Source organism: Dysidea avara, chromosome 1, assembly GCF_963678975.1.
Source record: "Dysidea avara chromosome 1, odDysAvar1.4, whole genome shotgun sequence".
Taxonomy (NCBI): Eukaryota; Metazoa; Porifera; class Demospongiae; order Dictyoceratida; family Dysideidae; genus Dysidea; species Dysidea avara.
In genome coordinates, this window is record NC_089272.1 from 50,231,065 (window position 1) to 50,366,213 (window position 135,149).

Below are 135,149 nucleotides of genomic sequence, written 5' to 3' on the forward strand. Positions count from 1 at the left end.
TCAGCACATAGGAAATTTTTTTAATGATTTCCTTTAGAATTTCCTATTTGAGTTATCATGCAGGAAATGTTTTCTGTACAATTTCCTGTTAGTGTCACATTGCAGTAAATTGTTTTAACATTTACAAGAAATGTAGATAAAATCAGTATTAAGATTTTCACCACATTCATGACTAGTGAAAATGCAGCTGTAAACTGATCAAATGGATACTGCAGGTTTCTTGTGTTTAGCTCAGTGTAATACTGAGCCAAAACTTGGTTCTCAACACAACATAGGCTTTCAACATCATATAATAGAGTGTCTCTACAACAATGTGTAACACTGTAACCCATATTATGCTGCTGCAATAACTTTTTAGTGGTATATGAATTGTTATACTAAGGAAGCTCTATTTTACTTTTAAAATTAACTTTACGTGATGCCAGAATTGTATCTAAATCAACTACACCATATTTCTCAGTGACTTACTGTGCTACAGAAAAAAGAAGCTATGGCATACAGTGATGATACTCAACCCTTTAGGGCTTTCAACATGACAATGTAAACAGTCAACACACGGAGCTGGATAGTTATGTACTGTATGCCAAGGTAAATATTACATGAATTTATGGCCTTAATCGTGTATTACACTTTGTGTCTTTGTACAATATGGATGTTAGAATTTGTCATGAATAGTGACAGACAGCTGGGGAGTATGGCGTTGTGACAAAGTGTTTATTTTAGTAAATATCTAGCGATGGCTTTACTTACTGTTTCAGCGGTTCACCATCTTCATGCTATGTACTTTAATGTATACTACAATGATATACCTGGATTTGTGGAAAGGTACTGATTACTAAGATGAAATAACCTGCACTTGGTTGCCAGGAGATAAAAAAGAAATAGTGCATTTCATGAATATAATAATAAAGGAAATGTAAGTGGCTATGAATATTATACATGTACACCATAAAAATTTCCCCTAGTGTATATATAAGGAATGGGAATATATGCCTTTACAGTTATGTGGGTGATTATGTGTAACATAGCTACAGTGCAGTGACTAAGTTGATGCCATCCTAGCATTTCCGGTTATCGCTCCGGTGACATATTATTGTAATGTTACTTTGCATTACTTTTATAACTGAAGCAAGCTATCAACTTAGCTATGATGATATCACATCATTTTACATATAGCTAGTTTCTGTGTGCATTAGCTGCATCGTACTGTCTACATTACCTGATACATGATGCACGCAAGTCTACATTGACAATATACAATATGGCTAATCTCAACTGACTCTTTGGTCAGTCATGGATGACGTCAACACAGTATACTGTAATGTTGTGACCTCCCCTAGTCTCTGTTGAGGCACCACAGCCAACTGTGGTATAGTCTTTCCTGCAATCCTGTAGTGGATGATTGTCAAACCAACAGGTGTTAGTCTTTGTGTCACTGCCACTGGGCACTTTCTGACAAGTGTATGTAATGTATAACAGTAAATTACTGATTTTTGATTGTATATGTGTACTATCAATAGTTCATAATAAAGAGGTCTTATAGTATGGACTCTTGGTACAAGAGGTTATTGGTAGAACTTTATTGCAGGAAAAAAACACTAATGACACTTAGATGGTTTATTAATTGCAATGTTGGTTTACAGTTAAATGACTTCTATCCATGCAAGAATTATGATGTTGTAAGAAAACAAAATGTTTACAGCACTCTTGTATGGTGGTCTATAGCTAGTATCACATTAATTTTTTTTAGTTCACAGATTTACTATACATATTTGGAGACCTGTATGCCTTAATAACTTTATGAGACCAACTAGATGTGATCATCATTCACATGTAACTAGTAGCTAGTAATGTGCAAGGACTTGCATGAGGAATAAAGTTCTCCTAAAATTAGCTATTTGCTAAGAAACTGCATGTCTTGATTGAGTGAGAAGGGTGGTGGCAGCTAATTGGTCATATTCATAGAGTTGAAGAATTACACATAACTATATTCAAATGTTTTGGTAGATCTTTTGGTTAAATACATAAACTATAGCTACCTGCCCATTTCTTTGTTCTGTTGTAAATGAGTTTCTGGTCACCTCTTAGCAGCAACATGTGAACAAAATTCTATCATGTCAGCAAGGTAAGAGTTTAATCTCAGAGGCTCGTAAGATGGAATGCAATCCATCTATGTAGATGTGTCCTGCTTAACTATGTTACCTGATCCTGCATGGTGGTAGCTGCAGCTTTATGTGTTTAAAGTGTCAAGTGTTCACAATTTTTTCACAGCAATATGTGAAACACATTGGTCTTCAAAGCAGGCAGTGAAGTGTAGCTTAGTAATCTACTCTATGAATTTCCATACTGGGCATCCACCACAGCTGTTAACGTTATTTCATTAGTGGTTATATCCATTTAGTGGCTTGAAGTAACAGCTGTTAGTGTGTTTGTGTCGCCAATGCTTGGAAGGGACTTATATACTTTGCTATTCATTCATTTAAGCATGGTCTATAGACATTTTGAATAACAAAAAAACTTCTATAGCTGCTAACGGTCTGTCAGACTGTCACTATCAAATGCATGAATTTTAGTAGGCACAATCAAAGTATTGTGTGCACTATAATACATATCTACATGTCAGGAATATGCATTAAGCATGTAGCAAAGTAAGTTTCAATCACAGAGGCTCTTAAGATGGAATGCAATTCATCTATGCACATGTGTCCTGCTAATGGTGGTAGCTAGCTTTTTCTATATTAAAACTAACTTAAAAGTGCCAAGTGTTCACAATAATCTCCACAGTGATGTGTGAAGCAGATTGAGCTAGTGCAAAAAATTCTATGAATTTGCATACTGGGAATCCACCACAGCACATTATTTCATTAGTGTTAATGGTTATATTCATTTTAATGGCTTGAAGGAACAGCTGTTAGTCTGTGTGCCAATAGTTTGAAAGGACTTATACTTTGCTTTTGACTCATGCATGCATGCAAGCACGGACATTATAAATCACAAAAAAATTCTGTAGCTGCTAACAGTCTGTCACTATCAAATCCATTACCTTTGGTAGGCGCAATCAGTGCTTTGATACATGGAAAAATTTAATGTTGTGTAGTAGCTAGTGTGTGTGTGTGTGTTAGAGAGAGAGAGAGAGAGAGAGAGAGAGAGAGAGAGAGAGAGAGAGAGAGAGAGAGAGAGAGTTAAGATAAGTGGTCTGAGTTTGGTAATTGAAAGGTTTCAGCCAGGTTTGATGCCCAGTACAGTTATCCAGGTGTTAAGTGGCAACCTAGTGACAACTGGGGAGACAGACCATCCATGGCTCTGATATAACATATGTAATGGGTGAAGGTACAGGTGATACTTAATTGGGCTGCCATGCCCATACATTCACATGAGATACTGTATGGTACACCTTTCTGTGAGTTACGTATAATACTAGTCCTGCCCTCATTATGCTTATGATGACTCTTAGCACCAGCCTACATGAGTAGCTAGCACACAGATGCAGTCAGGTAGGCAAGTGGTAGCTGATGGTATTGTCTTTTGTGTGTGTGTGTTTGTATGTGTGTGTGTGTGTGTGTGTGTGTGTGTGCGTGTGTGTGTGTGTGTGTGTGTGTGTGTTGGGCTTTGCTCTGTTAGTGTAGGCTAAGGCTGACTACGAAGTTGACAGGAATGCATTCAAGTACATGAATATTTTTACTAATCAGTGTGGACAATCTAATTAGCCACAGTGCATCCACCGCACTAGCTATATGGCTGCGCATGGATGAGGTCACTGCTCTATCATGCTCGTATCAAGACACACGGTAGTGTGTCGTGCGGCCCAAGAAGCCGGCGCGTAACACCCGTGAGTATATTGACAGGAAGAAAGAAAACGCAATTTTCGCACCTCCGTAGCTCTGTGCTTCCTTGATGAAACAAGACGATTTCTGCTGTGGACATTCCCTCCAACTGCAGCACTCCACATTCCAAATTTGAGCGAAATCGCTTCGCGCGTTCCCGAGATATGCGACTTCAAAAATTGGCTCAGTTTCTTCGTTTTTTTTTTTTCTTCTTATTTTTCTTTTTCTTGTCGCACACTTACAAAAACTGCTATAAAACGCGAACGCGTTATCCGATTGCCTTGAAATTTGGCACACAGAAGAGGGATATAAAGGCGCATCTCGGTACCAACTTTGGCTGGAATACGATAAACAGGCAAAGAGTTATGAGCGATTATTAATGAAAAATAATACCAATATGTTGTCACGCCTACAGGGTAAACCGCGTATGGGAAGAAGCTGAAAATCGGTGGGTGAATAGGTTAACTATTGAACCTCAAACCTTTTGTGGTTTGAAAGAAATCGAGCTAAAAACCAAGAAGATACAACGAAAAAACCAACAGTCTGTAACAATTACGCAATCGAGATCAGCTAATAAAAAAACGACTGCTTGCCACGCCTACCAGATAAACCGCTTAGGGTAATGCTTTGAAAATCGTTGTACAGATGGAGTAGTCATCTTAGAAAGGATCATCAATGGTGTAGAAGAATCAGACTTAAAGCCACGGAGTTATAACACGAAATCCAACTTGGTGCAGCAAGTGCGAGATCGAGATACTCTAATAGAGCAGTCATCCTAATAGAGCAGTCACCCTGAAGAGAATTCAAGAGATCAGCTAGGAATAAGAAACCTGTATAGAGATCAGCTACACACAAGTCACCCTGTAGAGAGATCAGCTAGAAGAAGTTACCTTGTAGGGAGTTCATGCAACTATGGAAAGAGATAGTTCAGCTAGAAAAAATCACCTTGTAGAGTTCAGCTACAAAGAAACCACCATGTAGAGAGTTCAGCTACTAACAAATCGCCCTGTGGAGAGATCAATAGAAGAAGTTACCTTGCAAAGAGTTCAGCTACAAAGAAACCATCATGTAGAGAGTTCAGCTACAAACAAATCTCCCTGTAGAGAGATCAGCTAGAAGAAGTTACCTTGTAGAGAGTTCGGTTTCAAACAAATCACACTGTAGAAAGATCAGCTAGAAGAGGTCACCTTGTAGAGAGTTCAGTTACAAAAAAACCACCATGTAGAGAGCTCAGCTACAAACTAGTGACCTTGTAGAGACATCAGCTAGAAGAAGGTACCTTGTAGAGAGTTCAGCTATAAAGAAACCATTCTTTAAAGAGCTCAGCTACAAACAAATCACCTGTAAAGAATTCAGCTACAAATAAATCACCCTGTAGAAAGATGAGCTAGAAAAAGTTACCTTGTAGAGAGTTCAGTTACAAAGAAACCACCATGTAGAGAATTCAGCTACAAACTAGTGACCCTGTAAAGACATCAGCTAGAAGAAATTACCTTGAGAGAGTTCAGCTACAAAGAAACCATTATTTAAAGAGCTCAGCTGTAAACAAATCACCAATACAGAATTCAGCTACAAACAAATCACCATGTAGAGAGATCAGCTAGAAGAAGTTAACTTGTAGAGAGTTCAGCTACAAAGAAACCATCATTTAGAGAGTTCAGCTTCAAACAAATCACCTGTAGAGAGTTCAGCTATACAAACAAATCTCCCTGTAGAGAGATCAGCTAGAAGAAGTTACCTTGTAGATCGTTCAGCTACAAACAAATCACCCTGTAGAGAGATCAGCTAGAAGAAGTTACCTTGTAGAGAGTTCAGCTACAAAGAAACCACCATGTAGAGAGTTCAGCTGCAAAGAAATCACCCTGTATAAAATTCTGCCACGAACAAATTGCCCTGTAGAAAGATCAGTTAGAAGAAGTTACCTTGTAGAGAGTTCAGCTACAACGAAACCATTCTGTAAAGAGCTCAGCTGCAAACAAATCACCTGTACAGAATTCAGCTACAAACAAATCACCCTGTAGAGAGATCAGCTAGAAGAAATTACTTTGTAGAGAGTTCAGCTACAAAGAAACCACCATGTAGAGAGTTCAGCTGCAAACAAATCACCCTGTAGAAAATACAGCCACAAACAAATTGCCCTGTAGAAAGATCAGTTAGAAGAAGTTACCTTTTAGAGAGTTCAGCTACAAAGAAACTGCCCTGTAGAGAGATCAGCTAGAAGAAGTTACCTTGTAGATCGTTCAGCTACAAACAAATCACCCTGTAGAGAGATCAGCTAGAAGAAGTTACCTTGTAGAGAGTTCAGCTACAAAGAAACCACCATGTAGAGAGTTCAGCTGCAAAGAAATCACCCTGTAGAAAATTCTGCCAAAAACAAATTGCCCTGTAGAAAGATCAGTTAGAAGAAGTTACCTTTTAGAGAGTTCAGCTACAAAGAAACCATTCTGTAAAGAGCTCAGCTGCAAACAAATCACCTGTACAGAATTCATCTACAAACAAATCACCCTGTAGAGAGATTAGCTAGAAGAAGTTAACTTGTAGAGAGTTCAGCTACAAAGAAACCATCATTTAGAAAGTTCAGCTTCAAACAAATCACCTGTAGAGAGTTCAGTTACAAACAAATCTCCCTGTAGAGAGATCAGCTAGAAGAAGTTACCTTGTAGAGAGTGAAGCTACAAACAAATCACCCTATTGAAAGATCAGCTAGAAGAAGTCAACTTGTAGAAAGTTCAGTTACAAAGAAACCACCATGTAGAGAGTAGGCACCGGCCGATTATGCCAGCATAATTTAAAGCATAATAGGTGACCAAAAGCATCAAGCATAATGCCAGCATAATAGGGACGATGTTTGAAAAATTAATTAAATGCGCAATACGCTCGCCTGAAAGAAAGCAAATATTCACTGCCAATAGTATTATTAGTGCATTTTATAATTAAAAACTCGTAATATAACTTATTAAACCGTTTCTTTGTTAGTTATTCACACTTTGCAGAAATAAGATCAAGATACTCTAATAGAGCAGTCACTTACTCTAATAGAGCAGTCAGGAAAAGCTGATATACTCTAATAAAACAGTCAGTTCTAGAGCATAATCTTGATTTTGAAAGCATAATTTTGAGCATAATAGGCTTAATTTTTGAGCACTGCTCAAAAGCACAATAGGTAAAATTTTGGGCATAATAGGCCGGTGCCTAGTAGAGAGTTCAGCTACAAACTAGCCACCTTGTAGAGACATCAGCTAGAAAAGTTACCTTGTAGAGAGTTCAGCTACAAAGAAACCATTCTGTAAAGAGCTCAGCTGCAAACAAATCACCTGTACAGAATTCAGCTACAAACAAATCACCCTGTAGAGAGATCAGCTAGAAGAAATTACCTTGTAGATAGTTCAGCTACAAACAAATCTCCCTGTAGAGAGATCAGCTAGAAGAAATTACCTTGTAGAGAGTGAAGCTACAAAGAAACCATTTTGTAAAGAGCTCAGCTGCAAACAAATCACCTGTACAGAATTCAGCTACAAACAAATCACCCTGTAGAGAGATCAGCTAGAAGAAATTACCTTGTAGATAGTTCAGCTACAAACAAATCACGCTGTAGAAAGATCTGTCTGTTATTCAGTTAGAAGAAGTTACTTTGTAGAGAGTTCAGCTACAAAGAAACCATTTTGTAAAGAGCTCAGCTGCAAACACATCGCCTGTACAGAATTCAGCTACGAACAAATCACCCTGTAGAGAGATCAGCTAGAAGAAGTTACCTTGTAGATAGTTCAGCTACAAACAAATCTCCCTGTAGAGAGATCAGCTAGAAGAAATTGCCTTGTAGAGAGTTCAGCTACAAAGAAACCATCATGTGGAGAGTTCAGCTGCAAAGAAATCACCACTGCCCAAATTTCAAGGCAATAGCTCTTTCCAATCTGAAGTTATCAATTGTCAAAGTTGGCAAATTGGATGTGTGTGGAAGGCCCCTTTTTGCAAATCCGGTCACATATGTATTATATATATAATTTGTACATTTACTGATAAAATATTTAAAGTATATCTACTTCATCTTTACTTCTTCCTGTAGTAAAGAAAAAAAACATAGGTTAAAAAAGTCCCAAAGCTGGCCATAGGCCGGCTTTGGGGTATACAAATACAAAAAGAAATGAAATCTAATCCAAAACAGCCAAGCTGTAAAAAAAGTGTGCGGCCCTCAGAAAGGCTATGGTGAAAAAAGATGTGAAATCCAAGGTGGCGGCCAAGAAATGGCTGTGATGGTAGGTTAATGGTAAAAATTTTAATAACGACAATTCAGGTGAATTTTTGTGCCGCTTCACAAAATTTACCTGAATTGTCATTATTAAAATTTTTACCATTAACCTACCATCACAGCCATTTCTTGGCCGCCACCTTGGATTTCACATCTTTTTTCACCATAGCCTTTCTGAGGGCCGCACACTTTTTTTACAGCTTGGCTGTTTTGGATTAGATATACTTTACATTAACAAAGCAATGGGAAATTGGGAATCATCAACTACTGTAAATCTCAATTTCCTTGATCTGAAATTTGTCAGACCAATATGAAAACGGGCAGCAATCTTTCCAATTTGATTAACAAATGGCTGATGGCTTCAGATATTTTCATCTCTGGCATTGAAATTTTCACATTTGAGAAAAATTTTGGCATTGTGAGGCCTGAAAACTATAATAATATTATAGAGTAAAGTTTAAATTCTTCAGATACAACACAAAATTATCCTTGATGCAGAGGCTGTACGGTAGCTAAAACAGAACACAGACTTAATACAGAAATTTAAGTAAACTGTTTTAATTACAAGTGATAACTACAACATTTGCAATTTACTGCCAAAAATTCATCTTTACTACCTAAATGTAAGCTTTAGTTAAATATGCTCAAAACTTTGTCCAAAATGCTTTCAGGAATTTCAATCTATTATGCTCTTCAGTGTTCCCATTATGCTTGCATTATGCTCCTAGATTCACAACATTTCTTACAATAATCTGGAATATTTTAATCAGTGATTGCTCTATTAAAGCATTTTACTACAAAGTGACTGTTCTACATGCCCAGCCAGCCATAGGGCTCTTGACCTTGCTCTGATAGAAGGTCAGGTGCCTTTCCCTTAATCCAATAAATTTTTTAGTCTTTCTTTTGGCTAGCACTTCAACATCTAGTGCTAGGGGTGGTGGCAATGGGTGCTGGATACCCCGGGGAAATAAAAAAATAATAATAATAAATTAGAGAGTACTGATCTAAGGAGCTATGTGCCACGCAATACATTTGAGTGTTCTATTGCAGTTTGCATTTTCCGCTGACTGCTCTATTAGGGCGTTTCAATCTAGTTTCAAAAAACTAAGCTCCTGACTGCTCTATTAGGGCGTATCAATCTAGTTTCAAAAAACTAAGCTCCATAGTTTGAAATATCCACCTAATATGCTAGCACTATGCTGGCATGGCATTTTAGTCTATTATGCTTTTGTTATGTTGGCATATTTCATGCAGGCCTACCTAAACAAGTAGAAGAAAAATTAGGAATTTTAAGTTGCATTAGCTATAGGGATCAAAAAGTAGAGAAACAAGGGAATAGCTAAAATGTAGTGAAGAAGATATACAGATAGTGGAGCAGATATACTAGTGGACATTTAATCTCTATACTGAATTAGTTCAAACTTAATAAAGGAGGTACCCAGAGGTTTCCACTGCAAAAATGGTTACTTTTCATTCTGGTATCATCTCTTAAGTTATGGATGCTTAAAAATGAAATTTCCTAGCTAAAACAGACATTTGTATGCCAAATATTGGCACCACTTTTTCACACCTCACATAACATACTGTACTATTGTGTGTCTTGATTATGAAGTACCATCAGGGGAGGCTATGTGGGCTAGAGCCCCCACTCCTAATTTAGAGGGGCTTAGCCAGACCAGTATCAAAAGTTGTACTGTATAGGTTTTAACTTACCAATTTGATTCCTCAGTTCAGTGTCATCCAGTGTGGTAGTTTCAAGTATCATCACATTACACTCATATATACCCTCATCTCCCTCCATCAGGTACATAAACTGGAGACTACTAGTGTAATTGTTACCACTAACACTGGTTGGGTTGATGGTCACTCTACTATCATTTGTAATTGTGTCTCCTCCAGGTCCCATCCAAATTATCATTACTGAACTGAACTCCACTCCACTAACTGTACTCACTGTACACTGGATATCTTGAGGACTACCTACCATGGCTCCTTGTATAGGACCAGATGGTGTTATACTGACTGTAGGAGTAGGAACTGTAACATCCAGTGTGACATTACCAGTAACCATAACTGGTGGACTAGTATTGATCACTACCTCACACTGGTACACTCTATCGTCATCAGTTGTGCTCAGTAATGGGATTGTGTAAGATGTCAAATATTTTACTGAGTTCTCACTTGATAGGCTTTCATTTGCTCCTTTCAGCATAAGACTTTGCATGCTATTTCTGCTCCACACAATATCCACTCTACTGGTGATACCTCTCACAGTAGTCACACTACATTCCAGTGTTAGTGACTGACCAACTATCTGAGTGTTGGGAGCAGTGACTTTAATATTACTTGGAGAGGGCACTATATGACATAAGAAAGAACTCACATTTGAAATTGTAAGACCTAATTATACCAAAATAATCATTTTACACATATTTTTTGTTTAACCAATGTTTGAATGTGCCTTATGATTATTTGCAGGAACAATTCAACTCTTACATGATTATTTTGTTTCAGTGGAAGTAATAATGTACATACCTCTTTTTGGGACCATACTGTAACTATGTAGATGCACTCTAAATTGTGAGGCATCACCTTTGTTCACTGTATTTTCTATACAATTCCTAAAACCTGACCTTTTCAAAACACAACTATAATAATTATTATTGATATCCAGGCTCTTGAAACTTTGCAGGAAAGTATGTTATAGTTGTATCACAGCAGGAATAGTTGTTGACATGAGTCTGAGGTATAAAGCATTAATAACTAGATATTCTACAACTGCTTTGATACAACTGGTTTATATTCAAGTATAATACTGTGGGTATTTGGATGTATATGGATTCAGGTACAGACATGTTATACTGATTTTATTGCCAACTAGGTCCCAGAGCATAATTTAAAGCATACTAGGTGACTAAAAAGCATCAAGCACTATGTCAGCATAATAGTGCCAATATTTGAAAATTTAATTAAAATGGGTAATGTGCGATAATTTAACACCTTACTGGACTGTATGTTAGTTATTCATACAGTTCCAGTAAAGTCTTTGAAGCATGGCTCCATTTGTATAGAAGTAACAAATAAGGCATTTGTATAACAAACAAATTTTAATTTTCTTGAAGAGAATAAAATTAATGCTCAGACTATCCCAATGTCTAATATATTAAAGACTATTTTTAGAGGTAAGTTACATGTTTTATATTTGCAACACACCAGCTAACTGAAGACTTACTCACCACTGAGTGTGTATATTATGACAAAATCCGTTGTATTTGTTTCCAGTATCATCACATTACACCTGTATATGCCCTCATCTCCCTCCATCAGGTACATAAACTGGAGACTACTAGTGTAATTGTTACCACTACCACTGGTTGGACTGATGGTCACTCTACTATCATTAGTAATAGTGTCTCCTCCAAGTCCCACCCAACTTATCATTACTGAACTGAACTCCACTCCACTAACTGTACTCACTGTACACTGGATATCTTGAGGACTACCTACCATAGCTCCTTGTATAGGACCAGATGGTGTTATACTGACTGTAGGAGTAGGAACTGTAACATCGAGTGTGACACTATCAGTCATCATATCTGGTGGACTAGTGTTGATCACTACCTCGCACTGATACACTCTACCATCATCAGTTGTGCTAAGTACTGAAATGGTAAATGTGGATGTGTACATTGTGGAATGGTCAGAAAAATTAGCATTTAATTTAGTTCCATTTATTCTTTGTAATTCTTCTCCATCATTACTCCAGACAATATCCACTCTACTGGTGATACCTCTCACAGTAGTCACACTACACTCCAGTGTTAGTGACTGACCAACTATCTGAGTGTTGGGAGCAGTTACACTTACATTACCCAGAGGAGGAACTACAGAATAATAAATTATGAATCATTTATATTACTAACATGCCAGACATACATGATTATTACTACACAGTGCATATACCGTATATTGGAATGATTCACAAAAAAAGATATTTGTGAATGGTCCATCACTTCCCAATTCGTGAGAAAAATTTGCGATTTAGTGCGTGAAGCAATTTCTGGGGTTGGGTGCATGCCTATTGTATCATTCTAACATCTTCCCTTCGTGTGCTTATTCTTCAAAGACACTAGCTTTCTGTGTCTTATATAGTGTTATTAAACAGTCACAAAACAGTCTTGAGAAAGGAATAATTAGCTGGATTAATCCAATAATGTTACATGTAAAGTCATAATTAGGAAAAATTTGTTTTCTAAGTCCTCACAAGTAGGATAATTGCCCTGATCTCAGTTTTTAAAATGAAATCATTTTGTGAAATTGACAATATCTACAATGATGAAATATGATGTCATAATAGACAAAAAGGCCAAATAATGTAGGCTATAGAGACTTTCACACACAGTAATGGAAATAAATGTTGTCTATAGTTGTTTACATGTGGAAAAAAGAGATAATAATGGTAAAAGTAGTAAACATTTTGTAACCATGTAAAATGGTCTTCAGCAAGAAAAATACATTGAAATTTTTTTAGATTTACCAACAAATAAGCACATTTGTATTGGATTATATTCCATATTCCTTACTTTCACCATTTTTTCAAATTTATAAATGCTATCATAGGAAAATGCTATATACCTCATCTAATACCTCCCTGTACATAGTCCCCACACTAACAGAGCCATTTTGTTTGTGATGTCAACAATTTGACAAAAAAGTCATTGCAGATATCACTCATAGTAAATTTCACTACATTCACTACAAAACAAGCTACTATATTTTACTTACCAGTCAAATTGCTTATTATAACAGTATTCGATGCACTTGTTTCCAGTATCACCACATTACACTCATATGTACCCTCATCTCCCTCCATCAGGTACATAAAGTGGAAACTACTAGTGTAATTGTTACCACTAACACTGGTTGGGCTGATGGCTACTCTACTATCATTTGTAATAGTGTCTCCTCCAGGTCCCATCCAGCTTATCATTACTGAACTCAACTCCACTCCACTAACTGTACTCACTGTACACTGGATATCTTGAGGACTACCTACCATAGCTCCTTGTATAGGACCAGATGGTGTTATACTGACTGTAGGAGTAGGAACTATAACATCCAGTGTGACACTACCAGTAGCCATAACTAGCGGATTAGTGTTGATCACTACCTCACACTGGTACACTCTACCATCATCAGTTATGTTCAGATGAGAAATTGTGTTGATAGATGTGAAGCCCATGGAAGTTTCAGTTGTAAAGCTGGCATTAATTCCTTGAACTACCTCTGCTAGCAAATTATCACTACTAGTCCACACAATATCCGCTCTACTGGTGATACCTCTCACAGTAGTCACGCTACACTCCAGTGTTAGTGACTGACCAACTATCTGAGTGGTGAGGGTGGTGACATTGACAGTTGGTGTTGGTACTAAATACATGTAGTGGAAAGACAATGAGGAAGAATATCATTTCAGTGCATAGCATAATACTTGACAATGTATATCATAGTACAGTGGAACCTCAGCTATTTGAACCCCTTGGAACCAATGGTAGTCTGTAAGTCTAAAAAGTCTGTATTTCTGAAACTGTGCATATATAACTTAAAGTAGAAAAAGTCTGTATTTCTGAAACTGTGCATATATAACTTAAAGTAGCATAAAGCATTTTTTTTAAATTATCAGTATTTTCAACTACCCTAATAGAACAGTCACTGCTCTAATAATTAATTATAGCAGTCACTTCCATAGTTCAGTTAACCAAGCAAGTGGGTTCTGGATATAACTGAGGTTCTACTGTATAATGCATAGATACCTCAACTCTCACACACTATGTATGAGAAACTCTCATTGGATTGCATGGTTTTCCATCTCATACATTAGAAAATTCATCTCTTACATGTAAGATCTGTCAGGAAGGCACTCTAAGCTAAAATTGGAGAGGAATAATCAACAAAATTTGCAATTTCTACATAAAAACTTTTAAAATCATCACTAAGATCTCATTCATAAGTATATAACTCTCACTCATTTTAGCCTCAGGCATCACTTCAAGTGCACTTTACAGGTATGCAAGCTAATTGCATAGAAACTCATTTAAAGTACGGTATTTTGTATCACTCTGAATGCAAATTTGGGATGGACAGTGAATAACCAATGCTGAAAGTAATAAAGTGAAGTTGATTTTGATTTAAGTACTGTACATGTAAATAAGGCTGGAAGCTGAAATATCCCGTGATGTTTATTATTCAGTACAAAGCACATGGTATGATAAAAGAAATGATTGATTACAGGTACTGTATTTAAAGCATTTGCAGATGCATGTACTGGCAACCCATAACTTGATGCGTTAATTAGGTACCAGAGTGCAATTAGGTTTCCTAACATACCACTTTTACTTTGTGTAACCTTGAAAAGATTTAAAACATGAGCAGTACAATTAATCAAACTTGGAACAGCTATAATTAATTAATTAATTTATGTTTTATTTATTAAGGTTTTACAGCACAAGTGCTGAAGGTCTGTAGGACACCTGGTCCTATAGCTCATCTAAAGATGATAAATTAATTTCATTAAGTATGTTGTAAAAAGTTGAAGAAAGAAGAAATAATCCATGACTGGACCTGGGCAGGCTTGATCCTGCAGCCACTCGATATAAACCCCTTTTGCAGATCTTGTCAAAATTAACTTAGCATTTATAAGGCATGTTTCACTACAAGGTTGCTTATGTTTACTTTCATTTAACTAATAAGTATTTATCTACACTCTTATGCAAAATAATTCAGTTATTATCAATTCAGCTTTACTGTTATGTGATAACTTTTACTGATTACCATAAGCCATACGGATTTGATTTTATGGTTAAAGCATATGGTAAGTCAGTAACTTACCTATAATATTTGTCATCTCTGTTGTACTCCTTCTGCTTGTTTCCAATATCATTACACCACACTCATATATACCCTCATCTCCTTCCATCAGGTACATAAACTGGAGAATACTAGTGTAATTGTTACCACTACCACTGGTTGGGCTGATGGTCACTCTACTATCATTTCTAATAGTGTCTCCTCCAGGTCCCATCCAACTTATCATTACTGAACTCAACTCCACTCCACTAACTGTACTCACCGTACACTGGATATCTTGAGGACTACCTACCATAGCTCCTTGTATAGGACCAGATGGTGTTATACTGACTGTAGGAGTAGGAACTGTAACATCCAGTGTGACACTACCGGTAGCTATAACTGGTGAACTAGTGTTGATCTCAACCTCACACTGGTACACTCTACCATCATCAGTTGTGCTCAGTTGTGGGATGGTGTAATAAACTGAGTATACCATTGCTACACGTTGTGCTAAACTTGCATTTACTCCCTCAGTTCTATTAATCTCTAAACCATCACTACTCCACACAACATCCACTCTACTGGTGATACCTCTCACAGTAGTCACACTACACTCCAGTGATAGTGACTGACCAACTATCTGAGTGTCAAAACTTGTTACAGTGGCATTGTCAAGGATCACAACTATAAAAACAACAACCTTCAGATATATGCTGAATACTAACATGTACTTCAATTAATAAATAGAAATAGCGTTGGGGATAATGTATTACAGTATATTGTCATGTAATGCATTATTTTCTTGGGTAAGTAATAATACAAAACACTATTACATAATTATTAAAGTAATGCTTTGCTTCAGTGATGTGCTAGTTACAAAACCATGCAAATCAAATTTGATGTAATTAACATGCCTTGGTGTGGGTATAGGAGAAATACAGTGTGAACCTACGTACCACACCATGGTAAATGAGGCTAACATGGTTAACATATCCTATCCTGCCTGTTGTGTTTTGTCATAGCACCATGAATTGAAATCAATATGCTTGCTTGAGTCAGGTTTGAATTTTGGACCAATCTTGTACAATAGGACGATGTCATAATGAATCACTACTAGTTTGGGAGATTAAGATCAAGAGATCCCTAAATAAACATATGCTGTGTTCACATGCGCAATAGTTGCACATGTGATATTTGTATGCGTGTCATTTGCATGCATGATAGCTAGTTGGATGTGTGATATTTGCTTGTGTGATATTTGCATGTGTGTTAGCTAGTTGCATGCGTGATAGTTACATGTGTGATAGCTAGTTGCATGCGTGATATTTGCATCCTGCCAGGCAATGTAGTCTCATGGTATTTTGTCAATTGCTTCACAAATGACACATTCACTGCAGTTTGTGCTCCCGTGTCTAGGTTAATCCTTTTCACTCTTTGTACTTTCCACTCTTTGTGTTGCTGCTTACCCACTGCAATTTGTGGTCTTTGCAATACATTTTCTTGCCACGACGTGTATGAACCATTAAATTATTTTTCTTGATTCATGCAAATCACTTGCTGCTGCAACAAGCACCAATTATGACTGTGATGTGTTCCTAAGGTACATAATTTCACTATGTATTGATTGTCAAAGCTTAAACTACAGGTATATTCCCATTAAATATATGTGTTCTTCCCATTACACGTGTGTGTGTGTGTGTGTGTGTGTGTGTGTGTGTGTGTGTGTGTGTGTGTGTGTGTGTGTGTGTGTGTGTGTGTGTGTGTGTGTGTGTGTGTGTGTGTGTGTGTGTGTGTGTGTGTGTGTGTGTGTGTGTGTGTGTGTGTGTGTGTGTGTGTGTGTGTGTGTGTGTGTGTGTGTGTGTATGTGATACTACAATACAGTATTATTATTGTAATGGGGTGATAGGGAACTGAGAAAATTTGGGGAAAATTTGGGCGGATTAAGTGCTAATTATTTGTGCATGGCAAAAACCAAATCAATTATACTAGATCTAGCTCACATGACATTCAGTGGTTGCAGATATCATGTTGTGTTGCTATACATATATTGTGCATTGCTGCAATCTAGTATATACTTATTGGAAGGCATTTGTTTCATGGTCAACTTTTAAACCAGTTATGTACTGTATTGTGCCATATTCACAATGTTATCTGCCTGTCTTGTGCAAAAGTTATTACACCCTAGCCCAATAATTTCCTCAGTCGCTTTTTCCCCAAAATATTTGTGTGTAGATCTTTGCATAAGTGTTTACCTGTTTTGTGTTGTTATGTATACTTTATTGCACTTGGTCAACATTATGTGGTAGGTATTTGCATGTGTGTTCATTTGTTAAGTGTTACTCCATATTCACTTAATGGCTTTGTAGAAAATGTTATTGTGATTAGAATTATTGCAAAAGTAGGAAATAGAGCCTGGTGCGATGGAAGGGTAGTGTATATAGCTAGGAAAATATTACATAGTCATGTTTATTTTGTACATGTGGACATATATAAAATCCATGGTAAGTGGTGATTGCACCCCGGGGTGTGCACTGCTAGAATCCACTAAGTGCACACTGCCCGAGGTGTTGCAAAACCAATCAGCATATTAATTGTTAATTGTTGGTGCTAGTTGTGAAATCAAAGTAAAAATGGCAGCCAAATATGGCAATAAAGACTCATAATGGCCATTGTTGTTTGATATTTAGTCACCTAAATGGTGCTCCTACATGAGTTTAGTTTGTTCAATTGATGAGTTAAAGGTTGTGCTTTGTTAACCTTAATTTAAGTAAAGCAGCATAATAAGTTAGGGGCTTGTCCAGAAGCTAATCAAACACTATCACACTGTGCTTGCCAGTTTTTGTTAAAATTGAGAAGGGCTGCAGTGGACATCGATCACAAATGATCAAGCCAGGTCAACTACTGCCCCTAAAATAGACTGGTAGGGCAATGTACTGCTGCTGCTTCTTATCCTCTTTGTATTCTTCTTATTCTACTATCACTGCTGCTGCTGCTGCTGCTGCTGCTGCTGCTGCTGCTGCTGCTGCTGCTGCTGCTGCTGCTGCTGCTGCTGCTGCTGCTGCTGCTGCTGCTGCTGCTGCTGCTGCTGCTGCTGCTGCTGCTGCTGCTGCTGCTGCTGCTGCTGCTGCTGCTGCTGCTGCTGCTGCTGCTGCTGCTGCTGCTGCTGCTGCTGCTGCTGCTGCTGCTGCTGCTGCTGCTGCTGCTGCTGCTGCTGCTGCTGCTGCTGCTGCTGCTGCTGCTGCTGCTGCTGCTGCTGCTGCTGCTGCTGCTGCTGCTGCTGCTGAGGTTATTCCACCCTGCTATAGCTGGTTTAACCTTGACAATTACTTTCTTTCTATTTTGGATATAGAGCTACCACCAAAATGACAATAACCTTGGTATAATCAGTGCACATGCATCAAAAGGTGTAGGATTTGGTACCACTGACATAGTTTTGAACATAAATGCTATGCTAGTTGAGCTTGGAGCATAACAACAGACTTCAGATTGCATTGAGCATTAGTTTAGCATAAAGGAAGCAGGTTTGCTTTGTCAAGTGTTGAGTAACTAAAATGTATAACATTTGCATGAAAAATTGATATACTCTAATAGAACACCCACTGCAAAATAAAAATCCCTAATACTGCAGTCATGTATAGCTAACTTGGAAGGCATTTACTCTGTTATAAAACACCAGTGCAAATAAATACAAGCAGTACAATACAATATAGCCATGAACAGGCAACCATAAAAATATAGCAATAATTGGTATCAGCATCTGTATCTGTGAAAACACTGCTGGGTATCAATATCAAATATACATATATCAGTATTTTCTGCATTGGTGGAACACCATATTTAATATTGCGTCTCCAAACATTGTATGTCATGCATTAACACAGTTAGTGATATACACAATAGGAAGCTGGAAATCTGCATATACGCAAACTTTTATTTGCCTACACAAGTTTATTAGCCACTGTGACTTAAACTATCAATAACAGATTACCATTAGAACAGAATGACACATAAGATTGGCATTATACATGATACTTTGTTATAGCGATACTTAACTACAGGTAGCTACATGTACTTCCTAGGCAAGAATTTATGTATATGTAATTTAATTGAAACATAGCAGACACAAATCTGTACTAATATATACACATACCATTGAGGTTTCTGAGCTCTACAGAATTATTCACAAAGGTTTCCAGTATCATCACATTACACTCATATGTACCCTCATCTCCCTCCATCAGGTACATAAACTGGAGACTACTAGTGTAATTGTTACCACTACCACTGGTTGGGCTGATGGTCACTCTACTATCATTTCTAATAGTATCTCCTCCAGGTCTCATCCAACTTATCATTACTGAACTCAGCTCTACTCCACTAACTGTACTCACTGTACACTGGATATCTTGAGGACTACCTACCATAGCTCCTTGTATAGAACCAGATGGTGTTATACTGACTGTAGGAGTAGGCACTGCAAAATAAAAATTTATAATATTATTATTTGATAGTACTGTGTAGTAGGGATCATGAAGGTTTGAGCTTTTCTATCCAAATATCTATCAGAAACCGACCTCACAATGCTTCACAATACCTTTACAATCCTGTTATAAACAAACCCAAAGTATACCTTTACAGTAACTAAAATGCTTCCAATATAATGCTATGGAATTCTAAATAGTTAATCTATTGCAATTTCTACAGACAAGGATAACTTAGGATTATTTATCATTCAACTTTTGGCATTCTGCAGTATGTACAATGCATGCATCATGGTTTGCTATTTGTGTTTCCTTCTCACAGTTCAACACATAAATTTGCAAAAAACACGACAATGGCATTGTACATTACCTATGGACACTTCCCTTAATTTTTATACCCTCCATCTGCAAGTTTATTTAATATTATGTAGCTTCATGCATTGTCCTCCATGTATAGGGCTATGTAACAGCCAGAAAATTATCAAGAAATAACTATTTCCATAATAATATTATAGAACCAGATGTATTCAGTTTATTGTGTAACTATGCTCTGATACGTCTGGCACCTGTCATCATTATTTTTCTTTTGACATTGTGCTTTAGAGTTTCACTAATAATGAATTATGCTACAAAAGTGTATAGATTAATCATACAATAATATTTTGATAGCACTGTATATTAGGGATCACAAAGAACTGGACTATTCTAGCCAAAAATGCCACCCTAAAACCAGCCTAAATTTCCCTTCATGACAGCTTGGCAGCACTGGTTAGGCACAGCCGAACCCTAAAATGTCTTCAGACCAACACTAAATCCTTCCAAAAAGTTTCTGCAGAATTTTTTAAAAATTATATTCAACAGAATTTTATGCTGATTAACTGCCTAACTGACTGCCCGATGCCTCCAGCAAAGCATAATATTCAACAATGGATAAGGTTAGGGCTTGATTTCTACACTGTTCGATGTCGTGTCATCCTGAGATGTGCCTTTTTGCCAACCACAGTGCATACAATACATGAATCATGGACTTACCTTTACTGTATATCCCATCACTTTTCTCTGACAGTGCCAGGTGTCAATTCAATGAAGCACATAAGGTTTCTTCTCTGCTGACTACCACGTTATTATGAAAACTGTCTGCAGTAACTGGAATGGTATTTCTCGTATTATACTCCATCTGTGGAGCTATGTAATGGGCTGAACAAAGCTTAAAATGAAGCATTATGGTACTTCACTTATTGTAATAATTCAGATTCCTTTCTTTCTTTTGATGCATTATGCACATGTTCATTATCCATAATAATGAAAAAAGTAAACAAACAAACAAGTACAAGGAAAAAATATAGGAATTATAAAGTTAGATAAGGGATCAAAAAGTAGTGAAATAAGGGAATGGCTAAAAAGTAGTAAAACAATAGAGGTTGCCAATACCTGCAGATATACTTGTCGACATTTAATTCCTATACTTCAGTCTATAACCATGGTCCACTAGTACATCTTGCAGGATAGGCAACCTCTCTTGTTCACTACTTTTAGCCATTCCCTTGTTTCACTACTTTTTAATCACTAATTCAACTTTAAAATTGCTAATTTTTCCTTCTACCTATTGAAATTATATGGCAAAATACATGAATTAAAATTTCAGAGACTGCGTATGTAGTCGGTAACATTACAATAAAACAAGAGTCATTATTATTGCTTAAAGTGCAATTTACTACTTTATTAGCCATGTAGTTCAATAAACCACAATAATCAAAGTAGGAAGTAATTTTGCACTGCAGATAATGATGAAAATCCTTCCTTGTTTATTAGGTACTTTTATTGTAATGATTTTCATCAGTTCGCAAAATCCTTATGCTTGTACTTTACTGACCACACTTACCAGTAACATTAAATATAATACTATCTGTAGCTATTATTGGTGGACTAGTATTGATCACTACCTCACACTGGTACTCTGTGCCATCATCAGATGTGTTCAGTTGTGGGATGTGATAAGTGTCCATGTAAAATGCACCGTTATTACCAAAGAAACTTGCATTGAGTCCTTGAACAGTTGTGAGGTAAACATTGTCTTTTTTCCAAATAATATCCACTCTACTGGTGATGCCCCTCACAGCACTTACATTGCACCCCAGTGTTACTGGCTGACCTAGTTCTTGAGGGTTAAGCATGGCAACAGCCACAGTTGGATCTGGAACTAAATAAAAAGTAAATTTAAAAATGTATCTTATTATCCTTGGTATACAGGAGCTTTGTAATTACAGTCAAAAATATATATCAGCCAAAAAATTGGGTAAGATGGAAATCCTGCTTAATAGTTTGTTCTACATAATATTAGTTGTGGAAACATTGAACATAGTACAATTATGTAGTTACAGCTTGTGACAATTGAATGAATCATATTTAATGTTTTATATGATTGTATTTTAGAAAGCCACAAAGAATTGAGGCACATCAACTTACTATTGAGGCTGCTAATTTCCAACAAACCATATGCAACTGTTCCCAGTATCACAACATCACAAATATACTTATCTTCATCTCCCTCCATCAGGTACATAAACTGTAGACTACTAGTGTAATTGTTACCACTACCACTGGTTGGGCTGATGGTCACTCTACTATCATTTGTAATAGTATCTCCTCCAGGTCCTATCCAACTTATCATTACTGAACTCAAATCAGCTCTACTACCTGTACTCACTGTACATCGAATATCTTGAGGACTACCTACCATAGCTCCTTGTATAGGACCAGATGGTGTTATACTGACTTCTGGAGCAGGAAATGTAATGTGCAGTGTTAGATTACTGGCAGCTACAACTGGTGGATTAGCATCAATTATCACCTCACACCGATATGTTCTACCATCATCATTTACACTCAATGATGAAATGGTGTAAGTGTTACTGTACACATCTAAGTCTTGTATTGCAAAATCCTGCCACTTTTTCCTTCGGTTTGTAAGGTGGCACCATTACTACTCCAAGTAAAATCCACTCTACTGGTGATACCTCTAACAGTAGTCACACTACACTCCAGTGTTAGTGGCTGACCAACTATCTGAGTGTGATGTGCAATGATGCTTAAACCATAAGTCGTGGGAACTACACACAAAAGAAAAAGTCACATAATATTATCTTCAGGATGCATTACCATAGATACATTACAATAGATGATAAGACGATGAACTAACCTGTGAGGTTTCTTATTTCAATGTAGTCTGATGCCTCAGCCGAAAATATCATCACATCACAACTATATATACCCTCATCTCCCTCCATCAGGTAGGTAAATTCAAGAGTGCTGACGTAATAACTATTTATTGAAGAAATTGGGCTAATGGTCATTCTACTATTATTTCTAATAATATCTCCTCCAGGTCCCATCCAACTTATCATTACTGAACTCAACTCCACTCCACTAACTGTACTCACTGTACAGTGTATTTCTTGAGGACTTCCTACCACACCATCTATTATTGGACCAAATGGTACTATTGATACATCAGGTGTAGGAACTACAAAGACAACTGTAAATACTTAAGACAAATAAAATATTAAAATACCGGTGACATCCAGTGTGATGCTGTCTGTAGATGATATTGGTGGACTAGTGTTGATCACTACTTCACACTGGTACACTCCACCATCATCGGTGATGCTTAATTGTGGGATAGTATAGGTGAAAGTGTATATAGCTAAATTATCATGGGAGTAGCTAACAGTAACTCTCTTGGCAGTTACTATACGTAAGCCATCCCTTCTCCACACAATATCCACTCTACTGGTGACACCTCTCACAGTAGTCATATTACACTCCAGTGTTAGTGGCTGACCCAGTGCTTGGATGGTAGAAGTATTCAGAGCTATCCCTAATAATTGAACTAAAAAACAAATTGTGTAATTATTGTACCGTGTAGAAAAGGTACGCATGTGCAATTAATTTTTCCTATCCTACACAGTGTAGTGCTGTATAGTAGAGATATCACTAGTAGGGATCCAAGCACTAATAGGTAGTAAAAGATTGAAATTACTACGCATCTATGTGGAAATTTAAGTTAAACTCCACATAGCAATGTTGCTATACCACCATGTTTCTTGTTTCACTGCATTTTAGTATATGGGTCCATGTTTCATCTAATAATTTGTTCAAATTCTCTAGTTTTCACATTTACAAAAGTTAACATCTTTGTCTAGTATGGCGTAATACTTGAAGCAGTGTACTGCACCATGCACGATATTTAGTTAAGTGGAGTGGCCTTTTCATGCCTTGTTTTCCATTGTGCTTCTAATAAGGGGCATGTATATTGCTATGAGTACAGCTAGATCATTAAGGAGAGCATCTCTCAATTGTTATTTGTCCAGCTAGATCATCTGATAGGAGTGTGTCTGTCGATTGTTATTGGTTCATTATAATGAGTTCATAAAAAGTCCTACCTTGTAAATAGAGTTCTCTAACAGTAATACCTCTTAAACTAGTGGCATAACTGCTTCAAATAAATTTGTGGCATCTAAATAAGAAAAGTATTGATATGGAAAATTAACACCTTGACTTTATTTCATGAAGAGGAAGACAACCAGCATAAATGACGATAAAAGGAAAGGCAAAGTACAGAGGACAGACACTCATGGGAACCCCAAAAAATGGTGGTTGTATATATGATGCGTTGTTTGAAGCTTTTAGCCATCTGACTGCAGTAAAGCTGGGAGGAAGAAGGCAGGCAGACTAAAAATAGGAGTTTTAGCAAGTTTTAAATCTTCAGAATGGGGTTTTACTTAGATTAAGTGCTATATTCGACGTTTAATATGTTAAGATTATTAGAGTACTTTTTGCCACTTAGTATATTTCTAGGGTGAGTGGTATTTTAGCAGGCACTGTTCACTACTTGGGCAATCCCTACTTAATCAGTACTACTGTACTGTTTGATAGACAAGCTTTCTATGCTGTCAGCTTAGAATATCCTTCATTAAAACTCAGTAGTTTAATATTTTTAAACTAGGTGCGTGTCCACAGCCAGCCTTCAACCGGCTGTGGGCATGCGGGTTTACTGAAATTGTTTTTGTAAATGTGTGTGTGTGTGTGTGTGTGTGTGTGTGTGTGTGTGTGTGTGTGTGTGTGTGTGTGTGTGTGTGTGTGTGTGTGTGTGTGTGTGTGTGTGTGTGTGTGTGTGTGTGTGTGTGTGTGTGTACCTATCTATTTATCTACCTATGTTTGTTCATACACACCCACGTGAGCAAAATTGTTAAATAACGGTAATAGCAGCTTTTATGTAAAAAGTAAAAGTAAAATGAAGTGTGTATTAACTTCTGCACAGATAAACTTTGCTCTGAGGGGGTTTCTTTTTGGCAGACTGAAATAGGGATGTGGTAACTTCCCTCAGACTTTGTGAATTACCTTCCCTTTAGGGTTTTACAGGTGTTTAACAACTAAAAAACAACTGTGCAGGCCTCGTAGACTACTAGGAATAGCCTATCCCTTTGAGTTGAAAGAGGGCATATCCCTTACATACACAAATGAAATGAAGAACAGTTTTGAGGCTTTGTTGAGGGAATTTGTGGGAAAAAAACACAATAGCCCAACTATAAAATGGTTTAGAAGATACTTCTGTGTGTAACATGTTAGTAAAAGTTGTTTGTTTGTCAAGCACTTCCTTAGCAGTGCATAGCAACATAATTGAAAAATTACAAAAATTTTATGAATTACAAAATACGAGAATTACACACACTAATAATAATGTATTATTGCAAAACCAAACACCCTTTTGGTTAATACACTAATACCTATTGTTGGTTAATTCCAGATGAGTTAGCTAGCTGTATGGCACCTAGTTTTTAGAAGTAGCACAACATCAACTCATTTATCATAAAATGTTGATAATCACAGTATGCGGGTTTAAGGATTAATTAAGATATATATCAAGACACACGGTAGTGTGTCGTGCGGCCCAAGAAGCCGGCGCGCAACCCCGTGAGTATATTGACAGGAAGAAAGAAAACGCAATTTTCGCACCTCCGTAGCTCTGTGCTGCCTTGATGAAACAAGACAAATTTTGCTGTGTAGATTCCCTCCACCATCAGCACTCCACATTCCAAATTTGAGCGAAATCGCTTCAGGCATTCCTGAGATATGCGACTTCAAAAATTGGCTTAGTTTCTTCGTTTTTTTTTTTTCTTCTTATTTTTCTTCCTCTTTTCGCACACTTACAAAAACTGCTATAAAACGCGAACGCGTTATCCGATTGCCTTGAAATTTGGCACACAGAAGGGGGGTATAAAGGCGCATCTCGGTACCAACTTTGGCTGGAATACCATAAACAGGCAAAGAGTTATGAGCGATTATGCACGAAAAATAACACCAATATATTGTCACGCCTACAGGGTAAACCGCGTATGGGAAGAAGCTGAAAATCGGTGGGTGAATAGGTTAACTATTGAACCTCAAACCTTTTGTGGTTTGAAAGTAATCGAGCTAAAAACCAGGAAGATACAGCGAAAAAATCATCAGTGTGTAACAATTACGCAATCGAGATTAGCTAATTTTTAATTTTTATTATTATTATTATTATTATGCTTGCCAAGCCTACCAGATAAACCACTTGGGGTAATGCTTTGAAAATCGCTGTACAGATGGAGTTATCATCTTAGAAAGGCTCTTCAATGGTGTAGAAAAATCAGACTTAAAGCCACGGAGTTATAACACGAAATCCAACTTGGTGTAGCAAGTGCGAGATCGAGATACTCTAATAGAGCAGTCACCCTGAACAGAATTCAAGAAATCAGTTAGAACATTATCAATTTCCAACATGCATGTTAGGAGCTGCACTGCATGGTAATATTAGTCTGCATGGCACTGCATGGTTTTAATATTATCAATTTCCAAAGAAAGGGTACATGCACAAAAGGCTTATAGACTGTACAAGATGGTCTGGCCCCAAAAACATACAATACAAAAAGCAACACAGAAACATTGACTAGCTACAAAGTAAAACAAACAAGCAAATAAAAACAACTATACCAAGCAATGGCGGATCCAGGATGGGGCATTTGGGGCAAATGCCCCCCCCCCCCCCCTTCACTTTGTTGAGGAGCCAGCCATACTTCTAGCTACTTAGCTAGCTTTATGTCAGACCAAGAAACTCATGACAATATGCAGCATTTATTACAAATTCACCTGAAATAAAAGCGAATCAAAGTGAAACTAACTGTGAACATATGCTGTGAAATTGCCACCCGCACCTCCGTACTAAGCGCCTCTAAAAATAATTATCATGTTGCTGTTATTCAGAGCTTTTAAAACAGCTTTTAAGACTCTGAAAAGGCCAAAATAGCTAATAGCAACAGTGAGATACTACTGAGGCGATTATTTGCCGATTCAAAAGTGCAGCACTGAGCAGGGGTTCTGGCTCTCCCCAACCATTTACTGTTTGTGCCCCTCCCCTTGCCAGCCCCTGGATCCGCCCCTGCCAAGAGTAACAATGAGTAGATAAGGGGCATCAGTTGACAAATAACAGCGGAGCCGTGATCTAAATGAGTATGAACTAGTTTATTAGCTAATCACTCCCTACCATCCAGACATTGGGATATATAATTAATTTCCAGACTCCATCCATCACTTCACTGTTAAAATGGGTTCTTCCATGAACTCCTCTCAGGGTGTTATAAGTGCTGTTACAATCAAGACCCTCAGTGGGTGTTTCACTTCCACCCTTTAATGGTGTGAATAAAACACCCATGTGTGTTTCATGATTTTTAAAAGAAATGAATTACAACAGTTTCACCTATGGTGCAATGGCCTATGCACCTATGGTGCAATGGGACCTGCCTGTATCAAGCATGAACATGTATGTTTGTATATGGCATTATAACTCTACAGTAATAACATTGTAACAGATACATAACACACTTACACTGTGAAAAAGGTGGGATATAAGATGGTATTTCCAGTGGCTTATTGAATACAAATAAGCTTTAATATAAATCCTGTATTATACTAATGTTATACTTTAGTATATCATGTTATACTTTAGTATAATGCATACTATACTATTACATATATGGTTTCAATTTAATTACCACAATACTTGAAATAGCTTATATCTAATATAATGCCCACACTTAACCATCACATATATGGTTTCAGTATGTTTAACACATTAACTAAAGCCTTATGTGGGATTGTTAGTATCTAATCCAAAACAGCAAAGCTGTAAAAAAAGTGTGCGGCCCTCAAACAGGCTATGGTGAAAAAAGATATGAAATCCAAGGTGGCAGCCAAGAAATGGCTGTGATGGTAGGTTAATGGTAAAAATTTTAATAACAACAATTCAGGTGATTTTTGTGCCAAGACCAAGCGGCACCAAATTCACCTGAATTGTTGTTATTAAAATTTTTACCATTAACCTACCATCACAGCCATTTCTTGGCCGCCACCTTGGATTTCATATCTGTTTTCACCATAGCCTTTTTGAGGGCCGCACACTTTTTTCACAGCTTGGCTGTTTTGGATTAGATTTGACTTCTTTTTGTATTTGTATACCCCAAAGCCGGCCTATGGCTGGCTTTGGGACTTTTTAAACCTATCATTTTTTCTTTACCACAGGAAGAAGAAAAGATGAAGCAGATGTACTTTAAATATTTCTGATTGTATCAGTAAATGTACAAATTATATACATAATACATGTATTTATTACAAAAATCTCCATGGTAGTTTCTTTGTAACTGAACACTCTACAAGGTGACATCTTCTAGCTGTTCTCTCTACAGGGTGAATTGTTCGTAGCTGAACGATCTACAAGGTAACTTCTTCTAGCTGATCTCTCTACAGGGTGATTTGTTCGTAGCTGAACTATCTACAAGGTAACATCTTCTAGCTGCTCTCTCTACAGGGTGAATTGTTTGTAGCTGAACTCTCTATAGGGTTATCTGTTTGCAATTGAACTCTCTACAGGATGGCTTCTTTGTAGCTGCTCTCTCTATGGGGTGGCTTGTTTCTAGCTGATCTCTCTACAGGGTGAACTTGTTTCTGGCTGAACTATCTACATATGATTTGTTTGCAGCTGAACTATCTACAAGATAACTTCTTCTAGTTGATCTCTCTACAGGGTGATTTGTTTGTAGCTGAATTTTTTACCAGTGATTTGTTTGCAGCTGAGCTCTTTACAGAATGCTTTCTTTGTAGCTGAACTCTCTACAAGGTGACTTCTTCTAGCTGAACTCTCTACATGGTGGTTTGTTTGTAGCTGAACTCTCTACAAGATGACTTCTTCTAGCTGATCTTTCTACAGGGTGATTTGTTTGTAGCTGAACTCTCTACAAGGAAACTTCTCAAGCTGATCTCTCTACAGGGAGATTTGATTGTAGCTGAACTCTCTACAGGTGATTTGTTTGCAGCTGAACTCTCTACATGATGATTTCTTTGTAGCTGAACTCTCTACAAGGTAACATCGTCTAGCTGACCTCTCTACAGGGTGATTTGTTTGTAGCTAAACTATCTACAAGATAACTTCTTCTAGCTGATCTCTTTACAGGGTGATTTGTTTGTAGCCGAATTCTGTATATAGGTAATTTGTTTGCAGCTGAGCTCTTTACAGAATGGTTTCTTGGTAGCTGAACTCTCTACAAGGTAACTTCTTCTAGCTGAACTCTCTACATGGTGGTTTGTTTGTAGCTGAATTCTCTACATGGTGGTTTCTTTGTAGCTGAATTCTGTACTGGTGATTTGTTTGCAGCTGAGCTCTTTACAGAATGGTTTCTTTGTAGCTAAACTCTCTACAAAGTAACTTCTTCTAGCTGAACTCTCTACATGGTGATTTGTTTGTAGCTGAACTCTCTACAAGGTGACTTCTTCTAGCTGATCTTTCTACAGGGTGATTTGTTTGTAGCTGAACTCTCTACAAGGAAACTTCTTCTAGCTGATCTCTCTACAGGGAGATTTGGTTGTAGCTGAACTCTCTACAGGTGATTTGTTTGCAGCTGAACTCTCTACATGATGATTTCTTTGTAGCTGAACTCTCTACAAGGTAACATCTTCTAGCTGATCTCTCTACAGGGTGATTTGTTTGTAGCTGAACTATCTACAAGATAACTTCTTCTAGCTGATCTCTTTACAGGGTGATTTGTTTGTAGCTGAATTCTGTATATAGGTGATTTGTTTGCAGCTGAGCTCTTTACAGAATGGTTTCTTGGTAGCTGAACGTTCTACAAGGTAACTTCTTCTAGCTGAACTCTATACATGGTGGTTTGTTTGTAGCTGAATTCTCTAAATAGTGGTTTCTTTGTAACTGAACTCTCTACAAGGTGACTCCGTCTAGCTTATCTTTCTACAGGACAATTTGTTTGCAGTTGAATTCTGTACAGGTGATTTGTTTGCAGCTGAGCTCTTTACAGAATGGTTTCTTTGTAGCTGAACTCTCTACAAGGTAACTTCTTCTAGCTGAACTCTCTACATGGTGGTATGTTTGTAGCTGAACTCTCTACAAGGTGACTTCTTCTAGCTGATCTTTCTACAGGATGATTTGTTTGTAGCTGAACTCTCTATAGGGTTATCTGTTTGTAATTGAACTCTCTACAGGATGGTTTCTTTGTAGCTGCTCTCTCAATGGGGTGACTTGTTTCTAGCTATCTCTCTACAGTGTGAACTTGTTTCTGGCTGAACTATCTACAGATGATTTGTTTGCAGCTGAACTCTCTACAAGGTGATTTCTATTAGCTGATCTCTCTACAGGGTGATCTGTTCGTAGCTGAACTTTCTACAGGGTGATTTGTTTGCAGCTGAACTCTTTATATGATGGTTTCTTTGTAGCTGAGCTCTGTACAAGGTAACTTCTTCTAGCTGATCTCTCTATAGGGTGACTTGTTTGTAGCTGAAATATCTGCAGGGTGATTTGTTTGTAGTTGAACTCTCTACAAGGTGATCCTTCTAGCTGATCTCTCTACAGGATGACTTTTTCTAGCTGAACTCTCTACAGGGTGATCTGTTCATAGCTGCACTCTCTACAGGGTGATATGTTTGCAGCTGAACTGTCTACATGGTGGTTCCTTTGTAACTAAACTCTATATAAGGTGATGTCTTGTAGCTGATCTCTCTACTGGATGACTAATTGTTTCTAGCTGATCTCTCTATAGAGTTATAACTTTCTCTATAGAGTTATAACATGTTTGTATAGCTGAACTCTTTACAGAGTGGTTTTTTTGATTGGTTGCTGAACTCTCCAGCTACACGGTGACTTGTTTGTACTACAGAGTGACTTGAATGTTTGTAGCTGAAGTCTCTACAGAGTGACTTACTTGTAGCTGAACATTGCATAAAGTAACTTGTTTGTAGCTGGTCTAGATGAACTCTCTATTGGGTAGCTATTTTGTAGCTGAACCCTTTATGCAGTGACTTGTTTGTAGCTGAATTCTCTACAGAGTGACTTGTTGTCTCTACAAGGTGACTTGTTTATAGCTGAATTCTCTTCGGTGTGACTTATAATGTTCTGAATCTCTACAGCAACATATTTGTAGCTGAACTCTCTACAGAGTGACTTGCTTGTAGCTGAATTGTCTATAAGATTAACGGTTTGTAGCTGAACTCCCTACAGAATAACTTGCAATGTCATATAATTCTGTAATGGAGTAAGTTAGATACGTAGCTGAATGCTCTATTAGGGTGACTGTTCTATTAGAGTATCTCGATCTCGCATATGCTACACGTAGTTGGCTTTGGAATCATAACACAGTGGTTTGTACTCCGATTCTTCTGTACTACTGCAAGAAATTTCTATGATAATTATTCCAGCTACACATCAATTTTCAGCTCACTGCTCTAAGCGGTTTGCCTGGTAGGCGTGAAAACTAATAATTTTTATTCATAAAAATCGATCGCGTAATTGTGACACAGGTTGGGTTTAGTGTCATATCTCGATGGCCTTTAACTGGGTTCCTTTCAAACCATAAAAAGGCACTCCTACGATAGTTACTCCATCTACATAGCAATTTGTAGCTCATTCCTTCAAGCGGTTTACCCTGTGGGCATGACAGACCTTCGACCTTATTTTACGCAAATAATCGGTCATAACTCCGTGAATGTTCATCGGATTCCTACCAAACTTGGTACTGAGATTCGCCTTAATGAGCCCTTTAAGTGTACCAAATATCAGCCCGATTGGAGTGCGCATTCGCGTTTTATGGCGGATTTTGCAAAGTGTGCGAAAAGAAGAAGCAGAAGAAGAAGTACATGTACGTAGAAGAAGAAAAAAACGAAGAAAAAAAACCCTAACTTTGGCCGCTCGTATCTCGGCAATGGCTGGAGCGATTTTCTTTATATTTGGAATGTGGACTCCCCTACCTAGCCGGCACGTCTGTAGCAACTTTGGTTTCAATCGGATAAGGAAGCACGGAGCTATAAAGGTGTGAAAATCGCGTTTACTTTCTTCCTGTAAATATACTCACTGTGTGGCGCGCCGGCTTCTTGGGCCGCACGGCACATTACCGTGTGTCTTGATAATACAGGTTATACCAAGCTTTTTTGTATTCAATAAGCCACTGGAAATACCATCTTATATCCCTCTTTTTTCACTGTGTTACTTGAAATGTTTTCTTACTCTATGTATGGTTTTCAATTTGTATTTTTTATTATTTTTTTTAAAAATGATATTTAATCAGGGAAAATAGTGTCAGCCAAAGAAGGCTGTTTTTCAGCTATGCCCTGAGAGCACAACAAAAAAATACAATACAATATAAGTACATACATACACAACAAAACAGAATTACATTGTACAAAATAATGTTTTAAAACCATTCACAGTTTTAGCACTGTATAGTGCTTTAGGTAATCTGTTCCATATGGCCGTACCCCTGTACGCCAAAGACTGTTTTCCATAATTAGTTCTAACACTTGGAACAAATAATCGGTGTAAATTTCTACCAGAGCGACCAGTAACATCCACAGCATATGAAAAAATCCCACGTAAATAAGGAGGGGAAATCTTGTTGAGAATTTTAAAAACCTGTACAGCTGTGTGAAAAGTACGCCTTTCAGTTAAAGATGATCGGAAGTTAAAGTTATCAGAGGAATGGAAAGATGATGTAAACTTAGAATGGAGTCTTTCCAAATGACGAGTACTACTAGAATTTGATGGTAACCACACAGTATCACAATAATCCAACACCGGTAAAATATAAGCTTGATATAGCAACTGCAGAACTCTAGAGGAAGCCGGCCTAACCCGATTCATAGCAAAAAGTTTCCTTCTAACTCTACCAAGAACATAATCCACATGAACCTGCCAAGTGAGATGCCGATCAAAATATACACCCAAATACTTAGTAGAACAAACTTGCTTCAAGATAGCACCATCCAACATTATTGTGAGATTCAGCCCTCCAGTTCTCTGGCGGGAACCAATGAGCATACATAATGATTTAATCATGTTCAATTTGAGTCTATTAACAACCAGCCAAGTGGAAACATTCTCTACATCTGCTTGAAGGGTTTTTTCCACAACAGAAAGGTCACCATGGCTAAAGTGAAGCTCCGTATCATCTGCATACATATTAATGTCAGACAAAGAAATAACACTTGGCAAGTCATTGACATAAATAGAAAAAAGTAAGGGCCCTAGGATTGAACCCTGGGGAACTAACCACCAAGCATCACTTCGATTGTGGGTTTTAGATACTTATTTACAACTTTTGTCACATAAAACTGCAATAAGTGCCATAAGGTAAGTATACTTTACTTTTACTTAGTAATTTGTTGGAATTAATTAGCTCTCTGGACTCCACTCAATCTTCCCAAACAAGGAAACACCAAGAACAAAATTGAATATCTACAGCTGTTGGCTGAATCTGACTGCCTTAACATTGCCAATTACGATACAATTGAAATAACAATGTTAGGTCACTTTCAAGTTTCTGCTATCAAGAATTTGTTGAATTTGTTAAGCTTTGTTCATCCCGACTTGAAGAAACCAAAGTCTGTTATTAAGGAATGGTTAGATGCCACTGCCTCTGCCAGTATTTCTGCCGCTCACAGAATATTTCTAACAAGAAACCGTAAAGAGTGGTGCACCAACTAAATTTGTAATAGTATTTCATTGTCTGTAATACAGTAGTTAGTTAGTTAGTTGTTTCATTTTGTAATTTTTACCTTGCCGTGACCACAGTGTGGTTCTCTACAAGGGTCACTTTGTGGTCGCATGCTCCCCGAGGACTAATATGCTTTTTGTTTTGTTTTGTGCATCTTTTCATCACAAATGATGGCTCTCTCTCATAGTTTTTTTCTCCTTTTCATCACATAGTAATTATGTCACGGATCTACAACAGCAATGCACTTATCTATAAAGAGTTTACTGTATATTACGCTCATTTGTACAGAAGTATTGTGCAGGCTTTTTATAGTCTGAGCATGAGCGGCAAGACAATTAAGTTGTTGTTGCATGCTATAGGTGTTAGCTACCATGCAGTGCAGCTCCTAACATGCATGTTGAAATCTCCCCAGAAGTAAGTTGTGTGTGCAGACTATAGCCATGCACAGGTAGCAGTTCAACCACACAAACAAACAGGAGGCAAACCATGTGACCATTAATATTTTGGATGGGATTGTATAATTCTAGTACTTAATGGTGGTGACGAACATGCTGCTGAACATGACCTTGACAATGGCTAATGCTTAAAAATCCATAATGTGCTATTGCATTTAATGTAGAGCCATTTACAGGCCTTATGTCTTTTGCATATATAGCTACACATACTGGGATCGTGTACATAATATTACTCTTCCAGGTGTTTGTAGCCAGTTTGTGTCTACCAGATTTACCTTGCTGTTATACTGCTGAATATTTTGCAATAGTCATTCACACTGACTTGATAGTTATTAGCACATTGGAGAGGGAAATGAAGGTAATTACATTGAGCGTTTACACTTTAGTAAAGATGTTCTTTTGCAACTGCAACTACGACAAGTGTTCACAATTATTAAATTTTGATAAGATTTTGAGATTTTGTAAACATTCATCACTGAACATCACCAATTAAATTCTACACCAAATTTTTGGTTGTGGGTATTTGTTATAAAGATGTTTTACAGTGTATAAATGCGCATTCCACATTCACTTTACCAACTCATTGTTATAACCTAAAGTATATAGCTAAAGCCAAATGAGTAAAAATAACTAGTGACTTGAACCACAAAACTGCTTCACTTTTTTACAATAAAATATACTAAGCATTTTTTAAACTTTCTGTAATACTTTACATGATTAAATAGTATATATACCATACTATTTCATGCAATGCAAGAAATAATTCACTATGTACTACTATTTTAGTGCTATAATATGAAAACAATACCAAAGCCTGTTAAGAATCATGTACCACTCAAATTCATACAATGAATTCTAAAAAGCTTCAACAGTAAAGTTTTAAGTTCACAGCATTACAACTTCAGTTTTTCATCTTGAATACAATAAGATAATTGGGGTATGCTTGTTCATCTTTTGCAGCAACAAAAATTTCAGGATTACTCATGTTGTCTACCAAGGAATCAAACAAAATGTGAGGGTTTTTTGTAGGATTTTTTGGTGGCGGTACTGTCATTGAATCGTCTCCTTTTGTGTACTCACCCGTTAGTACAAGACAACTGTAAATATATTTGTAGCCATTTTCATCTTCTGGGGAATACGTCTTTTTTGAAGAATACTGAGCCTTAACTGCGAAGTACACTCCTTTCCCAAAGCGGGTAGCTAGATAAAAGGTGACATACATACCAGTGACAAACAGTACAGTGGATCTTAACACAAATCAAGGAAGTTGTTTTTAACTATATTCAAAATTTAACATTATTATGCATCTCAATTAGTGCTGTGAGCAGTAGTATCAATAGTTCAATACTTGTGATCTTTTATCAACTAATCTTAGTACCAAAATAACTACCTTTGTACATACAGTAGGTATAGCAACAGTAGGAGTAGGTGGACTAGAAACCCTCCACTTTTATTTGGCCTCTCCATTTCATAAGATTGAGATACTCTAATAGAGCAGTCATGTACTCTCGCAGATAAATTAATAAAGCTGGTTACTAAAAAATTTCAAAAGGCTACAGCAATTTCCTGTAGGGGGCATGCCCACATACCCCTCAATACAGCATGCTTTGCAGTATGACTGTATTAATAGCAGAATTTTTTCACCCTCTTTGACCCATCACTTAAAAATTTGCTGCTACACCCTTGCCTTTATGTTTTGATGCTCTGGTTTTCACTGGCAATGCAAAATAAATTATCATACATATGTACTATGGCATACAGTAGGTTACTTTAAAATAAAACAAAAAGATGTTAGGCCATGCAAAGTTAATTATATGTTTCTGGTACTACCAATTCCCGAAGGTGACCAGGCTTCTTTTCTTTTTTTTTGCTGCAACTTTTGGATGTGGTACACTACATTAATTTGTCATAGCAGTACATGAAATTATTGGGAAAAACAAAGTTATTGTATAAAGTTAGTGCACTTTATAAGGAAAGAGTGTTTACAAGACATGAAAACCTTTTAATGGAGATAAAATATTACAAATTATTGTATGGTGATTGCACAATTCATTCAGGAAAAAAAATTCCAGGAAGGGAACCAGAAACATATAATTAACTTTTCATGGCCTTACATGTTTTATTGTATTTATTATACTGTATAGGACTCTATACAGAGTATGATACACATATATACAGCAAACACTTAGTCTAGTGTAGATTGGATTTGTAATGTACAGTAAGTAATTATACAATAGATCTTTAAAATCATTCAAGGATGGCTGGTTGACAATGTTCTCAGTACAATTTTCTATGATCTAATTGTTGAAAGCAGGAAGGAGTATTGGTAAGCATAAAGTTTAGCATGTAGTGTTCCAAAATGTTGCGAGTGGCTCCTGATGTACATTAACCTTGGAGTTAATGATACGGATGGTACAACAATGAGATTATTAATCATCTTGTAAAACATAACTAGTTTAGAGTAGGTATGGCATGATTCAAGAGAAGGCCGATTAAGTCAATTGAACATACTACACAGTTAGAAATGGATGCAACCAACTGGATGGCTGTTATGTATAGGGCTGATCTAAGGAAATTTAACTACAGGGAGAAATTGCATGTTGAGTAAATCTGCATTAAAGCAACTATTGTTTAAGAAGATAATGATAAGCATTTTGGGTTGTACCAGATAATTATAAGCATTTTGGATTGGACCTGATTCTAACGTGATGAAAGGAAAAGCTTACAGTTTTGTCTGTCATAAAATTTCTTTCTATTCACTTTGATACTGTATACAGAATGCGCACACCCACACACTTTGGGAATTCATTGAATATACTTATTAAGTGATACCTACAACAGTTTAAGCCTTGTAAAATATATCATATAGCTGCATTAGTTGCCTTGTCAACTGGCACAATCAATAGATCATGTGATGATAATGATTATTGAGCTGATTTTTATTAGGATGCCAACTAGTCTAGTAGAGTTCTAAAAACCTTAGAAAACTAACAGTTCTTATAATAAAAAAGATTAATTTGTATTTAACTCACCATTTTTCCCAGCAAATATTTTGTTGAATCCTTGGTGGTTGATATCATTGCATGCATTTTTTGTGGTGCCATGAAACAGCTCCCTCTCTAGTTGACAATCTTCAGGACAATTTTCTTTCATATCAGCCTTCATTGTAAGGTACTTCCGATACAACTGTGGGTTTTGGATGCGCTTGACTGCAATGATTTCACACAGTGATGGTGGAAGAGTGATGTGAAATGTCTTCAAAGCATTATTGTATTCCTCCGAATTGCTAGCAAGTGTAACCACATGACAAATGTTTGGTCTGCCATTTGTTCCAACTGGCTGTGGATCCCAATGAGGTGGCCTCAATGCTATACAATACAATTGTTAATTTTATATCTGCATGCTCACTAACCTGGTGGTATTCTAGTATTTTCCAGACAAATGCAGTCTCTGCATGGTAAAAAAAATTATGTTAGTTACTGTTACCAGCTAGCTAGCTACAGTAGTTAGTCAATTAGTTAGCTAGATAGCCACGCAGCTGTAGGCTAATACATTAGTTGTTATAATTAGTTATTGTAGCTACCTAGTTAGATAGTTAGGAAAGCTATATATATATCTAGCTAGTTATATACCAATAGCAGAATGCATTTGTGGTACGGTGTAGACAAAATGAACTGACAGTGAATTACTCAGAAACGTATTGTTCTTCATTAAATCATACATTTCCTGATAGGAGACTTCTTATTCATATAAAACATTCTAACAAACAGTATACAGAGAATGATTTCTCAGCCATGCCACTGGCTAAATATTATCCTAAATTTCTGACAGGAATGTGGTTGCATTGTACATATATTGCAACGATTTTGTATTCCATGTAGCTTTGCTACTTGTTGAGAATTCCATGGTAGCACTATATACAGATGAAAGGCTTAAATTAATCACCAACAAATGAAAAATACCCTAATATTGTTTTTTAGAGACTTAATAATACAATTATGTTTATTACGCTAGATAATCCAAAGGCTGCATACATGTTGCATTCAAACCTTCAAGGCTGGTCATTGTAAAGCTTTATTAATAATATACTTAGGCTTAAAGGAAGAAAATCCATCTCTCATAGAGAAGACTGACTATGTTGCTTCACTAGACATTGGATGGCCTGCAGTTCGATTCCTAAAGATTTTTTCCTTTCTTTGGCCCATTTTCTGTTCCATCTTACTAGTAGTCTTAGAGTCTCCAATTCTATTTATTAGGTTAGGTAATCCAAAGGCTGCAGCACATGTTGCTTTCAGACCTTTGGTAATGGTCACTGTAAAGCCATAATAACAATAATAATTAATCTGCTAAAAATTTAAAGTGTGGTGGTAGATGCAAAAGTGAAACTTCCTATACACAAAATGGTCACCAAAATCTGGAGAGAAAAAAAATGTACATCTCTTTAATACATATTCAGTAGGAACTTGACTTAAAGTGTGTAGTGGTGTTAATTTCTTGCTTTAAAAGTAAACAAGGGATTTTCCATTATGCATAATTTTTCTTACTCAAAGACTGCATCTGGTTTCTCAGCACTTCTAAAGTAGCATGACAGACAGGCAGTGAATACTAATGTTGGAATGAAGAATAAAACACACCATCCGATAGCTAACCAAAACCCATTCTAAATGAAAAAATGCAACATAGTCACCTGACAACTATACATATCAACATACTATTCCATCCACAGCGTCTTCACACACTTCATAATAAAGATTAATGTATGTGGCATAAAGTGGTCTACACCTTCCAATCTCATTCTCCAACTACAGTGCAGGATGACGTTAATAAGTTACAAATGTACAGTGTAGCTGTGCTCACATTATTTATAGCCCAGTTAGCAAAATCAGTCGCATATGCAATGAAATGCTCTAAAACTATCCTAGTTTGCTGTTGAGAATCATTTACTTCAGTCACTTTTGTCAACGCGACTGTACAAACTTACATTTACCACGAGTTGAGAACCAGTCGGTCCACTAAGCTGAGCAAATGTTGCATTTGCATCATCAAGTATCCCCTGAACTGTTCTCTATGAGCAGTGTATCAAACCACCTCAAAATGTTAATGTGTATAATTATAGTGAAATACTCACATTTAATAGCATAGCACTTTCATTTAGCATTGTTATCTGTCTTTCAAGTAGTTCCTGTAGTATACATTGTTTATGTATGGACCTCCAAGACATTTTTATAACTCACAGTGCTGTTGTAAATCTCAACAATGGTGGTTTGGTTGATTCTAGTGATCTCATTGATAATATCCCAAGTGTTGTTAGCTAAGGCTGGCTACAACATGTAGCAACATTTGCCATTTATACAAAATAATAGTGGATATTTACCTGTGAAAATTCAATAAATCCATTCTGTACTCTTTGTAGTGTCTCAGTGGTACTGTCAATAGCTAATGTGCTTGTTTGGGATGTGACTTTATTGATGTATGTAGCATAGTCAATGGATTGTAGTCCTGCATTAGCAAAGGAGTTGAGACTGTCACGTGTCTCCTGAGTGAGGATCTGATCAAGACTGAATTCAATAGACTCTTCCAGATCAGCAAACAACTGGTCTAAGTCAGGAATTTCCTAAAGTGAAGAAAAATTAATTTTTTTGTAACTTGTTAAATTAATGGTACTTATTATCAACTAATCTATTTTCCTACACATTTAATGTTGATCAATAAATAACACAACTGTTTGCTACATAGCCCAAGGTACAAAATTTGTTTCTGTTGCAAGTTGTCAGCCATCTAATAATGGTCACCATGGTCAGTTTGGTAAATTGTGCAGGGTTCAATGGATTCTCCTACTGTATAGTAATAGGATTACTGATATAGCCATTTAATTGTGACTCCATAAAGCTTTCAGGACAAGCTGCACCTGTATACCTAAAGTGCTAACACTATAATTAATAAACCCACCAAATCCAAATTTGTTGTACCTGTTATTCCTGAAATTATATATAGCTGTGCCCACATCCCTAGTGATTAACTATATGTTACATTTCCCATTCCATGATATTATGAACACCTCATACAGAAATCTGGATCTAAAAATATCTGTTGTGATACAGCAGAGGAGTCCCTTCTGTGGTTATGTTTGGGAATCAGAAGTTATGCTTGCATTTTGAAGCAATTATAATGGTGCAATTTGTGTAATTTTGGTTTTACAATATTGACAGACTCTAATAGAACAGTCAGAAATTCTAATAGAACAGTCATACGCTACTCTGATAAAGCAGTCATCAGTGTTGGGAGTAACGCGTTATGTAATATTATTACTTTTCTGGTAACTAAGTAATATAACGAAATACGCTATAAAAACGGGTAATATAACTCAAGCTACTTTGCTTAAAATGTAACGCGTTACCTAAGTTATATAGTTACTCTAATATTATGTAAGGCCACTCCAAGTCATACCTTAGTTTCTGGTCACTCCCAAGCCTACAAATGGATGCGGGCAGGCGGATGATCAGGACTTCAGGACTATAGACTCTACTGTGACAATAGACTGTATGGTATTATTATTTGCTCAATTTAGCAAATTCATGTTGATTTTGTTTTTAGTCAAACTTAACCAACAACATAAGTAGTTGTGCTTCGGCAAAAAATGCACTAGGAAAGTTGTTGATGGATCATGGCTAGCTATACACTGATGTATAGCATTTAAGTATATTTATTTATTTATTTAGAATATACTATAGGAAATGTTTTGCTCATGTAGCTACTTATGCTTTCCAAGTGAAATAAATGTCTCGTTAGCTATGTCAGGAAAGTATTACTATGACTTATAGCTAAGTTGTTCAAATGATCATGATCCAAAATGAAATTTAACTTCTATTTTCGCATCAGAAATTCTTCATTCAAATGTGAAGTCTTAGCCCACTAGCTATGTGTTTCCAGCCTTCTATTCAGTAACCTTGAGAAAAGTAACTGTCAAAGTTTTGAGTCATTGAGTGCTCCAAACTAGTGTTTTTTAGTGATCATCTGGGAATGTTTAAACTATAAGGGTTTCTACTTGCCAATCTAATTTTAGTTATGGAAAAGTTTAAGTTTAAGCTCACCGAATGTTGCCGGCTTTCCATACCCCTGTAGTGTTCAGTGATAAGGAATTTGAAGTTACTAGACTAATCATTAGAGGACTACATTTGAATTATAAAGTTAAAGTTATGGCCCACCTGCATGGACTAGTAGTTAATGCTACTGAAATTACTTTGGTTACAGAAGCATTAGTAACAGTTATAATCTGAACAGCTATATAATCAAGGACAAAACTAGCTATAGTTAGAAACATTTTATTAGTGTGGCATATATACCTAATATTAGAGTTAAGAGTAGTGTGACTGCTCTATTGGAATCCCTGACTGCTCTATTAGAGTATATCGATCTTTTGCAGTAAAAAATAAGTGTCTTGCTGGGTCACGTGCACTTAAGCACCTGTAATATTAATAATAGTCATAAACTAGGGTTCCAGGTTTACCATGCGGGCGGGTGACCAGAAACTAAGGTTTGACTTGGTGTGGCCTAATACTATTACTACAAGTAACGAAGTTACTAATTTCGTTAGTTATCCTCTGAGTAACACCTAGCCACAATAAAGTAACGAAGCCTACTTAATGAAGCTTATTCACCAGCTTCTTACTTATAACCAAGATTTGCACATTGTCAAACAACGCAATCATGTCACGTGATAAAGTGGTAGTTTCACACGTGCCAGCTTAAGCCTGTGGACACAAAGTAATATAATATGTAATATTATTATAGTTACTTTATTTTATGGGTAATATGTAACTGTAACTAAATAGTTCAGTTGCAAGTAATATGTAATATGTAACTAGTTACTTTTACAAAGACGTAACTTGCCCAACACTGGCAGTCATATAGAATACAGTATGAAATGTAATACAGCAACTAGCTAGAAGACTATTAATGAAGCATCAATGTTAATATTCTAATGTACATGGTATTGGCCAAAGATATTGGCATCATTTGGAAATAATGGGAATTTCTCAAAAACATAATATATTATTACCAAGAGTACATAATAAAGAGGTTTATTATGTACTCTTGTTATTACTATAAGTGATTTTTAGTACTGCTTTAAAGCATGATGCTCAATTGTATGAGCTTCATGCCTATTAATCAGCATTTTAGTGTTAATACGCATGGATACTACTGGTTATCATTAATGCTGTTAAACCAAGACTAAGCATAATTACAAATGAAAGGTTCACAACCAAAAACTAACAAGCAAATGGTAAGTTGTTGTTTCCAGATAGGCATTTCTCGAAGTAAAAAATATTTGTGGCTGGCTGAGAAAACACCTAACTAGTTTGTATCACAACAGATAAATATAAATATATTTAATTTTAATAATGGATCCATCCATGTACTACTACCAGCATATTTCTACAGTCATCATTACTCTGGTTGTTTTTCTAAGCAATCCTCTAGCAACCTGTAATGACAATCTGATGACCTGGTATGGCTGTTGATCAGTCCAGTGAAATGGCATGTGCACAAAACTGTCTGTGATTGTGTGGTATTATTCACACCTGTGGGTCTTATTTAGCTGTGCATGCTGGCCTCTGGCTTGTCATTGTCTCCCTTATCCTTATCTGAATGCTATTAATAGCCCACCTATCTCCCACCTCTGAAAAATAACATTTAACACAGCAGAGAAGGTGACATTTTGTGTGCAGTATGCTTGTAGTACATAGTCCTGTAGCTCTAAGTGTAGTGTAGATCTTGTGTGTATGGTACGTACGTACAAGGCCAGTGGTAATTTATAGACCACTGTTTCTACAAATTTTAATAATGTGAACTAGTTGAGGTTTTGCTCAGTGAGTTACATTTTGAAATGATAAATTTTATATAGCACATAATTATAATAGTATTAGGTAATGTTGCAACTTTGTGGGCTCAGGTGGCAATGTGAGTGTTTTATTAGAGTACATTTATTTCTTTTACACACATTCTATGAACTTCAATGAGAATTCAAGGCATACTATACCATTAGTGATGCAATCTTCATTTTGATCCAAAAGGCAAATCATCCATCCAGAAAGTGCAATTTACTGCAACTTCCATAGTTGTGATCAAAAACAGGCAACTGGTCAGGTGATATAAAGGATTTATAAAAGTTCTTCATTGTGCTATTACAAACACATAACCGATGGTTTTTCTTTTACTTTAGTATGATATGAGGTATTTTCTGGCAATGATGCTATCAGCAAACTTCATTTTATTTTTGATAGCAAGATGTGTTGTGTTTGTAATGTTTGTTATTTTGCTGATGTGTACCTCACAACAATGGCCTTCACTCACATTAGTTATATTGGTGACTTCTTCTAAACTAAGATTTGGTCTATGTCTGAGTTGAGCTACTTGATAGATAGGGTGGTTAGCTTTACACCCACTACAACAGATGAATAATTATATAAATTTACAAGATGCTAATCACCTCACTTTAACATATCAGCCATAGTCAATGGTACACTACAATTATCCAATATGAACCAGCCCAGTAAGTATCCACCCCATAGTTCACTGTTATCCACAATCTGCAAGTGTATATAATATATGCATGTAGACATATGGCCAAGCTTTTGTGGTATGAATAAATTGCTAAAGCACTATACCTGTGAGTACAGTTCATAGCTGGGAATATCATTATTTGGAGGATCTTCTGCAATGGAGTAACAAACTTTGAGCATGTTAGCTCCCAAAAAGAATGTGATTGATGCCAGAAATAATAGAATAACAGCAAACACAAAGATAAGAGGTACTCCACTGTAAAATTAGCAAAAAGCGTTGTCAGTACTAATACTACAGTAAAGGTTTCTCTTACAAATATATCAAAGTTACACCACCGCAGTTAGAAATCCGTGTTCTTTCAAAAGGTTTAGCATTTCTTCTGAATCCGATGGCCCCCAACAATAGTCCCAAAGTCAAAACTACTATCACAATCAGTGTTAGCGTGCAGAATAAAATACTGATGGCATATCTATTAATAAAATGATTATTGATACAAATTTTTAAAACAATCTTTATCCTGACCTACCGTGGAGTATCATACTGGTCAAGACTGCTTTGGATATCATGAGATCGGCTTCTAATATCTCCGATGAATCCTTTTTCATCAAGAACCTTGTCAACAACAATTATTTATATACATTATAATCTTCCTACAAGATAATAAACCCAAAGTATGTAGAATCAATTGCTAAAAAAATTTAACGTTTTCTGAAATAAGGACTTATGATTACCAGTCAATACTTTTGCCCCTAAATCTTCTAGAATTTTACTTGTGAAGCAAAGTGGTGAGCACACCTATGAATGTTTACTAAAACAAACAACAATGGATTTATATTAATTGTTATTCATTATAAAGAGGCATTATCTCCACAACACTAAACAACTATGAGTGAAGTGTTGGATTATGTACTTTACTCAGCTCCAATTCTGTATCATCTGCAATTCCCTTAATAGTTTCTTGAAACTCATCTGCTCGATTCAATATTTCTAAAGATTATACATAGTAAAATTACTATTCTAACTAAAGCAAAATGCTGTAAGTGAACCTCTTGCTTGGTCTTGTATTTGATTCCTGATGTCACATGGAATACCATAGAAGGTAGCATTAGCCTGACAAGACAGCAGACAATTAACAGGTGTATACAGTTGGAGAACAGATAGTTAGGCCTTACTTCAAGGACTGGTTCTGCAATATCACCGATTAGCTCTAGCTCATTCAAAACTGCTGTCACATCATCAACCTGTAGAGTTGCCAAAGGTAAAATGCTGATTGACATTTAAAAGCTATTAACACATGATGAAATTGTCTTTATTGATGTAACTATAATAAAAAGTAAGTAATAATTGACTATAGTAATTGTCTTTATTGATGTTGCTGTCAGACCTTCAGTGCTGGTCACTGTAAAGTGTTAGTAATAATAATAATAATAATAATAAACATGGCTTCTATGCATTACTTCCTTAATTGCTCATGACTTGAACTGCTCATGACTTGAACTGACTTGAACTGCAGCAACATGTAGAAGCACACCAGTTTAAAGTAATTCTTCTACTGTGTTTGCTATCACAATACAAATAGATAGCTAGTTACCTAGCTTTCTGTTACAAAAACTTTTATTTGACAATTGTTGTCTTTTCTAGTAGCTAACTACAGGTGTACTTTTAAAAAATCAATAATCTAAACAAGTTATTTCTTTATCACAAAAAAATTACTGATTGTACAGCACATTTCTTACCAGTGTGTAGTCTACTACACTGTAGGATTGGGTGGGTATGGCATTGCAGTTGCTACCAAGACTAGCATTACGACAGTTGGCATCCAATGTCTGAAACATTGCCGTTAGACCATCTAACTCTGTTTGCAGCCTTTGAGTCAAATTTTGCAGTTTCACTACTGTAACATTGACTAACCGTAGTGAACTAATGGAATTGTTGAGATCTAAGCACAGTTATGTAATACATGTTAAAATTTGTGTACAGTGTGTACATGTTAACACTGTAAGGTACAATGCTTACCAACAGCCAACTCAAGACTGCTGTTTATCAAAGGATTCACTGCTTCTTCAAATACATCCAAAACAACTCTACCAATAGTAATGTGTGAATCTAAAAATAAGGTACATGTATGCAGTACTGTGTGTGACCCAATTTTGGAAAATCAGTCTTAATGTCACATTGGATAACACCAAAACTTATGACCAAAACTAAGTATCCAAGCAATGGATCAGCTTTACAATGGTTACGATTGTTAGTCAGTACCTAGAATTATTACAAATTCTGAGAAATAATCCGAACTGTCTTAATGGTAACACAGTGAATTATAAAATTCTTATTATTTCATGCGTGACATTATTTAATAAGATAGATTTTCCAAAATTGGGTAACATAATTATAAGTATATACATGAGTGAATAAATCACAACACTTACTATCAACTTGACATTGTATGAACGTGTTTATTTCGTCATATCTATCCACAGTTGCATTTGCTTGCTACAATTAGTGAACACCATCAACTAATATCTAAACATACAAACTCCTACCATCTGTATGTCATCAACAAAATTGAGAGAATTGTTAAGAGCCACGTTGACATTCTTTTCAAAATTCTGGATGCTCTTATTCACACTCTCATTGGAAACAAAAGCAAATACAACACCAATGCTAGAGAAATATAAAATTTCTGCCAACTAAACATGACACATTGGTAAACCATATACACCACTGTGAAATAGGTTAAACTTACAATAATAGGCAAACACAGCTGGATAGCATTGCAAAGAGGATAATGCACCTTTTGTCATGACTATATTTGTGCTTTTGTTTCAAGACTCTACCACATTTGCTGCAAAACCGACAACAGCAGAGACAGCAACCAGTGATGATGAACAGAAGAGCAAAAACTGGTCCGAGAACAGTCACAAGGATTATGGGTGTCCACCATTCTCCAAACTGCATATCATAGTAATGAACAACAAGTAACACATGTGTAGTTATATACATATCTCCAAAAATCATAGAACGATTGCCATAAAATTACACTCACATCATCCAATACATCTCTAAACTCAAAGTCGTCATGGCTATTGTGTTGTTGGCCTGATGTACACTCAATAGGACTATCCAAAGAAGAATTGATGACTGATATAATGACGTCTGTGATGAATTGTACAATAGACAAATAAATAAACTACTCAATCTATCTACAACTTTTAATTTCTTCTATGACCTATTCATACTGTAAATTCAGAAGTATGAATTTTATACAAAGGTGCATGTTAACTGTAAGAAGATCATACATCGTACACTATTGGTACAACAGAGTTCTTGCAGATGTTATTATACCTTAGACACTGTATAAAATCTGTGTTGTCGTATATATACAATAGAAGTACACTGTAATAATGCATGGCAAACTGACAAAGAAACTTTCTGAACACTTCTTTTTGAGAATAATGCTCATGCTTTGGTAAATGCAACTGTGGCCAACTATCTCAGTGAATATTACATGTAAATATTATACAAAAGATTGAAAATATAATTTAAAAGCATTTTATTGCATGTTGTATGGATAAGCTTCATCAGCAGTGGCGGATCTAGAGGGGTGAAACCCCCTTTTAAATTTAGCTCAGTGCAAGTCTAAATACATAAACATTGTTGTACTGACAATTTGTAATATCAAACAACTATAATACCAGTGTATTTCAGTAGCATGCATGCAGCTGCACTTAACTAACACCATTTATAGCTATTAAACCCTCAGCAACACTTCATTTTTCATCTCCCACTGTAGTAAAAACGATCGAGATACTCTAATAGAGCAGTCAAGTAACTATTCTAATAGAGCAATCAAAGCTACAGCTTATACTATAGTCACCATTTTTGCCCTATAGTTAGCTATAGTATTTCTTGTAGCTAATTGCTAACTAAAAGTAGCCTAAAATCCAATCTCAGAACTTCTAAAATCTCAATTTTTTCTGGAGAAGTGTCATTAGATGCCTTATTCAGCTACACCAACTTTCAGAAACCCACTTTTAAAAATCCTAGATCCGCCACTGATCAGGCATACTGCATGTATGTGAAGATACTTGCACACATTGTTAGTGGCTAAGGAGGTCACGTGCAATGTTAATTCTGAAACAAATTTCTATATGCAAAATATCATAAAGTAGGAAAGCTTGGTAGAAATTTTGCAATGCACATGTACAGTATCTATAGTATTTTCTGGCCAAAATAAATTCTGCTATATAAATCTCTTGTTCCAGTAATATTACAAATTTAATTAAGTTAGTTAACAATCTAACCTCACAGAAAAATGTTTCTCTTCAAAATTCAATCTTGGTAAATTATGAAAAAGTACTTTTGCTGCTTTATGCTAATTGTTCAGCTGTAACACTATTTCTGAAATTGTTAACACACCACTTTCCACCTACAATATTAACACCATTTCTGATAAAGCACCCCCTCACCATTGTTCTTACTACTTACCTGGATAACATTAATATATTTTGGTACCTATTTGTGACAAAGTGTAGCCATAAAACACCATTTTTAGTTAATGATTAGTTCTATACATAAGTTGTACTGTAAGTCATGCAATTGCAAGCTACGTAATTCAGCTATCTATATAGTTAATAAAATGAATTTTGATGTCTATTTGCATTCTTAGATAGACACTGTATATATGTGGCCTAATACAAATAAGTGAACCAAAAATTCTTAAATGTACTGCAATATATATCCTGCTACTCCTATATATTCTATATAGGGGTAGCTACAGAAGTTTTTACTTATGGTTGTTAGTCTTTACTTACACATGTAGTTGTTAGCTACTGTAACATCTGACTACAGACCCTTGCATCTTCAATTAGAAATCCAAAATTCCTAGAATTGAATGATCCTATGTAAAATCCTTCAGTGTTTGAGACGTTTCACCTCCAGACTTCTGAGGTACAAATGGGGAACCTCTTTGAGCCTTCTTCAGTTGATTAGGCTCAATTCTAGGAATTTTAGATTTCTAGTTGCAGTAGATCTCTGATGCAAGGGTCTGGGAGTCAGATGCTCCTCTGGAAAATTATGAGCTGCTGGAATAATTATAATATGTACAGTGTATATGTGACCGAATTTTGGAAAATCATCCATACGGGCACATTTGACACCTAAAATATTTAATGATCAAATCACAAACGTTATAGTGCAAATCTACTGGTTGATGGTTTTAAGCCATTCTCAATACCTTAAATTACAAGAAAATTCTTGAAATATTTTCCAAACTGTGCCCTGCTCTTATTAGCAATCCACTAAACATGAAAATTCTAATTATTTCACGCACCCATATGGGTGATTTTCAAAGATTCAGTCACATATGTGACCGAATTTGACAAAAAAAGCTTCCACACACATCCCATTTTCTGACTTTAACCAGCTGTAACTTGACTACTCAGCAAGCTATTGACCTAAACTTTTCACAAACTTTGTTCATAGCATAGTACAATACCAGGTCAAAATTTGAAACAGATGGCATACTCCTATATTGCGTTATGGCACTTCAAAGTCATAAAAGTGGATGTGGAAGCCTTGTTTTGTCAAAATGACAAATTCGGTCACATATACAGCTACTATGAAAGAGTCCTGAGTCCTCAAATCAGCACCATACTATTTATTTGCCAACCTAGCAGCTATATGTTTATACCCCTTGCAGTAATAATTATACATAGCATAGCTCGATTAAAGTAGCTAATATTCACAGATTTAGCTATACAGTACATTTTACATTACCATAAGGTAAACTCCCACTGCGAACGCTGTCCACGAATGAGTTTGCTAGGTTGGCCCATGCCTTCAAACCATTCGATTCATCCTCCACTTCCACGTTAACTTGGCGGGCATGTGGCAATGGTTCAAATATGAGTGAGCCATTCTCAGCCAACGTGAAGTTGAGTACTCGAGACAGCAATCGTGTAGCTGCTTCTTGTGCTGACAAGCATAGCTCTGGTACTGAGACATGACCAGCAAGCGAAATATTACAACTACTACTACTACTACTACTATTCTGAGCTATTGCTCTGCTTAGCCTACATATAATGAATATATACAACCACAACGTCCTCATCTTTGCTTATACAAAAGTAGTTAAGGAAACACTCTATAATAGAGCAGACAATTAAACAATCATCACGTAACAATTATTATAATGGCTACATTGCGTAATTTGCATCAATGCTCATGCATTGATTGGCTTGCATGTCCCAGACATGCCAACTCTCACGCATTAGGCGTGAGTCTCACTCTTTGGCTAGTAATCTCACGCTCTCACTCTGTTTCTCACTCTTTCAGCTTAGTTCTCACACATTTCTCACGTCTGATCTGCTTCGTAATTAGCCCTGTGCTTAAATTTGGACAAACCTGTGCTTATTTTTTGTACTTGGAACATGCGACGACCTTTTTTTTTTTTTTTTTTTTTTTGGTCTTCACTACCAAAAATCTTGGAGCTGCACTTGAATCTGGTCCACATTGCTGGTAGTGTTTGAGGTCTCACTCCTAAAATCGTTCAGAGGTTGGCATTTCTGATGTCCATGCTTTTATACTATAAGGCTAATTTATATGCTACATACAATCATAGATACGTATTACTATCTATGACACAATGCATGACTATATATATATAGCTAGCTTATGACAATTTGCCAAAACTTTATATATCTCAATTTTCTATTTAGCGATCTGGTTAGTTATCATTTGATCATATATAACAGAGGCCTTACGGCCCTCAATAATCTATGATATAATAAGTACTATTTTTATGGAATACAGTATGTCAATGAGCATTCGGTTAAAATGTACAGGTGCATAGTGTAGTAATAAAATAATACAGCATGATTGTTCATGTGTTTATTTATTTATTATCAATTTCTGTCAATGACAGTGATCACACAAAAGGCATAAGCCTGTACAGGGTGCTTCCCCACAAATTACACACAACATACAACCATACCAAACAAAAAGCTACAAAAACAAAGAAACACTAATAAAGATTAAAGGTACCGGCAGAAAATTAAAAAACAAAACATTTTTAGCCTAAAATGATTAACAGAAGCTGTCAATACATTAAAAGAGATTGGATTCCAGATAAATATGGAATTGACAAAAAATTAATGGCAGAAAGCATTGATGGAGGAGGGTAAACAACGAATTGTCAAAGGGTGAGACTCGGACAAATAATATATAGTTGTTGCCACTATACATTTGTGACTTCCTTATGACATATCAAACACCTTGCCACATGCCTATATGAAAGCAACTATTAGTGTATATATGTGTGTACGTATGCATGTACATGTGTGCGCTTTTTCATGTGCATGGGCAGGTGTGTTGCCATGAGTATACCAGCAACGTGTACAGTATATGCACACACAATTGTAAGTACACATACACACACACTACATACTGCACACATCTACACACACACACACACTCACACACATGCACACACACTCACACACTCGCTCATTCACTCATTCGCTCATTCACTCACTCACTCACTCATTCACTTATGCTCATTAATGACAGTGCCCCTGCCCTTGACTGCATCATAGAGACCAGGCAGCAAATTCCTTCACAATGACTGGGCAAGCCAATATTTTGCAGGAAGATTTGGACTAGCCCAGGCATTGTTGCTGTCCCAAAGGTATGTCCACTCTCCTGGAAGTTTCTCTATAAATAAACAGTCTTGTAGCAAACTGGGTTTCTCAGCATCCCCTGGCTGGGTGGGTAAGCCTACATGGGTGTACAAAAAGACAGGAAGAAAATATGTACAGATTTGTGTGGGTTGGTGTATGATCTGCTTATCAAATGTTAAATCAGCAAATGTATGTAGTATTGGCTACTTTATGCTAAGCTTCATAGTTACATATGTCTGATATCAACACATCCAAATTCTTAAAAATTGACTTAAGATCATGTCTTACTTGTGATGGCATTTACAATAGTGGTATTCACAGAGGTGATCTCCAACTTTCACTTGTATTCAAACACAATAGTTATTTACTGTGTTTTAACCTTGGAATCTCTTTAAGGAACAAAGAAACAATACCATTATGAATTTCTTTCAATCTGAGGATGTAAACATCAAAATGGTGTTTCTGAACTTTATCACATTTATTATTGTACGCATCATGAACCACGGTAGTGGTTCATAATAGAGATTGTCTATGTTTTTCCAAAATCCTAATAGAACACTCAACCAAACACTACCTTAGAAACCTTTTCCAACTTCAAAAGAAGCCTTAGAAGTTAATTTGGAAGAAGTTTTGGTCCACTAGCAAAGATGAAGTCAAAAGGACTTTACAAAAGTACTTTTTTAAAGAACTGAAATTTGCCATTTTGAGCATTTTGTTCATCTTCTTATTATTCTTATTATACTTTTTTTCTCACAAGACTAGAGCACAATGTGAGTACTTTTTGGAGATAAAAACTACATAACTTTCCTTCCTATATCTTTCTTCATGTCCATGACCTATTTTTAAATGCATATTACAATGATAACACATTCTCAAGCAATTTTGCTTCTTGTAGGTTCACTTTGCCATTGATCTTCTGACTTAGTTTCTGCAAAGGTAACCAATGTGTTAATTGTGTTAATAAGTATCCAATCTATTTATGTTAACAAATTCATTTGGAAACCCTATATCATTACCTATATTTAACCACAGTATATTAAGTTCATACCAGAGCAACAGTGTTGTTGTGTACCACTGTGTACTTAACTTAATTGTGATCACATAGCTACACACATCAGAAGCCATACTATTGCTGACCACAACATGCTATACACTGCCTATAGTTGGATATGTCAAAGCTGTATAGTACAAAGTGCAATAGTATGGAAACATGTTTGCTAACTCTGATGATATTAGCTGACTACTTAATAGCTACTGTACATGATTTGTTTAGTACAAGCACCACCTGCACCTTTATTCACATATGCATGCAGTTAGCTATCCATAAATGGATTTATAAAAAGTAAACAAACTAGTATAAAATAATTTTCAAACATTAAAACATGGGAATAGAGATCAAATAAACATTTATACAGAAGCATTCTCAGTGCTTACTGATTATTTTCAGTACTTATCTGCCCCTATTTATATAAAACTACTCATTTTCCTTAGTCTCTAGCTATACCCCATATCCATTGAGTCCAAATAGTTATCTCTGTGTGTTTAACATGCTGGCTTGTTTGACCCTTGTTTCTTTACTTTTTTCAGCGATATCTATTCCCATGTTTTAATTTTTGAAAATTATTTTTACACTAGACTAAGTATTATTGTCAGTTCAAAACACAAGACTCATTTATACAATCCTTCTATATAATTATAATTGTGCAATATCATTCTTAAATTCACATTCAGTTCCATTATAATGCACTATTTAAAAAAAAGACTGCAATGCAAATAATCATGTACTGTATAGGATAGAACCAATACATATCAATCACTCAATCATGCATCCTATCCTGGACACTATCACTGCTTGGTTTACTAATTTGTTAAGATGCCTTACTGTAGTTATACTGAGAGTAAAGTGTCAGTAAACTTAAGTATATGGAACATAATTATTTTACTAAGTTTAAACTCTCAGTAAAACATCAATGAATGTGGGTTTACTGAAAAACTACTAATTAAAAATAACAAACAATTAACTGTTCCATATACTGGGGATATACCACTGTAGTAAACTAAGATACTTCAAGCAGTGTATACTCTGATCCACCAAGTCACTTGCAGGGTTTACATTTATAATGCATAGCACTAAAAAAAATGGTCTTTGAAAAATTGACTGATATTGATTCTGTACTGATAGAATCAGTACAGCCTTTTTGGTCCAATACGACAGACAGTGCAGCCCTTCAAAGCTCAGTTATAGGAAGTAATTATTATGTAGGATTGGGGAAAATTGTGACCGGATTTGCAAAAAGGGGTCTCCCACGCACATCCAATTCTATGAATTTGGAAAATCATAACTACACTGTATAAAGAAACACATTAACCTGAAGATTTCTCCAGCCACTAAACCATGTGGGTGCTCACTACTAACCAAATCAATAGCTTTTTATAATGTGATGTTAGTAGAAGGCCCTTTTTCGCAAATTTGGTCACAATTAATAAGAACTATAAAGCAGTGTGGGATAAATTATAAGTTGTTTAACTAATTAACAGTACATATAATTATAATTACTTTAAATTAACTTTTTGATGTTTGAATATTTGAAATACACTGTACAGCTGCCATAGAATTTTCTGCTCTGATACAACAGTCATCAAACTTTTAACTAAGCACAAATAGGATGTGCTTGCCACATGACAGCTGCACTATGTAAAAATAATTTATACTGGTTTGATGAGTCACAGTAGATAAAAGGGCTTATACTGTAGTCTTAAAAATAATTCATGCACATAGCTAGCAGATGAGGAACCCATGACTGCTCTATTAAAGTCAAACGTAGTGTGATTGCTTAATTAAAATTTCTGACTGTTCTATTAGAGTATTTCTATGTTTTCATGCCTCAGGCCTGGCATGCTATCTATATGTAGTTGAGAACAAATTCTGCCATAACAAAATTTGTGCATCTACATATAAAGTAAATACAAACTGAATGTTTCTGAATCATATTCTGATCTGGTTGTCAGTTTATATTGTACAATAGCAATGGCGGATCCAGGATGGGGCATTTGGGGTAAATCCCCCCCCCCCCCCCCCCTCACTTTGTGGAGGAGCCAGCCATACTTCTGATTAAAATATCTAGTTACTAAACTTTGTCAGGCCAAGATCAGTTTATAAACTCATGAAAATAAGCACATTTTACTAGCATTTATTTATTGCAAATTCACTTGAAATCAAAGCGAACCAAAGTCAAATAGCTCACCCAGAACCTTCGTGCGTACTAAGCGCCTCTAAAAATAATTATCGTGTTGCTGTTGTATAAGACATTCACTTTTAATGACTTCACAACCATCTGAAAAAGGCCAAAATGACAAAAACAACAGTGAGACACTAGTAAGAGGTGACTATTTGCTACTTCAAAAATGCAGCAATGAACTACAGAATCTGGCTCTCTCCACCTGGCCTGTTTGTGCCCCTCCCCTTGCCAGCTCCTGGATCCGCCCCTGAATAGTACTCACACTCATCATCATAACAGATGCACACATGGTGTAACTATATAGTTCTGGAGTTTTATATGTTAATTTTTCAATAACATTATTATAAGGCTATAAAGGCCCTTGATCAACAGGTGCTAATAACTAAAACAGAAGTACATGTTATTGTTTATCTTACAATAGTCTAACAATCTCTTTAAATCATTAGTTGATGTCACGGTTACGTTTTGGGTAAATCATTTTGAGGGTCAATGACTCTCTTCTGGGGAAAAGGTTCTGCCTAACATCCCTGATCTGTTCTTGAATAAATCTTGTCAAATGAAAAGTGTGAATGCATGCACTCAATATTACTTGAAGATGGTTTAAAGTTAGAAAAATCCATATACATGCATGTCATACTTACAATGTAAAAACTATCATGTCAACCCTGTAATGTCAGTATTGCAGTGTTGGTAAGTGAAATGCTTGCATTCTCCTACATAGCTAAATGTTTTAAGGATTGTCTTGTCACCTTCTACTGGAGCATGTACAGTACTTCTGTACATGTAATGGTGTCCCATATCAAGTTCACCTCAAAATGGGCTAACTCTTCCTAGCTATAGTTGACTAGCTTATAACCATCTTGCATATGAAATGTTTAGCATCAATTTTACACTGATAAATCGTCTTCCTCTCTGACTTTTTATATCTGTACCTTCCATTTTATAAGAGTAGTTCTATACAATTCGATGTATTGAAGGGAAACTGTCACAATGATGACCATGCAGTGGCATTTCCAGAACTGACCTATTCAGGGGGTCTGAGTGTTACATGTAGGACTTTTGTACTTTTAAAGGCTTTCAAATAATGCTAAAAACATGAAAATATTAAAACTCAATGCAAATCTATACTGACATGTTTCCCAGAGATTTTTCAAAACTTACTGTATTTTTCAGCAGGACCTGGGGGCACATCCCACCATGGCCACCTCCTAGAATCACCTATGATGACCAGGTTACAACATCATCTTACAATGCTTGCAAGGGGTTGGAGTGGCTAACGGTGGAACACCTGTAGATATTTGCATCATCAGCAAGCAAAAAAAATACTATTAATCAAAGAGGAAAGAGCATTAATGTAGATAAAGACATGGTGGGCTTGTCTTGCACACTTGCTTTAGGCCCCGGCCTATTATGCTCACAATTCTACTATTAGACTATGCTTTTGAGTAGTGCTGAAGAATCAAGCTTATTATGATCAGAGTTATGCTTTCAAAGTCAACATTATATTCAAGGAACTGACTGTTTTATTACTGTACATCAGTGTTTCCTGACTGCTGTATTGGAGTGACTGCTCTATTAGAGTATTGTGTTCTAATAACTACTGTAGCCAAAAAAAGTTCATTTAGTTACAGTATTATGACATTTTTAGCAGTAATAATATGAATTGTGTTTTTTGTTTCTGATACACCCATTGCACACTGTAACTAAAATTATGTTTGATTCTGTTCTGTGAATGTTATCCCACTATGGACCTGCCGAAAGGTTTAAAGCCTGTGAATAGAGGGAGTCTGAAACATGTAACTTAAATTGTGGTAAATATCCCAGACCCTGTAACTTGATCTCCAGCAACATGCACAACAGGTGGATCTGAAATCTTGATGCTTTTGATTATTTAAATTATGGTGGTGCATAATCGGCCGAGGCCTAACTTGCTTAGTTGCACCATGGAATACAGCAGCTATGCTATCATTTGGAACAGTATAAGAACTATGGTAAATGGGAAAATGGTATATACCAGTGTTATTTGTGACTGAATTTAGAAAATCACCCTTATGGGTGCATTTGGCACATTAAATATTTCTGAAACACAACAATACAAGTTAAATTCCTACCCATTTAAGGGTAGAATAAACCATATGTACCTTGAATTACTAGAAACGTTTTGAAAAGTGTTTTCAGCGCCATACTAGTTACAAAAAATTCTGATTGTATCAGACATGACCATACGGGTAATTCTGTCATATTTGATAATTTTATCTTGGTGATCTGTAGCTAGATACACCCCTTTATAATTAATAGAATCACACGTGTATTGGTAGGAGGAGTAGAATCATGATAAAGGTTTACATGCATACACAATATTGAGGGTGGGGAGTTAATGCAAGCAGCAATCTAATTATTAAGTATTTGCTGCTGTAAGAGGTACTACTAGCTAGTAGACACTGTATCTGTAGCTGCACAATAGGATTGACCATGCCCCTTTATAATCTAGCAGCACCAGCAATGATCAGTTACTGCGAATGCTCTAGCTGTACTGAATTACTATAGAGGACATTATTTGCAAAAATAGCTACTCCATTGTAGCAATTAATTTTTTATGTTTGCAATTAAAAGATTGGCAGGGAACGAACTCCACGTAGAATGCATGGTGGTGGGAGACCAGCATTGAATTTGCACCTTAAAGTGATAAAAAGCTAAGTTATAAAAACTTTAAATCTGATATAAAGTTTTGAGTTGACATTAAGAATGATATCATTTAACAATTATTATTAGCAAAGTCTTTCAATTTTGAGTATTGCATACTCCTAACATAACTTTGTACTGTATTATGAGCTCCATTATCCAAACAATCCACTTATTTGAATACTTTTACCCAGTACAGTGCAGAATTTTGGATAACAGGTTGAAATGCTCTAATATAACAGTCATTTCCAATTTCAGATAAAACAGGTCGATTAACTAAGGGTGTCATGTAGATGAGTGTTGCTAGGACTAGAGTATCTCTTCCTCTCCCACATAAGCCAAAAACAACTTGTATCGTATACTCCTGAATCAACTATAAACCAACTGTCTTCTCAATTTCCATTAAACTTGGTTTCTGATGTTGAAGAGTACAGCATTGTTTTGTACAATATAAACAGAGCATGTTTACAATACTTAAATTAAACCCTATAATTTAACAACTATTTTTGAGATGAAACAATATGATAATAATTACGTATGTGTTTGATTTACCGAGCATTGGTTACTATATACTAATAGCTACTTTGTGTATCTTTCCCACTGTGAAATTTACATAATTATTGTGTGTATGATTTTAAATTCGAAATGCCTGTATTGATCATGATATGTTTGCATTCATTAACATAACAATAGTGTTTGTGCCACCTTAATGTAATCTCTAATACATAGAATTGTATGAAACATGTAGTATATCAGTATTATCTTCACAACTTGTTAGTGTGTTTTATAGTTTATCCATTACTGAAGATCAACAGGGAGACAATGTACAGTAAGTATTATACAGCTAGTAGTTTATTCTGATTACATCACTGAAGATCAAAAGGTACTGGTAGTGTGTTCTGTAATAGACTAATTACAAAAAAAGCTACTGTAATACAATATAATTATTGTCAAATGTATCTATTCCATTCTACAGTATGTGTCTGTATTAGAAATTTACAGTACATATGACACTTTCAAACTCATAAAAATCTTTTATAATATCGTACGTATGTATATCATCTCTTTGACACTGTATATTTATGTAGTGATCTGTCTACTGTACCTCAATTATGAGAGTAAGTGAATTTGTTTGCATATTTATACTAATCAGTGTTTGTGCAGTTAACAATGTCGGAGCAAAACATACTTACCAATTGTATATCAAGCCACAAGAATATGATTCTGGAAGTAATTGTCCAAGCCCTTGCTTGTTGCTCAGTGATGTTATGAATGAGCCTGATAAATACCTCAAATCAAACACCCAGATATTCTTTCTGGCAGGGAGGCACAATTTGAGGAGAACTATTAAAATATTTCAAGCAGAGAACATTTCACTGGTTGGACAACACCATGATACGGTGACCCCAACAATATCTTGTTTAACAAAAGCAAGTATACTCATCAAAAACTCTACTAATATTAACCTTTTAAACATACAGTTTACAGGCTGTGGCGTCTTTTATCTACTGGATTATGCAAGTATCTTTCCCTACATAGCAGGAGCACTGGTTTTTTTTAACTGTGCTGAAATACAAGTAATCAACACCAAATTTGAGAATAGCATTGGACATAGCATAATTATTGTGAATGTAAAGGGAACTACAACAATCAGTAAAACATCATTTTTTCACACTGCTCTACAAATTGGTTATCGGGTACTCTATTCAGGAGTACTAGTTGATTTTAGTCCTTCTTGTCATTCTTACAATGAAACAAAGGCATTAGTACTTCAAAAAGTGCACTTTTATAATTTTAATGGAAGAAATTTTGAATCTCCTCCACGTGAGTCAAATAAAATTGGTACAGCACTAACCATCATTAATTTACCTCCTTCATCAAATGGTTGTTTAGGGAACATAAATGTGAGCATTGTTAATTCTAGTTTCACCAACTGTATCTACTACACAAGACCACTAATAAAATTAGAATTACAGCAGCATGCAAATGTTAGGTTTCTATTTAAAAATGTCACTGTCAGCAGGAACAAGGTAATAGTATATTTCCAACTTCATCAAATAATATCACTTATACAGATAACAAGCTATGAGACTGAACCCGCTTACGGTGGTCATCAAATTACATTAAAGTATAGCCTGATTAGTGACAATACAATAACTGGTGATATTTTAAGTTACACAGTATCAGGACACAGTTCAACAAGTATGATGAAGAACTATTTTTACATTGACAGTTGCGCATTCACTCATAACAGAGCAGTAAATGGATTGGTAGTTGCACAATATGTAACAGCATTCCTGTCACTCAAAAATTCCAAGTTTAAATTTAACAGAGTTTGTGATATACACATGGAACCGGAAATTATACATGAGGATCTCTTACATGTTGTTACTGATGTACACATATACAACAGTGCAACATGCTCCATACTAACTAGCTATAATTCTATAACTAGTTTCACTGGATACAATGAATTCTCTTTTAATGAACTGAATTCTAACTACTTTTGGATGATAGATGATTATATAATTTTAGAAGAGAATACAACAGTCAATGTCTCATCTAATGAGGTTGGAAATGCAATGATTGAGATAACCAATGGTGGTCATAGAGTTGATAATATGTTTCCACCTTGCCCAATTCAATATGTGAGCTCCAAAGGAAACTTAGACCAGCAGTTTAAAGATGAAATTTTTCTTAACTATTCCTTTGTGTTCAAAGACAATGTTAAAATAAGCAAAGATCAAGGAACACCAAATGTATTGCTTACAAGAACATTTAAAGATTGCCACTGGCTTCCTGGAACTGCATTTAAAACTTCACACCCAGCAACAGTTGCCAAACAATTTGTACATTTTGACAATGCCAATGACAATGTGGTAGGTTATCCTTACAATGGCTGCCTTTGCTATAAAACAAGCAATATTACAAACTGTTTAACAGATATAGTTGGGTCTGTCTATCCAGGGGAAACAGTAGAGATTGGGTTTAAATTTCCAGGCATTGAAGATATAAATTCTGAACATAAATTGTTTCAAGGTATTTTAAAGTTTTGGAATACCAATTCTTCATGTCAGATGAAATTAGTTTCACCTTTAAAGCCACAGGCAGCAACTAAACAGTGTATATATTTCAGTTATACTGTCACCTTGCCACCACTACACCAAAACACATCAACAGAATGCACGTTTGTGCATCACTACGGCACATTGCTATACAACATGTACTTTGTTAAAATACTGCCATGTCCTCCTGGGTTTAAGTTGATACATGGAACTTGTTCATATCATCCTAAGCTTGAGCATGTTTTACAATTGACAAGTTGTAATATTGATAATCTAACAGTATTAAGGCCAGGAAATACATGGATGATGTACTCCAATGTAACAAGAGATATTTTATATGTGAAAGACTGTCCATTTCACTATTGTTTGTCATCTTCACTATACATACAACTTTCATATCCTGACAAGCAGTGTAACCAAAATAGAAAAGGGATCTTATGTGGACAATGTTCTGAAGGACATAGTGCAGTATTTGGGTCATACAGGTGTAGACAGTGTTCAAATACTTGGCTAGTGTCAATAGCAATGTTTATGATGGTAGGTCTACTACTGGTGTTATGCCTGTTCAATATTCCGGTTGATCTCAAGAGTACCAACACTACTGGGTTATTATTGTATGCTAGTATTTTAAGTACTACCAGTTCAAACTTGTTTGATATTAATAAGTTGTCTAAATCTTTTGCATTACTACCAGTATCATTGTTGAACTTTGACTTGGGATTTGAATTGTGCTTCTACAATGGAATGACTGAATATGCTAAACTGTGGCTCCAATTTGCTTTCCCAGTGTACATCATTTGTTTAACATGCTTGCTGACATATTCAGCAGCGTATATACCATTCATACAGAGGTTAATCAAAAACAATGCAAATTTTACTCCAGCTATTTTAGTGCTTACGTATTTCTTTCAGTAAATTTCCATTACTCTTTGGTAAATGTGTTCTCTTTATTTGCAAGCTTAATTATTTGGAAAGTACCAAAAGAGAATATTTGTGGACTGTTTATCCTAGTTCACCACTGTTTAAATCAGAACATTTGCTGTTCTTCATACTGTGTATCATAACAGGTATATTATTTGTAGTATACAACCTAGTATTGCAGACAGCTGTTCCCAAGATGGTTTACAAATGTTAGAAATTACTTATGGTTTCTTGATGCTTTCAGAGGAATTTTGAAAGACAAATATGCCTACTGGATGGGATTGCAGTTGTTATTGCGACTAATAGCAATTGTATTCACAGCATTAGATAAACAACTTTCACTCCTATTAAACTTGTTAATTGTGTTAGTGTTTGCTTCTTACTTGAGTATTACAAGTCCTTTCAAAGATAACAAGCACACAATACTTGAATGGAGTTTGCTTATCAATTTAGTTTTCATTTTCTCATGTACTCTGTACTATGGACAAAACAAGACAGAGACTTACTACATCATTGTCAGCATCCTAGTGCTGTGTGGTTTCTTAACATTTACAGTAGTGACAATATATCAAATTAACAACATTATTATTAAGAAAGCATTTGCAGCAGCTTCCAGTTGGTTTAATAAGATTTGTGGCTGACAAGCTGAAAGTTGATACCTAACTGTATATCATAATTGACAGTTCTGTGTGTAATGTATAGTTTGTACAGCATATGATAATGATATTAAGTATACACAAAAATTACACACTTGTGTTCTTAGCGTGCAGTAATTTGCTTTGTATTACACATACTGTACCTTACAATGTAAACATTATGAACATCACAGTACAAGTTGTCATATGATGAAAACAGAAACAGAAATCCTGTCACTATTGACAATGAAATACAAACAACATACATGTACTATATCTGTCAGTGTGCATCCTTTATAGTATGAGTGACTGTGATAGGTAAAAGTGTTTGTGTACAATTAGACAGAACCCTATAATTTCTAATTGTTTTCGTATGCTTTAAAAGGTAAAATATAATCTGTCTGTGCATGCTGCATATAAAAATAATATCTATTGTCTTGTATTACATGCATGAATATAACTAGTTAGTATATAGATTACATTTGCATCCTTTATATTGAAGAATAATGTAGTTACAGTATGTAGATGCAACTAAAGTGTGTATGTAGTGAAATATAATAATAATATTATTTATGACCAGAATAATTTATGTCTGAAAATTGCTTTTAATGTCACATACGTATGACAACTCAAATGTTAAGCATTTCAAGTTACGTACTATGCGGCTTTAAAATGATAAATATACAGCTCTGAATTACAACCAATTCTGTAGTATCCAACAGTTGCATAGCTTCCTTAGTGGTAACACAGTGAATTGTAAAAGTGCTTCAATTCATGTATGACATTAAATTAAAAACTGGTTTTCCAAATCTGGTCATATTTTTGTACATACTACTAGAGAAATATTCTGCACAGAATGTGAGCAGTGTATATAATTTGCACTACTAAAGTGAGCAACATAGAGTTTCAATGTTTAAAAGTTGTGTTAACAAAATTAATGTTCTTAAAGAGCCACAAATAAAATGACTGTTCTATTAGAATTTGCTACATAATGTCTTCATGATAATGAAGTGTGTTATTAGAGAAGGATTATGAACATTACACATGTATAGTTAGACATGTTTACACATGCATATATATACTGGAAAGATACTGCTTGTTATTTTCTATTACCAAAACAGATGATGCTGTTTTCAATATTCGTAATTGTACAATGTTTGCTAGTTGCTGGAAAGCAGATTTACTATGTCAAGCCAACAATAAACACAAAAAATTGTCCCAAGCCATGTTTTTTACTGAAAACCTGCATGAAACAGCCTAACCAATGCTTCAAATCAGATGTTGAACTACGCTTTTTGTCTAAAACATTCATCATAAACCATGGGGTACTGATTAATAATGTGAATAACTTTTCTCTACTTGCAACAAGTAATCAATCAGCAGTCCTTTCATGTAACCAAAAAGGAGGCTACTTAGCTTTCAGCCAGTGCAAAAACGTTACAATTAGTAACATAGTATTTAAAAATTGTGGAACAATCCTACAAAGTATCAAATCTTTTACTGCAACAGCTTTACCAGTAACATTTCACAAAGCATTATCATCTTCATTAGTATTGAACAACTGTACTTCAATACAGCTGAACAGTATTACATTTCATAATAGTTATGGACACGGGATGATATTAATTAATCTTCAAAAGATTTCTTTTATTAATAACATAACATTTTACCACAGCAAACCTTTGTACAGTGAAGACATCATTTTTGCTGGAATGATAATTTATGTAAATGAGATAAGCAATAAAACTGACTTAGAAAATAATTTGATTATGTTAAAGAACAGTCGATTCTTAAATTACCATGGATACACTAATAGTTATAAACTTATTGATTTAGATTATTTGACAGCAACTAGTTTGTCTGTATTCATCAAAGAGACAGCAAACAGGGTCAGTGTTAGTGTTCACAACACCAAGTTCATTAATTGCACTTGTTTTAATGGACCCCTAATTGACGTTTCCCTCGTGTACAGTATATCTTCGAGGGTTCGATTTTACAATGTCACACTGCAGAATAACACACAAGGCAATAATATGAATCAAGCTATTCAACTTCGACAAATATTTAATGGGCATAGAAACTTGTCCAACACCCTCACTGGACATATGGTAGTCTTTGACCAGTGTACTGTATCCAATAACACAAACTTTAGATACATTTTGCAGCTCTCTTTAGTAGGTGACAAGAGAAGTCTAACTAGGCTTAGAGCAGATAAACTGCCGTATAATTTGTTCATAACGAAAAGTTCTTTTATTAGTAATAAATTAGCTATGAGTTTGTGGAAGATGGACTTCAGCATCAATAAGGATGTTGCTTTGCCAGCAATAATAAATGTGCAGGATTCAAACTTTGCTTTAAACAACAATTCATTAATGGATATTGCATATGTTACTAAAGTTGTGTTTGGTGGCCACAACATATTATACAATAATACAATGAATTCTTATTTGTTAGCTGTAACACATAGCAACACATACTTCAGTGGCTATACTGAATTTTTATATAACAAAATTTTTGGCTCATCTCTCCTGAAACTAATTAATTTTACAATGTCTAGCTTTACTCAGGATGTCTCACTAATATTTAAGAACAATTATTTTGTTGAAAATTCAACTGAAAATGTTATTGCAATAATAAACAGTGAGCTTTGCACAGAAGAGTTTTGTGCATGTCCTATACAATTTGAAAGTCAAAGTTTACAAACCAAAGTTTACAATTACTCACTAGTTTTTAATAACAACAAAGCTACAAATGCTGGCCAAGTAAAGATTATATACGAAAGAAATCTTAAAGATTGCTATTGGCTGCCAGGATCCACTTTTTCATGTTTCCATCCTGGTGAAGTTACTAAAGGAATTCTTCAATATGACAGCAACTATATGAACCCCACTGGATATCCAGATAATATCTGTCTCTGTATCAAAGCAACTGATTGCTTGGGTGACAAACTTGTAGACTATGGAGTATATCCTGGCCAAACATTACAGGTGGGATTTATTCTACTTGATACAGATCAGAAAGATGTTGAAGTGTACGTGAGAGTTAGCCCAACTGAGAAGGTTCACACAACTCCATGTGGAGTAGATTTGTCACAGACAAGTCAACCAGTAACTACAAAATGTTCACCAGTGACATACACACTATTATCATCCAATGAAAGCATAACAGAGTGTAGTTTACAACTGCAGTATAATTCAATACTTAGTGTCTACTATGTAGACCTCTTACCATGCCCTCCTGGCTTCATATTTATCACTGAAAAATGTCAGTGTAATCCAACTTTAAACTACATTGCACCATCCTTTGACTGTAGCATAGATAATCAATCAGTGCTCAGACCAGCTAACTCATGGATATCATATTCTTCCTCAACTAAACAAATTCTTTACATCAAGACATGTCCATTCCAATATTGTTTGCCAGCAACTTTATTTCTTCAACTACTTCATCCAGATACACAATGCCAATTTAACAGAACAGGAGTTCTCTGTGGTGAATGTTCCAATGGGTTAAGTTCAGTATTTGGATCTTCAAGGTGTAAACAATGCTCAAACACTTGGCTGGCTTTAATCCCAGTGTTTGCAATTGTTGGCTTTCTGCTGGTTTTGATGTTGTTCTTTTCAAGGGGCACTATTAAAGATGGTAACATCAATGGATTTATATTGTACGTGAACATTTTAAGCATCAACAGTTATAATATATTTGCCAGTGATAACATCATATCAACACAGTTTTCTTATATTCTTACTTCTCTTGCAAATCTTGACTTAGGATTTGATTTATGTTTTCACAATGGAATGACGGAGTATGGTAAAGCATGGCTTCAACTAGCCTTCCCAGTGTATTTATTGGGCTTGGCTGTACTTATCATTCAAGCAAGCAAATACATTAACAAGATACAGAAGTTAACCAGAAATAATGCTGTTTCAGTGTTAGCTACTCTCTTCCTGTTGTCATATAGTAAGGTACTACTGGTCACTTGCAAGGTGTTATTCTTTTATACACAAGTTATATCACTGCCCAATAAAACCAAAGAAACATTTTGGTCAGTGGACACCAGTGTTACACTCTTTGGAGTAAAGTTCATTTTTCTTTTTATAATCTGTTTAGTTATTTTAGTGTTTATTATACTTCCATTGAATTTGACCCTGCTATTTCCTAGACTATCTTACAGAATTAAATGGGTTCATTATTTTAAGCCTCTCCTTGATGTATACCATGAGATGTTCAAGGACAAACACAGATATTGGTTTGGATTGGAACTTGTCTTAAGAGTATTAACCTTTATCATCACTGCATTGGATACGAGACTTTCTCTTTTACTGAACATATTAATCCTTGCACTATTTGTGGCATATTTAAGTCTAATCCAACCCTTCAAGTTACTAAGAAACACACTTATAGAATGGAGTTTCTTAATGAACTTGATACTATTACTGGCATTAGCATTTTATTATGAAGGATACAAAACTGGTACATATTTTGGATTTCTTAGTGCACTACTTATCATAGCATTTTTGGAATTTGGTGGAATTATTTTGTCTCCTTATGTTATGCATGTGTTTAAACCAATGATGACACTGTGTATACATTTGCCCATAATGAAACAAAATCATAAAAGAATTTCACATGAAAAGGAAATGATTTGTTACAAAAATCTGAACATTCCAGATGTAGCATTTAATTATGCAGAATTTCAAGATGAAATGTTGGGGGTGGATTGAAGTTGTGTTTTGCATGACTAGTCGCACATGTGACCCAAACTGCATACACACACACACACTGTATTTTACTGTACTAATATTATACGAGATACAGTTGGTTCATATTATAATACAAAGCAAGGATACATAAATAGTCAGCAACACAGACATAATAAATGTAAGCCATACGTATATCAGCTGTATATACAGTAGTATTCCTACTGAAAATGTTATCAACTAGAAAAATCATCTTCCATGACAGTTTAATAGCACATTGCTTAGCCCAAATATGCTTTCACAACATGCCACACTGCATGCCTCAAAAAGTTTCTGATCCAAATCAAACATTATACTGACAGTGACAGACTACCAACATAACTCAAAATAGCAAAATTAATGCTGAAATAGCTTATTATAACACACTTTAGAGAGTGCAGAACAAAGTAACAATTAATATGGTCATAGGATCCATACCTTCAGTGAATAAGAAGACTATAGAAGAAAGCATCCATACGTGTTCCACTTCGTTGACCCTCTCTTCTCTTTTCCAGCTTCACACACTGACAAGGGTAAAGACGTTGAGCAGTTTGTGTGGCATAAAAGATTAAAATGCTGTATTATTATTATTATTATTATTATCAATTTTTCCAAAGATGGGTAACACAAAAGGCAATACTGCCTGTACAAGGTGATCCCAAACACAGAACATACATTCACATGTACAATTACACACAAACAAATACAAAAGGAACATGAACTACTTAATAATTACAAAATCAATAAACCTAATTACAAAAAAAGATAATGTTTTAACCTAGTCTTAAAACTGCCAGCAGTCCTTTGAGATAAAATTTCAAAAGGAATTGAGTTCCAAAGAAAAGGTGTAGTCACAAAAAATGAGTGCCGAAATGCGTTGATAGTTGACGACGCAAGATTTAATGTCAACTGAGCATGTGACCTCGTAGCCAATGTGTTAAAATGAAAATACCTTGAGAAATTGATGGCAGTTCTTTTATGATAAATGGAATAGAGGGTCCAGATAGATATATAGCTTCGACGTGTTTTAATTGAAGGCCATCCCAGTTCACTGATGCAAACCGACGACGACTTAGACCATTTTTGAGCAGCTGCATCCCAAAAGCTTTTAATCCAGCGTGCAGCTCTATTTTGCACCGATTCCAACAAACTAATATCCTGTGCTGTGTACGGCGCCCACACTACGCAAGCATATTCAAGGTAGGGTCTAACCAGTGCTTTGTAAGCACTAACTTTAGCCGCTTGGGTACAACCAAACATAGCACGGCGTATACGGTTCAGGCACTTAGTAGCTTTACTGACTACATATCGACAATGATCATTCCACCTAAGTTTTGAGCTGATTACAATGCCAAGATATTTAACTTTCTGTGACCATGGAATTGGATGAGATCCAATAAAGTACTCAAAGTTGATTGGATGGCGTTTATTAGTGATGTTAACTGCTTCACACTTCTTTGTAACATCAAAAAATTATGCTTTCTGTCCAAATCCCAGAAACCATTTAACAAAGACATTAAGATGTGCCAGTGATGCTATAACAGCTAGCTAGCAATCTTGACAGACCAATTTAAAATATAACATAATATTAATTCACTAGGCCATCTTAGTGGGAGAATATAATTACATGTACAATAGACACAATAATGCTAAGATATGGTAAGGTGTATAGCTAAGTTTTGTGATCAAATTACAGTCATCCACGTAGGGACCCGCCGATTATGCTCATAATTTTACCTATTATGCTATGCTGCACTGCTCAAAAATTTACCCATTATGCTTAAATTTATGCTCAATACTTACCTATTAAGTATTATGCTCAAATTATGCCCAATTATTTATGCCTCAGTTCTCATGCTCTGCTAATAATTTCCAATTTATGGATAAATAATAAGTGGCTGAAGCACAAATTTACTTGTCAAAATGCATATTACAGAAAAGATCAATATACTCTAATAGAACAGTCAGCTATATGATTGTTCTATTAGAGTTACTGACTGTTCTATTAGAGTATATCGATCTTTCTGTGATAGCTATTTTGATAAGCAAGAATTCATACTATTACACAAATATTCTACCTATTATGCTAGCATTATGCTCAATGCTTTCAGACACCTATTATGCTCATAATAATGCCAGCATAATCGGCGGGTCCCTACATCCACGACATTAATAAAGTAAATCAGACAAAATAGAAAATTTCGGTGGCCAGATTTTTCCAAGGTACAGTAGTTTCCAGATCTGGTAGTGAGTTATAGGTACAGGATCTGGGGTGTAGCTGTGCCCCCAAGCAGCTGGCAGATTATGCACAATTAAAATAATGCTTCAAAATTTGCTAGATTTTTGATTTTATGGATACCATAAACTATTTTCAATATAAATTATGCTTAGTTCTCTTTAACATATTGTACATGGTTTATGGCTGATCACGCCTACAGGCATTGACAATAGTCATCCAAATTCTCCAATTGAAACGAAAAACTCAAGATTTAGCTGTAGTTTTCTTTAAATTTCAAACTATTTAAATAAAATTGTGATCCACTATGAACGTTTTATTAGAGTAGTTTGACTGCTCTATTAGAATACATCTGACTACTCTATTAGAGTATAGTACAAAGATTTTCAACCTCCTCACATACCCTTGTTCTCCCTTAATGCACCATTGAGGAATCAATGTATTACACTGTAGTTAACTGTTCCAATTTGATCTGCGTGTTTGTGCTGCCATACTATGATAGATAATGTGATAGTCTGGTGTTTCTGCTGCAAGCCTAGCTACAAGTTTAAATTTCAGAACGGGGTTCCTGAACCCAATGAAACCTCCCTAAACATGTCCCTGCAGTCAAAATGTTCTTAAAATATGTCTTTATCACTTGATACCCACTATACCACTAGTGTACGTCCTCCAAAAAAAACCAGATAGTTGTTTTGAATGTCAGTTTTCTGAGGTAGTTTTTGGTGTGTGCTGTCTCAAATTTTTTTGACATAAATCTTGTTTGATCCACCATGTGTTTCAATGTGCACACATGCACTGCTGTTCCTTCTCTAGGTGTACTTTGAAATATCAAATGTGAAATTCATACTACCTACTGTAGAAACTGTACTTTGCATTTTCTGTACTGCCAAACTTTTGTGGTTAACACCCTTCTTTTCAAGCCAGCATTCCTGGTGTAAGCAGTAAGCCCATAAATTAAAATTTCCAAAAAGGTTTCTGAAACCCCAGGAAGCTATCTACTTGTCCTGATACACTAAGTACAGTCCATGCGATGAGATTGTATTTCATTAAGCACTACGTATATACATCATAATGCATTATGGCTACAATATTATTTCATTGTTACAGCATATCAATATCATGACAGAGTATAGAAGTCAACTACATACTGTACGCCACAAAACTCAGCCATCATTAAACCTGATATGTCGATTTATATACACAATAACCTCATGCTTATTATAGGTGCATGCTCTATAGTCATGGATGACTGAATGTGTGATTAGATACCTTTGTGGTGGCATACACAATCTTGTTATATTTTCAGTAAATGTTTCACCTTTAATATAATATATACATAATTATGTACATCAAGTGTACACAAGTGTTAAATACTGCATACTGTATAAATGCAGTACACATATGATTATACATGACTTGCTATTGCTACATATGTACAAAGTTTGTGATTTGTTTGAGCAATAAGTTATACAGTGTAGTGAATATTTGGAGAAGGTGCCCTGTAATTCAAGTGAGTACATTAAATATACCATAGAATACACTGTACTTACTGTGTTGTATTACGGGCAGAAACACAATGCTGTCAGGTTTGGTGTTCCTTTGTGGCCTTGCTGTGAGTGTTTGTCAAACAAATTCAGTTTATTATGTGAAACCAATTAACTACAACAATGGTACTCAATATTGTCCATATCCTTGCTTTAATCTCAGTGAGTATGCCACTAATTCAACTACCTACTTAACATCTAATGTTCAACTGCATGTGTTAAGAGGTACTCATATACTATTTAAAACAATTGATATTGTACATGTTACCAATGTTTCAATCATTGGTCAAAGTAACCTTATGGTTATAATTAAATGTGCAAACAATGGAGGCCATTTGTTTATCCACGACTCACAAAATATAAAAATTCAACGCATAAAATTTGTGGAGTGTGGCATTAATAAGCAGTTAAAGTACAATTATTACCAGGGTCGTTATAACCATTTGACACCTGCAGTTGCTTTTGTAAATTGTACAAACTTGCAAGTTGCATTTGTTGATTTTGAGAACAGCTTTGGCTCCAGTTTAGCTGCAATAAACACAAGGAATTCCACAGCTCTTCAATATGTTTCATTTTACCATACAAAGCTTTTGGATCATAATAATGTAACTCACTCAGGATTAACTATTGAATTTACTGAAGCATACCGATATGCTCTTGGCAATACTACAATATCCCTAAACAACTGTCATTTCTATAATTCTGATGGTATGATAAGCAACAGAGAAGCAGCCCTGTTGTTTAAAGGAGGAACAGCAATGACCATAATATCTGATTGTGAGCGGTCACCACAAACAACCATCCAAATCAATATTGAGCACTGTAAATTTGTTAATAACACTTTGACTATAGGACCATTGGTTAAGATGGATATTTCTTCTGGAAACACAAATATTACTTTTACAGATATCATTATTACTAAAAATAGTATAAGAGGTTATTTAACTTTAAATCAAATTAGATTCTTTTTTCCATTAATTGAACTTTTGTCTCACCAAAGTACATTTGTTTCAAACATCACCAAAGAGTCTACGCTATGGGTTAATTTTAAGAATGTCTTGATTTCTTCCAATCAGTTTACAAGGAACATCTTTGAATGTGCACTGCATTCAAACTTGTTTGTGCATCTTTTCATTCAAGACTGCATTTTCAATTTTAATGCATTATTGATGTCCTTTATGGTGTTAATGCACTTGACAACATTATCTATTAATAATGCCATTTTTGTTTACAATTCAGCATGCATTGATGCAACTGCCTTTGCTGATATAGAAACATGTTGCTTCTTAACAAGTAATGCTGATACTATGTTATTCTCTGGACATGTAGAGTTCACTAACAATGATGTTGCTAAATCACACTATTTCTTGATAATATATGACCATATATTTCTTAAAGAAAACACAGTTTTGATCATATCATTAAATTACGTTTACACTCATATGCTTGGGAAAGCTGTAATTAATGTGGTAAACACTAAAATTTATGATAAGTGGAGTTTAATGCCCTGTTTTATTCAGTACATCAGTTCTAACAACAACTTAGACAAGGAATTTAAGAATGAGTTGATTTCACTTAATTACTCCATAGTAATAAAAAACAATTCAAGATACCACAGCACAATTCATGGGAAAAATTTGAAAGATTGTTATTGGCTTCCTAATTCATCTTTTAAAAATGTTCATCCAGGGACAGTAGCAAAAAGATTTGTGCACTTTGATCAAGGTGAAAATCCAACTGGTGAGTATTATAATGACTGCCTTTGCTACAAAGGTAATCAAATAACTGAGTGTCTTAGTGATGAAATTAGGTCAGTGTATCCTGGACAAGCAATAGAAATTGGCTTTAAGCTAACAAACATTGACCCGAATGATGAAAAGCAATATTACAGTCAAGTAAATATTTTTGATGGAGAAAACAAGCTTTGTCATCTGCAATTAGATGGTGTCAACTTTAGTAAGGTTATTGCAGAGCAGTGCTTGTACCAACGAATTAGCATATACGTACCTAAAAATATATATGAATTATATGAATGCTCTATTGTACACAATTATTTCGATCATGATTTAGGATTGGACAAAAGAATCAAAACACAACATTTACTATATCAGTGTCTTGCCATGTCCTCCTGGATTTTTCCTGTACAATGGAAAATGTATTTGCCATCCAAAACTTGACAAACTGCTGCAATTGACCAGTTGTCGTATTGAAGATCAGACAGTGTACAGACCGGGTACTGCATGGATGATGTACTCAAACACAACAAGAGACATCATATATGCCAGCAGTTGCCCATTCTGCTATTGCTTGTCATCTTCACAATACATACAACTTACAGACCCTGATACACAGTGCAATCACAATAGGAGAGGAATTTTATGTGGACAATGTTCTGAAGGATATAGTGCCGTTTTTGGGTCTACGAGATGTAAGAAATGTTCCAATGGATGGTTAGCATCAATAGGAGTGTTCATAGCAGTAGGTTTATTATTGTTACTCATCACAATGGCAGATAAAATAGATTTAAAGCGTGCCAATATTTCTGGTTTTGCATTGTATATACACATTTTAAATGCAAACAGCTTGAATATATGTGCAACCAGGAATAACTTGTCATCATTCGCATTTGTTCTGGTGTCACTTTTAAACTTTGACTTGGGATTTGAACTGTGCTTTTACAATGGAATGACTGAATATGCCAAATTGTGGCTCCAATTTGCCTTTCCAGTTACCCTGGTTTGCACAATATGTTTGTTGATGTACACAAGCAAATGTTTAAAATGGATGAGTGGTCAAAATAGTAAATCTATATTGGCACTGTTTCTTTTGACTCTATACAATAAATTTCTTCTGGCAATATGCAAGGAATTTTTCTTCTACAAAAATCTCATATACCTAGAAGGTGATAATACTGAACATGTATGGTCTGTTTATCCATCCATTCCTCTATTCAGCTCTCCACATTTACCATACTTTGTAATCTGTCTTATAGCAGCTGCCATGGTCATTGTCATAAATGTGGTAGCCTTGTTCTCAGCAGTACTCAAAGAAACTTGTAATTCTTATATTTTGTTTCCTAGTACTTTTCAAAACATGCTAAAGCAAAAACATAAGTATTGGTTGGGGATAGAGCTGTTGCTAAGAGTGATTATAGCTATGTTCACTGCATTTAAGCCACAACTTTCACTTTTATTGAATGCAATAATTTTGATTGGATTTGTTTGTTGTTTGGGATTTACATCTCCTTTCAAAGATACAAAGAACACAATACTTGAATCATTGTTTACTATTAATTTAATTTTCATTTTCATGTTAGCACTGTATTATGAAGAAAACAGGTCTGTACTTTATTACATAGTTATAAACATTATGGTGATTTTGAGCTTGGCTACATTTATAGTAATGTTCACTTATCCATCTAAGATATTTCCATGGAGGAAGATTCGTCAAAGTTTCCATACTGCATCCATTGCCATACAAAACAATATGCACCAGTTGATTGACTGTGTGGCTTGCTAGAAGCTTTATACTGCAAATATTCACAGGCACTACAGCATTACATTTCTCTAAATTCATTATCAAGAGTAAACAACCTGGTTTTAAGAAAGAACCATTCATTTATAACATCATGTTTGTTCATGCAGGTATACTTACAGTATTTTGTATTGTACAGTGTCTCATATTAGTGTATGTGAAATGATTTACAGTGTATACATAAATGCGTATCTCTGGAGTGGGTCAGAGGGTGTTTACTTAGTTCATGAAGCAGAGGGTTTGAGGACCTTTTTCAAAAGCCATGGAAATTTTACATAACTTTAGCTTAATTTTAGTTGTAATATTGATTTCTAAGTGATCTAGTTCTTCATTAAAACATTTATGGCTTATCTCAATTAAATACATGCAAAGCATATAAACGACCTGTTCAACTAGCTACTTGTGTTACATATATGAATATGATTGTGCAAAACAATGTCTATAGCAACATAAAGGCACAAGCATCACTTGTGTACCCTTGGTAGCTATTATTAACCATACAAAACATCAAATTTCACAAGGTTCATACTACACGCATACTATTATTACACATTGTATGCGACACAAACACACACACATCCATTACTATACTTAACCTGAAAGTGGGGTTTGGCTTACATATATTTGCTGTCACCTATCTAAACTTGATGATTATTGATTAAACACATACAAGCTTATGTTACCAAAAGTCATGGTCACCAAGAGCAAATCAGTGATGAATACAAAGGGTTTGGCTTCCACAGAAAGTCAGAAACCCTTCTGAAAATACTGTGCTTGTCTGAGACTTAGTTTGGATGGAGGTCTGGCAGACGATACCTTCTGTATTTGCCCTCCATTGCCCAACTAGTTAAGTTTAATTAATAAATGCACATTTGTACGGTACTAGTAGCAGGTGCAGGTAGATGGCACAAGACCATAAACCTATAAAGCTAAAGTCCGATACTGTACTATATCCTCATACATATTCTTGCCACTATGATCACATGGTAAGGCATGTTTATGCCATGACTGTATACCCACCCAGAAAAAGATGTCATAAATTATTATCATTGGTCTTTAGTGTAGATCTATAGCATTTATCATTGCATGTTCTATAATCATTGCACTGCAAAACAATTGTGACCGGATTTCACATAACAAGGCTTCCACACACACAAAATCAAACTTACGTTTTTACCAGAAATGGATTGCTGGCCTAATACACTATCACATTCCACACTGTACTTCCTTCAGGACTGGCAAGTCTGGTTTCTGTGGCAGCTTTCTTCCGACCCTGTCAAAGCCACGAGTGGGAGATTGGCGCCATTGAATGGCCATGGCTTTGTGATGATGGTGTGTAGTGAGCTGGGACTTCACAGAGAGCTCACCAATAGTGTTCTCGGTCAATTTGGAGTGATTTGAGGGCCATGGAGAGCCCAAACTTGGCCTCTGGATTCCAATCGTCTTCTTACTCCATTTTATACCCGTATATTAAGACCACCATCCACCCCCACCCTCCCACCCTATTACTATCACCTGTGATATTATTACCCACTCGAGAAAAGCTGCCCAAAACAGGGCTAATTTTGGATATCAGAAATGTATACACCCACTCAGTGATAGCTAGTAAATAGATGCATACTTGGTGCAAATTTTGTTTGCACAGCTGTAGGCACTGGGAAGTTATTACACAATGATTACTTAAAATCGCCATATCTCCTAACGAAGTTTTGTGCGTCGAAGCCGGGTTTTGTCAAATTCAGTCACAATTATTCTATTAGGGTGTCAACTGTTGTATTAGAGTAATTGCATTTTGGCTGCTTAGCCCATTTTGAAAACCATTACAATGCCTTAAACCTGTCCCAGCGAATGCCAGCAATAGTATCAGGATTGCTAATAGGGCTATAAGTATGAAGTCTTGATGAATTAAAACTATGCCACAAACAATGCTATAGAGTTTAATAAGGCATTCATGTGATTTCAAAGCAGTGGTGATATACTATAACTACCACACAGTTCCTTTGAAGTATGGCTTCACTGGGATATTACATATGATAATATCAAGATAATATTGTAACTATAGGAACAAATTATGTATTGTGCATATAACTACTACACCAGAAATAGTTTGACTGATATTTCAAGATGCCTATATATGGGGTGCAATAATTAAAGTATAAAGAGGAAGGACACTGGCCATTAGGTCTTCACCCTAATTAAGTACACTGCTCCCTCAATTATCTGACCCCCTTGATACCAAGACATGTTCAAATAATCAAAAAGCTCAGATAATCAAAGCTCATTCATATCATACAGTACGATAGTACTGTATAGTAGGGGCTGGTAAGAAATCATATGGTTTCGTGGATTTTCGCACCTCAAAAAACGGCCTTGCAATAAGTTTTACCCGAAAAAAAACACCTGGAATGCATGAGTACTGTTATAATGATGCTGTACCTTGGGTAAACGAAGCGAAAAGTCGAATGTTTCAATGTACAGTGAGTTTTAAAATTTTCGAAATTCACCTACATAGCCTGCCTGCTGTAAGACCCGATAGTACTAGGTGTATGGCTCCAGAAACTTCAGACAGTCAAGGTAATAACGTCGGATTCACGAATCTGTTGTTCCGATTACATTCTGTCCACTGCACCATGCTGTTTGCTTTCGTCATTCATCCGCTTATTTGTTCTTCTCGAAGGATAATTAATATTTGCGGCGCTTAATCGCGTGCCACAACCCTAACACGTGATTTTAACGAAGTGTGAATACGTGTGAGTAAGATGAGGGTGAACGGGTATAGTACCCAAGGAGTTGTCTCTAGCGTTTGTTAACGTTGGGTAGTCGTCTTTTTGTGAGGTAGCTATCTAATAATGTCTTTGCGGGGCGGATCTACTTCGGGATCCAGACTTTTAAAAGCGAAGGTTCCACCGCTGTTACATAATATAATGGTGGACTCTCCAGCGATCTTTTACTGTCTCAAGACTGAAATTTTTATGTGGAGTGGTTTATGCACAAGTGAACTATATACATTGATCAAGAGTTGGATATGGATAAATGAGTAGTTCAGCTGAGTAGCAAACACAAGACCATCTGCATTTACTTTGCAAACTATTCTTAGTAGGCTAAGTGTGCCCATGCATGAGATTGTGCTGCAGACGCTAGTTTTCATATACATGGAGAATTGTCAAAGGAGTTATGTGTGGTGACTGTTCTATTAGAGTATTTTACTGACTGTTCTATTAGAGTATCTCGGTTTGAGGTGGCGGGCGCCGAATTCTTGGGCCGCACGACATATTAATTACATATTTATAGCATTGTATGTGCATGCACTAAAGTATAACATCTGTATAAAATACAATTGGTCAATTATGTGGTAAGCTACACACAAGGATACAAGTTAATCACCTTTATTATCTGGCAAGTGGTTCAAGTAGCTACACAGTAGTAACTACACAGATAGCTAGTACAAATAAGAGCTGCAGTAATTGTGTGGAAAGTTAGCTATGCATATCGCTGACACAGCTGGAATATTTTACTATTTTGTGTTCCTTTGTGGGTTTGGTTCATGCAAATGTCAGGAGACTTCATTTTATTACATCAGTGATAACAATGGAACTGTTCACTGTCCAGATCCTTGTATCTCTCTTAGTGAATATGCAGCTAATTTGGACACCTACTTAACATCAGATTGTCAGTTGTACTTACTAGCAGGATCACACACATTGGGCAGAAAAATATTCATAGAAAATGTTAACAATATATCAATTGTTGGTCAATTTAATGCAACTGTTGTGATTAAATGTGCACAGAATGGAGGATATTTATTTTTTCACAACTCTACAAACATAAACATCCAGAACATAAAGTTTGTGGAGTGTGGCAATGGTCAGAGTTATGATCATCATTTACCATCACGTCCTGTGGTTACATTTTCATGTTGTATGAACGTGCAGGCAGCATTTTTGAATTTTGAGAACACCTATGGCTACAGTATAGCTGTTATAAACTATAAGGGATCAGTTATTCTCCATCATCTTTTATTTTACCATACAATTCAACTAGACCATGAATATGTAGTATGCTCAGGAATAACTGTAGCCTTCAATAATTTGCCACTATATCAATGTCAGCGCAACTTTTGTAATAGTGTTTCAGAATTATCTCTACAAAATTGTCATTTTTACAATTTTAATAGCATTACTACAAATGAGAAAACCGCATCTGCCTATGAGGGGGGAACAGCTTTGAGTATAATATCTGCTCAAGAACCATCAGTAAGTGTCAAAATTAATATTGAAAATTGCACCTTTAAGAACAACAGCTTAACAATAGTACCGTTGATCAAAATTGACATTTATTATGGAAACATAAATGCCACTTTTATAAATACCACCATATCACGAAACACGGCCAGGCCATTCTTTCCAACAGAATCTCCAATTATATCATTGATACAAATAGAATTTAAAGTACATGATGACACAAATTTACAAGAAAACCAATTTATGCTAAATACATCGGTGCAGTGGTTAGAATTTAAAAATGTTTTGTTATCAAAAAATAATGTCATGGGAAGCATATTGGCCTGTGATTTATATTCAAATGTATCTACGCATGTCTGCATTCACAATTCCATCTTCAGTAAAAATATAGCAGATGAGTCTTTCATAACTTTAATACACTTAAAATCATTATCTGTCAGTAATACTATCTTCAGTCACAATACCGCTTGCACTGGTCAAATACCTAGCTATATTGTAGTGGTTAAGATTCATACATGTTGTTTTCTAAACACTAATGCCAATACCATAGTGTTCACTGGGCACGTGGAGTTTTCTATGAACAGGTTGAGGCAATCACAATATTTCTTAAGAATTGATCACTACATATTTTTGAATGAAAACACTAAACTGTTACTTACATCAAACTTAATGGATAGAATACAAGGAGAAGCAGTGATAGAAGTGACCCATTATCAATACTCAACCAGCTCGAGATATCAAGGTTTCTTTCCTTGCTTCATTCAATACGTTAGTTTTAAGAATAGTTTGGATGATGAATTTAAATATGGATTAAGCACACTAAATTACTCTGTGGTGATAAAGAATAACATAAATTTCTTGAGGGCAATCTTCCTCAATAATTTAAAGGATTGTTATTGGCTTCCCCAATCATCTTTTAAGAATGCTCACCCAGGAATGGTAGCAAAACGATTTGTAACGTTTGATAAAAATGAAAACCCAACAGGTGACTTTTATAATGATTGTTTATGTTATAACAGTAGCTACGCTGCAGATTGTTTTACTGATGAAATTGGTCCAGTATATCCTGGGCAAACAATGACAGTTGGCTTCAAATTAACGAACTTTGAACATGATGACCACAGCCAACACTATGGTCAAGTAAAGTTGTTCGGATGGGGAACAGTGCCATGCCATTTAGAATTACTCAACTTAAGCAAGGTTACTGCAGAACAATGTTTGTTTAAAAACATTACTATCACTATGGCAGAGAACACATCTGACAAATACGAATGCTCCTTTCAGCATACTTATTTTAGATACCCATATCGTGGAGACTTTCACACCAAAATTGTGAGGAATAGTATATACTATATCCTAATTTTGCCATGTCCTCCTGGCTTTTCATTGAATAATGGAAAATGTGTGTGTCACATAAAACTCCGTCAAATATTTAAATTTACTGAGTGTTTTATTGAAAATCAGACTGTGCTAAGGACAGGAAATACATGGATGATGTACTCAAACATGACAACAGATGTTTTATATGTGGAATACTGTCCGTTTCATTATTGCTTGCCATATTCACTATACATACAACTCACAGATGCAGACAAGCAGTGTAATCACAATAGGAGAGGAATTTTATGTGGACAATGCTTAGAAGGATATAGTGCAGTTTTTGGGTCGGTAAGGTGTAAGAGATGTTCCAATGCTTGGCTGGCAAGTGCAGTAATATTTATGATAGTAGGTATACTACTTGTGCTAGGACTGTTTGTAAGCAAGGTGCATTTTAGGAATAGCTTTGCATTTTTATTTTACGTTAACATATTATATACTATTAGTCAGAACGTATTCTCACCCGATTTCCATTTCTCCACATCATTTGCATTTGTTCTCTTGTCATTGGTGAATTTTGATTTGGGGTTTGAAGTATGCTTCTACAATGGAATGACAGAATATGCCAAACTGTGGCTTCAGTTCATCTTCCCCATTTACATGATATGTATCGTGAGCCTGCTGATGTACTTAAGCAAATACGTACAATGTATGCAAAGGTTGAGCACCCACAATGGCAAATCTACCCTGTTACTAATTATTTTTATATCATACAATAAAGCTGTTATAGCATTGTGTAAGGAGTTCTTCTATTACAAAAGACTGATCTTTCTTGAAAATGCAAGAACACAACTCGTATGGTCTGTGTACCCAAGTGTTTCTTTATTTAACTCACTCCATTTGCCATACTTCATATTCTGTCTGACTTTAACTGTATTGGTCATTATCATGATCTTGTTCACCCTTTTCCCATCAGTGTTTGGAAAACTTTACAACTACTTTAACTTCTTTCAGGACATAGTAAAAGAAAAACACAAATATTGGCTGGGGTTACAATTGTTCTTACAACTAACAACAGCTTTATTCATGGTATTGAATCCTCAGCTTTCACTTACATTGAATTTAATGACTACAATTGTGTTTATTTCATGTTTGGGTTTTGTTTGTCCTTTCAAGGATGCAAGAAACACAGTACTTGAATGGATATTCACTGTCAACTTAATATTCATTTCCTTGTTGGCACTATATTATGGAGAAGAAAAGACAACAATTTACAACACACTAATAAATACTCTTGTAACCCTGAGCTTTGCTACATTCATAATACACCAGATTAATATAGCACTAGCAAACAAGGTTTCACAGTTTGCTAATGCTGTGATATGCAATATATTTACAATGGCTGCTAAACATTTTTCATAGTTAATATGTTTCCAATTTATGTTACATTTTTGCAGTTATATGAAAGGTAATTAAAATGAATCATATAATTATACGTATGCAGTAAACCCTTACTATGGGTAGAAAGCTGGTAGAAGCTGCAGAACAAGTGCAATTGCATCCTAAGCCTTCATAATCAATGAAAAGATGAAAAGAGCAAGAAGAAAGAGATAATCTTTTCTAGGGATCAACAAAAGGGCAATTATATTTTAAGGGCAAAACTGCAAAAGCCAAAATACTTTAATTGAACAGTCAATTGCTCTATTAGAATATTCATCATTAAACATTAAACTGTTCTAAACTATATAAGGAACAAATTGTGCTGAAATTAAACACTCTTCTTCTTGACCTGTGCAAGGCTATCTCACCATTGTGCCAACCATCCAGCCACATCCTATGCTTTTTGCTGTATGTACAGTACCATTAACCATAAGATATGAAAGGCTATTCTGAGTTCTTTTGGTTAAACATATAGTGAGTGATTTCAGTTGTAGCTGATACTTGGGTTGAACTTGATAAAGCTACACACATTCTACAACTTTTCCTATTTTAAAATAAACAAAATTTGACCACTGTATTTATTTATTTATTATATTAATTAATTAATTGTATATATCCTTTCTATTGTATATTGTATTTGAAAGCACATTATTATTGTGATATAATGATCACCTTAAATTTCAACCTTGCATAGTAGATACTTACAATAACCACAGTATGAATCACAGTAACTACAGTAACCACAGTATGAATCAAAATTCCCAACCGTAAGTACAGTAATTTCATTCCCTGGAGAAAAAATAATTAGTAAACTCTTTAAAAGTAGTTGCATATTGCTGGTCACAGTTTCATCTTGTACTGTTATTAGCATCAATTTAGGCTAAGTTTTACTGGTATTTCTTGAGCCCAGTCCTGGACTCCTACTTTGAACTCAAACAATGGCTGCCAAGATGGGGGGGGGGGGGGGGGGGGGGGGGGGGAATGAGGCACTTTGCCCAGGCCCCCAGGCTGTGAAGAGCCTCAAAGCTTGTTCCAACCCTCAGGTCACTTGTAGCATCAACTTTAAGCCTTTAATAACATGTAATTTAAGAGTGTAATATCCCTAAATCCCCAACCCCTAGACCTCCTGAGATTCTACTTCATAACAACATTGTTATGCTGTGTACCCCTTCCCTGCAAATCAGCTCTAGAATTGACACTGCAGTACTAAACTGTTACTTATTATTTACTTATTTTCTCTGTACAACTTATCATTTGTACATGCAGACCAACATGCACTGTTTGTAAATATACTGTGTCTGGTTGAGTTGATGTACAATCTAAGCAATGTGATAGACAACCAAAATAAACCCAAAATGCCTCTAGACTGCATTTCTGCATTAGTAAACATTTTAACTAACCAAACTACATGTTTCCAGTGAATGTTCTATTAGAGTAGTTAGCTTACTGCTCTATTAGAGTATCTCGATCTTGTACATCTCCAATGCTGATCCGGGTCCTTGTTGCATAAACTTTAGCATAAATCCACTGATAATACCTTGGAAAGATGTTTATAAGGTGGTTTTATGAGTATTTGTATTATTAGTGATCATATAATTATGCTAAGACAAAATTTCATTATAATATTCAGCATATTGATCAAGTAAAGCCTAAATATGAAGGGGCTGAAGCCCCCAAAGCCCCCCCCCCCCCCCCCCCCTGGATCCGCCCCTGGTCTGACAGCAACATGTGCTGCAGCCTTAGGATTACCTAACCTAATTTCAAGGACTTAGACCTAGTGACTTGACTTACTGACTGATAAGGTGTAATAGACAACCAAAATCAACCCAAAATGCCTCTAGACTGATCTGCATTAGTAAACATTTTCCTGGGAGCATGCCCCTAGACCCCCCATCATGAGTATGCATATCCCACACCATCAGTTTACCCACCTACAGTATTGCTGTATCCACAAATACTGTACAAGCAAAATAGGTTGGAGGGCCCCACCTGTTCTTACTATACTCCAGGCTACCTGATTTCTGAATTTGGTGCCACCTGCTCTTGGCATCAAATTGCCAATATAAACCTTCTTGCAATATATTATTAACTAACCATCACAGCCTTTTCTTGGCCATGACCTTGGATTTTACATTTTTTTTCACTATGGTGTTTTTTGGAAGGGCCGCACCCTTTTCGCGCTTTGCTCTTTCTGTGTAGAGTCTAATTGGGCCAAATAAATTACCTAGTTTGTTAGGGGTCATCCATAATTTTCAGCATTTTCACAAGCGTACAGAGAGTACTCTTTTTGCTCCTCCTACCCAAAAGCATACTATTAAAAAATGTTGTTGTGATAGCTATTGTATGATCAGTATCAATTTTTATGGCTTTCTTCAATACATCTGCTTGCTAATCTCTGACTTGTCAAAACATATAGGCATTAAAGAATATTCATTTTTAAAAAGCATACAGGTGAATTTTACCCCCTCCTCCTAGTGTACTCTCTGTACATACTCTGTACTCTTGCAAAAATGTTGAAAATAAAGGATGATCTCTTAAACAAGTTGATTATGAACTTAATAGCTTTTGTATGATTGTAGTATTGTACTTGTCAATGCATGTGATATACTTACACAGGGGTGGATCTAGGATATTTTGAAGGGGGACAGGGGAATAGGTAACTAGCCAGACATTAGAAGATACCAAGCCTTCTCACAAGGCCCTAGTTGTAAGAATCATGTAGTATGTGTGGTCAAATTAGCTATTTGGAATAATGACTACATTAGTGTGCAAGGCACATTAGCATGTGAAGCATGCCAATGTAAGGGTCTGGGGGCATGCCCCCAGGAAATGTTTGAAAAATAGGCTCTCTAAAGGTGAACCTGAGTGCTTTTAGCAGTTTTTCAGTGGTAAAGTTTCAGTTTATATCATTAAATTTTACTTTTCCATTGAATCAAAACTGTTTGCAATATGCAGTGAATAGCTAACATGCATGCATGATAATCTTTTCATTTGTAACTACCAAGCAAGCATTTAGATATAGCTAGCTAGCTAGCTATTATACCATAATGCATCAGCTCCTCTTAGCCATGCTCTAATCAGCTAAATCTGTGAGGTAGAAACATGTATAGCTAGGTGTTGAACGTAAATGAGATCACAATTATTAGTATATGCATGATCCTTAGCCTAGTGACATTTTGTCTCACACCATGGGGTTATATCAGAAGGTAACTGATACAGTTCATAGACAAAAGTGGGTGGCTGCCTTATGAGACTGTAAATTATCAAAAGACTACAGTTTGCTAAATGGCTGAGTTGGTAGCTACATATTATACTGAAGCTGATAACTCTAACCAAGTAAACCAACTAACACTTTTTGAATCTAAAACCACACTAATCACCTCTTATAGCCATATTGGAAAACTGCTAATTTTCTGAATAAACAAAACCCACAATTACAACTTTGTAACTGGAGATACAACCCACAATTGAAACTTGTTTTAGGAAGCACTCTTGAGGAAGCTATACTCTCCTGGAACAGAGTTGAACAATAGGTATAGTTACATAGACACTATTTGAATGTGTTGGTAGTGATGCATAGTTCCTGAAATAAGTTTTATTGGCCAAATACACTACTATTAAACTTAGAAAGGGGAGGGGGGAGGCTACAGCCCTTTAGCCCTCCTCCCCTCCTCCTAAATCCGCCCCTGCTTACACACCATGTACATATCATTTATACATGCTAAACGTATAGCAAAGAATATGATACAAATTTTATTGAAACTGTTATAATAGGTAGTTTCACTGTTGACACCATAATATCATAACACTCCACAGCATATACTGTATATAGCTAGGTTTTTAAGAGGTCTCAGATCACTTTGGTAAAAGTAACTACATAATTATGTAAATCAGGGACTTTGCAGATGTTGATGCAGCCATCTCAGGATAATGTACAAGGTATAAACCATTCTAAACTAAACTTAGACCCTGTATAATTATCCTAATAATTATGTAATAGTATAAGGAAAAATTAGGAATTTTAAACTAGAATACAATAAGAAGCAAATACTGTGCGTTTCATCTCCACAGCACAATAGGGATGTTATATGGCTTTTTATTGTTTTACGACATTACATACTACTCCAATCCAGCTTGTTTCGGTACTTTTTATCATAGTACTACATTGTTCCTACTCTAGTCTAAAATTCCTAATTTTTTATTATACTTGTTTTTAAACTTTTAATGCAAGTTCTTGACCACTAAACACACTGTATAATAATCTAACTGGATTTCTGAAAATAGATCTTCAACACTAATCCATATAGGAGCTGTATATAACTCCAAAGCTTGTTATCCATTAAGCAATGTTGGTGCTATCTATTGACCAGATTTGAAGTCATTGGTTTCCTTGAATCTGTCTTAAGCTATGAATTGTTAGTGTTGGAAAATTGGATGTGTGCGTGGAAAGACCGCTTTTTGCAAAACTGGTCACAATATTACACAAATATAGTTAATGACAGCACTATAATTTTACAGGTATATACAAGTAGTCAGCAATTACAATAACAAAATAGTGAAAAGACTTACTTTTAATCTTTGTTTACAGCAGAAACAGTTATCTTTCTGCGATAGGCGACTCTAAAAATAATTATCATATTTATATTCTAAAGCTATTACAGCATTCCCCTTTAGAAGCTGGATTCGTGCCTGTAATGAACAGTGTTGGTCACAGCAAACGTTCAGAAATGCAAGTAGTTAAGTTAACTAAAAAATAAACACTTGTCTCTGATGATATTGGACAGCTAACTCAGCACTGCAACATCTACAACACGAGTCCACGGTCATACACATTATGCAATACTATATTGCATAATGTTGTGTAATGTGTAGCAACACCCATGGATGGAAGCCCTACTATCAATGAAGAACCTTCACTGGTACAGAAGGATAAAAGGCAAGCCAATAGCGCACACATTGTAATATGTTTATCAATATGGCAAAGGTTTCTTCTTAAGTGAATTTGAAATGTTTTGTAGGGCTGTGGCTGTACCCAGTTTTCTGCTATGCTTGACTGAACACATCATGCAGGCAGTAGAAAATTCCATCAAACAAAAAAAAAGTAATATTCTTGAAAAAACGTTTCTGGTCAATCTGAAGGCACTTTTGGGCTTGATTTGATCCATCCAATACTGTCATGTCATTGTGAGGAAAATCAAGGCAAGTTTTTGGGCAATATTTTATCGCTGGTCACACCCACACCTTCATCGTCCCTACTATACAGTACTATCATACTGTATGATATGGGTTCAACATTGAGTTTATGAATTTGTAAACTCAAAGGCTTGATTGAGGCTGTAGTGCACAAGCACAATGAGACTGCTGCTAAGGATGTAAGGGTTTGTAAATTCCATAGAATCCACATTGTGCCTGTAACATGCTAGAAACAAATCACCTTGTAGACAGATCAGCTAGAAACAAGTAACTCTGTAGAGAGATCAGCTACATTTCAAACCACCCTTTAGAGAGATCGGCTAGAACAAGTTACCCTGCAAAGAGTCCAACTACATTAGAGATCAGGTAGAAACAAACTTTGTAGAGAGATCAGGTAGCATAGAAACAAGTTACCCTGTAGAGAGTTCAGTTGCACCACAAGTCATCCTGTAGAGAGTTCACCTACAAGAAAACTACATATCCTGTAGAAAGTTCAGTACGTTGCAATTCTTTCTGTAGAGAGTTTAGTTAGGTTATAAGTCACTCTGTGGAGAGTTCAACTACAAACCTTTCACCATGTAGTCTAAGAGTACAGATAAATTATGAGTCTCCCTGTAGAAATTTCAGCAACATATTCATTTCCCTGTAGAGTATTCAGCTGCAAACAATTAGCCTGTATAGCTATATTGAGTTAATTAGATATTTTGATTAATCAACACGATTGTAATATTTAGTATCTAAATAATACCTTTAAATGTACATGTGCAGTAGCTAAACAAGTCTTCTCCCTCATAATCCTTATTTCTGTAGAAAAGAAAAAGACAATGTTAACATTATATATTCAAAGCTGGCCATAGGCAGCGTTAGGCATGAAATTACAAAAAGAATTGATATCTAATCAAAAAAAGCAGCCAAGCTGTTAAAAAAGGGGTGCTGCCTCCAAAAAAACCAGTCTGAGAGTAAAAAAAGATGTGAAATTCAAGGTGGCGGACAAGAAATGGCTGTGATGGTAGGTTTATGGAAAAAAACTTTAATAGCAAAATTCTGGTGAATTTGGTGCTGAATCCTTGCAGAGGCAATGCAAATTCACCTGAACATTATTTATTTTTATACCATTAACCTACCATCACAGCCATTTCTTGGCCGCCACCTTGGATTTCACATCTTTTTTAACCCTGGCTTTTTTGGAGGCTATGCCCTTTTTTACAGCTTGGCTGTTTTTTTTGAAGACACACGGTAGTGTGTCGTGCGGCCAAAAAAGTCAGCGCACCACACTGTGAGTATATTGATCAAGACACACGATAGTGTGTCGTGCAGCCAAGAAAGCTGGCGCACTACCACACCATGAGTATATTGACAGAAAGAAAGAAAACAGCTTTTTCACACGTGCATAGCTCCACGGCTCCTTCTCCAAAACACACCATTTTTGCATTATAGCTGTCTGCTAGGTAGGGTACACCACACAGCAAATTTATTTAAATACACAACAGCCATTTGCGAGATATGGGTATTTAAATTTTCGTTTTAATTTCTTCATCTTTTTTTCTTTTCACACACTTTGCAAAAATTGCTATAAAACGCAAACCTGTTACTGATTGCCTCAATCTTTGGTACAAATGAAGAGCGTGTAAAGGTGGATTCGCCTACCAAGTTTGCTGTGAATCTGAGGGAACATCCAAGGAGTTATGAGCGTTTAATTATTCCTTATCAGTCAGTCAGTAAGTAAGTCAAGTCATTAGGTCTAAGTCCCTGAAATTAGGTTAGGTAATCCTAAGGCTGCAGCACATATTGCTGTCAGACCTTCAGTGCTGGTCACTGTCAAGTACTAATAATAATAAAAAATAATAACAATATTCATGTAAAAAAAATCAAACTTATGTCACAGCTACAGGGTAAACCAAGTATAGGAATAACTTAATTAAAAATTGGCGTGTAGATAGGCTGATCATCATAGCAGTGCCTTTTGATAGTTTGAATAGTACAACAACAAAGTTATAAAGCAAAAACCAAACAAATGTAAAATCGCGGGATAGAGATACTCTAATAGAGCAGTCACCACGGGGTAAAAAAGGTGTACAAAAATGTCAAAAAACTTTACCAAAGTTTGAACCAGGGGCCTCCATACCTAAGACCTGTGTCCTTAACCACTGAATCACTGCTACCTTGGCTGATCACCTCACTTAATTTCTGTTTTATAAATGAAATTTCTAGTTGAAATCTGCTTATAATCAAACTTAATTTCTGTTTTATAAATGAAATTTCTAGTTGAAATCTGCTTATAATCAAACGTTTGTAATTTCATAGATCTACCAATAGAAGTACTAGGTTGTTCTAGAACATTCTATGTATGTTCTTTTAGAAGTCCTCAAAAATGTGCACTCTATTGGAGTATTACAATAATATTATCAAATATTGAATTAAATCATGCAATGGAATACATTTATAATTCTGTCTTCAGTAATCATCATGGTATCTGCGCCATGCATAGAAAAGAAGAAATGTGAGTAAAAACAAACCTCAAAGTCAGCCATAGGCTGGTTTTGGGTCCTTGTAAAGTACAAAAAGAAGTGAAATCCACACAAAAGCAGCCAAGCTGTGAAAAAGTGAAAAAGCCTGGGTGAAAAAAGTTGTGAAATCAAAGGTGGCGGCCAAGAAATGGCTGCAACGATGTTAATGATAAAAAATTTTCATAATGGCTGTGTGCATTGTTAAAATTTCTATCATTGCAGCAATTTCTTGGCCACCACCTTTGATTTCACAACTTTTTCACCCAGGGTTTTTAAGGCCGCACCATTTTTTCACAACTTGGCTGTTTTTTTTGTGTGCATTATTATCAACAAGAGTGTTGTACAGACATAACAATGATAAGTTATGTATACAGTATTAGCCCCATTGAATTTAATTACCACTGATGCCAATGAATATACAATACATATTCTGTTTCTGTCAGAATCAGCAGATGATATTGTTGGTTCTAATACTAATAATCATACAATGCTTTCTGATAACAGAAGGAGCAGTTTACTATGTTAGGCCTTCTGTTAACACCAAGATTAATTGTCCTAAACCATGTTTGTCATGGAAAGCTTGTCATAAACAGCCCAGACAATGTTTCAGATCAGATATTCAATTACATTTTGTTCCATGTAGCTAAATACTACCTGAATGGAATTTTGATAAGCAATGTGAAAAACCTATCCTTTGACGTAATAAACAATCAGTCAGCAGTTTTTTTATGCAAACAAGCAGGCTTCTTAGCTTTCAATGACTGCATAAATATCAAGCTTAAAAATGTAGTATTTAAAAATTGTGGCTCTGTCCTAAGAAGTATCATGTCTTTCACAGCTTTACAAGTAAAAATAAAACTCTATCATCCTCAGTTGTGTTTAACAACTGCACTTCAATACATCTAAACAGTATTGCATTTGAAAACAGTTATGGCAATGGACTGATATTGATTAACCCTCAGAAAATATCCTTTATTACTAACATTATATTTTACCATTCCAAACCTTTATACAGTGACGACATCATTTTTTGCTGGAATGATTGTTTACATAAATAAAGTGTCTCAATGCAGACACAACATCACATTAGAAAAGACTTTAATCACATTGGAGAACAGTAAATTCTTGAATTACAATGGAGATACTGATAGCCTATTTCTTGTAATGAAGAGGCTTGATTATATGTCAGCAACGGCATTGTCTATGTATGTAAAAAATGATGAAGTTATGGTGAAGATACATAATGTTATAATTGTAAACTGTTCTTGTTTCCTTGGGTCCTTAATAGAAATTTCCTTAGTTTCCTTAATTTCCAGTACAAACACAAAGATTTATTTTCACAATACTACTATCTTCAATAACACTCAGGCAGAAAGTACTGGTATCCAGGGTATTAAAATTAAACAAGTATATATTTTAGTCAAAGAAATCAGTCTAGCAAAGCTATGGTTGTCTTTGATCAGTGTACCATTTCTAACAATACAAAATTTTCTCATGTTTTGGAAATTCTCTTGATTAAGGAGGTGGTATTTTGTGGACGTAACATATTTCATAGCAACATTGCATATTACAATTTAATGCTGATAAATCAAAGCAAGACATACTTTGATGGTTACACTGAATTCCTTTGTAATGAACTTCTTGGGCCTTCTCTTTTATACTTTGACAAATATACCAGTTTTGTAATCAGAGGTAATGCATCTCTTTACTTTACAGCAAATCACTTTGTTAATTGACAAGTCCTATCGCACTGTTAAGTGGTGAGATGTGCAGAGAAATGTTTTGCACACATCCTATTCAGTTTACAGGGCATAATTATAATTATTCACTAATTTTCAAAGACAACAAACTAGACAGTGGCTATACTACAGTAAAGAATTTGTATGGTAGAAATTTCAAAGATTGTTACTGGTTCCCAGATCCAACATTATCTTCCTTCAGCCCTGGTGAGGTTAGTAAGGGAGCACTTCAGTATGATAATGATGATCCTAATCCCACTGGTTACCCATACAATCTCTGTCTCTGTCACAAAATGCCGATAGATTGTTTAGGAGATAAGCTTGAGGACCATGTACTATATCCTGGCCAAACTTTAGAGCTCGGGTTTATTTAGTTGATACACACAAAGACACTTTTAAAGTCAGTGTAGGAGTGGAGCCAATTGAGAATGTGCAAATCATTCCATGTCAAGTAGAATTGTCACAGATGTATCAATCTGTAACAACACAGTGTTCATGGGTATCATACACATTCCTGTTGTCCAATGAAAGCATAAAGCAGTGCAGTCTACAACTTCAGTATCATTTGCATGAAACCTCACCTGGAATACTAAATGTTTATTATGTACGCTTCTTACTATGCCCTCCAGGGTTTATGTTTGTCTCACAAAGATGTCATTGTAACCCAGTTTTAAAATATATCACAAAATCCTTTAATTGTAACATTAATAATCAATCTGTATTGAGACCAGCAAATTCATGGATGTCATACTCTTCTTCAAGGAAGCAAATTTTGTACATTAAACAATGTCCATTCCAATATTGTTTGCCAGCATCTTTGTTTCTTCAACTACTTCATCCAGATACACAATGCCAATTTAACAGAACAGGAGTTCTCTGTGGTGAATGTTCCAATGGGTTAAGTTCAGTATTTGGATCTTCAAGATGTAAACAGTGCTCAAACACTTGGCTGGCTTTAATCCCAGTGTTTACAATTGTTGGCTTTCTGCTGGTTTTGATGTTGTTCTTTTCAAGGGCCACTATTAAAGATGGTAACATCAATGGATTCATTTTGTATGTGAACATTTTAAGCATCAAAAGTTATAATATATTTGCCAATGATTACATCATATCAACACAGTTTTCTTATATTCTTACTTCTATTGCAAATCTTGACTTAGGATTTCATTTTGATTTATGTTTTTACAATGGAATGTCAGAATATGGTAAAGCATGGTTTCAACTAGCCTTCCCAGTGTATTTATTGGGCTTGGCTGTACTTATCATTCAAGCAAGCAAATATATTAACAAGATACAGAAGTTAACCAGAAATAATGCTGTTTTAGTCTTAGCTACTCTCTTCCTGTTGTCATATAGTAAGGTGCTGCTGGTCATTTGCAAGGTGTTATTCTTTTACACACAAGTTATATCACTGCCTGATAAAACCAAAGAAACGTTTTGGTCAGTGGACACCAGTGTTGTACTGTTTGGAGTAAAATTCATTTTTCTTTTTATAACCTGTTTAGCTATTTTAGTGTTTATTATACTTCCACTGAATTTGACCCTGGACTATCTTACAGAGAATTAAATGGGTTACTTATTTTAAGCCTCTCCTTGATGTATATCATGAGGTGTTCAAGAGATATTGGTTTGGACTAGAACTTGTCATAAGAGCACTGACCTTTATCATCACTGCATTGGATCCAGGACATTCTCCTTTATTGAACATACTAATCCTTGCACTATTTGTGGCATATTTGAGCCTAATCCAACCCTTTAAGTTACTAAGAAACACACTTATAGAATGGAGCTTCTTAATTAACTTGATACTATTACTGGCATTGGCAAACTTTTTGCTACAGTTCCCATGTTTTGTTACTTTCTAATGGATAATGATAAACTTTAGCTTATGAACAACTGAAATGTACTCGTTATGCATTAAGGATTTGGCTACATTGTAAACTATAATAACAGTGGTGTCAGATAACTACTTAATGCCATATCAGTGATATCAACTGTTCTGTTATTGTAAGTCAACCTTTCTCTGTGGCATGCATTTTTGCTTACAGTATGACAATTATTCTGCCTATTATGCTATCATTATGCTTGATGCTTTCAGGCACCTATTATGCTCAAAATTATGCCAGCATAATAGGCTGGTGCCTAGATACAAGTTAATCATCTTTACGTAATTTATCTGGCAAGTGATTCATGTGAGTAGCAACACCGTAGTAACTACACTGATAGCTAGTACAAATACATAATTGTGTTGAAAGTTTGCTATAGTCAGAGTTATGATTATTATTTACAGTACATCACGTCAGTGTTTATTCTAGAGCTGTTAGGGGGAACTTCCCCCCCAAAATCTCAGACTCACCCCCTAAAATTGTGAGTGACTGCTAGGTTCAGCTTGTTTTTAAAATGGCACACAGAACTTTAAAATGCTCTCAGATTCAATCTCAAGAGTGTTTAATATGTAAAATTTTCTCAGGTTAAAAATTGCATAATATTATATGCAGCCTTAAAAACACTCTCAGATTCAACATCAGACTATTTAATTTTTAAAAGTCTCCTAGGGTGTATACACAATGAGAGACCAAGTTTACCCAGTTTTTAAAAATGTCCTCTCAGAGAGTATAATTTTGCAAAATATTCAAAATGGCATGTACAGCCAGCAAATATACTGCCAGATTAAATCTCAGAAAGCCTGATTTTAAAAATACCCATAACCATGAAAATACTCTAATATTCAATTTGAAATAGCCTGTAAGGTTCTTGTAAGACAACCACTTATACAGTTGGCATTATACATGCAATGATAGTCAATACAATATCTCAGTGATCTCTCACATAAATTGTTTATTCACCAGATACAACAAATGCAGTGCACTACTAATAGAATAATTGCATACATGAGGTGCACATGGTTGTCCTAAATATTACATCATCATGTCATCACTATGCATCGTGTTCTACCAACCATAGGATTTGGCTTCACCCAATCCACACAAAAATCATAATCAACACTCATGACACAGCTTTAAATGACTAACCAGTTTCACAACTATTTCAACTGTTTTAAATGTGGACAACTATATGTAGACTTTCAGACACCTAGTGGTCACACTCAAAATTCCTGATTCCCCCCAAAGGAGAAATCCTACAGAATAAACACTGCATCACGTCCTATGATTACATTCTCATGTTGTATGAATGTGCAGGCAGCATTTTTGAATTTTGAGATCACCTATGGCTACAGTATAGCTGTTATAAACTACTGTATAAGGGATCAGTTATTCTCCATCATCTTTTATTTTACCATACAATTCAACTAGATCATGTAGTATGTTCAGGAACAACTGTGGGCTTCAATAATTTACCACTATATCAATGTCAACGCAACTTTATGATAGTGTTTCAGAATTATCTCTACCAAAGCATCATTTTTACAATATTTTAATAGCATTACTAACTGCATCTGCATATGAGGGGGAACAGCTTTGAGTATGATATCTGCTCAAGAGCCATATCAGTGTCAAAATTATATTGAAAATTGCACCTTTAAGAACAACAGCTTAACAGTAGTTTTATTATGGAAACAGTAATGTCACGTGTACTTTCATAAATACTGTACCACCATATGATCACAGAACACAGCATGACCATTTTTTATATCAGTGCAGTGGTTTGAATTTTAAAACATTCTGTTATCAAAAATAATAATGTCACATGCAGGAAAACAAACATTTCACCCTATGATTTAAATTCAAAATTATCAATGCATGTCTGCATTCACTATTCTATCCATTGTCGACCAGTGCAAAATGTATACGCATTGGAAAAGTATAGGCAATGTATAAGTTCATTGGCAGTGAACAGATGCTGTATTATAATTTTATGCTGATTGAACAAAATCCTTTTCAGCCACTCTATGAAGTGAAGTCAACATTTTGAAAGGTTTTGAATAGCATATGGGATGCACATATTAAGAAGTCAGAGGAAGCTCAAGTGAATACATAGATGTACAATATGGGTGACGATGCCAATTACATGACTATTATGTTCATTCTGATTATCTGACAAGGATGTAAAAAAGTAGTGTTGCTAAAGCCAATTGCAACATTTTATTGAGAAATGCAGTGTGCCAGATACAATCAACATCAGCAAGATGATAAAATAAAACTACTGTACAGAGCATTATTCTTATGCATGGCTCTCTACATGACAAGATGATCACAGTAGACCTGTGGTTGGTATCAAGGATGCAAAACGTATCCAAATCTCCTCTAATTGGAGCTATCCACAACAAGACACCGTCAACCCAACATTGATAAAAAAATCAATACCACAAGTCACACTGCTCCTGGTGTGGCAAACAAAAGTGATAAACTTCTGTATGTTGTCTGTAGTGTTTGATTTGGAACCATGATTGTAATTGCTACTAATCTAGTTTAATACATTAAACATTACAATTTTTGATGGTACAAAGTAAATGGTTCATATAAACTTCCATCATTAATACAATAACATGGACGTGTATACTACTCTATAGCATAGAGTATTTAATACACACATATAATATAGTTACTAATGGTTACTTAGTTACATACAATATGTCCTATCTCCACCATAGGTAGGGTAGATGCCAGAGCTGCTTTAACATTTCCTCCTTTTGTGAACCCTCCAATAACAATTACAATGTTATTGTTGATGACTGCTAGTCCAACAGCAATCCTGGCACTAGTGAGAGAGTCCACGTGTATCCATGACTTCATTGAAGTGTCATATACAGCGATATCTGGTATGGGAATACTAGTAACATCACTACCACCAATGATCAGAGGAGGGTTGGAGTATGGTACAGTAGTAGTCTCATAATGTGGAGGCACTGGGAAGTCCTCCCACTTACCGGCTACTTGATCTGATGATGAAGTGATGATAGCTATAGGTAACTGGTGCGATCCAGTGTAACGAATTACTCCCTGTTGATATCCCACTATGAGTAAGTATTCTCCCACAATTGTGGGTTTGATTCCAAACATGGGGACAGGCAGTTTAGTAGACACTTCTCTCCATGCTGATCTCTCTTGCCATTTCATCACTTCAATACTGTCAAAGGATTTGTTGTCATCATCCTCTCCCCCCAGAACAATCACATGATCACTATGGGTGACCACACCTGGCTTTAACCTCTTCTGTATCATATTAGGATAGTAACTAGTCCACTCTGTAGTGTCTCTGTTGTATGTGGACACTTTATTGTGACACTTTCGAGAAACTGGATCACTACCACCAAATATGGACAACTTATCATCCACCATACAAAAAACTCCAACTCGATGACCAGGTGGAGGGAGGGTATTCCATTGGTCAGAAATGATGTCATATTCATACACATTGTTATATGTATCATCATCAGGAGCATCACCAGCAGTGACATAGATGCATTTACCATCCACTGCTACAGAGACACTGTGCATTCTTCTTGGGAGGTCAGCACAAGGGTTCCATTTAATGTGATATTTTTTAGTTTGTAAAGCCTCCACCAAAGGAGGTAACTCCTAAAAAGGATAATTGTGTGTTAGTGGGATCACATAATCCCCCTCAATAAATCTAACCCCCTATAGTAGTCAATGAAATTGTTTAGTGTCTAAGGGTGTTTATGTTTAGATTACTGTGGGATTACTGTTGTCATAGTGACTGTTAGTAATCATGGCAATGTTGTAACTACGACACAATGTACATAATCATGTGTAGTAAATATGAAGTTTTATCAATAGGAATAGTTAAAATAGTTGAAATACTTGCTATTATAAACTTCTAATCACAATTATCAATTACCACACTGGTATAATAGGTAGACACAATACACTAATTCCACACTCCCAGCTATGCATGCACTGGTATGGCTTCAAATATAGCATTAAAAACAAGAAAGTACTTACAGGCAGCCAGATATAGATTTTTTTAAAACACTGAAACTCAACTTTTTGTCAGCCAGCCAGCAGCAACCTGTGCAGGCATGACCACAGTTGCAAGGATAGAGGCCAAACGAAGCAGTGCACAGCCACCATTTTATGCCACAATAACAAACTCGCAAGTGGCATGGTTAACATGCTGATTGGTGTGGCAACACCCTGGGGCAATGTGTACTTGGCGTATTCGAGCAGTGTACATCCCCGGGGTGCAATCACCACTTATCATGTATTTAGTATGTGTGCATACAAAATATACATGACTATTATATAATGTTTTCCTAGCTATACACACCACACCTAGCTGTATTTCCCACAATAACATTTTCCACAAAGCCATAAATGTACACAACAACACCAAACAAACAAACACTCATGCAAATATCTACCACATAACATATTGCACAATTGTCATAAATATACATACCAGCACAAAACACAAATAACATTCATACAGATAACTATACACAAGCACTTTGGGGAAAGGGCAACTGAGACAATTGTGGGAGTAGAGTGAAATAACTTTTACATAACCCACACAGACAAGCATTGTGGATATGACACAATACATAACTGGATTTACAGTTGACCATGAAGCAGATATGTCTTCCAATTAGTACAAGATTGCAGCAAAGCACCATAATATATGCATAGCAACACAACTTGATAGCAGCAACGAATGAATAATCATACAAGTTAAATTTAGCGTAACTGATTTGGTTTGGCCATGCACAGATAATTAGCACTTTATCCACCTACCCTTTGTCCTCTGTTGTTGTTTAACTATATAATTATGTGTAACTAAGTTCAATATCAGTAATTGGACGCACAACAACCAAACCAACAATGTAACTAAGTTATACATACAAGGATTCAATTTAAAATCATTTTTTTTTAAATGTGGACAACCATACAAAGTGCATGCAACAATATATGCACTGGCACATAATTATACTGAATGCATGGTTTCGGGTGGGAGGGAGGGAAGAAAGTTTTCTGTCTGTGAACATGCCATGCACTATGGCATGATCTCGTGATCTCAAACCTGTTAAGCCAGTTTATTACAATGAATCATTATGATGTCATTACGTCTCATGTATCCTACAAGATTGGTTCAAGTTTACCTAAAACAAATGCATTGATTTCAGTTTGTGGTGCTAGCACTGGGCTACTTTGCTAATGTGCAATGTTGCTCCAATGGACCTTACAGTCATCTCATGGATTCTGTATTGCTGAATTTAATTACTTTACACGAAAGGCCAGTTTATCACTAAAGGATGCTGGCTTTATTTACCATGGTATGGTACGTAGGTTTGCACTGTATCCATTCTACATCCACACCAAGGAATGTTAACTTCAATTTATTGCTTTGCAATAAATTACATTTAGTTTTTGTTCTTCTTTATGCAATAAACCATATTGGGGCAATAATTTTCTCTATCAATATTTTTGAGCAGCATATTTAGATTCCACAAACTTTCAGTATTTTAAGTGCTTACGCTCAGAATATACCTGTAACTTTAAGACCACACCTCTTAACAATCTATTTGCTCGATCACGATGATACACTCCATTATTATTGGCCTAGCTGTATTCATAAGCTAACACAGTGAAACTGATATGAAATAGTGACACACCCGGTGAAAGGCTGACTTAAGATACTTTGAAACAGTAGTCACCCTAATAGAACAGTCACACATGTATAGCTGATGCTAATACACCAAACAAACTGGTATATTAAGTTTAAAATGAAGTGGGGGTCCAAGTGACAAAAAGTAGTGAAACAAAAGCAATGATGGTGTTACAGCATAGCTCAGTGGGAAACTCCCTACATTGGCATTGAACCAAGCTATGCTCCAACACCATCATTCATCTCCTATTTCATTACTTTTGTCACTTGGATCCCTATTTCATTTACTAGTGCATTGAGGATCTTTCAATATCTTTGTTGTACTAACAATATGGACTGCATGCATGACTCTCTAGCTATGTGCTATACATGTACAGCACTGAACTATCAAGCTACCGCTCAGTAATTTGAAAGGGGTTTCAACCAAAACTACCAAAACCCATTTAAATCCATTACTGAGACACATAAGAGTGTGTCATTTAGTCAAGGAGAAAGTCAGCAAAAGTGCATTACAGACAATTGTGAATTTGGGGATATCTTCCATACCAAATCAAAACTAAATTTTCCAAGGTGTCTCTAAGATATGTACAACTTCAAAGTTAGTGTTCTTTTCTTTGTATTTTTTATTTTTTCACACAGTTTAGAATAATCATGATAACTTGTGCATGTCTTATTTGATTTACCTCAAATTTGGAGGATACAAGAGCATAATAGTATTGCGTTTAGTACTTAGCAATTACCATACCAATTGCATAAAGTTATATACAATTTTTGAAAGATTACAAGTGCAGTTTGTTGTCACGCCTACTGCTAAACCTCTTACAAAAACTGGTTGCACACCTCAGTAAACTATCAAGGGTACAAACATTTTTATGTACAGAAGAGAAATCGAATTAACAATCAAGAAGTTGAAATGCAAAAACCAAACACATAGTAGCAAGCAAAAGATCAAAATTCTCCAATAGAGCAGTTGATAGTATTGTTGTGGTCATGCACACTTACTTTTCTTTCAGACCTCTGTAAATTGTCAAGGTACAAAATATTAAATTACAACTGACAACCAGTACATTAGCAACAATCATGCAGTCTATTACTATTCTAATAGAGCAGTCATCTATTCTGTACAATCGAATATAGCACAGTACAGTACAGTATTGAGTACAGTATTTTACAGGTTGCCTATTATTCTTTCTGGCATATCTTCTTTCTTCACCCATTCCAAAAATTATTCCAAAAATTATTCCCAATTTTTTTCTCAAATAGATTCCTGAAATAAGGCAAAATTCCTTCTGTAAACTGTAAATATAACCACAAGCAAGCATAAAAAAGATCAAGATACTACAACAGAGCAGTCATACAACACTTGGATAGTGACTGCTCTATACAATGTGACCGGATCTTGGAAAACCTACATTTTTGGCACAAGCAAGATTTTTGGGAAAACTCAAATAAAAATTTCAACATTTTATTTTTTAAATTAATAACATTATTTTTGCATATTCGGATAAAGCAACTATTAAACCTTCTTACTGTGGAGTTTCATACCCAAACCTTCTTTTTCCTAGGAGATATGGATGAGTCTTAGACAATGATACATGCCATTTAATTGCAGAAAAGTACCACGAATACTTCATTAAACTATCAAAAATCTCTTTGAAGTATTTTAGATGGTAGGAATGAGATATTGGTAAACAAAGTGATTTGTCACCCTTAATCACTCACAAAACTCAATGCATTACCATAAAAGTTAGTTTGTAATGTACAGGACAGAAAATCGGCCATATCTCAGGAATGCTTAAAGATATCAAGCTAAAATTTGCACACAAGATAGATCAACGCCCAGTACCTCATTTAAGCTACAATACAGAAAATTGACCAATGTGCCAAAAAGGTGAGTTTTCCAAGATCAGGTCACATATTAGAGTCTCTTGATCGTTTATTCTGGTTTTATGCTATATAGTACTGTATGTGAAGTTCTTCTAAGAATTTTTGTATATCACTGCATGTATAGTATGCATGAAGATCATCCAATTATTCCCCAATTCTTTTAACCACCCATTACTCTCGATATTACTTTGGCATGATGTACACATGCCTACTTAGTTTAATGTCAGTTAATTAGTATATGTAATTAGTATAGTATAATAGTATATAATAATTAGTATAACAGGAAGGAGTAAAATAGTGTGAGGCGAAGCCAAGCACTATTTCCTTCCTGTTTACAATGCGAGAACTATTAATCCCAAATACCACAGCCATCCGTCCTATTGCAAATTAATCCCACAACTATAGCAACTGTTACTAGGCAACAGAAATTCAAAAATAACCACTGTAAAAGACCAATCACACTTAGCAACCGTTGCCTAGCACGTTGCTATGGTATCAAGGTGATGTTTACCTTAGCAACAGTTGCTAAGCAACCACATTGTTGTTATTCCATGGGGCACCTATCACTATGGTAACGCTGGTTGTCAAGTCGGACATTTACTTCTAATAGAAACACACCACACTATTTTAGCCAATCAAATTAGTATTACAGGTTTTTGTTAAGGGACCTTGACAAACAAGTGTAATACTAATTCTATTGGCTAATCGCTTGACGTATTTCAAAATAATACATTGAGCTGCTATTGAGAGTATTATACTGTAACACATTCACTTGTTGGATTAATAATGTTATTGTTTCAAAGTAATTGATATTATCACAGCAGACATCTCTTGGCCGCCACTTCTGATATCATGAATTGTTCATACTAACCTATTTTTGAAAGGCCAAACTATTTTTCAGAGCTTGGCTGGACACTGTACTGCTGGAGACTTTACTACTTATAGTAATTGCATTCCTGAAAAAACTAGTGAATCAGTGTGTTAATTTAATGCTGATATTAACCCCAAGATGAAGGTTGAACTGTTATAGTTAACTTGAGTCATCGCTATACATTGTGGAGAAGCACTCATTACTTTGGTAATTGGAAAATTTGACATGATTATTCTATTTGGTGATGTGGGGTCAGTCATGAACAATGTTTTAAAGATATGTAATATACAGGATCAAGACACACGGTAGTGTGTTGTGCAGCCCAAGAAGCCAGCGCGCAACACCCATGAGTATATTGACAGGAAGAACAAAAATGCAATTTTCGCACTTCCGTAGCTCTGTATTGCCTTGATGAAACAAGACACTTTTTGCTGTGGACACACCCTCCAACTTCAGTACTCCACATTCCAAATTTGAGTGAACTCGCTTCAAGCGTTCCCGAGATATGCTACTTCACAAATTGGCCTAGTTTCTTTGTTTTCTTCTTATTTTTCTTCCTCTTTTCGCACACTTATACAAACTGCTATAAAATTTGAACGCCTAATCTGATTGCCTTGACATTTGGCACACTGAAGGGGGGTATAGAGGTGCATCTCTGTACCAATTTTGGCTGGAATACGATAAACAGACAAAGAGTTATTAGCGATTATTCACGAAAAATAACACCAATATGTTGTCACGCCTACAGGGTAAACCGCTTATGGGAAGAAGCTGAAAATCGGTGGGTAAATAGGTTAACTATGGAACCTCAAACCTTTTGTGGTGTGAAAGAAATTGAGCTAAAAACCAGGAAGATACAATGAAAAAACCAACAGTGTGTAACAATTATGCAATCGAGATTAGCTAATAAAAACGACTACTTGCTATGCCTACTAGAAAAACCGCTTGGGGTAATGCTTTGAATTCACTGTACAGATGGAGTAATCATCTTAGAAAGGCTCTTCAATGGTGTAGAAGAATCAGACTTAAAGCCACGGAGTTATAACACAAAATCCAACTTGGTGTAGAAAGTGCGAGATCGAGATACTCTAATAGAGCAGTCATCCTAATAGAGCAGTCACCCTGAAAAGAATTCAAGAGATCAGCTAGAAACAAGTAACCCGTATAGAGATCAGCTACAAAAAAAATCGCCCTGTAGAGAGTTCAGCTACAAACAATTCACCCTGTAAAGAGATCAGCTAGAAGAAGTTACCTTGTAGAGAGTTCAGCTACAAAGAAACCATCATGTAGAGAGTTCAGCTGCAAAAAAATCACCTGTGCAGAGTTCAGCTACAAACAAATCACCCTGTAGAAAGATCAGCTAGAAGAAGTCACCTTGTAGAGAGTTCAGTTACAAAGAAACCACCATGTAGAGAGTTCAGCTACAAACTAGTGACCCTGTAGAGACATCAGCTAGAAGAAGTTACCTTATAGAGAGTTCAGCCACAAAGAAACTACCATGTAGAGATTTCAGCTGCAAACAAATCACCTGTAGAGAGTTCAGCTACAAACAAATCACCTTGTAGAAAGATCAGCTAGAAGAAATCACCTTGCAGAGAGTTCAGTTACAAAGAAACCACCATGTAGAGAGTTCAGCTACAAACTAGTGACCCTGTAGAGACATCAGCTAGAAGAAGGTACCTTGTAGAGAGTTCAGCTACAAAGAAACTATCACGTAGAGAATTCAGCTGCAAACAAATCACCTGTAGAGAGTTCAACTACAAACAAATAACCATGTAGAGAGATCAGCTAGAAGAAGTTACCTTGTAGAGAGTTCAGCTACAAACAATTCATCCTGTACAGAGGTCAGCTAGACGAAATACCTTGTAGAGAGTTCAGCTACAAACAAATCACCCTATAGAGAGATCAGCTAGAAAAAATCACCTTGTAGAGAGTTCAGCTACAAAGAAACCACCATGTATAGACTTCAGCTGCAAACAAATCACCCAGTAAAGAATTCAGCTACAAACAAATCACCCTGTAGAGAGATCAGCTAGAAGAAGTTACCTTGTAGAGAGTTCAGCTACAAAGAAACCATCATGTAGAGAGTTCAGCTGCAAACAAATCACCTGTACAGAATTCAGCTACAAACAAATCACCCTGTAGAGAGATCAGCTAAAAGAAGTCACCTTGTAGAGAGTGTTCAGTTAGAAACAATCATGTTTCACAAAGAAACAATCATGTAGAGAGTTCTGTAATAAATATATATGCATTATATATATATATATATATATAATTTGTACATTTACTAATAAAATCAGAAATATTTAAAGTATTTAACATCTTCTTCATCTTTTCTTCTTCCTGTGGTAAAGAAAAAAAAGATAGGTTTAAAAAGCCACAAAGCCGGCCATAGGCCGGCTTTGGAGTATACAAATACAAAAAGAAGTGCAATCTAATCCAAAGCAGCCAAGCTGTAAAAAAAGAGTGCAGCCCTCAAAAAAGCCATGGTGAAAAAAGATGTGAAATCCAAGGTGGCGGCCAAGAAATGGCTATGATGGTAGGTTAATGGTAAAAATTTTGATAACGACAATTCAAGTGAAGTTTGTGCCAAGACCAAGCAACACCAAAATTATTAAAATTTTTACCATTAACCTACCATCATAGCCATTTCTTGGTCGCCACCTTGGATTTCACATCTTTTTTCACCATAGCCTTTTTGAGGGCCGCACTCTTTTTTTACAGCTTGGCTGTTTTGGATTAGATGTATATATTTGGAAATTGTGGCAGAAAATCAAATCCTAATGTATAATTAATTATTGAAGTTTTGCATAAAATTTGACAAAATTACCTAAACTGTGTACACTGTTTCTTCTCACTTATACATTTTATAAAGTGATCTTCTACTACAAATAAGCTCAACACTACACATAATGTGATGATTACGTATTTGGTTTGGCCCAAATGATAGACCACATAATTGAGCTGCAACCATATTTTTGTACACTACAACTTCACATTTAATTGGTGACATAGCAATTACCTTTAAACTGTCTACACTCATGGTCATATTTTAACTTATGTAAGTACAGTGATATTTATAATTAGTATTATGAACAAGGTGGCTTATGCATGTGTATGAGTTTACCAAACATTGTAAACTTGTAATGCACATTAAACTTACAGATACATTTTTTGACAGGACGTATTTATTTCTTTCCCTTCTAATTTGACTAGGCACTTCGCTGACAGATGGTCTGCTCCCTTCACTATCACTCAGACATTGTTGGATTATTGGCAGTAGTGGATTAGTTTTGTCAACCTCTTGCAAGTCTTGTTTCCGTCGTTCAGTTTCAAACAACTCTAGGTCATCACTAGGACGAGGATGGTGACCAGTCACAGTCTGTAAGCTAAGAACTCCCAAAGAAAAAACTGTAGAATATTCAGTAGGAGGTTGCTTAGACTTGATCACTTCAGGAGCTAGGTAAGATTGGTCAACGGAAGTAACAGTACTATCTGACAATGTTAGCACATGCGGACAAATGTAATCTGCAATCTTAGCCTTGGGCTCATTGCTCACTAGTACATTATGACTATGGAGGTTTGTATGCAATATCCCAGCAGCAAGTAGGTAACTGAGGCCTTCAGCCATATCATGACACAGGTCTATCTGCACATCCACAATCAGATTTTCCTTGCTCTGACCTATAAAGGTATCAAGGTTGTAGGGGAGTAGTTCTGATAAGAGCATCGGAGTGCTTGTAGGGGATTGTTGTGAAAGTGCTTCAACTATCTCAACATTAGGATGATTGACTTTTAATAAAATTGCTTTAATTTGCCTGATTATTTGTATAAGACCATCAGTAGACACATCAGGATACCCAGGCAGTAAGTTTTGGTATATTGCTTTACTAGCACACAACCTGTTGCAGTACATTACTCTAGTCACTTCTCCATATTTACCTGATCCCAATAATTCCTTCTGCTGTGCCTACATTGTAAAATGTTGCAAACCAATAATTTATTACCTATTAATATGTTAATGTACATGTACATGTAAAATATAGTATAATTACAGGACAGTTATGAGGGATATGTAAGGTGAAAAAAGTATGCAGTATTTTAGTTGTATATATCTTGAGTATGACCATCTCTGCCAATGATATTCTGTGATACAAATATTGAGATTAGCAGATTGGGAGGGAAGGTCTTCACATTTCACCAGAGTCTTGAAATTCCCAAGTATTTAGTTATATTTGTTGACCTTCAAAAGCATTGAGGTCTCAGTTTTGTAAGTGATAATGGTGATGCTGAACTAAATCATTCCAGCTGCAGGTAGCAGAATTAATGAAATTGACAGATGCTGAGTCCACTATAAGGTAAAGTTGTCTTCCCTGTTTTGGAAGTTACAGCATCTGAAACATTAAAGGAATATCTTCCAAAGATTGCGAAAGTGTTACTACTGCTAAGTACCATGAGCTGGCTGAAGGTTGTTGTGAAGAGTCTGGTGATAGTGGTAAGGAATATCAAGGACAGATTTAGGGAGTAACTGGGGATGCTAAAGCAACCCTCCTTAACAATTTTCACTATGTCTTATACATATAGTTAGATAGTTAGCTACAGTAGTAGAAGCTATAGGTGTAAATGTATCTTAGCAAAAGTAAATAAATGTAAAGCTAGAGAGAGCAAGGAGTAGGGCTACACTCAGGGCCGCCCACAGGGGGGGGCAACTGGGGCATTTTGCCCCGGGCCCCAGCCTGAAAGGGGCCCCAGGAGGCCCCATGAAGGGCCCCCTGAATACATGTTTAAAAGATCGATATACTCTAATAGAGCAGTCAGATCTAAATACTCTAATAGAGCAGTCACAGTATTCTTCAGAGGAGCAGTGTAGCAAGCTTATAGATAAGGAGATATGGTTGGTGATGGGTAGTTATTGTCATTGCCAGCAGGTTGTGACCTTTTTTTTTTTTTTTTTTGATCTTCACCTTACAATTGGGTCAAGGGCCCCACTTCAACTCTTTGCCCTGGGCCCCTTAATTTCTCTGGGCGGCCCTGGCTACACTCATCTAAAAAGTGGTCAAAATTATATTGTATGAGTTTGGCTTGAATTAAATCTGTTTGAACTAGAAAATTGATATATTCTAATGTAACAGTCAACTGCTGTAATAAAACACCTAAAGAGTTTCATTAGAACACTGCTAGTAAAAAATGACAAGTGTACGAGCTGAAGTATAACCTTACTTTTCTCATCTTATGCAGTGTTAACACACGACTGTGCCAAAACTGAAATTCTTCATCTGCAACTTTATTATAGGGCTATTAGTCCCAAATTCATTTTTCCCTTAAAGTTGCAGAGTGTAACGTTTGTACCAAAATTGTACACATGCGCATGCATAACTATTAAAATTGTCTCAGTTCAATCTCAGAAAAACTAGTTCTTAAAAATTACTTTTTTAGTTGCTATAAAAACTGCACATGCAATACTTTTAGATTCAATCTCATTTTAAACTTTTTTTTAGAATCAAGACACACAATAGTGTGTCATGCAGCTAAGTACAGCTGGAGCAGGTATGCAACAGATAAGTGCATATTGTACAGGAACCAAGAAAGCACTCTTTCACTCATTTGTAGCTCTATAGCTCCTGAATGGAAATTATCCAGATTTGTTGTGGAAACTCCCTTAGGGTGGGGCACCTACCATTCCAAATTTGAGTTGAATCTACCGTATCATCACTGAATTATGTGCCTTCAAAAGTCATCATATTTTCTTTGTATTTTTCTTCATCTTTTCACACCACTTAAAAATCGATATAACTCGTATGTTCTTCAGTCGATTTGCTTTAAATTTATGGGGTAGTAGAAGCATACTCAGCACGTTTACATTTAAATCTTCATACAGATTGAATTAAATTCAAGGGAGCTGGTACCTTCGTACCATGAAGTTAGTAAGATGTTTCCTGTGTAGAAAGCAATAAAGCTAATTGACTCATTTGAAGAAAAAGTTTGTCTGTCACTAGTTTGTCAACATATTCTATGCTAGATGATAGTGGCTGAATTTCTTTATATATACGTTTAAAAAGAAGTAAGCTGTTGCATATGTGACTGGGTCTGGGAAAATCAGTCTTATCGCCCATGTCAGCAAATTCAGTTTTTCACCAAGAACACAATACTACACGAATAAACTATCTAATTTCACAATCAAATTCAGAGAAATGTCGATTTTAAGTATTTAGTGTGTTGTAGCTCACCATTGATTGAAGCTATGTGTACCAACTTTTCACACGTTTTACACCAACTCCTTACCTTCTAGAGCATCCACTGTACAAGTAGCCAACAACTAAGTTTCCTGCCACTTTAGATAGTTTTTAAGCCAAGGTTGACTGTATCAGGCAAGCTTCAAAAGGGTAGGAAGGCGGGGGCCCGGAGGGAGGGTAAGAGACTGTTGAAAATTTTGAAAAGGAAGGCATAGGGATGAATTAGTCCACATTATGGGCCATTCAGGTCTCAAAACTGGCCTATATGAAAGGAAATTTTCTCAGCACAGGTCTTTATTCAACACCATGGAACTGTACAGCCACATACAGCCACCCCCAAGCTGACCAGAGCTCCATTAAGGCCCCACACTGATTGCCACTGGGCTTGGGAAAAGCCACCAGCAAAACCAGACCACTCAAGTTCAATACTTTAAATAGGCGATAAGACCGGTTTTCCCAGTCTGGGTCACATATACAGTATACTCCACTTCATGACTGGTAATGTAAGGACAGTTGATACAGATGTAGTGGTATTTGCTATTGCTGTTATGCTAGAGTTACGTGATCAGTTTGAACTTTACTTAAGATTTGGAACTGCAACTACTTCTGCTATATAGCTGCCCAAATGTACTTGAGCCACAGAATGCACAGGATCTTCCATGCCCTTACTGGCTGTGATAAGGTGTCCAGTTTTTTAGGACATGTAATTAGACCAATATGACTGGCACCTTTCCTTTGATGTATCATCCATGGGTTCATTTTTCATGAATTATGTTACAAAATAGTTAACAGACTCTAGAAGGGAAAATTAGAAATTTCAAATTTAAATTTGCACTGGTATTGTTACAGGTGTAGGTACCCACCCTTACTTGCTGCTTATATTTCTACGGTCCCTACACAAATTTAAATTCTTAATTTTCCTTCTATCATGGCATGTGTAAATTTATAACATCTTTCTATTTTATATGTAAATGCTATACCTGTGTGACTGCTTTTGCATATTGGATCTGGTCAGTCCTTTTCCCACTCAACTGCTTCATCGCAAGTTTGTGATCTTCTTTTAATTTAGTAAATTTCATTTCTTCTACCTTTGACCGTGACTCCATTTCAGACAAGGCATCATTGAGTTGTGCAGTATTAACTTTGTATTCCTCCTATAACAACAATTACAGTACTGGAAATTTTTCTTCAATAGTGCAGCTACTTGATGAAGTATTGAAATGCATTGTACGGTAGTTGCACAGATGTATCTTTGAATTGATTTAATATCCAAAAATTTTTGTAATTAGAAAATTGCCAAAATTTAATAACTTAATGTTGCAAACACAATACTGTTACACCAGCAATGACATAGCACTGTACACATTTAGAAATAATTTAAAGCTTGGCATGTGGCCAAGTACAGCCAGTGCAGGTGCACGACGGACAAATGTGTATTTTACAGGAACCAAGAAAATGCTATTCTCATGTATCCATAGCTCCATAGTGCCTGGACAGAAATTAACCAATTTTGCAGTGACAACTCCCTCAGAGTGGGGCACCTTCTATTCCAAATTTGAGCTGAATCTGCCCATCACTAAGACATGTACCTTCAATTTTTTTCTTGTTTTCTTCGTACTGTACTTTTCTTCATTTTACTTTAAAAATTATTAATTTATAAATACGAAGTAGGGATCCAAGTGATAATAGTAGTGAAAGAAGAGATGAATGATAGTATTACAGCATAGTTCTGTGAGAAAATCCCTACATTGACATTGCTATTATTTTGTTGAAAACCAAAGTAGGGATTCCCACCGAGCTATGCTGTAATACCATCATTCATCTCTTGCTTAACTACTTTTTATCACTTGGATCCCTACTTCATTTTTAAATTACATTTTTAATATATACTAGTTTGTTCAGTTTTAGTATAGCTACAGTAAGCTATACAGATGTGACTATCCAATTAGGTGAACGCTGTATTAGAGTATCACTCAAGTCAGCCTCTACCTACTTATTATCTAAACCAATAAGGGGTGTGGTCATCATGTTCGAGTACATAGATTGTTATGAGGTGTGGTCTCCACTCTCGATTGTTATTAATCAGCCAAGATAATTAATGGACATGGTCTGGAACCTATCGTGAAGTTACAGGTATCATAGATAATCAATTATCCATGCAGAGATCTACCAGGTGTCCATATCTTTAACAGTAGCATAAGTGTTTTAAATATTTTGTGGTATCTAAATATTATGCTGCTGAAGAAGTGTTAATACGGAAAATTGACACCTGGATATGTTTTCATTGCATGAAGAAGACAACGACAACCCACTGAAGGTAAAAGGAAAGACAGGACACAGAAAGCCCACACTCATCAGAACCCTAAAAAGCACGAGTCTGTTATTGTGGCACAAATGGTGGCCGTACGCTGCTTTTTTTTAGCCTCCAGCATTGCGACCATAGTCAGGCAAGCAGGCCGGCAGGCAAGCAGGCCGGCAGGCAAGCAGGCCGGCAGGCAAGCAGGCCGGCAGGCAAGCAGGCCGGCAGGCAAGCAGGCCGGCAGGCAAGCAGGCCGGCAGGCAAGCAGGTAGATGAAAATTCATTCAAGTTCAGGAAATTTTTCTTAATTCTATATCCAACCACCTGTAACTGTTTTTTATTTAGATGGATTAATATTCTGTTAAGGTGATTTTGTCGTGTAAGATGCTTCTAGGATAACTTTTCAAGGTGGTATTTTAAGCGGCGTACATCATCTTGGGGGGTATCACAGTAACACCGTATTGTTTGATTATTCTTCATTTTGCAACACTTTAAAAAAAATTCTATAAGTAACTCGCATGTACTTCGGTAAAATGTACAGTACTTGAATTTGGAAGGCGGTAAGAGCATATTAACTATGGTTTGAAAGAAATCAGGATTATGATCATGGAACTATAATAAAAATGCCAACCATGTATAACAGGCACACAATCTAGTTTCATCAATAAAAAAACCATCTGTTGTCACTCCTACCAGACAAACCATTAATGGGAATGAGTTGAAAATTAGAATGTAAGTGGATTCATCATAGAATACCCTTTCAGTGGTTAAGAAGAAATCAGATTAAAAATCATTGAGTTATAATGCGAAAACCAAATACAAGTAACCAGTGTGCGATCAAGATACTCAAATAGTACCAAGGGGTCCAACATGAGTTGGAATCCTGTACAACTAATTTAGCATCCCACACGGAATCAGGAATTTTGCATTGGAATCTGGAATCTTGGGATTGAAAGAAATCCATTTAAATTTATGAGATTTCTGGATATTTTCAAAAGTCTGTAATAGTGCCCACTCATATCAGTATCTGCATCAACTTGCCTCTTGAGGTGTTCTTCGAAACATCACTTCAAGATGTTCAGCTGTTTTCTTTCCATGTGCTGGATTCAAGAGAAGTGTGGTAGCTGTATTGCAAAATGTATTAAGTGCCCTTGGCATTATTGCCATAGCTGTACCCATGATGAGGAATGAGCTCAAGCTGAATTCCCAAGTCTTCACCCTAGCTTAAGGAGAACTAGCTGAAGTTAAGCCAAGCAAGTAAGTTGGCTGATAGTGTGTAGCTGTGTAGTTTGGAGTTAAGCAGTATTTAGCTCTACCCAGTGCATTTTAGTTTGTGTGTCTCCATCTTATATCCATGCAGCAGACATGCAGCAGCCACTTTAGGTTTTGTGTCTCTATCTTATATCCATGCAGTAGACATGCAGCGGCCATGCAGTGGTAAGTATTTTTATTTAGTTATGATGTAGCTAGCCCAGTATAGCAATAAAAATTTGATGAGGATATGTATTGAAATGTTTTCTCACATCAGAAACTTTTTCAGAAGAAGCTACTGTATTGGATATTGAGAAATGATTTTTACATGAACCAAACCCCATACACAGTCAGTTCTTATCTCAGGCATGTGAAGAGCCACTGAAATAATAAGAAACATGCCAAAATGTGTGAGCTGGTGAGAAACCTTAATGTACAGGTGTACAGGTGTAAGAACATTACAGTATATACATTCTGCAAAACAAAATGCATGTTGGGAAGGTGTTCCAGGTTGTTGACTTCATGCCATGACATGATCACACATTTTGTTCATGGAAAGGATCCTTGTAATACTGAAGACCAAATCTACAGGAAATTCTAGGGATTGTGCAAATAAGAGAATTCCCCTCCTCATGTAGTCACAAACATAAGTCAAGGATCTTGAAAATGATGAAGTGTTCAATTCAAGTGTATTGCATATGATGATGAAACGAAGATGTTATGTTGCAATGGATGTAACAAAATTAATGGTTTCACGCTGCTTGTGTGCACTATTTGTTAAAAGATAGTACTGTAATGAGTGCAGCAGGGAGCAATCAGAGTAATCTACATAGCTAGCTAACAAGCATTTGTAAATCTTTGCACAGATATTACTCATATGATGTAATTCTGCTTATGTATTATTTGAAGGATTTTAAATTAACTATTGCAGTAATTATACAAAGATTGTAAGCACTCAGTACAGCTACAGTATTATTACATAATAAATTAGGGAAGCAGTTTTTTTTATCATCATTGAGATCAGAAAACCTTCTGCAAACCAAAGCATATTGAGCTTTTATAGCTAGCCTTGTAGCTATAACTAAATATCTTGAATCCAGAACTTGGCTTGGAACCCAGAATCTTGGCTTGGAATCCAGAATTGTACCCAAAATTTTGCAGGATTCAAAATCTTGTACAAGACTCTTTGTGATTTGTTTCAATATGCCAGTGATTTAACTCCAATAAAGGTGATACCTTCAAAGATTGATAGGATTGTTGAAGCTGATGAAATGAATGCTAATTTAGTAGGATTCACTTATGGGGACAGAAGTCGAACATCAATTTTGAGCTTGCTAAGTGTTATGTGTTTTGTGTGTCACTTAAAAAGGATGTTGATCTGCTGTTCATGGACACTCTTTCTATTGAGGAGGTAGATGTATTAAAAGCTCTTGGGATTCATGTTGATTGCAAACTTACTTGGAGTTATATGATTTATTTGTTAGACTGATGTGTGAGTACGGAAACATCATTTTTATGGGAACTTCTACCACTCATCTACATAAGCTAGACTCAATTCAGAAGATGGCTGAAAAGTTGTGTGGTACCACTTTTTTGTCAATGACCACTCATCATAATGCCAGCTCTATTGGCCTGTTGTGTAAACTGCTGGATTGACGGTGTCAGGGACCTCTTCAGAATTTCTGCCCCATCCTTCCTTCTGTTACCCATGTTTATTCCTTCTGCCATCCACAGATGACAGTTTGTTGTTACAACAGAAAATGAGATACAACTCAATGGACTTATTTATTAACAGTTTCTGGACATGATTCCTTCTATTTGGGCTACCATTCTAGTGATTCTGAGAGAGAGACAGAGACACAGAGAGACACACAGAGAGGTGCTACTAATAGTTGTTTTTGTTACAAATATCACTACTGTTTGTAATTTTAAGTGCCAACCCAGTATTAAGTTGGCTTTGGGACAGATTCATACCTGTTTTTTCTTTACCATAGGAAAAAAATAGCATTAATTTTTACCAGCTGAACTCTACAGGATGATTATTTATAGTTGAACTCTCTACATGGTGACTAGATTGTAGATAAACTCTCTCCAGGGTGACTTGTTTGTAGCTGGAACTCTCTACAGGGTGACTTGTTGTACTGAACATACTACATGGTGATTTGTTCTAGCTGAACTCTGTACAGGTAGACTTGTAATGTAGCTGAACCCTGTACAGGGAAACTTGTAACATAGCCGAGCTCTTTCCTGGGTTACTTGTAATGTTGCTGAACTCTCCATTGGGTGACTTGTTATGTAGCTGAACTCTCTACATGATGACTGGGTTGTAATTGAACTCTCTACAGGGTAATTTTTAATGTAGCTGAACTCTCTACAGGGTAACTTGAACTTTCTACAGGCTGACTTATTGTAGCTAAACCTTCTACAGGTAGACTTGTACTATACACTGTAGCTGAACTCTGTACAGGGAGACTTGTTACATAGCTGATGCCCTCTGCACTTGTCTTTCCTCCTTCTTCGTGCAATGAGGTATTAGGGTGAAACGTTTGTGAAATCAAAGGTGGCGGCCAAGAAATGGCTGCAATGACACTAGGGGTAATCATTATTAATCGTCATAATTATCATTAGTATCAATGCAGCCATTTCACAACTTTTTTTACTCTGGTCTTTTTGGGGCTGCACACTTTTTCACAGCTTGGCTGTTTCTGTTTTAGATTATTATTTATACTAATAGCCTGTTTCAGTGTGCTGTGTTAAAGTTTTCAATGCTCCAAACACTTTTGATAATTAAAATTAATTTTGAAATATTAATAATAAATTTATTGAAATTTTAGAAAAGCATGAATTCTTCAAATATAAACTCTTAAAAATTACTACCTATTGCAAATGATTGGTAGCCAGCTAACTTGATCAGTCAGTTTTGCTAATGCTTTCATGTGTGCTATGTTGCTGCATCACTACTTCAAGATCTCAAGTAACCTTTCTGACCCTAATGGGCTGTTGTTCAAGTAAAGGCAGTGCTTCTGGAGACTATTAAAGTAGCTAATGAGAGTGCTGCACAGGAAATAGAAAAACGTTGGCACAACTGACGAAGCAGAGAAAAGTATCATTATGGTATTAACAGGTGTACAACAAGCCTACTGTATGTAGATAGCAATGCGGAAACAAAGCAGTGAATAAGAATTACAGCAAGAACTATAGTGAAACAAAGGAGATTATGCTTAGTACCTGGAAGTCAAAGTATTACAAAGAGGCTAAAAGGTGTAGTATTCTGATTGCTGATTCTAGTGAGATAATTATTAGAAAAATTATATTTTATAGTTGTAACATGTCTGTCTGAGGTCTACCCAAAACCCCAGGGTCACAGTGAAAGAATAGCCTACTCCTGTTACCAACTGTGAAAGATGCAAGGTCAAGGTAACAACAATGGAAATGATTGACAGCAATTTAAATAGTATGTCAAGGGCAATAGAAGACCCACATTATACAGCAGCAACAGCTGCCTAGTTATACAAATATTGAATGAAAAGTTCTAGAACACTTTACACACACTATATAGTATAAAACTTTAATGGGGGAAATTTTGAAGAATTGGGCAATCAAGCATTGTGACGAGTGAAATTTTGACAAATGCTACAATATTTGTGTTCTACTGATAAACGTTGTGCCATTAAAGTCATTAAGGTCAATTTTTCAAAATTCCTTAATCGCTGATGCTTGACCTCTTGTGATAGTTACTAATATTTCTGCTATATGATTAAGTGAAGACGGTTAATACAGCCTGTAGTACAAGTATACATACATATCTTCAATTTATCACATCATAGAGTGCAGGTATACTACCAGCTAAAAATGTGACCAAATTTGACAAAACAAGGCTTCCACACACAATCTACACAATCACTTTATCTACAATCTTAACTGTAATTTTATGGCTTGTTTTGTTTGTTTTCTTTTAAGGTGCATAGTGTCACTGTACCTTCTCTTTTCTCAACTGTGCCATTTCATCCAATAGCCAACTAAAGAGTTTTGTTGAATGTTTCTGTTTAGAAAAATATAAAAATAATACAGTAGTTAGCAATGCCTAAATTATTCAAAACTACATTATCACATACATGTAACATGACATAGTATTGTTTTACAGCATTAAATTTGAGTTAAGGTTATTGTTACCATTTTCAGTATTATAGTTATATGTACCATGGCCAAGAGGGATTTGCCTGATATATAATACAGTCCCTTCACATTTCCACTCGTGGCTACGTATGTGACAAATCAAGCATGCAGCATGTGTCACGAAGCCACATTACATGGCAATAATGCCACTTCTGTGTAGTATGCCAAGCATGGCGAAACTAAGACACTGAAGTATTCGTGTTGTTGGTACAGCAATAGCTACATGTACAGTAGTTACTCTACAGACAGAAACTACCCACCGTATGTGAACTCTGACCTTTACCATGAATGAAGCTTGACTTCAGTAGCTAAGTGTACACAGGATGTAGTACTAATGTACCACAACATAAAAGATTATATTATACACCCATGCATATCTTCAGCTTCAGCCACACGTGGAACTTGCTTTACCCACGCATAAATGTGGTGCCATACAAAAAATGGCATGCGTGTGTGAAGTTATAAATAGGTTCCCAGGGCAAAATTTCTCAGTTGCCCTCCCTGCCTGTCAGCGGGCCCCACTTTCACCCCACAAACAATATTGAGATACCAAAATATAAAGCAAATGAAGTTTGACTTATGTGCCTGAGTTGTATTTATTACTTGTACCATGACCACTTGGGATTTGCCTGATATTAAAAACAGCCAAGCTACAAAAGAGGATGTGGGCCTTCAAAAACCTGAGTGAAAAAAGCTGTGATATCGAAGGTGGTGGCCAAGAAATGGCTGCAATGAAATGTTATTGCTGACAATTATCTTTATAATACCTTTGATTTCACAACTTTCTCACCAAGGGTTTAAATTTGTAATCCACACCCTTTTTTGTAGCTTTGCTGTTTTTGAGTGGATAGTATGTCGTGCAGCCCTAGAAGCTGGCATGCCACACCGTGGATATATTTACAGGAAGAAAGAAAACTTCATTTTCACACCTCTGTATCTTGGTGATCCCTCATCCGATTGGAACCAAATTTGCTGCAGAGTTGCCTGCCAGTTTAGGGAGCCCACATTCCAAATTTGATGGAAATTTCCCCAGCCATTTCTGAGATACAAGCGACCAAAGTTCCAATTTTTTTTCGTTTTTTTTCTATGTCTTCTCACACACTTTGCAAAAATTGATATAAACACAAACGCATTATCCGATCGCCTTGAAATTTGGCACACATAAAGGGAGTCCAAAGGCGAATCCTAGTATCAAATCCAATGAATGCTTCAGGATTTATGACCAGTTATTCGCGTAAAACAAGATTGATTTGTTGTCATGCCTACAGGGTAAAACGTTTCATGGAATGAGTCAAAAATCAGTTTGTGAATAGATCATCCATTGTAGGAGTGCCTTTTGGTGATTTGAAAATAATCAAAATAAAGATCATGGAGATATGACTCGAAACCGAAGGTGTATAACAATTGCGCGATCGAGATTCGTGAATACAATGCCAATAATTTTCACGCCTATCAGGCAAACCACTTAGAGCAATGAGCTGAAAATCAGTATGTAGCAGGAATAATTATCATAGAAAGTACTTGCAGTAGTACAGAAGAATCGGATTACAAACCACTGAGTTATGATTCGAAAGCCAACTACGTGTAGCAAATGTGAGATCGAGATACTCTAATAGAACAGTCACCCTAATAGAGCATTCAGCTACGTTTATAACTTACTCCATTACAGAATTCTGCAAGTTAATAAAATAAAATTAATAAAAAATAAAAGTTATTCAGTAGGGATTTCAGCTACAAACAGTTAATCTTATAGACAGTTCAGCTACAAGCAAGTCACCCTGTAGAGAGTTCAGCTACAAATATATCGCTGTAGAGATTCAGAACATTACAAGTCGCACTGAAGAGAATTCAACTATAAAAAAACACCCTGTAGAGAGTTCAGCTACAAACACGTCACTGTGTAGAGAGTTCAACTTCAAAGAAACTACCCTGTAGAGAGTTCATCTATACAAACAAGTTACCATATAGAGATCAGCTGCAAACAAGTAACGCTGTAGAGAGTTCAGCTACAAACAAGCTACTTTATACAATGTTCAGCTACAAGCAGGGCCGCCCACGGGGGGGACTGGGGCATTTTTCCCCAGGCCCTATCAAGGGCCTGTTGAGTACCTGTTTAAAAGATTGATATACTGTAGTAGAGCAGTCAGATCTAGATACTCTAATAGAGCAGTCATAGTATTCTTCAGAAAAGCAGTGTAGCAAGCTTATAAATAAGGGGATATGGTTGGTGAAGGGTAGCTATTGTCATTGCCAGCATGTAATGACATTTTTTTTGGTCTTCAACCTATAGCTGGGGTGAAGTTGTGATTTAGAGTGAAAACCTCCTTGCACCTGGGGCCCCACTTTAACTCTTTGCCCTGGGCCCCTTAATTCCTCTGGGCGGCCCTGGCTACAAGTAAGTCACCCTGTAGAGAGTTCAGCTTCAGACAAGTCACTCTGTAGAGAATTCTGCTACAAGCTAGCAAGTCACCGTATAGAGAGTTCAGCAACCAAAAAACCACCCTGTAAAGAGTTCAGCTATATACAAACAAGTTACTCTATAGAGAGATTAACTAAAAACAAGAGAGAGCTCAGCTACAAGCAGATCACCCTGTAGAGAGTTCAGCTAGAAACAAGCCACCCTGTAGAGAGATCAGCTAGAAGAAGTCACCTTGTAGAGAGTTCACTACAAACAAATCACCCTGCAGAGAGATCAGCTATAGAAGTAGTCACCTTGTAGAGAGTTCAGCTACAAAGAAACCACAATGAAGAGAGTTCAGCAACAAACAGATCACCCTGCAAGTCACCCTGCAGAGAGATCAGCTAGAAACAAGTCACCCTGTAATGAGATCAGCTAGAAGAAGTCACCTTGTAGACAGTTCAGCTACACAGAAACCACCCTGTAGAGAGTTCAGCTGTGAACAGATCGCCCTGTAGAGAATTCAGCTAGAACCAAGTCACCCTGGAGAGTTCAGCTACAAACAGATCATCCTGTAGAGAGTTCAGCTACAAACAAGTCACCCAGTAGAGAGATCAGCTAGAAACAAGTCACCCTGTAGAGAGATCAGCTAGAAAAAGTCACCTTGTTGATAGTTCAACCACCCTATAGAAAGTTCAGATAGAAACCAGTTACCCTGTAGAGAGATCAGCTAGAAACAAATCACCTTGTAGAGAGTTTAGCTACAAACAAAATCACCCTGAAGAGAGTTCAGTTACAAACAAATTACCCACCCTGTAGAGACTTCATCTACAAACAAATCACCCTGTAGAGAGTTCAACTACAAACAGATAACCCTGTAGAGAGATACGCAAGTACATGCAACTATACATTGTAGCTACGGGGAAAATGGAATGTCATCACCCAAACCTTGCAGAGCCCAATATCCGGTGTAAAAGTATCCTGGCATTGGTTTGTCCAAAATTAAACACCCGACAAATGTTAGATTCTCCCAGTCACCTTCACCACTAATATTAGTGGTACGGTCAGCAATAGATCTAATAATTAACAGTGCAAAAGGTCCCACAACTAGATATGTGACTGAATTTGACAAAACAAGGCTTCGGCGCACAAAGCTTTGTTAGGAGATATGGCGATTTTAAGGAATCATTGTGTAATAACTTCCCAGTGCCTACAGCTGTGCAAACAAAATTTGCACCAATTGTTCATCTGTTCACTAGCTATCACTGAGTGGGTGTATACATTTCTGATACCCAAAATTTGCCCTGTTTTGAGCAGCTTTTTTCGAGCGGGTAATAATATCTAATCAAAAACAGCCAAGCTGTAAAAAAAGGTGCGGCCCCCAAAAAGGCCATGGTGAAAAAAGATGTGAAATCCAAGGTGGCGGCCAAGAAATGGCTGTGATGGTAGGTTAATGGTTACATTTTAATAACGACAATTCAGGTGAATTTTGTGTCGCTTGGTCTTGGCACCAAATTTACCTGAATTGTCGTTATTAAAATGTAACCATTAACCTACCATCACAGCCATTTCTTGGCCGCCACCTTGGATTTCACATCTTTTTTCACCATGGCCTTTTTGGGGGCCGCACCTTTTTTTACAGCTTGGCTGTTTTTGATTAGATATCACTTCTTTTTGTATTTGTATACTGCAAAGCCGGCCTATGGCTGGCTTTGGGGCCTTTTTAACCCATGTGTTTTTTTCTTTACTACAGGAAGAAGAAAAGAACTTAAAGAAGAATTTTAGTACTTCAATTATTTTTGATTTTATTAGTAATTATACAAATTATATACATATATTTATTACATGCCCATTATTCCCCACAGGATATTTTTTTGCAGCTGATCTCTCTACTGGGTGACTTGAAATGTAGCTGAACTCTCTACAAGGTAACCTCTTCTAGCTGGTCTCTCTACAGGGTATTTTGTTTCTAGCTGAACTCTCTACAGGTGATTTGTTTGCAGCTAAACTCTGTACATGGTAGTGTCTTTGTAGCCAAACTCTCTACATGATGGTTTCTTTGTAGCTGAACTCTCTATAAGGTGACTTCGTCTAGCTGAACTCTCTACAGGGTGATTTTTTTGTAGCTGAACTCTCTGCAGGGTGATTTGTTTGCAGCTGAACTCTCTACATGATGGTTTCTTTGTAGCTGAACTCTCTACAAGGTGACTTCGTCCAGCTGAACTCTCTACAGGTGATTTGTTTGCAGCTAAACTCTCTACATGGTGGTTTCTTTGTAGCTGAACTCCCTACATTATGGTTGCTTTGTAGCTACAAGGTAACTTCTTCTCTACAGGGTGATTTGTTGTTATGAATTCTCTACAAGGTGGTTTGTATGAGGCTGAACTCTCTACATGGCGGTTTCTTTGTAGCTGAACTCTCTACAGAGTGATTTGTTTGCAGCTGAACTCTCTACATGATAGTTTCTTTGCAACTGAACACTCTACAAGGTTACTTCTTCTAGCTGATCTTTCTACAGGGTGAATTGTTGTAGCTGAACTATCTACAAGGTAACTTCTTCTAGCTGATCTCTATACAGGGTAATTTGTTTGTAGTTGAATTCTGTACAGGTGGTTTCTTTGTAGCTGAACTCTTTACAAGGTGACTTCTTCTAGCTGAACTCTCTACGGGGTAATTTCTTTGTAGCTGAACTCTCTATATGATGGTTTCTTTGTAACTGAACTCTCTACAAGGTAACTTCTTCTAGCTGATCTTTCTACTGGGTGATTTGTTTGCAGCTGAACTCTCTACATGGTGGTTTCTTTGTTGCTGAACTCTCTACAAGGTGAATTCTTCTACCTGATACAGGGTGATTTGTTTGTAACTAAACTCTGCACAAGTGCGTTTTTGTGGGTGATCTCACTGCAGGTTGATTTGTTTGTAGCTGAACTCACTAAAGGGTGATTTTGCTTGTAGCTGAACTCCTTGCATTGTATCTAGTTTCTAGCTGATCTCTCTACAAAGTGATTTGTTTGTAGCTGATCTCTCTACAAGTTGAATTGTGTGTAGCTGATCTCTCTGCAGGTTGATTTGTTTGTAGCCAATCTCTCTACAAGGTAATTTATTTGTAGCTGAACTGTCTAAAACGTGATTTTTTTGTAGCTGATCTCTCTGCAGGTTGATTTGTTTTAGCTGAACTCTCTACAGGGTGATTTGTTTGTAGCTGATCTCTCTACAAGTTGATTTGTGTGTAGCTGATCTCTCTGCAGGTTGATTAATTTGCAGCCGGTCTCTCTACAAGGTAATTTGTTTGTAGCTGAACTGTCTGTAAAGTGATTTATTTGTAGCTGATCTCTCTGCAGGTTGATTTGTTTTAGCTGAACTCTCTACAGGGTGATTTACTTGTAGCTGAACTCCTTACATTGTGTCTAGTTTCTAGCTGATCTCTCTACAGGGTGATTTGTTTGTAGCTGATCTCTCTACAAGTTGATTTGTGTGTAGCTGATCTTTCTACTGGTTGATTTGTTTGTAGCCGATCTCTCTACAGGGTAATTTGTTTGTAGCTGAACTCTGTACAAGGTGCTTTTTTGTAGGTGATCTCACTGCAGGTTGATTTGTTTGTAGCTGAACTCACTAAAGGGTGATTTGCTTGTAGCTGAACTCCTTACATTGTGTCTAGTTTCTAGCTGATCTCTCTACAGGGTGATTTGTTTGTAGCTGAACTCTCTATAAGGTGATTTGTTTGCAGCTGAACTCTCTACATGGTGGTTTCTTTGTTGCTGAACTCTCTACAGGGTGTTTTGCTTGTAGCTTATCTCTCTACAGGTTGATTTGTGTGTAACTGATCTCTATACAAGCTGATTTGTTTGTAGCTGAATTCTCTGCAAAGTGTTTTGTTTGTAGCTGACCTCTCTTCAGGGTGATTTGTTTCTAGCTGATCTCTCTACAGGGTGATTTTTTTTGTAGCTGACCTCTCTTCAGGGTGATTTGTTTCTAGCTGATATCTCTACAGGGTGATTTTTTGTAGCTGACCTCTCTTCAGGGTGATTTGTTTCTAGCTGATCACTCTACAGGTTGGTTTGTTTGTAGCTGAACTTTCTACACGGTGATTTGCTTGTAGCTGAACTCCTTACATTGTGTCTAGTTTCTAGCTGATCTCTCTACAGGGTGATTTGTTTGTAGCTGATCTCTCTACAAGTTGAATTGTGTGTAGCTGATCTCTCTGCAGGTTGATTTGTTTGTAGCCAATCTCTCTACAAGGTAATTTATTTGTAGCTGAACTGTCTAAAACGTGATTTGTTTGTAGCTGATCTCTCTGCAGGTTGATTTGTTTTAGCTGAACTCTCTACAGGGTGATTTATTTGTAGCTGAACTCCTTACATTGTGTGTAGTTTCTAGCTGATCTCTCTACAGGGTGATTCGTTTGTAGTTGATTTCTCTACAAGTTGATTTGTGTGTAGCTGATCTCTCTGCAGGTTGATTTGTTTGTAGCCGATCTCTCTATAGGGTAATTTGTTTGTAGCTGAACTCTCTATAAGGTGATTTGTTTGTAGTTGATCTCTCTGCAGGTTGATTTGTTTTAGCTGAACTCTCTACAGTATGATTTATTTGTAGCTGAACTCCTTACATTGTGTGTAGTTTCTAGCTGATCTCTCTACAGGGTGATTCGTTTGTAGTTGATTTCTCTACAAGTTGATTTGTGTGTAGCTGATCTCTCTGCAGGGTGATTTGTTTGTAGCCGATCTCTCTATAGGGTAATTTGTTTGTAGCTGAACTCTCTATAAGGTGATTTGTTTGTAGTTGATCTCTCTGCAGGTTGATTTGTTTTAGCTGAACTCTCTACAGGCTGATTTGTTTGTAGCCGATCTCTCTACAGGGTAATTTGTTTGTAGCTGAACTCTCTACATGGTGGTTTCTTTGTTGCTGAACTCTCTACAGGGTGTTTTGCTTGTAGCTGATCTCTCTACAGGGCAATTTGTTTGTAGCTGATCTCTCTACAGGGTGATTTTTTTGTACGGAGCTGACCTCTCTTCAGGGTGATTTGTTTTTTTGTAGCTGACCTCTCTTCAGGGTGATTTGTTTCTAGCTGATTGCTCTACAGGTTGATTTGTTTGTAGATGAACTCTCTACAGGGTAATTTGCTTGTAGCTGAACTCCTTACTTTGTGTCTAGTTTGTAGCTGATCTCTCTACAGGGTGATTTGTTTGTAGCTGAACTCCTTACATTGTGTGTAGTTTCTAGCTGATCTCTCTACAGAGTGATTTGTTTGTAGCTGATCTCTCTACAAGTTGATTTGTGTGTAGCTGATCTCTCTGCAGGTTGATTTGTTTGTAGCCGATCTCTCTACAGGTAATCTGTTTGTAGCTGAACTCTCTATAAGGTGATTTGTTTGTAGCTGATCTCTCTGCAGGTTGATTTGTTTTAGCTGAACTCTCTACAGGGTGATTGCTTGTAGCTAAACACCTTACATTGTGTCTAGTTTCTAGTTGATGTCTCTACAGGGTGATTTTTTGTAGCTGAACTCTCTACAGGGTGATTTGTTTGTAGCTGATCTCTCTACAAGGTACTTTGTTTGTAGCTGAACTGTCTATAAGGTGATTTGTTTGTAGCTGATCTCTCTGCAGGTTGATTTGTTTTAGCTGAACTCTCTACAGGGTGATTTGTTTGTAGCTGAACTCCTTACATTGTGTGTAGTTTCTAGCTGATCTCTCTACAAAGTGATTTGTTTGTAGCTGATCTCTCTACAAGTTGATTTGTGTGTAGCTGATCTCTCTGCAGGTTGATTTGTTTGTAGCCGATCTCTCTACAGGGTAATTTGTTTGTAGCTGAACTCTCTACAGGTAGATTTGTGTTGATTTGTTCATTGCTGATCGCTCTAAAGGTTGATTTGTTGCAGCTGAACACCCTGCAAAGTGTTTTGTTTGTAGTGATCACTCTAAAGGATAATTTGTTTGTAGCTGAACTCTCTCCACAGTGACTTGAGTGTAGCTGAATTCTGTGTAACTGAATTCTCTAGAGAGTGACTTAATTGTAGCTGAATTCTCTACACAGTGCATGACTTGTTTATAGCTGAACTTTCTTCAGTGTGACTTGTAATGTTCTGAATCTCTATAGTGATATATTTGCTTAACTCTCCACATGGTGACTGTCTTCTTGCTGAACTGTCTATAAGATTAACTGTTTGCAGCTGAACTCCCTACAGAATAACTTGTGATGTAATAAAATTCTATAATGGAGTAAATAAATTAGCCGAATGCTCTATTAGGGTGACTGTTCTATTAGAGTATCTCGATCTCGTATTTGCTACACAGAGTTGGCTTTCGAATCATAACTCAGAGGTTTGTAATCCGATTCTTCTGTACTACTGCAAGGACTTTCTATGAAGATTATTCCAGCTATACACCGATTTTCAGCTCATTGCTCTAAGCGGTTTGCCTAGTAGGCGTGAAAACTAATACTTTTTTATTCATAAAAATCGATCGCGTAATTGTGACACAGGTTGGGTTTTGTGTCATATCTCCGTGGTCTTTATCTCGATTCCTTTCAAACCACCAAAAGGCACTCCTACGATGGTTACTCCATCTACATAGCAATTTTCAACTTATTCCATGAAGCGGTTTACCCTGTAGGCGTGACAACAAATCGATCTTGTTTTACGCGAATAATCGGTCATAACTCCTGAACCATTCATCGGATTTGTACTAAATTTGATGCTAGGATTCGCCTTTGGACTCCCTTTCTGTGTGCCAAATTTCAAGGCGATCGGAGTACGCGTTTGCTTGTTATAGCAATTTTTGCAAGTGTGCGAAAAGACGAAGAAGAAAAAAAAAACCAAGAAAAAAAAACGAAACTTTGGCAGCTCGTATCTCGGAAATGGCTGGAGCGATTTCCTTCAAATTTGGAATGTAGACTCCCTTGGCTGGCGGGCAACTGTGTAGCAAATTTGGTTCCAATCAGATTAGTGGTCACCGAGATACAAAGGTGTGAAAATGACGTTTTCGTTCTTCCTGTCAATATACTCACGGTGTGGCGCGCCGGCTTCTTGGGCCGCACGACACACTACCGTGTGTCTTGATCACAGGTGGTAGTAATAGGGTGGGAGGGTGGGGGTGGACGGTGGTAGTAATATGGTGGGAGGGTGAGGGTGGACGGTGGTGTTAATATACGGGTATAAAACGGAGTAAGAAGACGATTGGAATCTAGAGGCCAAGTTTGGGCTCTCCATGGCCCTCCATGGCCCTCAAATTACTCCAAATTGACTGAGAACACTATTGGCGAGCTCTCTGTGAAGTCCCAGCTCACTACACACCATTATCACAAAGCCATGGCCATTTAATGGTGCCAATCTCACACTCGTGGCTTTGACAGGGTCGGAAGAAAGCTGCTACAGAAACCAGACTTGCCAGTGCTGAAGGAAGTACAGTGTGAAATATGATAGTGTATTAGACTAGCAATCCATTTCTGGTAAAATCGTAAGTTTGATTTTGTGTGTGTGGAAGCCTTGTTATATGAAATCCGGTCACATATAGTGGAGTGAAATCACCTCCTACTTTTTCCACAACAGCCACAGGGCCGGTGGAAGCTCTTAGTGACTGGTCAGGCAACAAGCCAGGTAATGATTCAGGTATTGTGATGAGTGTGCGAAGCATGCCCCTCTAGGGGGGTTTGGGGGCATGCCCCCCCCCCCCCCCCCCCCAAAGGAAAATTTCGAACTTTTAGCATTTGTAAACCACATTCTGAAGCAATTTTAGCACTTTAAAAGAGTTGATTTTAAGATATTGCTTCATACGTACACTGACTTTTGTAACTTCCCTAGCTGTCACACTACCTTTCTATATATTGTAAAGTCTAATTTCGTTTATACAATTGATCAGGTTTTTACAGGCTTTGCCTTCTTACCTGTACCCCCAATAATAATAATACGCTACCTATCAGCAGAGCTGGAAGAACATCCACCGCACTGGTCATCACGTGCTTCGATCATTAGACGCACGAATATAATAGAGGATAAACAAGTGGTAACGTGAAGTCGGCTGCACATCCTTTTACTGCATTAAAGGTTAGAATGATTGGTGTCTATAAATTAGTGTATGTCATGATGACATAACTACTATACGGAGCTACCTTATTAGTGTGTAGCTATATTAGCTTAGCTAGGCATGCGTTCGGCATGACTGGCTTGGGCTGTGAAAATCTGCTACGGCAGTGGCCATAGTGGCCGTAGTGGCCGTAGTGCTTCCACCGGCCCTGAGCCAAGTGCTTATAGTTAGCATTCTTATAGCCACCTCTCCAGCTGCCCCAGCACAGGAAGTAGAGGAGATATGAGAAGGCCAAGTAACTGTATTTCGTAATAAGCGCCTTTAAAAGTACAGGTTTTGTCTACAATTTCTTGATTTTCGTTAACATTTTATTCGTCAAATCTGCTGAAGTGGCCGAAAATTTGTCAAATTTTTCTTACATCTAAATTTCCTTGCATACAGTAAGAAGTAAGCATAGGGTTGTAGCAGCAACACAACATTATACGCTGTTTTAATGCGAGCCGCAGTGCAATCATGCACGAGTTCTTAATGCTAGACAAACCAGACCCTTTTAGATGCCTAAAAAGGGTCGACGGAGCCAGACTAAGAAGTAGGCGTGGGGCTGTAACAGCAACACAGCATTATACGCATTAATAGACTTCCACATCGTCAAACTAATTATTTCGTGTCACCGGCACTTGACGCGATCCCATACAGATAGCTATCATCTCAGATCATGCCATGTTTTGTGGGTTTTTTTCTTTTGGTGACCTTTTTTGTCTAAGTTTTACTGTCAGTTCAATAGCAAGCCCAGCTTATTGAACCGAATTTCGTTCTGAACCAACTTTCGGTTCATCATCCACTGCCATTTTTATATTATATAGTATGGATTGCCATACCGTACGCGTACATATATACCAGTATGTACCGTACACGTATGGTACGATATACGCATGCGGTACAGAACAGGAGTATGATAACTAATACATGATCAGTTATTGTGTACTTAGACAAATAATGCAATTTAGGATATAGAAGGGAAACTAATTTATTCCTCTGACTACTTGTGATTGCTACAGTCTGTCCCCTGGCACTAACATTTAGCAAAATGCACACCCTCCCCTAGCATAATATAGAGTTTCTGAGCATAATAAAGATAGCAGACAGGTGCATACAGCCAATGATTTTAAAATCTTAATAGGTGCATACAGCCAATGATTCTAAAATGTTAATAGGTGCATACAGCCAATGATTTTAAAATGTTAATAGGTGCATATACAGCCAATGATTTTAAACTGTTAATAGGTGCATATACAGCCAATGATTTTAAAATGTTACAGTACACCTTAGAAACATGCTATGCAACAACTGTATGGATAGTCTTGGGCTTACTATAATGCTAAATTACTGTATATAGAGTCACCATTGTTAAATGCATGTGCTTATAATTTTTTGGAGAGCATAAGCCTAATCAATGATTAAGGTGTGTTTAACACGGAATCACTACGTTGTAATAGAGTAGCTAGTAGTTTGTGCCGGTCACCATGCCAGTGTATAAAGATATTTGACTCCATTTCTGGGTAAAATCCTTCATGATGAGCAAGAATATTGCAATCCAGAAGGCTGATTTGCTGTATACATACAGTAGTGAAAGGAGAGATGTAAGCACTCGAGAAGATATTAATTTTCCAGCACTTCCAGCTTTTCTTCCCGTGTGTAACTTTGTCGCATGTCGAGTCTCGCATTTGACCATGTACGCTTATCAGCCAGGTTAATCACAAGAAATGAGTATGTGCTTAACAAGTAATATGCGCTTAATAGATACATGTGCTTAACAACATGACTCTATGGTATCTATATAACTAGGTTTAAAACAAGAAACAGCTACAGAAAATCGAATATTGAATTATTTTTAGAAAAAATTACCCAATTCCTGCCAGCTTGCCGGCCAGTCTAACCAAGTTTGAAAGACTAGAGGCTAAACAATGGCTTGTACAGCCCCCAGTTTTGTGGGAGAATATGAAGCTGATGGGTGGCATGGCTTTTTGGGATATCAATTTTGCCTTTCACCTCTAATTTTTATCATACTCTTTCATGCAAGGAAACCATAGTAACTGAGGTATTAATTTAACTATATCAGCACTGTCATTACAGGTGCAAATCACAATATACACCAAAGAGTTATTATAATATTGAAGGGCTTACTCGAACAATCATATTGCCATGAAAAGGACTCAGAAAGGAAGTGGATACCTTCACTACTAACAAATAAGCATCACATCATGACCATGCCCTTCGCATTGGATATGAGGTCCATTGTCGTGAACAGTGAGATCAAGATTTCCTAATAAAGCAGTCACTCTAATGCAGCATGGCATGGATAGCTACTAGCTATAGTAACAAAGAAAAAATAATGGTATAGTTAAAAATTATAAAATTGAAGTAGGGATCTAGCTATTCACTAAAAACTAGTGAAACAAGTGGTATGACCAAGTACTGAAGCTATATGTGACTAAGTCTGACAAAACCAGTCTTATACATAGCCCGAAAACACATGTCAGCTATTATAGTGCATCTGTTTTTCAGTATAAGCTATAACAATTCTGTAAATTTGTTCAGAGAGTTTTACATAAGTAGTAAAAAATTTACATAGTTATCATATTCAGAGAGAAGAAAGTTATTAAACTTCAAACTTTAAAATAGTAGTCAAAATTTCACAGGCTATAAGACTGGTTTTGTCAGATTGGGTCACATATGTGGAAAAATCCTTACTTTGGCTTGTTGTTTTAATAGTTTTCTGCCAAAGTAGGGATTTTCCCACATACAATTTTAGTAATGAATCATACCACTTGTTTAACTTGTTTTTAGATAGCTAGATCCCTAGTAAAAGTTATTTTAGATAATAATTTTTTAAACAATTATACTGTTAACATTACATGTAGTAGAATAGGATTGGTGGGTTGGCAATTTATACGTAGGAGCAAGAAATGGAGGGAAAAGAAGAGTGACAGTGCCAGGCTCAGTTTAGGGCCAGTGGAGGCTCTCTATCTACTCAGAGAATTCATGACACAGTCCCAAAAAGCATCTGGCCAGCTGGTACTGCCTGGCCGGGTCCACATGAGTTGTTCCAGCAATGCCAGAGGGGTAGTGGATCATCACTCATGGAGCCAACAAGGCAGTAGTAAATAGCTAGGCCTGAGAATATTGTTTATGTCTTTGGTACATGCTATGAAGATGAAGAACTAATTACTGCATGTAAGCCTCCAAGTGATCTTTCCGTTTCTTGCCTGAGAATTTCTAGTTCCATTCATCAGTCAGCAGCTCGTAAAAATATCATAGAATTTAGCATAAGAATTTTAGCTGTTTACATGCCAAAATAGTCACTTTTCCAAGTTCAGGTGACAGAACTTCATAGTTATTTTGTTATCATGTTTTCAGCTGCACCTGAGTGATTACAGTGTGTGACTGCAGATTACTAGCAATCTTTAAGTACACACAGGCTTAGCCTCTTTTGTAAAAATGCACCCCCTCTAGTTCCCCACTTTTGCTATTCCTATGAAATATACTGCCTAACAGTAAAGCAATTTTCCAATGAACATGACTACTTATACATATTATGCAGCTACATAACACTAGTGACACACTTCTGCCAAACTCATCTTCTTATTCAGCTCTTTCAGATGTATAACTGACACTGTAGACCTCAGTAATGGTGATGACTTCACAGTAGATGTTGTAGAGTCTGATAATTCTAATAATGAATCTATTTCCTTTAGTTGTGTACTGTCAACTGACTGCATTTCCTAATATCATGGTAATTTGGTAAAAGCACTGACATACAACTATATTGCACTTCTGATACACAGAGTAGATAAACATACTTATTATCAGGTTGACAGTTGACACATTAAATTTTATTGGTTATATTGTTTACATACATGTACCATCTCAGTCCACTGCATTTTCACCCGCTTAACTTTGTCAATGGTAGCTATAACTTCATCTACTGATCCTTCAATATTGCGGATTTCTTTTTGAATATCATTAGCATCATCAAATAATGGTTTGACCTCCTCATACTTGTTCAGTAGAGTAGAGTACTTTTGTCGCTCTTTGTCTAACTGTTGCTCCACAATCTTAGTGTATGTCTGTGCATCTTTCAGTTCTGTTCTCAGTGTGTTATTTTGCGAGCGGACCTGTGGTGATATCATTTATTTGTTATTTGTACCCTGAATATTATCAGTTTGTTAACTGTACTTTTCAGTACTCATAATCATAATTATGCAACCTGTTTGACAAAATCAGTTTTACAGCCCTTTCAATTAGCACGATCTGACAAATGATAAATTCTCCTGTGAATATGGTAGCGCTTTGACATTTTGCCAGTTTATAGACCTTTCATTACACAATTCTGTGGCCAAGTTTGGCAAGCAGATTCATTGATGAGTTGGTAAATTATGAGTTGTCAAAGATGGAAATCTGGAAAGACTACATGTATAAGACTAGTTTTGTCAAACTGGGTCACATTAGCATTTATGTAAACTAACATATCTTAGTGTTCTCTCTTCCACATGATCCATTTCTTGTACCTCCTGCAAGGGACAATAGAATACTACATGTAGAATGTATAAACATACCATTGCCTTATCAGACATTCCAGTTGACTGATCTTGTAAGCTGTCTGGTTGAGTTGTTGTATCTTTGCTTTGTACCATTTGCACATCTCTCTCTTCTACCAGTTCATTGGCTGCTGTCTTGTATCTTAGCAACTCTAGATGAAGTTGGTTTACATAGTTTACCACTTTAGGAAGGTTCTATACAGAAAAACGTTTTAAGTCTTGCAATGTACTGTATTTCTGAAACTACCTCTAACTGGCTTAGTTGAGTATTCAGCACATCTCTAGCTTCACTGGTGATCTGAAATTCAAAAATGACATACATGTAGCTGTCTGTGATAACACTCACCATCTCATCAAAACAAGTGAGGAATGATAAAGGACCCACGCTCAATGCTTTACCAGTAGCAAGTATAGTGCTGGGATAAATGGCTACATCTAATATTCCCTTTTGATGAAGGTCAGTGAGGCGCTGTGATACTTTAGAGGTGACCAGAGCAACTACACTCCTTGCAATCATCCAATACAGAATTGTAGAGCTACTTTGAGCTACTGAGAGCAGCTGTAAAGTGTGAGGGGTAATTTCACACTGTTTCAGTATAAAGTCACGCATGTCAAACACTTCTTGAAGACTTAATTGTTGATACTGTAGGTCAAGCTGGACAGCAAGCACAGTTTGGGTACTGTTATCCTTTGGAAGCATTTGGTAGACTGGTTTAGCAATGGGGTAGTCCAGTAGTGGTTGAGAAGAATCAAGGTTAATATCATACTGTGTTATAATCTCTGTAGCCAAAGTATTATGGCAAGCCTTGACCATTTCATAGAGGACTGAATGATCAGTCCATGTGATGTAAGGACTTAGCATTTGTATCAACATAGGAGTTTGTACTTCTTCTCTAAGCTGTTGCATGATATCAGGAGAGAACAATGGTAAATTGTGCTGATCACTGGCCATTAAGCAGCCACATTGCTCTAGTATGTTCCTGGGGTCACTATCCCTCAAAAATGTTTCTATTTTTGTCTTCACATCTAGAAAAACTGTCAAAGCAGCTGCAGGCTTTATCATTGATGGTTTCTCTCGATTGAAAATATATGACCACCACTCAGAATCATCCTGACTTTGATCACCTCCGGGTGGTGAAGTTGTTTGAAGAAATGAAGATTGTAGTGCTATTTTGAAGTGATACCACAATTATTACACATAATTATTACAAGAGATCATACCTTCTACAATAGCAACATCCTTTTCATTTGGTGGCTTCTTACTGGCTTTTAGTAACTCAAAGAAATTCTGTAGCTGATAACGATTCATTTTCCGTAAGAGCTCTAATATAATGTAGTTGATTTGATAATTGCTAGATGAAGTCATACTAATGGAATCAGTTGTTAGCTTTTGGGAGATCATTAGTTGGAGTACTACTTCAGTATCCATATTGACTGATAAGTGCTGACAGTAGTGATCAATAAACTGTTTGCAAGTTCCTACATGCACCAAAATTATGTTAAAAGTTGCTACCGTGTATATTATCTAATCCAAAATAGCCAAGCTGTAAAAAAAGAGTGCGGCCGTCAAAAGGGCTATGGTAAAAAAAGATGTGAAATCCAAGGTGGCGGCCAAGAAATGGCTGTGATGGTAGGTTAATGGTAAAAATTTTAATAACGACAATGCAGGTGAATTTTGTGCCAAGACCAAGCGGCACCAAAATTCACCTAAATTGTCGTTATTAAAATTTTTACCATTAACCTACCATTACAGCCATTTCTTGGCCGCCACTTTGGATTTCACATCTTTTTTCACCACACCCTTTTTGAGGGCTGCACTCTTTTTTTACAGCTTGGCTGTTTTGGGTTAGATTTCATTTCTTTTTGTATTTGTATACCCCAAGACCAGCCTATGGCCGGCTTTGGGACTTTTTTAACCTATCTTTTTTTCTTTACCACAGGAAGAAGAAAAGATGAAGCAGATGTACTTTAAATATTTCTGATTTTATCAGTAAATGTACAAATTATATATATAATACATATATTTATTACAAAACTCTCCATGGTGGTTTCTTTGTAACTGAACACTCTACAAGGTGACTTCTTCTAGCTACTCTCTCTACAGGGTGAATTGTTTGTAGCTGAACGATCTACAAGGTAACTTCTTCTAGCTGATCTGATCTCTCTACAGCAGTGCTCGAATTGAGGGTATACGGGGGTATACGAAGTATACCTTGATAACAATTTTTGTAAATTAGTATACCTTGATAGCCTAGCTAAGTATAAGGTAGCTACAGTGTAGCTATAGTACCCCTCAGCAAAGAACATCCATGAAACATTAGTTACTACATAGTAATACATTCTTACTTGGTGTAACGTGATTCTCGAGCCCCAAGGAAGCTAATCCCACAATCCTAAAAAATTCCTTTCGTGAGGTGCATTAATTAGAATTAAACAAGTGCTAGTTAATTTTGCATGTAATGTACATTAGCCAAAATCTACCCCCTCTACTGTAGACTGCATGTGTCTACCAAGGAAGTAATTGGTGATGAATCAGCTGATGATGATGAAAGGCAGCAAATTAAAGCAGTGAGAAGCCTAGGTCTTTACACTATAGCTATAATTTGGCTTTTTAGCTCAGTAGCTATAGTATTAGCATTCATACTTCCAGTGTTGAACTATCAACAAATTTCAGTCAATATTGCCACCAAAGTCCATCTCAGAATGTTAATTTTTCAAAATTTCCTGGGGGAGCACTGATGTCCCCAGGCCCCTAGAAAGCTCATGCTTCGCATTTCGCAGAGTGGAATGATTTCCAGTACCTGTGTGCCCCTCCTTCCCTTAGCAAAATCCTGTATCTGCCCTTGTAGTATACCCTCATATAAATTTACAATTCGAGCACTGCTCTACAGGGTGATTTGTTTCTAGCTGAACTATCTCCAAGGTAACTTTTTCTAGCTGATCTCTCTACAGGGTGATTTGTTTGTAGCTGAATTCTGTGCAGGTGATTTGTTTGCAGCTGAGCTCTTTACAGAATGGTTTCTTTGTAGCTGAACTCTCTACAAGGTAACTTCTTCTAACTGATCTTTCTACAGGGCAATTTGTTTGTGGCTGAATTTTCTACAGGGTGATTTCTTTGGAGCTGAACTCTCTACTTGGTGGTTTCTTTGTAACGAACTCTCTACAAGGTAATTTCTTCTAGCTGATCTCTCTACAGGGTGATCTGTTTGTAGCTGAACTCTCTACAGGTGATTTCTTTGTAGCTGAACTCTCTACAGGGTGATTTGTTTGTAGCTGAACTATCTACAAGGTAACTTCTTCAAGCTGATCTCTCTACAGGGTGATTTGTTTGTAGCTGAACTATCTACAAGGTAACTTCTTCTAGCTGATCTCTCTACAGGGTGATTTGTTTGTAGCTGAATTCTGTATAGGTGATTTGTTTGCAGCTAAGTTCTTTACAGAATGGTTTCTTTGTAGCTGAACTCTCTACAAAGTAACTTCTTCTAGCTGGTGTCTTTACAGGGTCACTAGTTTGTAGCTGAATTCTCTACATGGTGGTTTCTTTGTAACTGAACTCTCTACATGGTAACTTCTTCTAGCTGATCTTTATACAGGGAGATTTGTTTGTAGCTGAACTCTCTACATGATGGTTTCTTTGTAGCTGAATTCTCTGCAAGGTAACTTCTTCTATTGATCTTTCTGCATGGTGAATTGTTTGTAGCTGATCTCTCTACAGGGTGACTTGTTTGTAGCTGATCTCTATACAGGTTACTTGTTTCTAGCTGATCGCTTGAATTCTCTTCAGGGTGACTGCTCTATTAGGATGACTGCTTTATTAGAGTATCTCGATCTCGCACTTGCTACACCAAGTTGTGTTATAACTCCGTGGCTTTAAGTCTGATTCTTCTACACCGTTGAAGAGCCTTTCTAAGATGATTGCTCCATCTGTACAACGATTTTCAAAGCATTACCCCAAGCGGTTTATCTGGTAGGCGTGGCAAGCAGTCATTTTTTTATTAGCTAATCTCGATTACATAATTGTTACACACTGTTGGTGTTTTTGTTTTATCTTCCTGGTTTTTAGCTCGACTTCTTTCAAACCACAAAAGGTTTGAGGTTCTATAGTTAACCTATTTACCCACCAATTTTCAGCTTCTTCCCATAAGCAGTTTACCCTGTAGGTGTGACAACATATTGGTGTTATTTTTCGTGAATAATCGCTCATAACTCTTTGCCTGTTTATCGTATTATTTCCAGCCAAAGTTGGTACCGAGATGCGCCTTTATACCCCCCTTCTGTGTGCCAAATTTCAAGGCAATCGGATATGGCATTCTCGTTTTATAGCAGTGCGAAAAGAGGAAGAAAAATAAGAAGAAAATAAACCCCAAGAAACTAAGCCAATTTTTGAAGTCGCATATCTCGGGAACGCTTGAAGCAATTTCGCTCAAATTTGGAATGTGGAGTACAGAAGTTGGGGGGCGTGTACACAGCAAAAATTGTTTTGTTTCATCAAAGCAGCACAGAGCTACAGAGGTGCAAAAATTGCGTTTTCGTTCTTCCTGTCAATATACTCACGGGTGTTGCGCACCGGCTTCTTGGGCCGCACAACACACTACCGTATGTCTTGATACTTTGTCATTAGTGTTTATACAAGTGTAAGGAAAGCAAAAACTGGGATCACACCAATCAAGACACACGATAGTGTGTCGTGCGGCCCAAGAAGCCGACGCGCCACACCATGAGTATATTAACAGGAAGAAAGAAAATGCAATTTTAGCTCTGTGATTCCTTATCCGATTGGAACCAAACTTGCTAGAGACGTGCCGCCCAGTTAGGGGAGTCTACATACCAAATTTGAAGAAAATCGCTCCTGCCATTTCCGAGATACGAGCGAACAAAATTTCGTTTTAATTTCTTCGTTTGTTTCTTCTTCTTCATTTCGCACACTTCGCAAAATTCGCCATAAAACACGAATGCGTTCTCGGATTGGGCTGAAATTTGGCACACTTAAAGGGCTCATTAAGGCGGATCTCCGTACCAACTTTGGTAGGAATCCGATGAACATTCACGGAGTTATGACCGATTATTTGCGTAAAATAAGGTCGAAAGTCTGTCACGCCTACAGGGTAAACCCCTTGTAGGAATCAGTTGAAAATTGATATGTAGATGGAGCAACCATCGTAGGAGTGCCTTTTTGTGGTTTGAAAGGAATCGGGATAAAGACCATGGAGATATGACACAAAACCCAACCTGTGTCAAAATTACGCGATCGATTTTTATGAATAAAAAAATTATTAGTTTTCGTGTCTACCAGGCAAACCGCTTAGAGCAACGAGCTGAAAATCAGTATGTAGCTGGAATAATCATCATAGAAAGTTCTTGCGGTAGTACAGAAGAATCGCATTACAAATCACTGAGTTATGATTCGAAAGGCAACTACGTGCAGCAAATGCGAGATCCAGATACTCTAATAGAACAGTCACCCTAATAAAGCATTCAGCTGCATGTATAATTTACTCAGTTATATTACAATGCAAGTTATTCTGTAGGGAATTCAGCTACAAACAAGTCACCCTGTAGTCAGATCAGCTAGAAGAAGGTACCTAATAGAGAGTTCAGCTACAAAGAAGCCATCATGTAGAGAGTTCAG

At 36.4% G+C, this 135,149-nt stretch overlaps 5 protein-coding genes and 1 long non-coding RNA gene across 10 annotated transcripts in view; 2 read left to right on the top strand and 4 right to left on the bottom strand.

Moving 5' to 3' along the window:
- Positions 1 to 8,513: 8,513 nt before the first annotated feature.
- Positions 8,514 to 32,940, bottom strand: LOC136247295 (mucin-3B-like). The gene is made up of 13 exons (XM_066038912.1): positions 32,241 to 32,940; positions 22,972 to 23,277; positions 22,600 to 22,923; positions 22,418 to 22,510; positions 21,867 to 22,226; positions 21,283 to 21,600; positions 15,230 to 15,603; positions 14,959 to 15,058; positions 13,127 to 13,500; positions 12,856 to 12,937; positions 11,307 to 11,954; positions 10,055 to 10,428; positions 8,514 to 8,582 (listed from the first exon to the last, which is right to left on the bottom strand). Exons 1-13 carry the CDS (start codon positions 32,938 to 32,940, stop codon positions 8,514 to 8,516), a joined length of 4,122 nt encoding a protein of 1,373 aa, XP_065894984.1.
- Positions 32,941 to 34,623: 1,683 nt separating this feature from the next.
- LOC136267880 (prominin-1-A-like) lies at positions 34,624 to 49,620 on the bottom strand. 2 transcript variants are annotated; one of them, XM_066063065.1, is made up of 26 exons: positions 49,273 to 49,620; positions 46,541 to 46,650; positions 46,241 to 46,446; positions 46,038 to 46,158; positions 45,924 to 45,987; positions 45,511 to 45,600; positions 45,406 to 45,433; positions 45,231 to 45,360; positions 44,667 to 44,735; positions 44,541 to 44,604; positions 44,405 to 44,481; positions 44,021 to 44,106; positions 43,808 to 43,963; positions 43,599 to 43,749; positions 43,426 to 43,520; positions 43,285 to 43,375; positions 39,305 to 39,544; positions 39,165 to 39,251; positions 39,059 to 39,112; positions 38,912 to 38,995; positions 38,788 to 38,856; positions 38,643 to 38,732; positions 38,475 to 38,590; positions 37,343 to 37,380; positions 36,963 to 37,298; positions 34,624 to 35,130 (listed from the first exon to the last, which is right to left on the bottom strand). In XM_066063065.1, exons 1-26 carry the CDS (start codon positions 49,604 to 49,606, stop codon positions 34,832 to 34,834), a joined length of 3,285 nt encoding a protein of 1,094 aa, XP_065919137.1. In that variant the 5' UTR covers positions 49,607 to 49,620; the 3' UTR covers positions 34,624 to 34,831. The 2 variants fall into 2 exon arrangements, with proteins under 2 accessions (XP_065919137.1, XP_065919129.1); XM_066063057.1 differs by having other exon boundaries at positions 45,231 to 45,433.
- Positions 49,621 to 57,862: 8,242 nt separating this feature from the next.
- Positions 57,863 to 61,912, top strand: LOC136250877 (uncharacterized). Its single transcript, XM_066043204.1, has 2 exons — positions 57,863 to 58,212; positions 58,259 to 61,912. Exons 1-2 carry the CDS (start codon positions 58,146 to 58,148, stop codon positions 61,072 to 61,074), a joined length of 2,883 nt encoding a protein of 960 aa, XP_065899276.1. The 5' UTR covers positions 57,863 to 58,145; the 3' UTR covers positions 61,075 to 61,912.
- An 8,099-nt stretch (positions 61,913 to 70,011) lies between these two features.
- On the bottom strand, positions 70,012 to 81,425 carry LOC136267903 (uncharacterized). Of its 2 annotated transcripts, XR_010706817.1 has the most exons (6): positions 81,135 to 81,425; positions 80,442 to 80,568; positions 80,222 to 80,333; positions 79,850 to 79,928; positions 70,241 to 70,300; positions 70,012 to 70,189 (listed from the first exon to the last, which is right to left on the bottom strand). It is a non-coding gene; the product is annotated as an uncharacterized lncRNA (long non-coding RNA). The 2 variants fall into 2 exon arrangements; XR_010706813.1 differs by having other exon boundaries at positions 80,442 to 81,425.
- Positions 78,466 to 80,994, top strand: LOC136267895 (uncharacterized). The gene is made up of 2 exons (XM_066063077.1): positions 78,466 to 78,994; positions 79,043 to 80,994. Exons 1-2 carry the CDS (start codon positions 78,586 to 78,588, stop codon positions 80,746 to 80,748), a joined length of 2,115 nt encoding a protein of 704 aa, XP_065919149.1. The 5' UTR covers positions 78,466 to 78,585; the 3' UTR covers positions 80,749 to 80,994.
- A 13,204-nt stretch (positions 81,426 to 94,629) lies between the features above and the next one.
- The window catches only part of LOC136267911 (uncharacterized), a 103,016-nt gene continuing 62,496 nt past the window's right edge, over positions 94,630 to 135,149 (bottom strand). For 2 of the 3 annotated variants that reach the window (XM_066063107.1, XM_066063097.1), the window contains exons 7-17: positions 130,742 to 130,999; positions 129,867 to 130,687; positions 129,768 to 129,818; positions 129,539 to 129,715; positions 129,449 to 129,493; positions 128,840 to 129,097; positions 128,546 to 128,704; positions 114,310 to 114,372; positions 107,761 to 107,934; positions 103,711 to 104,517; positions 94,630 to 95,745 (exon numbers count right to left, since the gene is read on the bottom strand). In XM_066063107.1, the coding sequence (XP_065919179.1) occupies positions 94,783 to 95,745; positions 103,711 to 104,517; positions 107,761 to 107,934; positions 114,310 to 114,372; positions 128,546 to 128,704; positions 128,840 to 129,097; positions 129,449 to 129,493; positions 129,539 to 129,715; positions 129,768 to 129,818; positions 129,867 to 130,687; positions 130,742 to 130,999 (3,776 nt within the window). In that variant the 3' untranslated portion in view covers positions 94,630 to 94,782. The remainder of the gene's footprint in view (positions 95,746 to 103,710; positions 104,518 to 107,760; positions 107,935 to 114,309; positions 114,373 to 128,545; positions 128,705 to 128,839; positions 129,098 to 129,448; positions 129,494 to 129,538; positions 129,716 to 129,767; positions 129,819 to 129,866; positions 130,688 to 130,741; positions 131,000 to 135,149) is intronic. The other variant, XM_066063117.1, reaches the window with a different exon arrangement.

Excerpts from the sequence above, each read along its gene's own strand:
- LOC136247295 (XM_066038912.1), bottom strand. The coding sequence starts at position 32,940 with ATGTATGCAGATGATACGGAGCTTCACTTTAGCCATGGTGACCTTTCT. Across the intron at positions 22,511-22,599 it reads TGAAATAAGAAACCTCACAG|TTCCCACGACTTATGGTTTA; the intron begins GTTAGTTCATCG and ends TTTTGTGTGTAG. Across the intron at positions 22,227-22,417 it reads TAGTGTGACTACTGTTAGAG|TTGTAGCTGCCAGTAATCTA; the intron begins GTATCACCAGTA and ends CTAATCCACCAG.
- LOC136267880 (XM_066063057.1), bottom strand. The coding sequence starts at position 49,606 with ATGAGGACGTTGTGGTTGTATATATTCATTATATGTAGGCTAAGCAGA. Across the intron at positions 39,113-39,164 it reads TTGAGATTTACAACAGCACT|GAACTACTTGAAAGACAGAT; the intron begins GTGAGTTATAAA and ends TGTATACTACAG. Across the intron at positions 38,857-38,911 it reads GTTCTCAACTCGTGGTAAAT|CAAACTAGGATAGTTTTAGA; the intron begins GTAAGTTTGTAC and ends GATTCTCAACAG.
- LOC136250877 (XM_066043204.1), top strand. The coding sequence starts at position 58,146 with ATGTATATCATCTCTTTGACACTGTATATTTATGTAGTGATCTGTCTA. Across the intron at positions 58,213-58,258 it reads ACTGTACCTCAATTATGAGA|TTAACAATGTCGGAGCAAAA; the intron begins GTAAGTGAATTT and ends GTGTTTGTGCAG.
- LOC136267895 (XM_066063077.1), top strand. The coding sequence starts at position 78,586 with ATGAACAGGTTGAGGCAATCACAATATTTCTTAAGAATTGATCACTAC. Across the intron at positions 78,995-79,042 it reads TAAAAATGAAAACCCAACAG|ATTGTTTTACTGATGAAATT; the intron begins GTGACTTTTATA and ends GCTACGCTGCAG.